The sequence below is a fragment of the Drosophila miranda genome, chromosome 2, assembly GCF_003369915.1.
Source record: "Drosophila miranda strain MSH22 chromosome 2, D.miranda_PacBio2.1, whole genome shotgun sequence".
Lineage (NCBI taxonomy): Eukaryota > Metazoa > Arthropoda > Insecta > Diptera > Drosophilidae > Drosophila > Drosophila miranda.
The window spans coordinates 25,512,841-25,625,422 of record NC_046675.1 but is presented as its reverse complement, the minus strand read 5'-3'; the positions used below and the strand labels follow the sequence as shown (position 1 = coordinate 25,625,422).

The following is a 112,582-nucleotide window of genomic DNA, read 5'->3' as shown; positions in this document are numbered from 1 at the left end:
ATGCCATCAAATATTGCGCATACATCACGTAGGTCGCTGGAATATTCTTTAAAAATAGGAGTATTCACGTAAATCGTTGGTCGCTTCTGCATGGCTTCTCGCCACGCCACGGCACGGAAATTGAATTTTGCCTCAGTGGCTGGGTCCAGGAAATTATATCTATAACGAATTTAAATCGTTCCGTTTCGCACAGCTCTTAAAATCAATTAGATTTGTCTATTCATGCAATGTGGAGAGTTGGCAAGCAGGCCAGCAGGCCAGCAGTCCAGCAGCAAATGCCTGACAATCGTCGTAGTTGTTTTCATATTATTTTCTGCTTCCCATTTGGGCTCGAATTAAATTCAGCATCAAAGAAACTTTAATTATTTATGAGCCCGAAGGAGTCTTAGCCACTCAATGGCATAAAATGGCAAATTTGTTGCCGCACTCCCCAGATTCATTGGGTGGGCATTTTTGCATTGGCAAGCGTTTTTTGCCCCCTCAGAGTCCCAAGACAGCGGACCACTTGTGTGCGATACTTTTGCAACAAAGACAGGCACAGCCCTACTGTCAGACAAGGACAGAGTGTGCGGGAGAGAGAGAGAGAGATGGAGATGGAGAAAAAAAGAGACGGTGAAACGGACATACATATACGAAGAGCCATTTGAAAACTATTACGCCCATGAGATTCATTCAAGTAGTGCGGCATTTATAACTCAAATGTTGCCCAAGTTACAAAAAGCCTAAAAACTCGAGCACAACCAGAACTTAAGGAGCGGGAACTGGAACAGGAGCATGAATGGGATTCGCTGGCAGAAGAAGCTGAGCTGCAGGAAAGGATTTTCAGGAGCTCAAGGCAGTTGTAAGTGATGAGCAAGGAATGAGAGATGTACTCGAAGGAATTTACTTACATATTTTATTACCTTAACTTAAAAAAATTCACCATTTTCCATTTTAAATGCAATCAGAATCGGAGCCACCAGAATAGGACCGAACAAGGGGGTTCCCTATCCTTCAAAAAAAGCCTCCACCGACTTTTATATACTTTCTCTACGAGCTTCGGATAAACGTTCATATTCTATCTTTAAATACCCCAAAATGTATCTGACTTAAATGCCTTATCGATTTCGATCCATTATCCATATCTGTTGACTCACAGAACCACAGAAATATTGCTCATCTCTGGTAGAGACTGTAACGAAGTGTGGCAGGAAGATGAAGCAGCTGTGGAGAAACGGAAGAAGCAGCGCTGAAAATGGCAACACAGAATGGCATTCTCTGTGCTTGCTTTTTATTAGAATGTGTCCATGGAGACGTGGGCACCAGCCATTGTCTGGCTGCTCTCGGCAGCCTTCTCCATGAATCTCTATCGTCCTCTAGGCGAGTCGTATGCGAGTATGTGTGTGTAGTTTGCCATACATTTCTTAGCACGTAGTTATCTGTGGCAACAACTGGAACAACAGTCCCACTTGAAACAACAATAAAAAGTTGGTTGAAAACAGGAAAAGATAGCCATACTCGTACGAGTATGTGTAGCCTACTCCCAGAACTGATACAAAAACTCGAAAACATCACAAAATAGGTAAATCAGAGCTATGCGCTAAGATATTTTCTCCATTTAGTTCATCCATCAAAGGTAATTCATTTTAGTTTGGATTTCAGCTAGTACATTCGAATGCCTATCCTGTGGCCCACTAATAATCACTAGAATAAACCTTATCGCAAGTTCTTTTCAGCTTGTCTTTGTCTTCGGATATAAGGTGCTCCAGCCAACTGAAGGCTGGTCTAATGGCACGGCTAGCTCAATATTGTTTTCTTCACAGCCTCGGCAGGAAACGAATTAGGGTCTAGAAAGCTATACTGCACTCTGGGCTCAGCTCGCCGGATGGGGTCAGGGTCTATAAGTGCACCTACATCGGGCAAAGAGAAATAAAAGGAGCCCGCCCTATACCTATACCATTGCTTCCCTTTGTGGAAACCTCGCTTTGGAAGGTCGGTGGAGAGCCCCTGGCTATGCTGGCTGAGTCACACCAAATCTAAACTTGGTTTGTTCAATAGTGTTTCAGACTGGCAAAGAGTGGAACGTTTGTACCTGCTGTAGCCTAAGCAAATGATTCAAATGCTGCCCTAAATATAAGAAGTAACGTCTAAGGTGTACGAGTTTTTGGTCTAATAATTTCTCTATGCGGAATGTAGCGGAAATTCAATCCTATTAGACCGATATATAGAAACCATTGGCCAAATATCATATTTTTCTACTTTGACCGAAATTCGGCACATTTACACGTTGTCGAATCGGTCTAAGACTTTATATTTTATTGTTTTATACGAAAAGATGAAAATTTAGACCTGAGAGCTTTGAAAATTACACTTTTATAAATAAGCGCAATCCTAATACACACATTTATAAATAAACGCTATGTATAATTTATTGGACTATGAATATTTGAAAACAAATTATAAAAAGATACTTTAGTTTTCAATGAAATGGTTGAAAATAAAATTAATTAAAGATCAGATTTAATTTCAGCCTTAACTTTTCTGCTAAACCATTAATCAATGAGATTCATATGATTTTGGGGGTATTGCATACGATCAGCTGGTTTAGACTGTTAATTCCTAACTATTCCCTATCCGTGACCCAGGCCTGGTCTGTACTGTCCTTGAAAACCCGACCAACCCTGCCAACCCGGTGTTGGGCCTCCAGGTGTTGGGCCACCAGGTCCTGGCCCATCGGGTCCTGGCCCACCAGGTCCTGGGCCTCCAGGTGCTATGCCACCGGGTCCTAGGCCAACAGGTCCTGGGCCACCAGGTCCTGTGCTGCCGGGTCTTGGCCCCCCTGGTTCTGGGCCATCAGGTCCTTGGACTCCCGGTGCTGGCCAACCCGGTCCTGGGCCACCGGATCCTGGGCCACCGGGTCCTGGCCCCCCTGGTTCTGGGCCACCGTATCCTGGCCAGCCCTGTCCTAGTCCTCCCGATTCTGGGCCACTGGCTTTTGGCCCCCCCGGTCCTGACCAGCCCGGTCCTGGGTCTCCCGATTCTGGCCCATCGGGTCCTGGCCCTCCCGGTTCTGGCCGATCGGGTCCTGGCCCACCAGGACCTCCAGGTGTTGGGCCAGCGGGTCCTAGGCCGCCAGGTCCTGGGACTCCAGGTGCTGGCCAACCCGGTCCTGGGCCACCGTGTCCTGGCCAGCCCTGTCCAGGCGCTCCCGGTCCTTGGCCTCCCGGTCCTTGGCCTCCCGGTCCTTGGCCTCCCGGTCCTGGGCCACCCGGTGCTGGTGCTGGTGCTGGAGCAATAGGAGCTGACGTAGCCTGACCTCCAATTTTGACTTTGTTGAAATTTTTATTTACGTTGCCATTTCCGTTCTGCGGCCTGGCAAACCCCAATGCAAAGAGCAAAAAAAGGAACCCGCAATAGAGCTTCATATTAGCGAGGTAGGGAATCAATATGAAGCCGAGGCCTTGCATTCCTCCATTTATACGAGTACGGGAATGTTGATGTAGACGAATCGAATCATACGATTTAGTTTCAGTTACATAAGGTATACTGGTTTTGACGTGGTATTTTTTTGTGAAATTACATATTTCTTTGCCCAGAATGGGCATAAGCATAGTCTTAGGGGAATAGTCCTACGAACCTCACTTCTGTATATTCATTTCTCATTTTATATTCACAGGAATCTGGGCTTACTGGTCGAACATTCACTTTCTACTGGAGTAACAGCTTAAATTGTAGTGAAATCCGAATTTCAAACACTATCAGACCTTGACTAAAACGATGTTTGCAAAAGTCAAGTCCAGACAGTGGCATGTCGTCAATTCTAGTGAATACTCGAACTCTCCGAGTCCCAGTAATCACTTTGATAGTCTTGGACTGTGGGCTCTTCTCTGTTGCCAAGGTGTTCAAAGCAGCAGTGAAAACAAGACTTTAGTTCTCAATGAATTGTGTGAAAATAAAACCAATTCGAGATCAGATTTAATTTCAGCCTTTAATTTTCTGTTAAACCATTACAAAATGGCGTCTATATTATATTATGCTTTCGGAAGGATTCGATCAGTTGGCTTAAATATTCACAATCGTTTCGTCAGGAATGGCATCTGTCCTGTTTTTGACAACCAGCGAAGATGGTCGTGAATTGGAATGTTGAATGTGACGGATCTAAACAATAGATTACGTTACGGTTACATAAGGTATACTGGGTTGACATGGTACTTATTTGTGAAATTACCCATTTCTTTGCCCAGAAAGGCCATAAAGTGTCATATCTATTTTCCTGTTTCCCCCAGTTTTCTAGTCCAAGTTTCTAACTTTGATCCCCACTACGAGAGTACCAGTTGACAATCTTGTAAAATTCGACGTTTCTTTTCGGCACATTCCTTATGTACATATATGCTCCCGCACTTCAGCGGTCCTTACAGCCGTTCTCGCGCGCCTTTCTTTCGCCTCCTCTATTGCTCTCTCGACCTGTCGAGCTCTCGCTTGACACCATCTTGAACCAACTACCGCGTCTTCAATCTGACCCCGTCTTGAATCGAGCTAATCATCAAACAGACTCGTCGTGCTCTCTTCATAAACCTAATTCGAACCTTTCGCTATTTTTTCGACTCTGTATCGCATTATATACCATCACTCAAAGTAAACCGTATTAAACCGAACAATCTTCTACTTTTAATATATAGATCACAAACATTACCTGCTGAAATAGCTCAGTAGCTCAACAGCATTCATTTCCTTTACATTTCAAACTCACAAAATTGAATAAGTTAATGCAAAAACTTAAAGAACTTGTATAGCCTCATTGATTCCCCAAAAATTCCATTATTGACTCCGGACAGAACCTCGAGAGACTCATTTTCCCCTCCCTGTTGCCATAGCGAAATGTAGCTAGCAAATGAAAAACTAATTAATTTTTCCAAATAAACCCATGCCAAATAGCCAGGAGCTGTTTTAGCCATCAGTTTGGCCATCAGTCACAGTCGAGAGGAGTCCCCGCGGCGCTTTCAAGTTCTGTATAAATATTTTGGCATCATTAAACAGAAGCAGACATTACTTTATTTATGAGAAAACAAATTCCAAATAATTTAACATATACCTGCTACTATCTATATTTATATTCAAAACATATTAGAGGCCAGAGACCTCCAACGGCACTGGCACTGGCACTGGATTCTAGATCCGGCGTTCTGGCCTGGAGAGCTGGAGCTGAGGGAAACTAATGCACAAATTTATTGTGACTTTTGGCACTGCCTGCAACAGCTGCTCCCCATTATGTGAGGCACCCAGGAACTCCCTCCAGCGCCAGCTCCAAAAAAAGGGAAAAATAAAACCGAAAAAACACACATGTGTCTCCTGCTCGGTTTTATCTGCTGCTCTGCACGCGGCGCATTTGCATATTTCGTGCACTGATGCAGCGGCAGGAGCAGCAGGATCCCAAGCAGGAGCTCAGTTTTTATTTTTATTTCATTTTTATTAATGCGAAAAATGTAATTTCAAGCATTTGCAACTGCAGCGTACCCTTAAGGGCATAAGACAGCCAGCCGAAAAAAAATTGGCATGTGGAAAATTGCAAAAATTCCATGCAGCCAGAAAACGAAAAAAAAAAACCAACGAAAGCAAAATCATTTTCAACGACGAGAGAATCCATTTTTGGCGTTAAATTTCAAGTTTTTAAATAAGTTGTCCATGTTTTTTTTTTAACTAGATTTTTGCAGCATGAAATATTTTGTACAGCTTTATATACTATTTTTAGGAGAAATTGTAGTTGTTATACCTGGTACTTAAAGATAACAAGGCTTTATTATATTTTGGAAGATGTATGTATGTATGTAACAGCCTGAAGGAAGCATTTCCGGGGGCATAAGCTACATAAATGTATCCTTGATCAGCATGAATATTGATATAGCTATGTTAATAATAATGGCTGGCGTGTAATCAAAAGTTCACTAAGAAGGACATATGAACACAGTTTGGTAAATATAATTTTAGAGTTAGACATTATGCTCGTTCCTGATTTCGGGCTTGCTAAGTGTGCGCCCAAACATTTTAGCCACAATAAAACGGCAACTTCCTCAATAATTCTCAAGAATTTAGGTAAACATACGTGGTAACCGTTAGTAGTTAGAATTCGAAACATTTGCTACAATTACCAAAGCAATCTAAGCATTTGATTAGATTTTTACCGTCTCGGGAATGTCTCGGTCTGCCTACTTCACTCCAAACTTACGGTTATGTCAGGTCCGTGTCCATTGGGTCAGATGAAATTTTGGTTCGTTACTTTCATTTGCATTTGTCACGCTCTTTAGACCTTCGAAATTCCCGCTGGGATTCCCGTACGAGTTCGATGTCCAAAGGCAGTCACGTGACTTGAATCTGCCCCATGGGCAAAATGAAAACTAAAGCTGAGTAAACTTTAAATAATGCACATGGAGTTAGTAACTTTTCCTATGACATTGTGTTGTATGAATGTAGTATATATATGTATATATATGTTTTTTCCTAATGCACAACCGACAACAATGCTGGAAACCAACTTACGGCTGTCTGCCTGTCAACTCATAAATAAATAAATATAAAAATTCCAGCAACAGTTTTCAGCTGCTGGTTTTACTTGGCAGCGAGCAGCGCATAAATGCCAAGAAGAGCTCTCTAAGTTGAAATCCTTTGGCTTTATCTAAGTACTGGTAATAGGATGAAATGAATGTCCAAGTAGCGGGACGCGCTTGGTCACAATGCAACGGCCTGCAAGAAAGCCGCAGTTGCAAGAAGATGACATAAAATGGGACATTTTCCTGGGGAAATTGCCAGTGTTCTTGAAATATAATGCAACAGGTTATCATCAAATCGTAATACGATAACTATCCAGTAAAGCAACTCGTTGGGAAATAGAACAGACAGAATGAAAAATGTCTCAAGCACTCGGAATATACGAGTAAGCAGGGATTTTCAGGTAGGTAAGCACGGTCTTATATTTTGCATTTCTGCTGATTCTGATTCTGACTCCTGTGAAAATCCATCCGTCAGCACACAGTCAATATCCTCCTCGATAATGGCATTGCGACGGACTCGCACTTGTGTCCCTCTACCGAGGGCGGTGGGCCAAAGATTCTGTAACTGAAATAATTTTAAGATTTCTAATCTCGTTAAATAAACTATAGAAATACGTTTTATCCTTGAACACTTTGCTCTTCGCTCTTAGTTCGTCCCAATTTATACACTTTAAAATTCCACCAAAAATTGATATCTTGCCCATGAGCACCCGTCCACTCTGTGTATCTGGCTAAAAACTAAATCTAAAATTTAAATAAAACACCAAAAAGGTTGATTAAATTCCAGCAATGATCGCACGCCTAAAATGAATGCCACATTGAAATTGTACGGATGAGTGGCTGGGAGTGCAGCACGTTTCTGCATTATGATTATTATTGTTGCAGTGGCCGTGACCACATACACACACACACAGCGGCTGCCGCAGCAACCAGGAAAACACCAGCAAAATAAGCCAAATATTTTTGTGGCAGCACAAGGAAGTGGCCAAAAGCGAAATTTTCATAATCTTTTGAATTTTATGGTCGAACGATGGCGGCGGCAAACAACGGAGCAAGCTGAAAATTCAAATGAATAGCAAATTGTGGCACACGCCTCGCACAGTTCCACAAAGACTCCACTTTGCCCCTCTCTGCAGCAGCCAGAACCGCCTAACCCCATCCGGCTTGACTGCGGAAACAGCTGTTTCCCTTACACAGACAACCTCTGACCCCCTGCGCCAGGCACAAGTGCGAGAAGAGCTGCGAAATGATTATTACATTTTGTGCCAATTCAACGAAATTTTCCATGTGCACTGTCTGCGTCTTGAATTGTTCCCGGGGCCGGCAGGCAAGGCTCTCTTAAAGCTAGACTTGAGTTTTTCTTGGCTTAATTAAAGCCTGTCTTGCCCGGAGGAAAAGAATACAAATCATAAATATAAAATGCACACCACAAAGTATCCCGCAAAAATGAAGTTTTAAAATCTTCATGACCCAACTCTGCAGTTGTTTGTTTGCTGGTTGCACAGGAAGTTAATATTTTTGCAATTTTCGCTTGACTTTAAATTAAAAGAGGAGAATATAGTGAAGGCGCCACAAGACTGAAGACTGGAATACTCTTCTAAATGTAACAAAACAGCTATTTTTAGCACTTTTTAAACCAGACTTTTATAACTAGCTGACCATGCAAGTATTGTTTTTCCATGAGAAGAACATAGTGTTCCAAAAAATTGAGCTGTCGGCAGAAATCTGACCAAAAAAGTGCCTTTGGGCACACCGCGCGTCTGTGGGAATTATTGCAATGCCATTCAAATGGTGGCTTAGATAATGTTTTTTATCAATTGATCACAAATCGCGGATAATTACTGAGCCGTAGTTGGTTCAAATTTCGATGTAAAATAACCGGGCAAACCTCTGACAAAAATGACCTAGCACACTCGGAGAGGGTATGAAAGAAACAAAGTAGTAAAAATGAGATCCCCGGCCACGCCATAAACGTTCGTCCAGAGTAAAATAAATGAGCTCTGGCCGTGGAACTTAAAGTTTGAAACGATGCGATGTGAGGCCAGGCGGGTTCGCGGCGACTTTCCGCTAATTTTATATGCAGCCCACACAAATCTTGTCATTACTAAAGGCTGGCTCTTTCCGGGCTCCGGCTCCGCCTATGGGTCCAGCTCCTGGTCCGGATCCAACTCATCCTACGGAACTGGACTAAGGGCTGGTGTCTGCTCTATGCTCGTTTGATTTGCTCCATTAATTTTGAGCGGAGTTCTGGCAGCCGAGTCGCCTGGAAAGTTCTGTGACAACAGAGCGACTCGGACTAGGACCCGGACCCGGAGTCAGGCCTGTTGTGCTCGTTGATTTGTGTGGCGCTTTTCTGGGTGATTAAGTCATTCGTCAGACGGCCAGGCCGTTAAAGTAATGACGAAAAGAAGAACATTTTTTTGTGCCCTCTGCGGCTTTCTAATGAAGCGTTATGCAAAATAATTAGAGGTTTCGCTCTCTTGTTATCTTATCTACTCGCAGTCGCCAGTTTTTCCGCTTACTTTTTTCAATTAAAAAGTTTGTTCATTGTCATGGCGGCGCCATATATTTTCCAGGATCGCTGGTCCATGTGGCGTATGCGTAATAAGCATTCAATGATTTGCACACAAAGAAGTCCTAAGCTCATTTAATTGGTATTAATAATGGCCGTGGAGCCGTGGCCCAGGCTGGAGCCAGCTGTTGCCCCGTGCAACCTGCCATCTGAAGGAGGGAGTGGGAGGTTGGAGTGGGAGGTTTTAGTGGGTGGGTTCTTGGCGTGGCGTAGCATGTCGTGGCAGGAATCTGTGAAGGTCATCGCTAAGTAGTTTAGTTCTACCATTGGCATGCTCAGCAGTGCAAATGCTTTGATAAACGTTGCAGGAACGTTGGCTATAATTTTATAGCTGAAAGCATATTTATTTCGTTTGAACCCCCGCAACACAATGAAGGGAAAGCTTCTTTGTTGGTTCTTCTTTCATTGTTTTACTTGGCCAGGCTCTTAGCTGTTCGGTAAACAAATTTGCTTACTTATTTGTTCAGCTTGTACGAGGCGCCGGGAAGAGCCAGCTTGGGGAGAGAACTGCCCCGAACCCTTGTGTTATCGCATAAAGTGTGCTGGAACTTCAAGTGATTTCAGTTTGAAATTTGATCACCGACAAGAAGAGCAATCGAGATGCAATTATACGTAGTTGGCCACGAGCCACCCATTTCCTTGGTAAATTCCGACATAAACCTAATCGTAATCAAACAAAACCCTCAGACTGACGCACAGTGTTTGAAGCAACAAGTCTGGCACATAAAAGGCTTATTTTGAATTTTTGTTGACTGTATCCATTTAGAATTCTTTCAGGAGATATCGGGTTTTTTCTTATATTTTTAGTTTAAAAGTTCGAACAGTCTTGGGCTAGAGAACATACCATATGATGCCATTTTGGATGCGCTCTTTCAGGTTAGTCAGATTTCGAAGTGCGAGTTATATTTTTGAAGTAAAAATTGTTTTCTGTATCATCTGGGGTGTGCACAAACGAATAGTAATTATTTTTAGACTGTGGTTTGCAAGGTATTACAACATTAAACTTTATAAATGTGTTATAAGCTTGTCCTGCTCTTAATGTCGTTTACTCATATTTCGTTGAGAAAAAATATATATTTATATGACGGCTAATTCCTTGCACCTGCGTGACACTCATATTTTGTTAGTTTCGTTTATTGTGTTCCCATGTTCCCAAAATTTGTTCCCATTAGAGACACATATTTTGATAGCCGTCGTTATTTAAAGTGAATGTAGAGACCAAAAATGGCAAGAAATTCGAAGAATATTGCACAGTAACAATTTTCAGCCTTCATATTTTTGACTATATCTTGACTAGGTTAATTTTAATTTTAAAATTAAAATTTTTGTTAAAAAATGAATTATACAAAATAATTCATTGTTGTTTTGCGTAATATATTAAATACTTTGGGGGCAAACAGGTTTTTCTTGCTAGACTGGTAATTTCACCCACTGTGCGACGGCCCCAAGCAAACTGGAGCAAATTCGTGCCTACCATGTGATCCCCTTGGCGTTCGTCTTACTCCGATGAGCTCGCATACATACTCGTACAATACATCTCTCAACACTTTCTGCCAAAAGATTATGACACGTAGCAAATAGTTGCACGCAGATGGGACATGGAGTGCGAGTGGGATCCAAAAGTGGGCCCAGTCGTGGTGGAACTTCACACCTATGTGCCCTGGTAGGACGTATTAATTTCTGAGCTGCTTGTTGATTCTTTTGCAACACTTTTTGTTGACACCGTGTCGGGGCGCGGAGGACGTGCTTTGTGGCACTTTGTTGTCTTGTTTGTCCCTGTTTGTTCTGCGATGTTGTCCTGTTTTTACCCTTGCAGAAAGTATTATTTTTTGGCAAGAAGCTTGAAACAAATTAAAGAAAACCTTTCTAGCAATACATTTACATATGTGCACATATTCCCATAAGACATTTTTTTTGTAACATATCGCGAGACCAAATGTTTTTTTTTGCTTTTGGTTAACTTTAAAGTTTAAACTGTTGTAAGAAATCCTTCATCTAAAAGTAAATGGATCTGCAAGGGTATCAGCCGCGGGGTTTTCATGTCCCTTTCTTGTTTCATTATTAATACGGCGACTGCCTTTTGTTTGCCTCTCCACCTTTCTCCGCTGCTCCGTTTTGCCGGGGAGAACTTTTGTCATTTGAGCCAAGTCGCTTCGTATACGTGTTAGTGACAGGAATTATTCTTGTTGACACATAAAAATTGCTTAACCCTTTTTTCCTCATGAAAAATGACAAGAAATGATAAAGTGTATTTCTGGGACTGCGTGCGCGCGTGGAGCATTTGACCCGAACATTCACCAGACATTGATGTATTCGGGTCAGATGCTGCCGCAAACCCACAAAAAATGGGAATATATGCGCCCACTCGCGGCTCCTTTCCGGCTCATTAACAGCGACGAAATTTGCATAGTTAATTGCTTTTTAATTGTTGTGTTTGGAATTTTCAATTGCAGCTAAAATACTCGTATAAATATATATTCTTTCTGTTCGGAATGGGGCTCATTCTTTAAGCCAGGCACGTTTTATGGCACAAATTTCTTCATTTGGCTGCCGCTTTCTGGGTCTTTTTATGGCGGGTGTTGGGTGTTGCCCCATTAGGCAAATAGAGTTTGCAGCTTGGCTAATGAAGCATAGTTTTGAGATTTGCCACGCCCCCCATGCCAACCGCCTGCTCCTGCTGCTGCTGCTGGTTCCACTCAGACAGACTTCAATTAGCCTGCCAGCAATGGCGGAATTTTTATTTCGCTTTCTGTTTTGTTTTTCAAAAATTTTTCCTGGGTTTTTTTGTGTGGCCTTTTGCGGTCATTAAAACTAATGGGAGCTCGGTGCTTCGCTGGCTTTAAAAATCCCACACTCGCCCTCGGGCCGAATGGACTGACCAACCGACCGACCGGATATATCATTTGACCAACAAGTCAAACCAACAAACAAACACACACAGAAGTCCATAGCCCATGCCCAAAAAAAACCAAACAAAAAAAACTGAAAAAAGATCCCGAAGTCTTGTTGGCTCGCATGCGGTCACAAAAGAGCAGTAAATTAAAATTTACTCGACATGAAATTGAAGCCGTGCTACCCTTTTCCCCATTTCCCCACTGGCCGCCCCATGCTGGCTATTTTTGGCTGTGAAAATTCCTTCATTTTTGTTGTACTTGTACTTTACTGGCCATATCCGCTCTCCAGGGGGTTGGAGTATGCGAAGAGTTGGCCATGGGGCAATGGGAGGAGCTCTATTCAATCAGATTCCAAGTGCATTCGCGACTGAAATATCACTGGAAACATACTAATAAAATTTAAAAAATTGGATGAGTATTTTCTAGTTTAGTTGCGGTGAATTAATGCTTTAAATTATATATTTTTGAGCACTTTCATCAATAATCTTATCCATCATAGTCTGCATAAAAAGAAAGATTGCTGTTTGAAAATTGCATTGATTTTCTAGCTGAGAACACTGAAAGATACAAACGATAATCAATCAATAAATAATCAAATTAACAATAAAATTTAAGTTTTTAATGAAAACCAAAATCGAAGATTCTACCAAAAACAAATATGTAATATTTTCAGTTAAATTCTTTGATGCGTTTTACCACCATTCCTTGGGCATTCTCTACCCTGTCTATATCCCATTTCCATTTCGTTGCAATCCGTCGGAGTCCACCATTGATCCCCTGCAGTCCATTGCAGGCCGCTTCCCAATGGAGCTGCACTCCATTTCATTGCCACACTAGTTTATTTTCTCAGTTGGTGGGTTCTGCGGCTGCTGCCCGAGGGTCTCGTATTTTACGTGGTCAAAGTTTTACGTTGCGCCGCACTGACATGCAAAGCAGATTTGCGGTAGCCATTCCGGGCCATTCCAGGACATACTTTACCAGGACTGGGCCGTAGCCGTTGGCCACTTTGCAGTCGGCACGCGTGCACAGATTAAACGGCCAGAAAGCCGGCCTGCGCATCGGTAGGATAGCCTGAAACCAGCCCAAGCACCAACCAAAAAAGGCACCATAGAAACACACAAAATACAAAATTTAAAGAGCTTCAATCAATTATCAGGCGGACTGGAGTCTACTCCGCCGTTACCACAATTTGCAGTTGAACGACAATTTCCGCAGCGATTATTCAATGTCAACTAAAAAGTTGCAAAAATGTTCAAAAAACCAACGAAAGCAATTAAAAGCAGCTGCTGTCCGCACAACCCCTTGGTCGTCTTGTTTATTTTACGAGTATGTGGCAAAATATGTTTTATTTTTTGGGGCAATATTTATGTAAGCTGTGCTGCAGTTTATTTGTCAAACCGGACATGCAGATGTCGAGGGTCCTGCAGCAGGATTAGAGGGATTTATCGCACTGTGACAAATATTTGGTGTAAATCATTGGGCTGGCAACATTTCCCCCTGGTATTAAGCCCCCTGCTATTAAGTGTAAAATATAACGGATGTGGAAACCAATAAAATATGTATGTAGTATCTGATATTTCGTAAAATGTGGGATACTTGGAATAAAATTGATTTTATTTTTAGACGTACCGCACGGAGAGGCATCAACGATGAGTATGCTGTCGTTGCACCAGGCCAGGGAGACGGTGCATCCGTGATACTTATTCGTTGCTATAGGCGCCTATAGTTGATTCCTGCTCATCATAGTTACTCTCGATCAGTTCTCAAAACGTACAGTGTGGCGTACAATATAGTAACTTTCAAGCTACCTACGTACTAAAAGTTATTAATAGACCATGTCATTAGGTGTTATTTGCTCATAACGAGGAAGTTACTCCAAAGATTTACCGCACTCAGCAGGACACCAGCGAAACATAAATTGAGTTTTATCTTTTTAGTACGACCATCATACTACCCGAAATTTATAGAAACATTACTAAAACGGAAATTAAATATCTTTGCAAGTCACTTGTTTTCAACAAAGTAAATTATACCTATTGTAATTACCACCGTACGGCTCTATGGGTTTTACTTCCCTTAACAAGGCAACAATCAAATAAATATCATATTAATATCGTATTTATATTCTGAGTTTCTTTAAATACAGCATCTGTTCTTTTTTTTACATGTGCATTTTTAAGACGCCGTTGATCCAACTAGTGATTGTGTAATCATTGAATACCACTAGACTTTATGAAAAATAGACACGACGAGATATTTGTGTTAGTGTTGGTGGTTTTACCACAAATCTTATCTCTCATAAGGCTTTAATACCTGGTCTCCATGTATTAGTTGAGTGTAATATAAATACGACCATAATTAATTGGATATCTATATGTACTTGCGCTTTTTGAATTTGTAAAACTCAAATATTCACATGTATCAAAAATATGCTCTTTCCCAACGAACGGTCACATTGAATGGTTTCTGTCAAGAAGAATCTATATACTATTGATAAACCAATATTTAAATCTCAAATGCAGGGCGTAATTGAGGTAAACGATCAACTGAAAGCTTGATGCCTCACAGAATTTTCATTTCAGCTAACGTTTCTAATTCCGCCTGGCTACCGGTCACACAGAAACTAATTAAAACGCCTTCTGCATCAAATGATTTCGATTCGTTGGGTTTTAAGTGAATTATTAGGTTCTTTTAATATTGTAAATACGTATTTCATTGCGCGCACACACAGACATACAGCTCAGCTGTCAAATGCAAAAATTAATGCACATCATTTGCCCGGGGGCAGGACTTAATTAGCTGCAGCTTATACACAGATCGATAATGATGAATTAGCTTGGTCCCTGACCCACTCCGAGGAATAATAGGAGTAACTGTAGTAGTGGGAGCGGACGGAGAACAACATCTCCTCCAGGCACTACTGCAATTGAAGCATTCATCCAGTTTTACATCTAGCATGTTTGAGTTAATTGAATTGTTGTTTTGTTCGGCTAAAGATATAGTACGAGTACATATATATATCGACCCAGCTGCATGCATGCATATTATATTCCCATATTGTTATTGATTTCCCACATGTTGAGGTGTGCTCAATGGAAATCACCTAGGTACAGACCCGACCAGAACCAGGCCGAAGTCATGTTTCAATCAGTGCTTACATGGCAAAACGGGTGGTAGCCTCTCTACTGCTATAGATGCAACGCCCATGCGTTGAGTTTATTTCTGCATTCATTAAACACGGTGGAAAAAATATAAAATGGAACAAAGCACATGCATTGAAACATGCGAGTATATGTACGTGTACATAATTATTAGTTTGAACAACTACTTTTACAAGTTGCAGATGGAACTGCTGGAGCAGGGCTGCTCGTACGATCCAGCCGGTGCATCCTGATCGACAGGAGTTATCGCCACAGCGGCCTGAACAATGTAATGCTTCAGCGTTTGCGTCGACTCGAACGAACTTGCTTCGGTCTCGTTCTCATCTGGAGTTTCATCGCCAGTGTCTTCCTTACAGACATAACCGTAATCTTTCAAGTCTTTTGGGTCAGAAACCTGACCCTCGACGCATCCGACATACTCCTCTTCGTCGGTCTCGCTGCTATAGAGCTCGTCGTTCGCCCCCATAATGATCAGAAGGTCTCGCAAGTAGCGCAATTCGTCGTGGGCACGCGTCACTTTACGCTCCAGCGCCTTCATTTGGGCCTGCAACAAAATTGATCAGCAAGTACCACGCATTTACATTTTTCCAACACACAATGCAACAAAATTATACCTGGGGAATTATAGGGCAGTCCAGCTGATGAAGAATGTACATAAGAGGATCCACTGGCTGCGGTTTGATCTTTATTACTTGCTTCAAAATATTCACGAGCCGAGGAAGAACTCCCGTCTTCTTTAAATAGTCCATAGGTTCATTTTCCACTGAAGACATGCTTGCTGCGTATTATAATGCAAATTCGTAATAAAAGCGTGCAAAGCAGAGAATACAGAGATAGGCTGTTAGGTGAAAAGAGGAGAGAGGATAGGTTGCAAAGCGGCGAACGCGCGATATTTTTAAACTAGGAATATTTAATACACATTTGTGCGTGAAATTTTGTTTGCGAAAATATCAGTGTGGATATTTTTGTGAGAAAAACGGATCTGAATGCGGCAATACATACTTTTTTATTTCGAAAATAAAAATAAAAGAGTGGAGGAAAATCGCGGAATAACTGTAACAGCAGGACTGCTTTGGCGACCCCCCAGCGGAAAATTCCAGCACTAACGTATTGTAGGTGGTGGTGTGCTGTTAAACGCAAAGTCATTAATGTGCTGTTAGGCGCATATTCGCACTCTGTTAGCAGCTTCAGCGCAACATGTGCTGTCGACCAGTGGGTATTAATATACTCTCCGCGAAAATTGTGAATCTTGAAGAACATTTGTAGGTGAAAGATATCGTTATCTTTTTTTATGCAAAGATGAAGGATAGGATGGGCCTACAAGAGTAATAATTATTTGTATTATTTTTGGCTGTTTAACTTAGATCTAGTTATCCAGTTTAAATAAAGGGGGCTTAAGTGTGCTAAGTTCGTATTTTCATGAATATATTTACGGTATATTTTGAAAATGAGTCGGTATATTTCGAAATATTTCTGAGGGTCGGACGGTATATTTTAACGATAAGTCCGCGGTCACACTGAGATAAAGCACAACAAATATAGTCACAATTCTTGAATTTTTCGTTCCTTAGAACGAAATTAAAGTTATATATAGCATCAACTTTTATAAAAAATGGAGAAAGTAGGCAAGGCTAAAAAGGCGGCGCGGGAGGAGAAACAGCGCGAACAGAAGCTGGAGGAGCTGGTAAGAACATTCCTACCGGAGCGCGACTGCGCCCGGCGTTGCAATGGCAACCGAAATGCATATTGATAAATCCCTAAATTGGTTGACACCCTGATACCCCGCAGTTGCTGAAGTCCCTCGCCGAGTGCCCGACGAACGAGGACAAAGTGAAGGTGCTGGTGCAGCGCCAGGTGGAGAGCGATAAGAGCGTGTGCCAGCTGTCGGCCGAACTGCGGGTGGTGCAGCGCCACACGGAGGGGCAGCAGCGCGAGAAAGAGGCGATGCAGCGCGAGCTCAACAAGTGCATCCTGATGCGCGACAAGTTGCAGGAGGTGTGCCGCGAACAGCAGCGCATTATCAAGTCTGTGAAGAACGAGAGCATGCTGCAGATCAAGGTAGAGGAGGAGCGTCGCAAGGAGACCCAGATCAAGTTCCAGAGCTCAATCAACGACGTCCAGAAGGCGCTGTCCAAAAACAACGACGAGAACATCAAGTTGCGCGATTACAACATCGAAATGACCAAAAAGTGAGTGGCAGCCTTCAGCAGCAACAGCAGCAGCCGGCGCTGCCTCAGCGGTGTGCGCGCCGTCTAAACGTCTAAATATAGACACTGCATGCCGTCTGCGGCATGAGCACGCACACACTGACCATCTGTTCTCTGATTTTAGGTTAAAGCTGCTGGCTGAGCAGTACCAGACGCGCGAGCAGCATTTGGAGAAGCTCAACGAGCAGGTGCTGCTGGAGGCGCAGCTGAATCAGGCCAGGCTCAGCAAGGCCCAGGTCGAGGCGGCCATGGAGAAGGAGATCCTCAAAAAGTTTGTGCCCTCATCGCCAACTAACCATCGCTTAACTAACCACTAAATGGTCGTTCTCCTTTCTTACAGAGAAAACCAAATCGGTCTAGAAAAGCTTCTGCAGGCTCAGCGCAGCATCAAGGATCTAACCGATCGCGAACACCAGTTGAAAGAGCAGCTGAACATCTACATGACCAAATACGATGACTTCCAGCAGTCGCTGACAAAGTCGAACGAGGTCTTCGGCAGCTACAAAATCGAGCTGGAGAAGATGTCCAAGCACACAAAAAAGGTTGAAAAGGAATCTCTGGGCTGGCGCCAGAGGTACGAGAAGGCCAATGCCATGGTCATCGAATTGGCCACCGAGAAACAGTTGCGCGAACAGCAGTCGGACCGCCTGGTGAAGCAAGTCACGCAGTTGCAGAAGCTACTGCGGGCCCTACAACTGGAGCGAACGACTCTGCACAAGAGCCTCAGGGAGAACAACATTGAGATTCCTCCTCTGCCACAGCTACCCCCAGAGCCGGAGCCAGTTAAGATTACGCCAGTCAACACCGACAAGGCCAAGATGGAGCTGATGAGCCGAAACTGCGCCGAGCTAAAGGAGACCTTGGCCAACTTGCAGAACCAAATGAAGCTGCTGACCACAGCTGAGGCTAAGACAGCCATTGAGGAAAAGAACAAGGCGGCCGAGGATCAGCAAAAGCAGGCCAATGCCAAGAAGAACATCAAGAAGAAGGAGAAAAAGTCCAAGGCCAAGGCTGCGGCAGCAGCTGCAGCAGCAGCCGCAGCCGCAGCCGAAGAGCTCCCAGAAGTTGATGGGGTTGCTGCCGAAACGACTTCCAACGGGGAGACACCTGAAGAGAAGTTAGAAGAAGGCGTCGAGGAATTGCCAGCTTCAACAGCGGATCAACAACCGTCAGAGGAGGATGTTGAGACAGTCGTCAAACTGCAGGAAGCTGCAGGAGATGCCAGCAACGTGAAAACCACCAAGGATGCTCAGGAGCAGACCGCTCCGATTCCGAAAGTGGCAGAGTCTCAGAAAACCGGGGGCGACGGCGATGGCCCGCCGGCCGCTGAGCCCAACGATCTTGCGGCAGTGCCAGACCTAATCGATGCCGATTAGACCACCGGCTGTCGACTGCTTCACATCTCATAACTTTTACTCAGACGGATACGGACCGTTTGCCTAGCCCTCCCTCAAAGCATTTTGTGTCATTCAGTCTCAACCAGCATGCTGCATAAAAACAACCACAAATTTTGTACTAGTTATTTATTGTATTTTATATTGTATTTATTTAAAGGAGTGTCTTCGAAGATCGATCATGTGTGTATCAAATTTTAAATTGAATAAACGTGTTTCCTATAAACGTTAATTTTGTCACAAGTGTGCTATAATGTCCCAAGGGTTAAACATAGTAGCCCGCCGTCGTGTTTAATCGACTTCAAAGCTGAGATATGTGCCATAGGAAAGTGTACAGGACCACTTCTTTGTAAAACAACAATGAATTGTAATTAATTAATTAATCTAATTACTGGGGCAAATGGTGCCTTAAATGTTAAAAAGGAACCGAAATTCAAAAAAGAGAAAATAATACACTTCTAAGTTCCAGCAAAACTTTACCAAATACTTACAAGATTATAGACATTTGTAAAGAAAAGCTAGCCCTAAAATAAGCCCATGACAGATATCCGGAACAAAGTATCTGGAGTGGAACAATCTTAGCTAGAGTCAAATAGTGGGAAAGTAGAGCACTGAATTATGCAGTTATGAAGTTTACGAGTATGCAGAGAATAGTTATAATATTCTACGACCCGTAAGAGTCAGTAATACAGAAGTTGGAATGATGGAAGAGCTTTGATATAAACCCCACGATGTACATACTGGCCTTGACTGTGGCGCATACGTCACTGTTCAGTGGCGCCTAAATGTCTGCTGCCGCCACATGCAACAAATTGCAATAACCACCAAATGGGGGCCTGTGGGAAAATGTAGACCGCAAGTGTTCCCGTTTCGTTGCCAGGGTCAGGTCATTATAATGGCGCCTTAATTACCCTCCACACGCAGCTGTCATTTCTGCCGGTCGCCACATTTCAGATATGAAATATTCAAGACGCATGCAACGCGGCGAATGCGTAATATCCGCAAGTGGCAGCGGTCAAGCGAGCTCTCTTCTTTCTCTCTGTACGCGTGGGACGGTGGACGGTGGGAGGGTGTTGAAAGTGTGTACATAAGCCATTTATGGCACTAAAATAATTACAGAAATTAATTTAACTTGCATAAAGTGGTGCATATAAAAAAAATAGGATATAATGAGTGTAGCGTGTGGCTACCGTTAAGGTCTCAACAGTTTGCTACCCCTTATCGAAACGATGCAAATGTGATCCCGTCGCGACATATTTACCCTTGTGAAAATTATTAAATCTTTAGTAGTATCTTTCAGTCGAAACACTCGACTATACCTTTCTAACTTGCTGCATTTAAAATTCTCGTGTAAATGAAAAAGAAGTGTGTTTATTTATGGCTCATAACATCACATCCACATCCAGACCCCAAGCCAGCACACCTCCCGTCGGCTATTAGGTGGTATTAAAAATGTCTTTGCAGTGGCAAAATCAGCGGGCGACACATATGCATATTTTGCACCCTCTCAGCCACAGAGGCCCACAGACGCCCACGCACAGCACTTGCACACCGACAGTGTTACACTTAATTCCAGAAATGTGTGCACATTTCGCAGGCAATGAGCTTTTGAACATTTAATGAGTTAATACGGTAAATTTGAAAGCCGCGCAAGCGTGCGCCGAGTAATTTGCCCACTTCCCCCGCTGACCCACCGCTGACTGAGTTTCCCCGTTTCCCCATTTGCTTGAAGAGCTTGAAAAATGAGCATAAGAAAGAACAAGGAGCGAAAAACATGCATACTCGTACAGAGGCAGCAGCACCGACAGGGCACTAAGCACTTGTCATTGGGGCTGGAAAACCTTCCACGTCCATTCGTTGGTCGCTGGTGGAGAGAACTGTGCAAGTGTCCAACACAGTGGCACATGTGAATGCGAGACGAGACACGCCAGCAGAGGCGTAACCAAGCGTTCTGGGGATTCAGGATGCAGGCGGCAGGAGGGGTGCCACATCATGTTCGTCCCAAACACATGGGTGTCATTTCTCAGGCGGCGCCGACAACGACAACGGCCATGGCAGCAGCACCAACAGCATCAGTAGGCCAGCTACACAGCCGCCCAGTGGCGGGGGGAATCCGTGTTGGGGCTATGCTAAGGCTGCCAGACTGCTTGACTGCTTTACTATGCTGCTCAGGGATTGGGATGGGTGCGTGCGAAGTGTGGCAATATTTCTGCCTGCCAATTTCGGGCTGACTAAGATGAATGTGCACAGTGGACAAGGGTGGACTTCGTTTAAAGAGTATGCGATTATTAAAATTTTTAATTTTATATTTAGTTTTATTTTGCTACATGCATAATTCCAAAATGTCGAAACAAGCATTTCTTAGTGTATTATAATATGTGGAAAATTTACTAAATATTTCGTACTTTTACATTCTTGGAACAATTTTAATGGATTACTCAAGGCAGAAAAATTCAACTTTTGGGTGGCTATATCTACGAAACGAATCAAAAATATTGTGGAAGGTCATACGATCTCCTTCCAACCCATATATCCCATTTTGGATATCCGCTGCAGAGTACAAATTTTCAAAAGTGGCGTGGTAGCCAAATGACTGTATTTGAATTTTTAAAAAAGGTTGCGGTTTATTGGAAATATGTATAAAGACCTACAACTTAATTTCTGTCTTATGCTAATTACGATTAAATACTCCAACGCTTTACCATTTTATAGTACAGCAGACCCACTGTGTGCCCCAGACTCAAGACAATGGAGCCATCCAACACCCAAGTGAATGCGCACCCACTCATTGCTCCAGCTGCTGTCCTGCTGCTGCCGCTCTCTTTTCGCAGAGCTGCTGTTAGCCGGGGCCTGTTATCCTGTTAGTGTTAAGCTTGCTGTTGCAGGAGAGCGCATGTCAGGTTACGCAGAGCAGGATATGGGGAGAGAGTGGAGAGAGTGAGGAGAGCAGAGCAACTGTGAAGCTGTCGCCCGTCTTGGACAAAGCTGTGCTTAGTCAAATTTCGGCAACAGAAACCTGGCTGCCAGAGCAACAACAACGAGAGCGAAAACGGGAACGAGAACGGGATGCGGCACAGACGGCACGGCACGACACGACAGGACATGACACGACACGAAGCGTGGAAGCGAAACGAAGCGAATGCCGTGCCATCGCATCGCTACCGCTACCGCTGCCGCTGCTCCTGCTGCTAAACATTTTCGCAGTCCTGGCAGCCGCCGAGGACTCGACTCCAACTGTAATCAGTTGTGTATAGGACACTCGGGTGCGCGCGTCGAACGGTTTCTTGTCGAATGCGAAGTGCAGTGGCTCCTGCTCCTGCTAACGTCAAACGGACTTGGAAGAACGGTGCGCGGTTTTTGCTGCTCTCCAGTTTGGGCGATTTGTGGTAAAACTTCTATCTTCTGTTGTTGCTGGGTCCTCGTCCTCCTGTTGTTAGTCACAGCAGAAATTGTTGAAACGAATTAGCGAGAAAACACCAAAAATAAAACAGAGGAGGAAGCCAAGGAAAAGCAAAGGAAATTTTCCAGCTACAGCTACAGCTGCTCTGCTGCTACTGCTGCCGCTGCGAGCGTCGCGGCGTCAACAGCGCTGCTGCTGCTTCTGCTGCTGCTGCGGGTGCTGCTGTGTCCGAGATAAAGGATATGCCCGGATCTAAAAGATACAGTTTTTCTTCTTCTGTTTCAATTTTTTTTTTCGTGTTTTTTGCTCCTTGTCTTGTGCAGGCTGCTTGGCTTTCTTGCTGCGGAAAAGCAGAGCGGAACAGCAACAACAGCAACAGAAATACTAAAGCAATAATTTGTTTGGAGAATTCGTTCCGACGGCTGGCCAAAAATGTGGCATACAACTGAAGTGTGGCCCGAAGAAACTATGCAAATAAATTAATATGCCGAAATCATTAACAAATTAAAACGAAACACGCAAAAGCAAGAGCAAAACATACACGAGAATAAAAGGAAAACGAAACCCGAGAGTCAAGTGCTTCGAGGAGAGCTGTTTGCTGGCATGCTTTGAGGTTAATTCCACCCAAAAACCAGCCCTCCGCCGCCACCTGCCGCCTGCCGCCTCCAACCACCCAACCCTCTGGGTTCCCGGGTCCCCTGGCCTCTCATCTCCGCCACGTCTCGTCTCCCGTCTCGTCTCCAGGTCTCCCGTTCTAACGGTCCGGCTTTCGCCCACTTTCGTCTTCTTCGCTGCCGTCACCAGCTCCGCGTCAAAGGCATCAAAGGTAAATATACAAGGAGTGGAGTGGATGGCGAAACAAAGAATGAGCCGACGAAGCACATACATAGCTAACGGTAAACTTAAAGCTGGAGCAGAACTAACCTACAAAGTAAACAGTAAACAATACATACCACCGTTACGCTACAAATGCAAATGTGTGCACACCCACACATCCGCCATCCGCCGTCCGCCGTACCCATGCACACCCACATCCCACACATTCTTAAGAACTATAAACAACAACTCATTTAACTGAAGCCAGGGGGGGCATCCTGCCTGAAGCTAAGAACTAAAAAAGAGAAAAGCGAATTGAGCACAACACGGCAAAACGCATGCCTCCAAACGCGATTTGTATACAATTTTAATCGCATGCGATTTATTTGGGTAGGCGCCAAAGCCGCACACACAAACACACGAACAAACGGATTGTTGCACAAACATTCGCGCACACTCAAACAAATATAAACACATGCAAACAGGGCCAAACAAACATTCGCTCACCTGAAAGGATACTCTTACATGGGGAACGTGAAGAGATCGAACTGCTGCCCTATATGTATATGTTCAATATGTATTTGAGAATTTCAAAGAGTGTTTTCAGTGCCTCTGGTACAAATTATTTTAGTTTAAAGTGATCTATCACCGAATACGTTATATTTATACAAAAATTATTATATATATATTAAATCTATTGTAATTTAATGAATTTCATTTAATTTAACATTAAATTGTTATCTCACATTTGGGATTCATTTCCTTCTATTAAATAAAACATTTTTGGGTCATCGTCTGCAATTTTACCCATAGCGAGGGAGCCGGGGGTGGCGAACCTTAACAGCTCGTATAAATAGATTATAACATTTATTTTGGGAACTGCATTTCCTTAATTGACATATTTGGAACGTAGGAAAAATAGCTCACAAGCTTCGAACAATGATTTTTGAGTCCTTAAGCAGCATCACAATATATTTACTACACCCTTTGAAATAAAGCTCAAGCGGAGGGTCTCCAACAGTAGTCAACACTCTGGCCGATTCCATTTAGTCTTTTCAAATGGTAAGGTCATAAATAATTCAGATAATCCGCAGTTTTTTACTTACATTTCTGTATTCACATTCTCCCGTTTACATTCGGTTGCAATTTCCAGTCCATTTAATCCGACATAAGCATTTAGAACCAGCAAAACAAACCAAACCAAAGATATGTGCAACAAATAAACTTTACAGTAAGTCCTGACCAGATATGCATTTGCCATGCAGTTTGCCAATAAGCCAAATGTCAATTCCATTTAGATCTACATGCCGATTTTAAAAGCCAACTTATGCCAGCACTGATGTTGCTATTCGACAAGGGAAAGCAATTAGAAATTCCACACAAATGTGTGCCCGCAGACTTGCGAGAGTCAGTGTGTCTGTAGTCACAGGAGGAAGGACGAAGGAGGAAGGAGAACGCAGGTATTTAGCTGCCATCTATTTATATAATACTTGACGCTCTTGGGCCTTAACTATTTTTAAGTGCTGTCCGCTAACAGGTTCTGCACCTGCACCTCCAACTGCAGTTGTGGGACAGAGAAACCCAGGGGGTAGGGGAAACCATGAAATAAAACGAAATGAACTTGCCTCATCCTCAAGAGGCAGGCGTAGTGGGCGGCATGGATGGTTAAAAACACTTAACACAAAACTAAGCGACAATTGTTGTTTTGTGTGGCGTTTAAAAATAGCATCAAGGTGCGCTCTAGTTTCATTCACACACACATACGTACGCACAGATACAGAGAAAGCCCACACAAAAGTGGCTGCTGTTGTCCTCTAAGTGGGCGAATGAGAGCAGGACAGCCAGGGACACAGAGCCTGGATGTATGCAACACGAAACTGTGAATGGAAATGCTAAAAATAAAGAAGCAGGGAAGCCACGCGACTAACCAGGGATCAATATGCCCTACTCGACGAGGATTCAGGGGAAATACTCGGAAGATAGGGATAACATTAGTTAGCCACCCACCAAGTCTTCCAGATAAGGTCACTGAACATCAACCTTGTCTAGAAAATAGTCTAAGAGAAGGTAAAAAAAGATCAGCGCACACAAACCACACGAAAATCGTCTGTTGCCAAAAAATACGAGCCTTAGTTGTAAACCTGAATGGAACCCACGCCGTATACCATTCACTAGTTAGCCAGCTAAAGATTTTTACCTAACTAAGTTCAGAGAACCTTAAAATTGGCCAGGGAATAGTTTTAGCTGAAAGTAGGAATAGTAACACGAACTATTCAGACATCTGCAGAGGATCTAGAAATTATCAGACATGAAAACGGTATACGATAGAGCCCAGTCCCTCAAGAGGAAGTACGAGATTAATAAAAATATTAAGACTCGAATTTTTAAGCTAGCAGTGGCTTAACTTGCCTTCTTTGTAGGTAATCGTACTATCATCTAGACCTCACGATAAGGTCACGAAACCTTAACCTTGGTCAAAAATAGTTTTTGGCTGCAAAGCAAAGTTCATGACACGCACAGGTCGGTCCTAATGCCAAATGGCAGCCGTGAGGTGCAAAATGATTCAACGGCTTCGGCTATAAATTGCCTAATCACTTTAGGTGTTACATACACAGGTGCGTGGGCTATCGAATGACACTGGTGATTAAAGGCCGAATCGAATGATACTCGTACTCGTATTGTCCGCGTCTAAGTGAGTAATGAGTAGTGAGTAATGGGCGTGACTGGGTTTTGCCTCTAGATGAATAATTAACCGAAAAACTTTCGGCTTTAAACAAAGTAAATCCTTAAAGCAGCCATAACTCTCTCTTCCTCTCTCTCTCTCTCTGCCTACGAACATTGTCAGCCATCTTAATGGCATTTTAGATGTAGTTTTAAATGCTTATGCCTGGCCAAGGACATTACACATACTAGCCCTAGCATGAACATCAATTTGGAAACCATTACTGGTTAACTTATCAATGGGCAACTGCTGCTACATTTCCCTCCTGGTTAAGGCCATAAAACATACATGGTTACACACGAATGCAACAGCTAGGAAAAAAGTAAACGTTTAACTTTCGAGCAACAACAAACTTGAAATTTATACGAGCATAGCCCAGCCACCAGATGTGTCTATAAAAGTTCCAAAACACCCATATACCCATTACACACAATATATATTTGACAGAGGCTTTTCGTTTTTCTTTTATATTTTTATCGCCAGCTGATAAGAGAAAAGTTTTCGTCCGAAAGTTGGCGCCTACAACCGTAACACGCATACGCCATGTGTTACACGTCCCCCCTTCCACCAAAAAAAATACATCGAAAATTGCACCAAAAGTTAAATGTCTTTGCTGGGAAATAGCTTGGTTAGAGTAAGCAATTCTACAATGGCAGCCTGCAATATGCAGGAAACATGCAATTAAGGACTGTACTTTCCAAAAAATAAAAGTCGGGCAACTCTGCTTTGCAAGCAAAGATTTCTGGTAAAATTTCCCAAATGTTCCCAATGAGAGAGAAAATCCACAGTTACAGAGAATCGTATGCTGAAAACATGCAATTAACTTGAACAATCCTTTCCCAAAAAAAAAACTGCTTACTGAAAGTGTGGCAACTCTGGCACCGCTCAGCACCCCGTACAACCACACGCACACACCCACATAGCGAACGAGTGGCTTTTATAAGCATTAATTACTGGCCCGAGCCGCGCCGAGCCGCCAAGTCAGCAGCAAACAACCAAAGTTGAAGGACCACCAGCTGGAGGAGGAGTAGTAGGCAAATATTGCATACTTTTCGGGAATATACCCCGCAGTTTGTCGTGGGGACCCCATCCGGCCTCCACCATTTCGCGTTGTATGAGTTGCCAGAGTTGAATGTTTCTTTTTATTGCCATTGCCATTGCTTTTGTTGTAATTGTTGTAATTGTTGTCGGGCTTTTGTTTTTGCTCAATTTTGTATTATTCGGTCTCGGCCCTCATTGTTCTTGTTTTTCTTCATGTTCTTGTAGATGCTCCCCATTCCCATGTTCGTTGTGAACATAAAAATAAGCCGAGCAAAAACAAATGTTAAACAACCAGAGAAAAGTTAGTTTTGTAGTTGATTTTCCACAGAGAAAGAATTAACTTTTGGGCAAAACATACACCAAAAAATATGTAATTGGTTTTCGAAAGTGGTGGCAGGGTAGGGGTTGGGGTTGGGGGATACAACTTTCTGCTGGAAAAGAGAATGGGGAGGGAAATACACATTCGTTGAAGCATTAAATAAATTCCTCCAGTCTTCTTTTAATATAATCGATTTTATTAGCGATTTAAGCCATGTAAAATCTGGGAAACTCTAAATATGGATTCAACAGGGGTTTCCGATGGTTACATTTCGTGTGAAACACGTTGAGAAACGATAGTACTACAAAAGTATTTATTGAGAAGAGAGATTAGAAAGGGCCCTGTTGGCTCCTTCGAAATATAGTAGTATAGTAAACATCTTTAAATAGTTTAATGGTAATTAAATTCATCGGAATACTCGTACATATATTCTCGTTAAATAGTAATACCCTTTCCACTGGCCAGCAATTAAATCGCCTAAGCCAATTTACTTTTTTCATCGCTATTCTTTTGCCGTTTTGCTTGGCGGAAATAAATTAGGGCAGCTCATAAATTAAATCAATTTAAGCAAAAAAATTGCTGTCCAGTCAACTTTTGTGGTTCGCATACACGCACAGAGGAAAATACTATGTATATGCACGGTACCGAATATGTACGAGTATATGTATTTGTAGATATCGCGGAATATTTATAGCTGGGGCAAAAATTCGCTAAGCTTTTGCCTTTGGCCAAGAAAGGGAACAACGAGAATGATTGTCTAAAAGTTGGCGCATATCGCCAAACCGGAAGTTCCGGGGGCCATAACGACTAGCGGGTGGCTCTACTGTGTTAGTGTGTGTGTGCGAGTGTGTGGGGCACAAGTCGCCAGTAGGACGACGTTCAATGGCGTTTTATTGTTGAGCATTTCGCACAGTTGAATACGAAATTTTGGAACATACTCGTACACCCGAGCAGTCCCTAAATCCACTCTGAAGCCTCCTTGCTTTTGTATAATTTTCATAGGAAACCCCCTCCTTGCTCTTGCTCATAGCCATACACCGAAGTGCTTGCAACTATTTTGGCAGTTTTCTTGTTGGCTGGCCAACAATGAAGCCAGTTTCTTGTTGGCCATTGCCAGAAATAACTGCATTTTGTGCGCGGGAGTTACGAAAACTTTCTCTCTGCACGGAAATGCAATGGAAACTTTTGTACTATGGCTCCCCTCGGATTTTTGCATAGTCTCGTACTAGAATTTGCCCTGCCTTGGCCATAACTAAAGCTGAATTGCATTTTTAGTGACTCCTAACTGCTGTCAAATTAATGAACAACAGAGTTGCCAGAGTTGAACTTTGATTGTGCCAGAGATAGCCAGTAATAAGCATCCGGTTTCGCTTTCACTCCTCCTGCCATCGTATATCCCATCCCATCCATCCTACATATCCCATTCCATTTCATTCCATTCCACTCATTGCAATGTGTGTGTCTGTGCAACTTGAGCTGATTGCTGACTTCCTCTAAGTGGCCCGACTCGACTCCTTGAAATGTATACAGCTAGGATCTTTGTTAAACATTTGTCAGACTTTAAGTGCAGCAATTGCTCATCTATGATTGCTACTTCATTTCGGTTAAGGCCACTTGAGCTGCTGCACTCTTGGCGGGATGTCGTTCGTAGAACACTTCAATGAAAGCAGGAAGATGCTTAAAAGTAAAAAGATACTGCACTTGAGAAACAGACGAACTCTTTAAGAATGGAATAGTATGGTTCCAGAACATATATGCCAGCCATTTCAATGTAAAACATTTCCGAAGGAGCCCTCTGTCTGATTACATGGCTGCCCCATCACTGGAAGGGCCACAAAAAAGGGCGAAGGAAACGATGATACCACACAGGTGCCACCAATTACTTGTCGCGTGTCGGATGTGCGATTAAGGCATCAGCAGCGACTAATAATACTCGTAGTAGCTCTTGGGGAGCACCCATTTCCACTCCGCTTTGTTGATTTAAGATAGCCGAAAATGCCTTGCCGAAAATTGCTTTTCCCTCTTATGTTTAACTAAAAAATTATTGCAAACTGAGAGCGAGAACCATATGCCATGCCACACGCTGATCCGCTGCTTCTGCGGCTTTGGGGAGTCGTTTGTTATGGCTGCCGTGCGGCATGCCTCGCCTCGGCGGTGCCGGGCTTATCTGAGAGAGCTGCAAGGGGAGGGACGGGTGCTGTTTTTTGTGTAAGGAGAATCCCAGCTGGAAAATGCCCTCTTAAATTATCGCACGCTTTTCCATTAACAGCCAAAAACTAACTGCAAAAGGGGGGATTTTCATCAGCACTTTTAGCTTGATTTCCCCAAGCTCCAGCGCCGGCTCAAAGGCAAAGCCAAACGCAAACGCAAACTAAAACTCAAAGTGAATGTCAAATGCCAGCCACTAAAAACTAATCTAATGCACCCGCTGTTCACACTCCATTAAGGATAATAAACTCTGGTCACACTCTACGGTATTTACGGAATGAATAACGACCGGGAAAGGAATTCCCTTCCCCGTGCCCTGCGCCTGCCCCTGCCCCTACCTATCTTATAACTCTCTGATAGGCCATTTATCTATCTGTTGGCTGGCAGCCAAGATGGGCCCATATCTCAGATCTCTTGGCAATTGGCAGAAATCCTTTTGGCACAATTACCAACTTTAATTATGCGTCATACTGTCAAATCTAGATACAGATAATACTCATATGTACATGTAGAGGGGCTAAACAAAACCAGAAAGAAATCAAACAATCAGAAATAAATCATTTATCATGGACAGTGATTGAAATGCTTTATTTCATTTCAAACTGCTGGGCGATTTGTACATTAAATTTCCGAAGTCTTTGAAATTGTCTTTCAATATATAATATAATTAATCCAAATATTCTAAAAGTGCCTTTTGCAGAAAATCATTATATTATATATATATATATATTATAATATATCATTGAAAAATACAACTTATGCTGCGAGAGTTAAATTTTCCTACCCCTGGGACTCAAGCTTTAAAAATAACACTTTAATTGATATTTTAAAGTAGAGATAATAAAAATATGTGTTCAAAATGATCACCTGCTCAACATTGGACATACTATATGTTTAAGGTCTAGCGAAAAATAGTTTCCAGTTCCATCCATTCGAAGCTTTGTATATTGTTTATTAATCCTTTCTAGCAGTACAAGGGGCAATAGTCTCAAAACCAAAGACATTGTCGGTATTATTTAAGTAATAATTATTAGGATAACTGACAATTAAGACTTGCCAACTATTTAATTTAATCTTTACATATCATGTATGTTAACCATACGACAAGTTGTCAATATTGCATCAACTTTAGCTATGAAAATTGTCTTAATAGTCGTTTATTTCTTCAAATTAGTTTAATATTTCCCTCATTACACAACGCTTAGCCCAAAACACTATAGTCATTAACTAATTCAAACATAAGTCAATCAATCTTTTAGCCACAGCATCCTCTTTGTTGCATCCTGCACTCAAATTACAACAAAAATGCAGTTTCATTGTAAGCTCTCCGAATACACACATACATATATCCAATTAAAGATAATCCCCTCTAATGTTGAGTGTTCCATGCAAGCATTATAAATCAATTAAGGTCGCATCCATTTACCTGATGCAGATGCTGATGATGTCTAATGGCAAACAGAACATTATCTCAAATCCCCTTAGGGCTCGTGTCAACATCAGACATCTCGTCCTGGACTGCGAGAGAGGGAAACTGAGATGGAAAATCAACCCAGACAGGCAGGCAAATGCAAATGCACTTGCCATTTGCCATTTGCCATTTCGATTCGGTATGCGATATCCGCATGCATATATCTCTCCCGAGATTTGGTGGCTCAACATTTTGCCGGTCTGTTCATTATATTCCCATGCTTTGCTCCCCCCACTCTGTGGCCGGATTTGGTTCAGGTTTCGGCCAGAACCAGATTGAAAAGTGTTGAGAGCCGTACATCATGTGTCGTCATCGCTTGCCTTGGCCAACGAAGGTTCGGTTGAGGAGCACCGCAACAGCACAGGAAAAAAAGAAAACCAAGAAAAAATGACTATAATTGGCGTTGATTTATTGTCTTTGGTAGGCGCATCAAGATTGGGCGGTGACCTCGTGGGCGAGCCCGAAACAAGCCGTGCCAAAAATTCAATTGTTTGGTCCCCCACCGCCCTTATGAAAATTATATACTCGCCCGCACACACACAGATATAGCATGGATATACCATCCGAAATTTAATAATGCTCTCGGAATTGAAGTAGAGCTGCGACTGCGGCAGCGGCAGCGGCTTCTGCGGTTGCGTGTTGGTTCTGGCCAGGAGTTTCTATTTAGATATGGCTCAGGGTTCGGCTCGAGCATGGCACTCCTCTCATTGTGCCAGTCTGTCTGCTGTAGTCCATGAAAGTGGCATGAAAACAGCGGGAAATGACAATGCCACAGGCTTGGAGACACAAGCACCCAAACAGTGGGTCAAAGTTATTGGAAAAGAGAATGGGAATCGTGGCATTTTGGTGGGAAATAGATGAACTATTGCTTTTTAAGGAATAGGATAAATTTGGGCATATGAATGCCGTTGATTTGCTGTACGAATTTCCCATAAGCGAACGAGAATATCCATTTCGAATGACTTTGAATATATTTCTGCAATAAAATATAGCTGAATATTTGAATGCTCTTACTCGTTTCAAGCTTGTAGGATTATTCGATCCAGAATTTAGTCCGACTTGACCTTTACCCAAAATATAATACAATGTACATTGATTATTATGTTAAATATGTATTATTTTTTCTAAGATCTACAGCAACCCCTCTGGCATTATTCCTAAGCGGCACAATCCTCAACAGCCTTTACTCCCAATGCAAAATAATTTCACTTTCTGTAGGCCAAAATATAGGATGCACGATGTATATGTATGCAAATTCGTTTAGAGCCTTGCCTCATCAACAATGTCAAATATTATGCTGTGCAAATATCCAAGCCACTGTGGACAATTCCAGTTAGTATAGTGATAGAGAGGGAATAATGTTAGCAGATGGAGGAGGAGAAAGAGAAGGAGAAGGAGGCCGGCCTGGCGTGCGTTCTTGTTTAGTTTTAGTTTTTTGTTCGAGTGGCATTGCATGACTGCATGCAAGCCGGCTCGGGACGGGCCGGGCCGGGCCGGGCCAAGCCTTGTCCTTGCCTCGATTGGCGGCTGCTGCCACTGCCACTGCTGTTGTCGTTGCCATTTAAAAGCTAACGTCCTGACATGCCACACACAACAGGACTCCCCGGGATACCCGCTCCATGAACAACACAATTAGACAAATGAATAAACATACAATGCTTGGCAGTGGCATTGCCAGAAAATTTGCATATCCCATTTAATCCTATACTCCGCCTCCTCCCGATGGACTATCTGCCGCCTTAAGTGCATTTCTGTGTCATGCGAGTATTCGTAAATTTTGTGTTTGTGTCTCACAACAATTGGCAATCGGCTAATAAGGATTCGCATTGTAGCTTTATACTGTGACCTGATTTAATATTTAATTGCAGTTCGCCCTGGCATTGAATGCGTTTAGGTCCCGGATCGCCTGCACGGCCTGTGCTGCTATTCGTGGGTGTTCGTGCGCTCTTTGCCGGAAACACATGTCGTATACGTGATATTTGACAAACATTCCACAAGCACACATACTAAAGCCCTGGCCAAAACTGCCTTTGAATGCTAAACATGTGTGCGGGTGTGGGAGCGGGTACGGTAGTGTTAGAAGCGGGTTCTGACCATGCAGAGGCGTGGCTCCAACATGACTTAAAATGTTGTAAAATGCATGCGGTTGCACAGCCCCGCTGCTCGGCGAATGCCACACAGATTTGTGCGAAATAGAGTCATGAAATTAGTTGGCTGCCACTCGAGCGTATAAGTATGACATTGCATTCGTTTTTATTGCTCCTCCACCTCCTCTCTTTCGGTTAAATGCAATTTATGCTAATGGCAGACCCACTTCCAGCACTCGCTTGAACCGGCTTAAAGAGCTCGGAGCTCTCGGCACTTCTCTTCCTTATGGCACTACGTCGGGGCTAAGGTTATTGATTCCAATCTTTAAGTTTTGGTTACACAAAAACTGCATAAATATTTAAGTCCTGCTCTGCCCCGTTCATCATTTATTTATACATTCAATGTTCAACATGAATGAGCGGACAAGTCTATTTAAAAAGAAAACACAAAGGCCCTGGAGCAAACGAAAGTTTTCTGAGAAAATTTCTGTATAGAACTGAAGCGATTTATGTTTTTTTTTCTGCCGGTAGTTGTTCCAGAAAAAAATGAGCCATGGTTGATACTTTACAGATCAAAATTGAATAGAAGAAAAACATAGGTATTATCCCTCAAGTAAACTAAGAACAAGTCAGTGATGGAAATATTGCTCTTCTTTGTTGTTACATTCAAGTACATATTGTATCATACAGAAATGGCACTCAATGTATGGTAAGTAATTGGCGGCAGATAACGCCAACAAGTACATTGAGCATTCGCATTCGAGTACGAGCCAAATATTGAATATTCCACTCATTAGAATGTGCTGATTCGTGCTATGGACAATGGATGGCCCCATTGTCATGTGCTCAAATTCAAACTTAAGTCAGATGGCATGTGATAAGCATCAGGAAAAGAGCAAACCGAAATTAAGACACCACCAAAACCCTTCAACGGCTTGCTCATCGGCACGGCATTAAAACCAGTTCCTGAAGTCCATTCGCCATTGACATGGCGGCAAAAGGGTCGGACGGGTCAGCTAGTCTACTACTAATAGTTTATAATAAAATCTACTATGATTTTTTCCATTCGATGATTATTTTATATAGCTAGGGTATCCAAAGTTTCATTGTTTTCAACAAAATTTGTACAACCAGGAAATGAGTGCAGCAATTTGCCCTGCAGGAAGCATAAGTGTGACTCAAAGGCGAAGGACCAGCAAAAAAAAATAAAAGTAGTTAAGGGGGAAGTGAAAGCTGTGAAAAAAGGAACATAAATATGCTGCTTGGATTAAAACTGTCAAAGCTATTTCCGTTTCGCAGTGACCCCATTTTGGCTTATCTGGTGCTTAATCAATTCCAACTGAAAAATAGCCGTGACGTCGGAAATGGAAACCCTTACCCTTTCCTACCCTACCCGACTCCACCCTTTTTTCCACCGAATCGCAAACGCTCAACCATCGTCTCTCTCCCGACTGTCTCTGTGTGTGTGTGTGAGTGTGTAAGAGCAAATAGAATGGAAATGCAAAATGGAAATAGAGTGGAAATAGTTTGCAGCAAAAACTTTTTGACTTTTCGCTGATAAATATTGAAGGGCTGTTGAAATTTGTCAGAGTAAAACGACAAGGATGCGGACTTGAGTCGGAAAGAAATTGAATTTTCTAGGTTTATGGGATTACTTTCAAGCCAACAATTTAATAGGACAACAGAACTTGAAATGGATGTGTTTTCTGGGAAATTTTGACGAACGTTCTTCTACTGCAGCAAAACCCACTCGAGTTAGCATTAGCAATCCAATCCATTTAGTATTGTCTTTGCAATTCGCATTTCACTTACCAGTTTAAACTCAATTCAGAAGAGGATTTGCTAAGTGCTGCATTGGCATCGGTGCAAAGCAAACAAACAACCTGCCAGAGCGAACTGGCATTCAATTCATTTGCATGCAAAGTGCTCATTAATTTCGTCTGGGCAACAACCTAAACCTGCCTTCCTACCTGCCCTGCAACGTGTGGCAAGTGAGTGCTGCAACTACGCCGAAGTGCGCGCATAACTCGATTCGCGCCTTTGATTTATGGTACGCAATAATAATCTCCATTTGCATGTTACTCGCCCGGCACTAGAGCCAGCCACAGACCCGACGGCAGTCAACAAGGCGTATACTCGATGTATATATACAGCACACACACACACATACCTGCTACGAGTTGCACTTCCGGCTGCTGCAAGGCGTCCTTCCCCCATCACCACCTGATTTATGTAACCTTTCCCATACTCTCTTTTCTTCTCTTTCAGAAATGGTTGCCTCATTAGCGACTTAGCGGAACGCGCCATAAAGGATACCGTAACCAAAAACCACAAAAAAAAATACAAAATAAAGAGGATACGCCGAAAGGGATTGACAGCCGCAACAACATCGTCTGCGCCCGTACCAGGAAAAAGAAGAAGGAGAACCCATAAAAAAAGGGACAAAGAAATTGAATACTCACCGGGTTTTCTGTGGCCTTGCCAGCGAATTTAAGCACCATGGGTTCGTTCTGTGCCATCTAAAAACCTCTAACAGAGCACCTCAAATGCGAATTGATATTAAACCGTAAATCATAATTAACAAGAGGTAATTAAGCAACAACTGCAAAACCAAACCAATACCACGAGCAAGTCAAAGCTGAAGTGGAAGTGGAAGTAGAAGTAGAAGTACAGCAAGAACAACCATGGCCTCACCACCAGAAAGCCCTATCGAGGAGGTGGTCTATGAGTTGGAACAAACACGCGTGCCTAAGCCCATACCCGTTGCCCTCGAGGATCTGTGCCGCCAAACGAAGTTCACCAAACAGGAAATCCGCGTCATGTACAGGGGATTCAAAACAGTAAGACATATCTCTACTAATATCTTTTTTGAAACGGTTTAATTTTGCTTACAATGATTATAATTATTGGCAGATTGAGAAAAAAGTATAGATAGTACTCCTTCGATAAATAGTTGAAACCTCTTTGAAGTCAAATCAAACGTGTCTCGCTGATTATCTCATTCGCAATGCCCCAAAGGAATCCTTTAAAATGTAAGAGCCAAATACTGGTGACCGGCGAATGGCGTGCCAAAGAGAGTGTTGCCATAAATGGCTGCCCATTTTAATGCACACGCGTTTTGGGTTTCATTGCAAATGAATTGTCGTCGCTCTCTTTGTTTGCGTGTGTGGGTCCAGGCACTGATTCGAAAGGACGTGGAGGAGAGCAAGCAGCAATTGCAATTGCAGCATTTGCGCGCTCATTCGGAAAAAGTTTCTATACGAGTAGTACGCACATACGTAAAATATATGTGGGTCAACAGGAGATGAGCATTGGGTCAAGTAAATGGATAGTTTGCCTTACTGCAGTGTGCCGTGCCCCTCTCTGATACTGATACTTACTTTGCGCCATTGATAGTTTGTCTTACTGATAGTTTGTCTTATTGATGGTTGGTTTTATTGATCGTTATTATGGCTGATGGCTGCCCTTATTGATGGCTCGCAGTTCGAGGTCGCTGCTGCGGTACTGTTTACTCAATTAACCTGGCGAAAATTGTTTACTTTGCGAATAGAAAACTTTGAAAGTGTAGAAAACTTTGTGAGCGAGCAGCTAAGGCTTCAAGGAGCCTTGTTTGATAATCTACTTAGGTCTGATACTCCGTAGCTGTAGGATTACCAGGGCTAATTTCATTTAAAGTACATATTTATCAAAATAAAACGACTAACTAACTGAATCACTAAGGATGACTAACTCATCAAAGGATAGTTCTGAAGGCCTCGTTTCCAATCGAATTTTTCCACAATATAGTGGCAGAGCAGAATATTGCTACTTATTCTCAAATTTCTTAAGGAATTTAAAGAAATAGGGCATTGCAGAGTCCTTCTATTACTAGTCCTTAATATTTTGCGTATCCTCTTTCATTCCATTTGCTCTTTCTTTTTCCCTCATCCAAACAGCTAAGCAAAACATTTTCATGGCGATTTTTCTTTTGCAGGAATGCCCCGAGGGCGTGGTGCACGAGGATTGTTTTAAGGATATTTACGCCAAATTTTTTCCACATGGCAGTAAGTATAGTATATATGTGTGTGTGTATGCCCCACCACTCCCAGTGTATGTTTCTGCCACCCCATTCGATGTTGTCGCTGAGGTCTTATGCTTGCCTTTTTATAGTTGCGCGTCATAAAGCGCCACTTAAGCGACCATTTCGCCTTTGCAGCAGCTGCGTCCGCAATACCCGGCTGTCAGAATACCAAATACCCCCAAAAAACCCCTAAAGCCCCACTGAAAAAGAATCTCCGACACGCCCATAATTGTGACATTTTTTGTTGTTCTCTTTGCGTATTCCATTTATATAGATTCGAGTTTATACGCTCATTATGTGTTCAAGGCGTTCGATGTTAATTGCAATGGCGCCATTAGTTTTCGGGTAATTACCATCTCATTATAATGAAGTTTGCGCAATCTACATTTACGAGTATATGTTCATGTTCCTATTCATGCTGCACACATTGATGGTTATTAGGATTTACTGGTCACCTTGTCGACCCTGCTGCGCGGCTCTGTCTACGAGCGCCTCCGCTGGACATTCAAGCTCTACGACCTGAATGGCGATGGCCGGATCAGTCGCGGCGAACTGAGCGAAATCATCTTGGCCATTCACGAGCTTATGGGCAGGAGACCACACCAGCCTGAGGACGATCGCAAAGCGAGGGATCAGGTGAGGACTCAAATCTATTGATATGGCCCAAAATGGTTCTCAATGGGGGACAATGTGAAGACCAATCCGGTGTCACTCATATGATAAATAAAAAGATATCTTAAATCATATAAGCAGGAAAAGAGCCATGCGATTTAAATATTTATACCAATAGGTTTGCATCGAGAGTGGAAATTGCAAAAAGAAAGTGCTTTCACTTACATGTTACCAATAATATGAAAATGCTATAAAATAAATATATTTCATATTTAGATTAAGTATATCTCATAAACTTTAATATATTACGTATAATTATTTTGAATAGTACGGTCTTAATTTGACTATATTTGTATTTAAACTCCGAATATTTTATTTAAATATGGGTGTGTTTCTTATGTATCGGATAAAAGCTTTAACAAAAGAGTTCTGAAGATATAAGTACGCTCTGTACCGAAGTATCGATCTCATATGCATAAAGTTGGAACGACCAAAACTTAAGACCTTTACATGCAGTGGGCTCCACCAACAATAATCCGGTTATAGAGGATTCCAGGGTCCCCTAAATCTCGGCAAACAATTCTATTTGCATTTCGCAATCAGTGATAAGCTTTGGCCACGCTACACAAAGAGCTTCATTAAAATGCCGAGAGATGCAGAGCACAAATCCTTGTTTATCTAGACAGAGGCTTTATTCCTGCCACCTCTCTCTCTCTCACTCTCTCTCTCTCTGTCACTCTTTCTGCATATCTCTCTATCGCTGTGGGCACAGTTTTGTGCGCTTCATTTTTTATGCAAGAGCCACACTTGACATAACATGCAGCATCCGCTGACGTTGGTCGCGGGCTCACAGTGCGTATGAGTAATTATAATTGTGGGGGAAAACAGTGGGGAAATTGCACCAGAGGGGTATTGAAAGTGCATTGACAGCTCAACGATACTCAACGTATGGGAAAGAGGAAAGGCGAAGAGCGGATGCTTTCATGCGCGGAAACAGCGGCGGATATTTTACTTAATGACGCACGTCGCTCATGGCACGTTGCATGACCGTCCCCGCCTCCGCCCGCGCACTTATTGATAATGATGAAAAGTCGGGAAAATTAAAACGAAAGATTAAATCGAAAATTGATTTCTGTTCGCCAAAAGAGTAAATCCAGGCAAGAGGGAAAATAAACGTAATTTGTGTTTGTTTTACTTAAAGGTGGATCGTGTGTTTCGTAAGCTGGACTTGAATCAGGATGGCATCATAACGATAGAGGAGTTCTTGGAGGCCTGTCTGAAGGACGATTTGGTGACGCGGTCACTGCAGATGTTCGACAACGACCTTTGATGACAAGAGGACGGGCCAGTGTTGTTGACCACCTCGAAGACTATAGTATCGCTTATAGATCTATAAATGCAATAAACCAAAGCAAAGAAAAATCGAGGACGGAATCCTCCAAAAAAAAACATCTACTACCTATGACAAAAACACCAGTGAAATTGATGGCAAAAGAGGAAATGAAACATATTAATAATTAATATTAGTTTAGGCCAAATATCGAAAGAAGAAAAACTTTAAACTTTATGAGTGTGTTATTGTATAACTAGAAATGGATAAAAATGAAATATGATAATGATGATAATGATGAAGCAGAATAGATCAGAATATGAATATGAAGAATATGTAATTTTTTGAGCATATTATGAATTTAATCCTGCCGTAAAAAGCGAATTGGTCTTATATGTATTTACTAAACATATACATATACCTACGATATTTGAATGTGTAAATGGACTTTATTTCAAGAAAAAAAAACTAAACTAAAAACTAAACCACCAAACCGCAATGATTGATTCATTAATGGAATTGGTATAGCGATAAAAACCGAGAAACCGAGCTCTCAACACACGATTTACTTTACTCGATTAAAAATAGCGATACAAAAGTCAGAGAAGAAACACTATAATATTTACACTAATCTAAAGGATAATACTAAAAAAATTATTTTGTTTTCCCCGAACTTTGTTGCCGCCTTGAACCCCTAAAACCCCCCTTCCCTTTGCAGTCAATTAAAGCCCTGAAATACGACAAGTGACAAATTGGATTCATTCAGCATGTGGGAAAATCTATTAAATTTCATTTTCCATTTACATAAATTGTACATTCATTTTTATGGCATCCAACTAATTGAATTTTCAATGCGCAACTTAATACAAAGAAGACAAAAAGATATATACACGAGAGCACACATGATGAATATAATATAATGAATAAAATATGTATGTATATTTATGCCTGGGTCCTGTGTGTGCCCGACCAACCACCGATATTTAAAAATAGCACTTGACAATTACAGTTTATTTAATATTTATACAAGGCCGTGCTGATTTTTTAATGTTAACTGCAATTCATAGCACGACTCTTCAATTATATTAAATTTTCATCCAATTGCCCATGCAATCACAAACATATGTACGAATACGAGTATATTTTTGTATAAGATCCCACGACTTCCCGAGACCCGCACATTTTCCATTATTATTTCATCGTCCCATCAGCCAGCGAGTGGCAGTATTGGCTCCTAGGGCAGCCACAATTGTTGCCCATTGCAATGCACATGGATACAAAGGAATGATAGGAAAGACAGGTTTTTACACACCGTATTTTCATACTCAAACATTGAGTGCTTAATGGTACAGTACATGGTCAAGACAAGACAATCAATGTGGTTTGATATTTCCTATTTCCTCTTTTAGTTCTACGATTACACATCGTTCTTCCATTGTTGCTTCGAACAAAAGAAAAACATAAATCTATATAGATATACATGTACATTCATACAGGAATCTCAACTGAAGGGGAAAACGATAGAGAATTGTTCATATAAAATCATTTCAAGGGCTTTGGTCAGATCTACACAAATAAAGGACTCTGAAAAGTGTGCTTCTGTGTCAGGAATTGAAAGAGTTATGATCTTATGATGACTTTCAATCACATTTCTTACTCGTTTTTATTCAAATGGTTTCAATCTAGACCTGACACTTCAACTATGCCTATTCAGGTATTTTGTCGATCTTTACTTCATCTGAAATATATAAGGGTTTCATTTATCTGTATCTACAAATTTTCGTTTTAGTTTCAATTTAATTATTTCTTGATTCATATCAAAATTCCATCCACTTTTAGTCAAGGATACAATTTAGATTAAATCTAGTATGAATGTAAGTTATATTTTATATCAAGCAGGGATCCAACCACATTTAATCGTTATCGTCAATAAACCCAATCTATTTTCAATGTAAGCTTGAGCTAACTTTTTGAGTCTACTTGTTGGAAGCATGCTAGTTCACATCACAGACCATTTCGCCATGAAATCATCTTTCTAGAGTAGGCAAGGCAAAGCCATTTCATTTGAAGATACCTTCAAACAATTCGGTTCTAGTAAAGGGCCTAGCGGATACATAAGCGACCTACCTTTTGAGTAAACCACCCCCCGCCCGATGCCCTACCTAGTAAGAAACGACCGATGCAATATTCTGTAAATGTATTGTACACTGTCCAAAATGAAACCGAAATGGCTAACGAAATGATATTAAAATACGATGCGAGTTGAAGGAACCTAAATGTCTAACTAGTCACATAATAATAATAATGAAATTGAAACGCTTAAACTTAATCTTAACCTACATTAAAATTAAAATCGAAAGTATTTTATTTTAATAATCGAATTGGAAGTCAAAATATTACTGTTTTTAGCTGCTAAATGTTTAGTACGAATATGAATTGAAATATATCCTCTATGCTATGTCCAGATCGAAGTCTAAATGTTGTACGATTAGCTAGATGGATGGATGGGGAATTGAAATCAGAGTAGGATTCCCCATAGCCAGAAGCCCTGACCCCTGGGGGAGGGCAATGTATTTTTAGCAAAATATTGTAACCACAATGACGAAGATTACCTTTTAAACTACGTTTAGTTCGCATTTAGTTGAGGCTAAATTTAATCAAAATGTACCTAGTAAATGTAAATTACGATAATAATTTTCCAGCCTAAGCGATTTGTAAATGAGCCCCTAGAGAGTTGACGAGAGATTAATGTCCGAGCAGCCATCAAACCATCTCGAATGTAATGCCCTAAGTTATCTAAATATATAATTTACGAGCATGCTATCCCTATGAATAATAAATGGAATGAAACGAAACGAAAATTAACAAGAGCAAACGTGGTTAGTGATTTGGATTGTTTATAAGTACTTGATGATAGGAGAAACAGAAACCCCACAAAACTTTATTATAATAGCAATAACTATGATAATACTACGTCTAACATACATATGATATGATAATTCCATTTATGTGTACATTTCATTCACCTAATTGTCTAAAGCTTGTACGCAGGCTTCGTTCTACTTACCCACAAAAATTGTTAACTGGTCCAGCCGACTAATCTGCAAATCTAACGAAAAATATTTGCTGTCTTTATAAAAGAAAGAAAATTAAACACTAAATAAAGTCTCCTTTGCTTGTTTTTAAAAAAAGGAACAAAAAAATTAAATTGAAAATTAAAAATTGGACAAACAATGAAACTACAAAATCGTATCTTCAGTTAAATGTTGTGCACTAAGGATAAACTAAACCTATTCGTGGTTAGTCTTCAGTCAGCCTTACTGATGTCATTCCCTAAGTTCTTGGACACTTCCAATCGAATTTCGTTGAAACTTAGTTCTTAGTCGAGGAAAGCATAAAATTGAAAATTTGAATAATATAACTGTTCTTATGCCACTTATAATAATACGAAATCTAAACAAAGCAAATCTCGAAAGATGCCCAAAAAAAGAATAGGGTAAAACGATAAAAAAAAAAACATTTTAATAAAAATAACAATTTAATTATAAATGGGACTGAAGCATTTTCATTTTGAGATCGAACCAAAGCAGTGGTTCTGGGGATAGCAGGATAGAATTTAATATAATATCTGATGAAAATCTTTGTATGTGCTTATTTTTAAAATAAATAAAGTTGTTTGTTTTAAGCAGCTCAAAAGATATATACAAATTCGCTTTATTTGTTTTAATAGATGTTTATTTATTTATCTCAAATATCCATAGTTATTCAATATTATCTCTGGGTCTTGTTATTATTTATTAAGTTTTACAAATATCTATATCCTTCAAATTGAATACAAATCTTGAGCATCGTTTATATTGCTTTATTTCTGTCACTGACTTTTGCTTATTTCATGTCTTGCTGAATGTGCATTTATGTATTGTATGTATTTATGTAGTTTCCATATGCTTTCAAGATGCAGAATTGATTGTTGCCTTTTTTCGGTTAGAATGAACATGGTATGGCTTCTGGGTATGTACTACATTTTCTTTTGATTTGAGATGCCTGATGAAGTTTATAGTGCATTAAATATTTCGCTACAATCAATTTGAATTAATTATATTCTTAGGGGACTTATTGCCTAGATATTTTAATGGTTTGCTACAGATCCAACACATGAACTTTTGCCTCGTTTGCCTTCATTTTTGAAATCTCTGACTTAGTCTAAAACCTTTCTCATGATTTGATTTAACTCCAATGAAATTCCGCACATATGTAACTACTAACTTACTAAGAAATATTCAATAAATAATTTACTTTAAGGTGTACATTTAAATACAATATAGATTTATTTACTTAATATTGGTTTTTGTTTTTGCTTCATCTTTGTAAATTTAATATAATTTTGTCCTTGGATGGGTTCTTGTAGATTTGATTTATTTAAACGCTGTGAGGGGGTACAAAGTGTGACGCTCAGGCTACGCTTAACTAACAACAAAATTCACATACATTTAACAACAATAAAATGAAAATAGTACAAAAAATATACGTATACTATCATTGAATTAGTTTACGGTGTATGGTAAAAATACAATGTAAATATATAGAGATTTTCGTTTCGATTTGTGTGTACTTTCCATTTAACATTTTGTGTGGTTTATGTTGCTCTCTTGATTTTACTCATACATATAAATAGTTGCACTTACACAATGATTCGTAAATAATAATATTCATTTCGATGCAGGTAAGATGGATTATACAAAATTCGTTTCGAGTGTACGTGTGTGGGCGTGGTTTCGAGAATGGTCAAAATTCAACGTTATATCAAAAGGTACAGAGCTCTATTTAGCTTCCATTACAATGGTATAACTGAAACTAATTTTGATTAGCTTTGGTTAGACTTGAAGAGGAAAATAGTTCGCCAAGTAGGGGCTGTTCCAAATTAATACAAAATATCAACTTTAAGTCAAAATCATACTCTTTCCCCGATTCCCGTATAAATATTTCGAAATCAACAAAATCAAATGAAAATGAGTTACTAGAATACCATTAATGTAGTAACTTTTTACAGAGCGGCTCTTAGTCAACCGAACGGCCCACATTTACTGATTATTTTCTTAAATTTCGCTTTTGACCAACTAACTAAAAAATACAATTTTGTAAATACATAAGATATTTGGCATTTAATTTCGTGAAGCTCAACGAATCGAATTAGGGGGTTTTTGGGTCATGTTTCTTGAACAACATTTTACACAAGATAAAAAAATGATTTGAATATATGTTTTGGGCTGGGTCTTTGGATGGCAATGCGTCTTTAACCAGAACAAAAATCTGTCAATCATTCTCATTCTTGTGGAATGCTGTCGTCATACATATATACATACTACTGCCACTACTATATATAGATGTATGTATGTAGATGTATATACTTATATAATTTGGCTTTGCTTTAGCATAATAGCATACAAAAATGGCCACAAATCAACTTAATTGGTAATCGAAAGTCTTATTGGGAGAAACAAATTTTGAACGAAATTTGATTGCTTTTCATTTTGTTTTGTTTAGATTTTGGCAATTAACATTATACTTTGTGCTTACGTTTGCTCTATATATTTAATATATAGCATGTATTGTATGTATCTATGAATTCGAAAACTTTCCCATTATGCTAAATATTATGGAGCTGCTGCTTTATGCGGTTCGTACATGTATTGTATAAAGTTTACTCTCTGTGTTTGTGTTTTCTTGTTGTAGAAATATTTGGTTAGAAAAGTGTATGTGTTCTTTTGTTTTGTTTTGCATATCAAGATCTTATAAAGTGGATGTTGTCTATCGGTGTGACTTTGTATGGTTTGTGCTTCAAAAACGTTGCGCCACAAACTCCTAAAGGTGTCAACGCTCCACCACAAATACAAATTCAAATTGCTCCATTAGCTTCACGCTTGCTGCTCTTCTTGTTGTTAAAAGTACTACAAAATTGTGTTGTTGTTAAAGTATTGACCAGGGAACAACGGACATTATCCTCGTTTTGCCTTGAAGTTTCAGCTAAATGCACACGTTTCCCCCCATTCCCATTTGCATTCGCATGTCCTCTCAGTAATGCTTGCTATGCATCCGTTTCGATTTGGTTTGTTAGTACTTCTCATCGTCTGTAATTTCCCTATGGGAGTTCTGTAATTCTCAGGCCTTGTAGTGCTGATTCCTCACCGCACAGCACAGGCTCAGAGCAAAGGTCAGCGACAGCAGCTCCAGCAGTATGACGGCAGCAGTGATGGCGAAAATGGTGACCCAATTCTCGTAAATGATCTCAATCAGTTTATCAACGCAGCCCTAAAACAGAGAGTGCGATTCATTAATAAATCTACACAGTACATATAAAGAATTGTAAGTAAATATTATTCAGCAGCATTCAGTTTGTTATAGCACACATTCTCTGGCTCTACAAACGTGAAGTGCGTGTGGAATATCAATATTAATTAATACATTTTTATCGTCTCATTGTCGGGCGTGGCGATGAGAGAAAAACAAATCCACTAAAACAGCAAAGGATTATTAATTTTTATGGGCCCCCGGGCCATCGATAGCGATCGCTGGGACAAAAAATCAAGCTTCAGCCACACCTATCAATTGATTTTTGATGGTTTTTCGCTGGCTCAATGAATCGAAAAACGACCACGGACGACAGACAACAGCCGACAGTTAAGGAAACAATTTGAATGTCAAATGAGATGGCCATGGGAATGGGCAATACTATAACTCTACTATGCCATGAATCATCCATCCATTGAAGCTTCTCCATCTGCATTACCTGCTGGTAGATGGCCGTGTTCAAGGGGCCACCAAACTTTAAGCGGCGCGACAATTCGCATTCATTGTCCTTGAGGTTCTCCTTGCAGCAGGACTCGGGTATGTTGTAGAAGACGTTCATGGAAGACACGGCGATTTCCACAATATTAGTGCGATCCACATTATTGAAGCGACTCGTTGCCCAGTCCCCAGGTCCATCCGCACCGCAGCACTTCAACTGTAAACAAACAGACAATAAATCAATTTCGCTGTCAGCTTCAGATATTTTCAAAATACATACATTCTTCTGCAGCGTATCAAAGGTTACCGTGCGGGAACTCATGGTGGACTGGCCGTACTCCTCCTGCACCGAAGATTTCACCGCCGCCCGCACAATGTCGTCCAGTTTGTCTTTGTTGTGGAAGGCCCAGGCACCAGCTGCGATTTGTGCCACCATCACAATAAGTATCACACAGAAGAACTGCAACGGAAATTCAGATTCAGATTTATGAATGGCTCTCATTCCTCCGGACGTGGGTGTTGAGTAAATAAACTCACAGGCGTCTGCAAAATTATTTGGACTTGGCACAGAATTTACTCTTTTTTTGTTTGAAATCTTAATGTAATTATGTGAAAATACATCAATAAATGATAAATTAAAGTAAAATAACTTTTGAAAGATCAGTATGCTGAACTGGGATTATGGATCATTTATAATATGTAGAAATTCTCTAGCAAAATACATTTTCTTTTTCATCTCTAATAGTGTGATCTCTTGAGTCTCCAAAGCTCTACAATTTTTGCCGATTAAATATACCAAAACACGAATAATAAAGAGTACCGAATGTCGAAATACTTGTGTGGACAAATATGAGGCAATCTAAGAAAGATATACAACAAATTGCAGACTCCGCAAAAGGACCGTGGGCGATTCGAGACTGCAATTATCTGAGCAGAGTTGCGTGGGGGCCGGCCCGCACAACGGTATCCGTTTTAATTGGAATTTGCAGACAGAATCATTTTTTTGTTTTCCTTTATGATTTTTTGTGGTTGTTTACTCACCGATACCAGCAGACACTGCGACTCTCGACAAACGCCCCAGCAGCCAAAGAATGCGCCCAGTGTGATCAGTATGCCGATGCCCAGAAAAACGTAGAGTGCTATATGATAGTGATTATAGGATTGTGTCATCGACAGCATAAATGTGGGATCCGTCAGCATCCAAACGGATGTGATCACGATGCTCAGTCCGATGAGCTGCAATGGACAAAAATAGGAAAATATTTCTTATGAATATACTGCTATCGATAGTTTGCAATCTTCTGTGTGCCTTTGTTGTAAAAGTTGCATTCAACACACTCGAAACCCGCTACAATGACGACATCTGGGGGGCGGTGTAGGCAATTAAAGTGGGAGGCCAGGCCTCTAGGGAGACCTCATTCCCTTCCAATTTTGGTCTCGCGGGTTACTTATGATGTCAGCAGTCAGAGTGGAGAGGAAAATATTTTCTATTTGTTTTATTTGTAATTAACTTAAGGCACACATATGTATATGTACACACTTTTACGCAATAAGTACGGAATCCTACAAATAAAATAAATATAACGACTTTTCTGATTAATTCCATGTCATACAGTCAGTAGCTTTAATTATATGTTTGTACCAAGGCATTGAACCGATTGTGAAACCGAGACGCTAAAATTATCTTCGGTATGGAGCTGGGGGTTATCACTATAAGCCCCACCGATTCCGAGGAACAAAACAAAACGCGAATTATATTTCTTTGAATTAAAGCAGTTTTGCCAGAAATTCTCACATTTTCTTTCCTACATACAAATAATTGAATCACTTAACTCGAGGCATACGGGTAGGTAATCTGAACACAGAATTTATGCATTTGCATTTGTCTTTTCTGATCGTGCTATGAGTGAGAAAATCTAATTAAGAGCTAATGACTTAATAGCCGAGACTTCATCTACAAGTATGCAGTGTGTGTGTATGTTAGCGTTTGTGTTTGGGTCCGTTCATGAATAATTCAGAAAAATTATTCATTGAGAGGCAGGGAAATGAAATTTGAAATGAGAAATGTGCGATGGAAACACTAATCAAGAGATGTAAACAAGTGCACTTAATAGAGGGAAATGCACTTATTGTATCTATGTATGTATATAGATATTTTATTTACAAAGGTTTCCACTGAAAAACTTTGACACATAAATTAAGTTACCGCCCAATACGAGAAAATACTCTTGAAAGAATTTCAAAATTCAAACATCTTCTTATCTCATTGTATCTTTCGAAATTGAACCAAAGTCTGGAGCATGGCATACAATCTGTGCTACTTGATAAGATTACGCAGCAGATCTCGCAATTAAGTGCGGAAAATCATTATTATTTCTCTTCGCACAATAGTAAATGCTAAAGTGATAAAGGAACTATTCATATGTCCCGTAGTGTACTGGGTTCGGAGAAGTTCTCACATCATTTTTGGCGCCTAACCTCCCAAAGGGTAACAAATGGCACACCAGAGAGATATAGAGACAGAGAGAGAATACAAAGCAAAAACTTAAAGTACCGCAAATTTCATTCAAACGTAATGAGAGAGGCCAAAGCCAAGCTCTCCATGCGGGTGGTCCATGAGAAGACAAAACAAAAGTTCAGCGGCGAGAGAACTACAATATTGCGAGGGCAATTGAGAGAGCGAGACAAAAACTGTGTCACACTAAAATGCATTATATGAAAGAGCTGTAGACTGTGTGGGTGTGTATGTGTGTGAAAGCTAACGGAGAATGGTGATGGAAATGTTATACAAAGTTGCACATGCGAGGGCCGTTTGCAGAGTAATATAAAAAACGAGCATAGATAACTTTATGTTCCTCCAGAGTACAAAATGGAATGCTCTACTAAGTCCACAGCCCCTCGTAAAAATGTTGAAATGTTTCGAGAATTTAATCCACGCCTTGGTAAATACACATCAGACACGATGTCGCGTGTCCATAACAAACAAAACGAACGAGCGGTCTAATAAATGTGCAAAGTCCTTTGGTGACCTACTTTTGAGTGCTCAAGAGAGCGTGAGAACGACCGAAGGGAGACAGAGAGAATGTGACCAGGGCAAAGAGAGCGCCGTGGCAGCCTTTTGCATGTCCAGTCGCCGTTTTGTCCCCGCATTCCCCATTGATTCAAACCATGCCATGCAACGGCTTTTTATAGCCACAAAATTACAATGGAATGCATTCCGCCAAACGAATAGATTCCCATTATGAATAATTGAGTGAAAAATAGCAGAAATTAATTATATAGATAGTATGTATGGGTTGAAAAATAGAGATGGCAACTAAATTAATTGTGTGCCGGTGGGTGGACGGGTGGCTCCCGGGTTAATGAGACGCAAGCCTTGTCAGATGGCCAAAAAACGAACAGCAGCAGGCAAAGGCAACATTTTGGTCACTGTCAGCCTCAATGACGGCAGCGTCGGGATCGTGGCGTTTGATCACGATGCCCCGCAGCGACGATGGAAATGGAAACGCTTTCAGAGCGAGCCACAGTGGGATGTTCACATATAAAAATGATGAGAGACTATGGATGAGCTTCTGTCATAGCACGTCATAGACATCAATCGCAGAAACCAACCTGTACAGTAAAGGAATCGTTTGGAAATGTTGAAATAGCGATGTACTGTAGGAAGTAACATAGTAAAGCGAAAAGAATATTTCGTTCTTAATTATTTTCCCCAATGGAAATCAAACACACCCCACTATGCAAAAGCGGGATCGCTCTGAAAGCAGCGCAGCGACTATACCAATACCAATACACGCCCCACCAAGAACAGCGCATACACGGAACGTCCATGTTATTGTTGGTTTTCCGCCGTTTTCGAAAATAGCTCTTGACTAATAAATACTATAGACAGAAATCGAAAAAAGGCAACAACAATCAGCAGAAAAAAATAAAAATTAAAAACATTTAACAAAAGCATCAAAATTTCAAAAAGCGAAACCGATTTCGAAAGCAAAGAAAAGGAGAATCTACAGAGGAAAACAAACCAAACACACACACACACATTTGAGGGAGAGAATAATTGAATGAAACAATTGAAACAGAAACAACGAAATGTTGAAAGCCATGAAATTGCGTAAAATTCCAAACAAATAGAACACAGAAGAACCCTATCGGAAAGCGGGTTAAGTAGAGGCAGAATCCATGCAGAGGTGTGACGAAAGGGTGGGGCGACCAATGTTGGTCCTTTCCCACTGATAAGAAAAGAGAGAAAGAAGTTGGTAAAGAATTTAACTCGACTGAAAACTCACGTAAACGTTATAAAAATAAAAATATAGAAAAACCAGCAGGAAAAGGCAGTCCAAAGAAAAACAACAACTGAACAAACGTGTGTGGTGGGGCCTGGGCAGGGGAGCCGCGGTAGAGTAGGTGGAAGGAGATGGGGCGATGCTTTAGATGTCTGTCTTTCTTTCGAACTGCCTTCATGTATACGTGGGTGTGGGTGTGCGTGTGCATGTCATTCGTTCTCCCACTCACCCACAGCGGAACTTCTATTGTTTATGGGAGTAAGAAGTAGAGGGAGAGAGAGAGTTCTGTGAGAACCCGGGAGCAGAGATATCGCTCTAGCTTTTTTTTAAGTAAGACCTGCCTTTGTTTTATAAAAAGCTTACATATTTTTATTACATACAAACAAAACTCGATTCAAAAATCAATTGACACATATATTTATATATTAAATTATATTTTTTGACATTTCTGCAACATTTTTTGCGTAAGTTAGGGCTTTTAAAGATTGCAGACGTCGCTTTGACTTTTTTGAAAAGAAATTTGGCTATGATTTACGTTTACGTTTTCATAATGAAAACAACATAAGGATGCATCTAATTTATTTAAGTGTATTAAGCTTTATTGTAGTCTGGAGTTGGGACTATAAAGAAGATACCAAAAGGTTGTCAATAGAGTTATTTCCTTAATTTTTTCGAATAGAGAAGTTTTTCACTTCTTCACACAATATTTGGACCATTTATCACTTTTTCTATTAGTTAACAGCTCTAGCTGTATTTATTTATCCATTTATTTCCTAATACAAACTCATTTTTTACAAAACTATAAACGGTTCCTATTAGTCTCTCTTTGAATATTATTTTACCAATCTAGCGTCTTTTTGCAATTTTTTTGTTTTGCCATTTCTGAGCGGGAGTCGGCTCCTGTAGGAGGAGAAGAAGAGAGCGTGCGCGCGCTGCCAGGCGGAGACATGGCCCCACAAGAGGGCGTAGGGAATACACAAACACAAACACACACGCACTTCCATTCACATTCACGCTCTCATGTACACAAAATCCTCTCTCTCTCACATACACAAACACACACACACTCTCCAGCACTGCTCTTGCAAATGTGTGTGTTCCAGTTGTTGTTGCTGCAATGGCAAGAAGATTCTTCTCGCATTTGTTGTTGTCGAATTAACATACCCAAAATAAAATGTTTATAAGGACCATCAGATATTTGACGCACGAACAGCAGCCTTTGAGACCCATTGTGTCGATTAGTTATAGCTCTTTCCTCGCTTGAAATTCGTTAGGTTTAACTGGTTTCTATCACCCCACCACCGTTCGTTGCGTTGGCTTCCTTCTGCTACGAACACGATTTGGTCGAAAGAAAATCGGAATTGACTCTGGGCCTGCAACAGCGACCGCGCCAGCAGCAGCCTTAATGCACTTTTCTCTTTTCTTCTGTGTAGATGCTTGCACAATATTTGAAACACTCGATTGGCGGGCTCTATTTTTGGCGATTTTTCAGCGGAAGAACACTTTTATGCTCGAAACACTAATTGTGCATTTAACCGTTGCAACCGATTTTTTTAAAAATTGTATTATTGCGGCTGCGGCGGCGGTGTTTTTTTTTGTTGTGAAGACCAGTGTGACCGCATGTTGATTCATCAAATATACGGACCCTCAGAAATATACAAGAATATACCGTCGCATTCAAAATATATACCGTAAATATACTGACGAATCCAAGTTCCATTCTACATATCTCTCTTTTTTGACTTCTGTTGAATAATGCTGACTAACTAAAACCTTTAGCTCTGCCAACATAATTTTAGGCCATTGATGAATACATTTTCTACAAGATAAGTTACTTTTAAGTACGCATTTTCAAATTATTTTGTCTATAACAAGGCTATAACGTAGGTCATGTAATTTCTTACTAGTAGCTTGTCAGCTGGAGTAGGGGAATTTTTATACCGTATGTAGCTTCTGTTTCCAAGCTGTTTTAAAACATAATTAAGAAAGACACTTGGTCTCTGTAAGAAGATTATAAGTTGCAAAATGTCATTGAAATAGCTTTACGATTTCTACAATCTACAAAACCCACCCTTTTCTGCTACCTTGCAAAAGCAGAGAGAGAGAGACAGAGAGACACCAGCTGTGGCTGCGCTGTCGGCTGACGTATTTTTTTTGTACTCAGAAGCAAGCGCATACAAAATCTCACACATGCAGCGGCAGCCAATATATCTCTCTCGCTCTTGCAAGGCAGACCTGCGGCGGCGCGACTGCGCTGCTTCGAAGTCATTTTCGCAAATGGCGGCGCTGCCAATTGCTATAAAAAGGCGAGCACAGTCGAATCCACGCCACTTTATTTTTTTTTTTTGAACTGTAAACATCTCATCTTCTAAACCTAGTGCGCAGGGAGTCAGCACCGTGCGCACCATGGCACCCAGAACCTCCGCAACCTGGAACCTCCGCACCTCAGAACCCCCGCAACCTGGCACCCTAGAACTTCTGCGCCATAAAACCACCGCAACCTGGCATCCTAGAACCTCCGTATCTTGGCAGTTGCGTCGTGAACGAGCGCTGGCCGAGCGTGGCATTTGTGTACTTACTTATGTTCTATTACTTTTATTATGCTTTAATACTTGTTCTTATATAGGGTTAGCAACTAGTTGTGGGGGTCTGGTACTGTGGTTTGTTGGTGGGGTAATGGGGCGTAGCTATGCGGTACGGCCGCAAAGCATTGCTTCGCACAGCCGTTCCTCCTTAATCCGCCGACACTTTCCTTTCCCTCTCCGCTCTCTGTAGTTCCCGCATTATAGTGGCGGCGAACCTAGTGGTGGCATCCCACGCCTTGGGATTCGCTACCATGAGCGGCACGATCCCTCCGACGCTAATGCTGCGTACATATGTATGTATGTATACTTACCCATCAATAACGCCACTTTGAACGTATATACATGTGCAAACAGAGAAAATGTATGTACATATGTACTATGTCCTTTCAAAATACTTACTATCAATGTACTTTCCTACTTGGCTCTAATGCGACTTCATAGGGGGACAACTGGCTCTTTCGTTTCACTGCACATAGACATGTGCATTTTGTCACTCGCAATCGACTATCCTTCTTGAGAGCGCCTTGGACCCTCATGACTCATCCATTAGTCTTGTTTGAGTTGTTTGTGCAGAAATATATATTCTTCTCATTGATTTGAATAAGTCTATTACCGAACATACACCTTTAATGGGCCTCCCATAGACCCACAAAACTCCGTCATAGTCTGTTCTTTTCTTCACGGCTCACTCTTCCTGTGCTGAGGTTTTTGAATAACTTTTCTTGCGACCCCCGACCAATATTCATAGAGATTGCAATTTAGACCTTAACCTCCCCTCCTGTAGTTCCTCTTCTGCACTTTTTTGTCTTTGAGTAGCAGATGTTGTTGTTTGGGTTCGTAAACCATAATTAAATTGGCAAACGTAAAAAAGACAAGAGCCATCAGACAGAAAATACCGTAGATACTCTGCCCTACATGGTATTTTTTTTTTCTGTGTATTTTGCATTAATGGCGGAATTTTGTCACTCGCAATCGACTATCCTTCTTGAGAGCTGTTCTCTTAAGCTGTTCTCCGTCCGCACACGCAGCAGCATCTTAAGATTCATGAAGAAGAATATACGAATTAGTACTCCCCTGTGTATAAAAAAAATGGTGCGCAAAGCCAGTTCCAGCGAAAATTGTTATATTCGTTGACGCAGGTTGCCTGATGCACAAGAAGATGGCTAGAAAAAAATATATACACAGAATGTGTAGATTGTTGTCTTTTTGGGGTCTTATACTGCTCCCAAACTCAAATTTTGTGCACTATACTATACTATTAAATAAATAATAATTTACACTGCGAGAGATATATACACTGTCTCCATATGATGCTAGATACCTGTGTGCCAGAGCGGCGTTAGTTATACGGTTCAAACTTTGAACTTTAGTTATTTTATATAGGTATTTTAAGATCCTCTTAAAAAACAAAATGTACAACATGTGCGGGGAAGGGTTGTTGTGTTGGGTAGGGGACAATCTTCGGGATCAGGGGTCACATATCGGATGGAGGATCCCATTGGGGACTGGATACTTTAGTGGCGTGGGATAACATTATACAAATGTTGCTTATACATAGCTAGGTAGGTAGGTATACAAACATATACGTAAAATAGGGGTATAGAGAGGGTTTGAATATTTACAACTTAACATGGCAACCTTAGGCCTAGGATAAAACTATTTGCTTACATTACAATTTAAATAATATATTAAAATATATAGCGGACAAGGTCAATATACAAAAAATATAATATATATTTAAGGATTCCAAATAGGAGAAGACCATAATCTTTAAATACACGTTTCGAACAGTTTTTACCTGTACCTAAAAGGTACGTATCGTAAGACTGGAACAGTATCTAGCATGAACTTCAGAGCTCATATCATATGTATCATATATAACATTATTAAATTTGTAATGTTATGTTTAAAAAGAAATCATACTTTTCAATAAGGATTCTGATGATTGCAGATTATTATAATCCAAACAAATGTAGTTCTTTGGTTTTTTGTTGGTTTGGCTTTTATTTTCATACTTCTTTACAATAGTTTGTCAAATTACAATAATTTCTTCTTGTTTTTGGCCCTTTTTCAAGCATCAGTCTTCGTTTACCATGTCTGCTTTTAATTTTTAAAATTTCAAATGTAAGTACACTGTGTTCTGTAGGTAATCCCCTCATATTTCTACTGTTCTAGATAATCGTTTGTCTAACTACAATTATTTCTGATTTTGTACAAAATGTCCTGCAGGGGATTACCTTCAGATTTCATTGAGATTGAATTAAGCTAAGTGTTCGCCGAAACTGAAAGGGTATTTGTTCATCGATGGTAATCGCTTCTTAATTATACCCGATACTCAAAATGAGTATTGGGGTATATTAGATTTGTGGTAAAAGTGGATGTGTGTAACGTCCAGAAGGAATCGTTTCCGACCCCATAAAGTATATATATTCTTGATCAGCATCAATAGCCGAGTCGATTGAGCCCTGTCTGTCTGTCCTTCCGTCCGTCTGTCCGTCCCTTTTAGCGCCTAGTGCTCAAAGACTATAAGAGCTAGAGCAACGATGTTTTGGATCCAGACTTCTGTGATATGTCACTGCTACAAAAATATTTCGAAACTTCGCCCCGCCCACTTCCGCCCCCACAAAGGACGAAAATCTGTGGCATCCACAATTTTAAAGATATGAGAAAACCAAAAACGTAGAATTGTAGAGAATGACCATATCTTTAAGACTGCGGAATCTGAATTGGATCGTATTATTATAGCCAGCATCAAGAAAACAATTTCATTTTTTCTCGCCCTGTCTCTCTCTAACACACAAGTAGCATAGGCGGCTTTGCTTAGAGTAAAACATTAGCGCCTAGATCTCAGAGACTACAAAAGCTAGAGCAACCAAATTTGGTATCCACACTCCAAATATATCGGACCGAGACGAGTTTGTTTCAAAATTTCGCCACACCCCCTTCCGCCCCCGCAAAGGACGAAAATCTGGGGATATTCAAAAATCTCAGAGGCTATTAAGGCCGCAGCAACTCACAACGTTCCCCCTCGTTTTTTTTTTTAACTTTAAACATCTACTCTTCTAAACCTAGTGCGCAGGGAGTCAGCACCGTGCGCACCATGGCACCCCAGAACCTCCGCAACCTGGAACCTCCGCACCTCAGAACCCCCGCAACCTGGCACCCTAGAACTTCTGCGCCATAAAACCACCGCAACCTGGCATCCTAGAACCTCCGTATCTTGGCAGTTGCGTCGTGAACGAGCGCTGGCCGAGCGTGGCATTTGTGTACTTACTTATGTTCTATTACTTTTATTATGCTTTAATACTTGTTCTTATATAGGGTTAGCAACTAGTTGTGGTGGTCTGGGACTGTGGTTTGTTGGTGGGGTAATGGGGCGTAGCTATGCGGTACGGCCGCAAAGCATTGCTTCGCACAGCCGTTCCTCCTTACTCCTCCGACACTTTCCTTTCCCTCTCCGCTCTCCGTAGTTCCCGCATTATAGTGGCGGCGAACCTAGTGGTGGCATCCCACGCCTTGGGATTCGCTACCATGAGCGGCACGATCCCTCCGACGCTAATGCTGCTGGCTAGCTCATCCTCTAGCTGGCGCCTCTCGTACTCGAAACGGTGGCATTCAAAGAAGACGTGGTGTATGTATGACTTGATGGCCACAATGAAGTGTACATTATCAATTAAAATCTGTTTTGTTAAATCTTGCAGTCTCCTTTGGCACTCATCGCTACGTACATATGTATGTATGTATACTTACCCATCAATAACGCGACTTTGAACGTATATACATGTGCAAACAGAGAAAATGTATGTACATATGTACTATGTCCTTTCAAAATACTTACTATCAATGTACTTTCCTACTTGGCTCTAATGCGACTTCATAGGGGGACAACTGGCTCTTTCGTTTCACTGCACATAGACATGTGCATTTTTTCACTCGCAATCGACTATCCTTCTTGAGAGCGCCTTGGACCCTCATGACTCATCCATTAGTCTTGTTTGAGTTGTTTGTGCAGAAATATATATTCTTCTCATTGATTTGAATAAGTCTATTACCTAACATACACCTTTAATGGGCCTCCCATAGACCCACAAAACTCCGTCATAGTCTGTTCTTTTCTTCACGGCTCACTCTTCCTGAGCTGAGGTTTTTGAATAACTTTTCTTGCGACCCCCGACCAATATTCATAGAGATTGCAATTTAGACCTTAACCTCCCCTCCTGTAGTTCCTCTTCTGCACTTTTTTGTCTTTGAGTAGCAGATGTTGTTGTTTGGGTTCGTAAACCATAATTAAATTGGCAAACGTAAAAAAGACAAGAGCCATCAGACAGAAAATACCGTAGATACTCTGCCCTACATGGTATTTTTTTTTTCTGTGTATTTTGCATTAATGGCGGAATTTTGTCACTCGCAATCGACTATCCTTCTTGAGAGCTGTTCTCTTAAGCTGTTCTCCGTCCGCACACGCAGCAGCATCTTAAGATTCATGAAGAAGAATATACGAATTAGTACTCCCCTGTGTATAAAAAAAATGGTGCGCAAAGCCAGTTCCAGCGAAAATTGTTATATTCGTTGACGCAGGTTGCCTGATGCACAAGAAGATGGCTAGAAAAAAATATATACACAGAATGTGTAGATTGTTGTCTTTTTGGGGTCTTATACTGCTCCCAAACTCAAATTTTGTGCACTATACTATACTATTAAATAAATAATAATTTACTTACCGATTTTTCTTTTTTTTCACTATTTTTACGATTTAACTCCCCGTTTACGTCCTTCTGCTGCGGTTTTTAATCACAAAATAAAACAAAACGAAAAAACTGCGGCGTTGTGCCGGGTCGCAGTTTGACATGTTCGTTCATGTTCTATTACGTGATCCGGCGTTTCTTGCGTATTGTGCCCGTTTTTAAGTCCGTTTGTAATAGTTTTGCGGGACTTTGGTCGTCGCTCGGTTTTCGTCCGTTCAATGCTCTTTTCTAAGTCCGTCTGCGAGCATTTTGCTCCCGGATTTTTATCATTTCTAAGTCCGTTTCCGGACATTTTATGATAGTTCCGTTTTACTATCGCTCTTTGGTCCACTGGGAGGTCTAGTTCTGTTTTGCCTCCAGCATGTTTTAGTGTATGGGTGCTAGTGTTGGGTAAACATTGCTCATTTTAGGGAACATGTTCACTTGTTCTTTTTTGTATGTGAGTCAACTCACTCATATTGCTCACTTATTCACCTGATTGCTCAGTTGCTCATTGCTCACTTAGATTGCTCAGTTTTTACTATTTCACTATACTTTCGAAGTATCGAATATACTTTGAATTAGCGACATACTGAATTTTCAAAAGAATAAACAGTTTTGCCGGTAATACAAAAAGTGTGAAGTAAAAGCAAATATGAGCAACAACTGCCAGAACGCAAAATGCCCTTTGAGGAGCAAAATTGCGCCAAAAGTGAGTAGAGAACAAGTGAGCAAAAATGAACAAGTGAACAACAAAGAACAAGTGAGCAAAAAAGAACAAGTGAACAAAAAAGAACAGCTTGGAAGGAACATGTTCAGTTGCTCACTTAAGTGAACAACTCTTTTTTGTTCACTCACTCATGAGCAACACAACACTAATGGGTGCATGCATTCTCACGTACTTTGCGTGTGTGTGTTTAGTATTGCTATAAAAAGGCGAGCACAGTCGAATCCACGCGACTTTATTTTTTTTGTTAACTGTAAACATCTACTCTTCTAAACCTAGTGCGCGAGGCCTCGCTGTGGATTGTAGCTGCATCTGACTTGCTTGGGCTCTCTAATACGTTCATGTTTTGCCGCGATCAGTAGGTTCTTACTCAAGAAAATGCGTTATGTACTTCCAACTGCAACTGCAGGCTTGCTCTGCAGCGTGTCCGCTCCGGAATATACTGAAAAGTACGTACCTTTATCATTTATTGGACAATTTTCATGATTAGCAGCTTGTTTTGTTGGGAACTGCCACTACAAATATAAATTATTACAAAAATACCTAACCTTGCAAAGAGCTTAAAAACAAACAATAAGTAGCAAAGTTTAAGAAACGTAACAAATGTTATAAAACTTCAACTTTGGTCTAATTTCTCATCAGTTGAAATGCCATAGTATATTTCTCTTCTCTTCTCCATCCATTATTTTTTTTGTATCACTAATAAGAGATCTTAGATTTTTAAACAAGATTTTAACACAATACATAAGTTGTTTCATATCAAAAACGTAACATAAAAATACAATTTCTTCAGTGAAAGTGTTTGGCCTGAGATCGATCTTATAGATTTGTTGGTTCTTCTTTTCAACTTTGGTCTAATTTCTCATCAGTTGAAAGGCCATAGTATATTTCTCTTCTCTTCTCCATCCATTATTTTTTTTGTATCACTAATAAGAGATCTTAGATTTTTAAACAAGATTTTAACACAATACATAAGTTGTTTCATATCAAAAACGTAACATAAAAATACAATTTCTTCAGTGAAAGTGTTTGGCCTGAGATCGATCTTATAGATTTGTTGGTTCTTCTTTTCAACTTTGGTCTAATTTCTCATCAGTTGAAAGGCCATAGTATATTTCTCTTCTCTTCTCCATCCATTATTTTTTTTGTATCACTAATAAGAGATCTTAGATTTTTAAACAAGATTTTAACACAATACATAAGTTGTTTCATATCAAAAACGTAACATAAAAATACAATTTCTTCAGTGAAAGTGTTTGGCCTGAGATCGATCTTATAGATTTGTTGGTTCTTCTTTTCAACTTTGGTCTAATTTCTCATCAGTTGAAAGGCCATAGTATATTTCTCTTCTCTTCTCCATCCATTATTTTTTTTTTTGTATCACTAATAAGAGATCTTAGATTTTTAAACAAGATTTTAACACAATACATAAGTTGTTTCATATCAAAAACGTAACATAAAAATACAATTTCTTCAGTGAAAGTGTTTGGCCTGAGATCGATCTTATAGATTTGTTGGTTCTTCTTTTCACCCTCATGTTTGCGTCATGGAGGCTGCTGAGTACAGTGTCAATGTCCTTGACATGCTCTGCCTCGCTCCTCGAAAATACGATGACGTCATCGACGTACACGTAGCCTATCTTACCGATATGCTCCCGCAACACATCATCGATGGCCCACTGGAAAATGCTTGAAGCATTCTTTAGGCCAAATGGCAGACGGCAAAATTCATATTTACCTCCGTTTACCGAAAATGAGGTCTTCTCACGATCGCGTTCAGCTAGCGTGATTTGGTGGTACTCCGATTTTAAATCAAGGGTTGTAAAATATCTTGCTTTTCCCAAATTCGAAAGCATCATGGAGATACTAGGCATCGGGTATTTGTCTGGTATGGTTTTGGTGTTTAGCTTGCGGACTAACTATGACTAACCGTTTTTTGTTGGAACCTGAGTCGTCGGTTCCTTTCTTTCCAACAACCCATATGGGGTTGTTGTACGGAGATCTGGATGTCCGAATAATTTCGTTCCGCAATAAGTCCTTCACTTCGTCATTTACGAAATCAGTGGATCCTACTGGGAAAGGGTACATTTTTGAGTAAATTGGCTCTTCATCTTCGGTTCTGATAGTAGCTACTACAGCCGTGTTAAACGGCAGCATTTCGTTTGGATCTGCAAAAGCCTTTACGCGACTGGCCATTATTTTGAAAAATTCATCTCTTACAGCTGGCGGAACCTCGATGTCGTCCACTTTTGTGAAGTTGACGCTGGGGCACTTGTGAAACAGGATCTTTTCAGATTCATTTCCGAAGTGAAGTCTGCATTAAATTAAAATATTTAAATTTGGAAACGTGAGGCTCTGCTGCTGCTGCTCCTGATGCGAGTCTTGGCACATTTCGCTGGGCCTTGCGGTATTCGTCTTTTAAATACATAAACTTTTTTTTTCACTGCTCCGCTGAAAATAAAAATATGAAATGTTTCAGATATTTGTCGACTGGTATTTCGATGAGAGCACTTGCATTCAGCTTTCGAATAGCGGAAAGCACTTTGCGGAAAATAATTCCAGAAACATGCTCAGCGGTTTGGGAAGAATTAAATTCGACTCACATGATCCCACCAGACTGTACAGAGTACAAAAAAATCGCGCATGACTTTTACGAAAAGTCAAGATTTCCCAATTGCATTAGGGCTATTGATGGCAAACATTGCCGAATAAAATGCCCAAAAAATTCTGGCTCGGATTATTTTAATTATAAAAAATTTTTCTCAATTGTTCTTCAAGGCGTTGCCGATTCTAACTGTAAATTTATTTTTATTGAGTTGGGGTTTAAAGGTAGCCAAAGTGATGGAGGAATATTTGCTGCATCAAGATTACAGCAGGCCATCATTCGAAATGAATTGGACATTCCTTCGGAAGAAGTATTGCCAAATTCAGATATAAAAGCTCCCTTTGTTTTTATTGGAGATGAAGCATATCCGTTAACTAAATATCTAATGAGGCCCTACCCAAGACGTTCATTAACTGAACCACGATCTGTTTTTAATGAAAGACTTTCCTCTGCCCGGCGTTGTGTCGAATGCGCATTTGGCATTTTAACAGAAAAGTGGCGCTTGATGAAAAGAGAAATAGATGTCACTCCAAAAACGGCCATTATTTTAATAAAAGCAATGTGCCTTCTACACAATATAATAATTGATGTTGAAAACATTTACGATTATTTTTATACTTTTGAGGGCGAGACTTCAACTTACAACTCAAACAAAGACATTTCCAAAAACAATAATAGGTCAAAAAATGCAGCTAAAGAGATTAGGGAATCATTATTGTCATTTTTCCTAAATAAAACATAAATCTCATGCTATTATTATTATTTTGTATCATTTTTATTATTATTATTAATCACACTTCTATTTCACACTATTATTGTAAACTTTACTTTACAAAAATGTATCATATATATCATATATAATATCATACGTAAATAAAAAGAACTCAAATACATTTTGCCCCACTGTCTATTCTTCTTTTCTTCTTGCTCATCTTTTTCTCTCCTCAATTAGACGTTTGCATGCATATGTACATACATATACATACATATGTATGTACATATGCATATACATAGATATGTATGTACATGCAGATAAATGCACATAAAAAAGGTCAATAATAAAACTTACCTGGTTTTCCCAATTTATTTGCGATCGCCTGCCAGGTTTTTTTCGAAAATCAAACGATTCGAATAATTTTTATCACGCTTGTTCCATAAGACCGGGTTCACCGCAATTTCACTCAATAACATTTCACAGTCCATTTTCGTTCAGTACTGAAATCAGCAATCAGCTTGCTGAAAAAACAAACATGCTTGATCGATCAAACTAAGCTGAGCTGATTTTAGAAAGCTTTTTCAGCTCAGCTCAGTCTGCAATTTGCGCACTTGCACCGGTGCAGTGTGTTTGTTTTTTCAGAGCTTATAAATCAGCTATCAGCTCCGCTTTCAGCTCCGATTTCAGCTACAGTGTGCGCGAGCCCTAAGTTCGTTAAAAAGATATAGCGGTTTGACTTTGGAAAATTGTTGAACCTATTCAGTTGAGCGGCACTGTAAGTATACAATAATTATAAAACACAAAACCCACCCTTTTCTGCTACCTTGCAAAAGCAGAGAGAGAGAGAGACAGAGAGACACCAGCTGCGGCTGCGCTGTCGGCTGACGTATTTTTTTTTGTACTCATACAAAATCTCACACATGCAGCGACAGCCGATACAACTCTCTCGCTCTTACACGGCAGACCTGCGGCGGCGCGACTGCGCTACTTCGAAGTCATTTTCGCAAATGGCGGCGCTGCCAATTGCTATAAAAAGGCGAGCACAGTCGAATCCACGCGACTTTATTTTTTTTTTTTAACTGTAAACATCTCATCTTCTAAACCTAGTGCGCAGGGAGTCAGCACCGTGCGCACCATGGCACCCCAGAACCTCCGCAACCTGGAACCTCCGCACCTCAGAACCCCCGCAACCTGGCACCCTAGAACTTCTGCGCCATAAAACCACCGCAACCTGGCATCCTAGAACCTCCGTATCTTGGCAGTTGCGTCGTGAACGAGCGCTGGCCGAGCGTGGCATTTGTGTACTTACTTATGTTCTATTACTTTTATTATGCTTTAATACTTGTTCTTATATAGGGTTAGCAACTAGTTGTGGGGGTCTGGGACTGTGGTTTGTTGGTGGGGTAATGGGGCGTAGCTATGCGGTACGGCCGCAAAGCATTGCTTCGCACAGCCGTTCCTCCTTACTCCTCCGACACTTTCCTTTCCCTCTCCGCTCTCCGTAGTTCCCGCATTATAGTGGCGGCGAACCTAGTGGTGGCATCCCACGCCTTGGGATTCGCTACCATGAGCGGCACGATCCCTCCGACGCTAATGCTGCGTACATATGTATGTATGTATACTTACCCATCAATAACGCCACTTTGAACGTATATACATGTGCAAACAGAGAAAATGTATGTACATATGTACTATGTCCTTTCAAAATACTTACTATCAATGTACTTTCCTACTTGGCTCTAATGCGACTTCATAGGGGGACAACTGGCTCTTTCGTTTCACTGCACATAGACATGTGCATTTTTTCACTCGCAATCGACTATCCTTCTTGAGAGCGCCTTGGACCCTTATCCACGTCCAGTGTGGACACAGACAGCGCGTCCGTGTAAATATAGCCCAGAATTATTTTAAACGCATTCACCGGCCAGCCAACGTCCAGCCAAATTTCCCGCTGCTTCGATTCAGCCCTGTCACCGTACAGCATGGCGCGGAAGTGTTCACTGCGGACCTGAGATATCGGACCTTGACGAGTTTGTTTCAAAATTTCGCCACACCCCCTTCCGCCCCCGCAAAAGACGAAAATCTGGGGGTATACCTTGCACGCAATCTTTGTCGTGTCGTTCAATATTAGCGGCGTCTGCCGGAGGAGAGCCTTACTGACCAAGTATCGTTTTACAATAAATCTTTACATTTATTATTTGATTTTGTATTATAATTAATGTTTGTTCTTTTGTTGTTTTGAGTACTAAATTTCATATCCGGCCACGCCATTAGGGGCGGGGCTTGTATCCAAAAACAATTTAACACTGTCTCCATATGATGCCAGATGCCTGTGTGCCAGAGCGGCGTTAGTTATACGGTTCAAACTTTGAACTTTAGTTATTGTATATAGGTATTTTAAGATCCTCTTAAAAAACAAAATGTACAACATGTGCGGGGAAGGGTTGTTGTGTTGGGTAGGGGACAATCTTCGGGATCAGGGGTCACATATCGGATGGAGGATCCCATTGGGGAGTGGATACTTTAGTGGCGTGGGATAACATTATACAAATGTTGCTTATACATAGCTAGGTAGGTAGGTATACAAACATATACGTAAAATAGGGGTATAGAGAGGGTTTGAATATTTACAACTTAACATGGCAACCTTAGGCCTAGGATAAAACTATTTGCTTACATTACAATTTAAATAATATATTAAAATATATAGCGGACAAGGTCAATATACAGTATGTCAAGAAACTCTTTACACACTGAAAATAAATTAAATTTTTGTGTAAAGACTTTCTTGACAGTGTCAAAAATGAGTAATCATTGTTTTTGTTGTTTTGTAATTTACTTATTTATAGTTTTGTTATTTTTTTTTCACTAACTACTTTATAATTAATCCCTGAATGGTTATGAATTAAAAAAATTTGATAAATTTGAACCAAAGGCCATTATTTTCTTATCCAAAGTCAAAAAATTTAATTTATTTTCAGTGTGTAAAGAGTTTCTTGACATACTGTATTTAAGGATTCAAAATAGGAGAAGACCATTATCTTTAAATACACGTTTCGAACAGTTTTTACCTGTACCTAAAAGGTACGTATCGTAAGACTGGAACAGTATCTAGCATGATCTTCAGAGCTCATATCATATGTATCATATAATGTTATGGCTTCAATTTGTAATGTTATGTTTAAAAAGAAATCATACTTTTCAATAAGGATTCTGATGATTGCAGATTATTATAATCCAAACAAATGTAGTTCTTTGGTTTTTTGTTGGTTTGGCTTTTATTTTCATACTTCTTTACAATAGTTTGTCAAATTACAATAATTTCTTCTTGTTTTTGGCCCTTTTTCAAGCATCAGTCTTCGTTTACCATGTCTGCTTTTAATTTTTAAAATTTCAAAAGTAAGTACACTGTGTTCTGTAGGTAATCCCCTCATATTTCTACTGTTCTAGATAATCGTTTGTCTAACTACAATTATTTCTGATTTTGTACAAAATGTCCTGCAGGGGATTACCTTCATATTTCATTGAGATTGAATTAAGCTAAGTGTTCGCCGAAACTGAAAGGGTATTTGTTCATCGATGGTAATCGCTTCTTAATTATACCCGATACTCAAAATGAGTATTGGGGTATATTAGATTTGTGGTAAAAGTGGATGTGTGTAACGTCCAGAAGGAATCGTTTCCGACCCCATAAAGTATATATATTCTTGATCAGCATCAATAGCCGAGTCGATTGAGCCCTGTCTGTCTGTCCTTCCGTCCGTCTGTCCGTCCCTTTTAGCGCCTAGTGCTCAAAGACTATAAGAGCTAGAGCAACGATGTTTTGGATCCAGACTTCTGTGATATGTCACTGCTACAAAAATATTTCGAAACTTCGCCCCGCCCACTTCCGCCCCCACAAAGGACGAAAATCTGTGGCATCCACAATTTTAAAGATATGAGAAAACCAAAAACGTAGAATTGTAGAGAATGACCATATCTTTAAGACTGCGGAATCTGAATTGGATCGTATTATTATAGCCAGCATCAAGAAAACAATTTCATTTTTTCTCGCCCTGTCTCTCTCTAACACACAAGTAGCATAGGCGGCTTTGCTTAGAGTAAAACATTAGCGCCTAGATCTCAGAGACTACAAAAGCTAGAGCAACCAAATTTGGTATCCACACTCCAAATATATCGGACCGAGACGAGTTTGTTTCAAAATTTCGCCACACCCCCTTCCGCCCCCGCAAAGGACGAAAATCTGGGGATATTCAAAAATCTCAGAGGCTATTAAGGCCGCAGCAACTCACAACGTTCCCCCTCGTTTTTTTTTTTAACTTTAAACATCTACTCTTCTAAACCTAGTGCGCAGGGAGTCAGCACCGTGCGCACCATGGCACCCCAGAACCTCCGCAACCTGGAACCTCCGCACCTCAGAACCCCCGCAACCTGGCACCCTAGAACTTCTGCGCCATAAAACCACCGCAACCTGGCATCCTAGAACCTCCGTATCTTGGCAGTTGCGTCGTGAACGAGCGCTGGCCGAGCGTGGCATTTGTGTACTTACTTATGTTCTATTACTTTTATTATGCTTTAATACTTGTTCTTATATAGGGTTAGCAACTAGTTGTGGTGGTCTGGGACTGTGGTTTGTTGGTGGGGTAATGGGGCGTAGCTATGCGGTACGGCCGCAAAGCATTGCTTCGCACAGCCGTTCCTCCTTACTCCTCCGACACTTTCCTTTCCCTCTCCGCTCTCCGTAGTTCCCGCATTATAGTGGCGGCGAACCTAGTGGTGGCATCCCACGCCTTGGGATTCGCTACCATGAGCGGCACGATCCCTCCGACGCTAATGCTGCTGGCTAGCTCATCCTCTAGCTGGCGCCTCTCGTACTCGAAACGGTGGCATTCAAAGAAGACGTGGTGTATGTATGACTTGATGGCCACAATGAAGTGTACATTATCAATTAAAATCTGTTTTGTTAAATCTTGCAGTCTCCTTTGGCACTCATCGCTACGTACATATGTATGTATGTATACTTACCCATCAATAACGCGACTTTGAACGTATATACATGTGCAAACAGAGAAAATGTATGTACATATGTACTATGTCCTTTCAAAATACTTACTATCAATGTACTTTCCTACTTGGCTCTAATGCGACTTCATAGGGGGACAACTGGCTCTTTCGTTTCACTGCACATAGACATGTGCATTTTTTCACTCGCAATCGACTATCCTTCTTGAGAGCGCCTTGGACCCTCATGACTCATCCATTAGTCTTGTTTGAGTTGTTTGTGCAGAAATATATATTCTTCTCATTGATTTGAATAAGTCTATTACCTAACATACACCTTTAATGGGCCTCCCATAGACCCACAAAACTCCGTCATAGTCTGTTCTTTTCTTCACGGCTCACTCTTCCTGAGCTGAGGTTTTTGAATAACTTTTCTTGCGACCCCCGACCAATATTCATAGAGATTGCAATTTAGACCTTAACCTCCCCTCCTGTAGTTCCTCTTCTGCACTTTTTTGTCTTTGAGTAGCAGATGTTGTTGTTTGGGTTCGTAAACCATAATTAAATTGGCAAACGTAAAAAAGACAAGAGCCATCAGACAGAAAATACCGTAGATACTCTGCCCTACATGGTATTTTTTTTTTCTGTGTATTTTGCATTAATGGCGGAATTTTGTCACTCGCAATCGACTATCCTTCTTGAGAGCTGTTCTCTTAAGCTGTTCTCCGTCCGCACACGCAGCAGCATCTTAAGATTCATGAAGAAGAATATACGAATTAGTACTCCCCTGTGTATAAAAAAAATGGTGCGCAAAGCCAGTTCCAGCGAAAATTGTTATATTCGTTGACGCAGGTTGCCTGATGCACAAGAAGATGGCTAGAAAAAAATATATACACAGAATGTGTAGATTGTTGTCTTTTTGGGGTCTTATACTGCTCCCAAACTCAAATTTTGTGCACTATACTATACTATTAAATAAATAATAATTTACTTACCGATTTTTCTTTTTTTTCACTATTTTTACGATTTAACTCCCCGTTTACGTCCTTCTGCTGCGGGTTTTAATCACAAAATAAAACAAAACGAAAAAACTGCGGCGTTGTGCCGGGTCGCAGTTTGACATGTTCGTTCATGTTCTATTACGTGATCCGGCGTTTCTTGCGTATTGTGCCCGTTTTTAAGTCCGTTTGTAATAGTTTTGCGGGACTTTGGTCGTCGCACGGTTTTCGTCCGGTAAATGCTCTTTTCTGAGTCCGTCTGCGAGCATTTTGTGAGACTTCACCCGTACCTATCCATTTTTTCCGTTATGTTTCACTTTTCTGTCTATTTTTCACCCGTTTTTAAGTCTGTTTGTGATAGTTTTGCGAGACTTTGTCGTCACTCGGTTTTCGTCCGTTCAATGCTCTTTTCTAAGTCCGTCTGCGAGCATTTTGCTCCCGGATTTTTATCATTTCTAAGTCCGTTTCCGGACATTTTATGATAGTTCCGTTTTACTATCGCTCTTTGGTCCACTGGGAGGTCTAGTTCTGTTTTGCCTCCAGCATGTTTTAGTGTATGGGTGCTAGTGTTGGGTAAACATTGCTCATTTTAGGGAACATGTTCACTTGTTCTTTTTTAGTATGTGAGTCAACTCACTCATATTGCTCACTTATTCACCTGATTGCTCAGTTGCTCATTGCTCACTTAGATTGCTCAGTTTTTACTATTTCACTATACTTTCGAAGTATCGAATATACTTTGAATTAGCGACATACTGAATTTTCAAAAGAATAAACAGTTTTGCCGGTAATACAAAAAGTGTGAAGTAAAAGCAAATATGAGCAACAACTGCCAGAACGCAAAATGCCCTTTGAGGAGCAAAACAAACAATAAGTAGCAAAGTTTAAGAAACGTAACAAATGTTATAAAACTTCAACTTTGGTCTAATTTCTCATCAGTTGAAAGGCCATAGTATATTTCTCTTCTCTTCTCCATCCATTATTTTTTTGTATCACTAATCAGAGATCTTAGATTTTTAAACAAGATTTTAACACAATACATAAGTTGTTTCATATCAAAAACGTAACATAAAAATACAATTTCTTCAGTGAAAGTGTTTGGCCTGAGATCGATCTTATAGATTTGTTGGTTCTTCTTTTCAACTTTGGTCTAATTTCTCATCAGTTGAAAGGCCATAGTATATTTTTCTTCTCTTCTCCATCCATTATTTTTTTTGTATCACTAATAAGAGATCTTAGATTTTTAAACAAGATTTTAACACAATACATAAGTTGTTTCATATCAAAAACGTAACATTAAAATACAATTTCTTCAGTGAAAGTGTTTGGCCTAAGATCGATCTTATAGATTTGTTGGTTCTTCTTTTCAACTTTGGTCTAATTTCTCATCAGTTGAAAGGCCATAGTATATTTCTCTTCTCTTCTCCATCCATTATTTTTTTTGTATCACTAATAAGAGATCTTAGATTTTTAAACAAGATTTTAACACAATACATAAGTTGTTTCATATCAAAAACGTAACATAAAAATACAATTTCTTCAGTGAAAGTGTTTGGCCTGAGATCGATCTTATAGATTTGTTGGTTCTTCTTTTCAACTTTGGTCTAATTTCTCATCAGTTGAAAGGCCATAGTATATTTCTCTTCTCTTCTCCATCCATTATTTTTTTGTATCACTAATAAGAGATCTTAGATTTTTAAACAAGATTTTAACACAATACATAAGTTGTTTCATATCAAAAACGTAACATAAAAATACAATTTCTTCAGTGAAAGTGTTTGGCCTGAGATCGATCTTATAGATTTGTTGGTTCTTCTTTTCAACTTTGGTCTAATTTCTCATCAGTTGAAAGGCCATAGTATATTTCTCTTCTCTTCTCCATCCATTATTTTTTTGTATCACTAATAAGAGATCTTAGATTTTTAAACAAGATTTTAACACAATACATAAGTTGTTTCATATCAAAAACCTAACAATAAAATACAATTTCTTCAGTGAAAGTGTTTGGCCTGAGATCGATCTTATAGATTTGTTGGTTCTTCTTTTCACCCTCATGTTTGCGTCATGGAGGCTGCTGAGTACAGTGTCAATGTCCTTGACATGCTCTGCCTCGCTCCTCGAAAATACGATGACGTCATCGACGTACACGTAGCCTATCTTACCGATATGCTCCCGCAACACATCATCGATGGCCCGCTGGAAAATGCTTGAAGCATTCTTTAGGCCAAATGGCAGACGGCAAAATTCATATTTACCTCCGTTTACCGAAAATGAGGTCTTCTCACGATCGCGTTCAGCTAGCGTGATTTGGTGGTACTCCGATTTTAAATCAAGGGTTGTAAAATATCTTGCTTTTCCCAAATTCGAAAGCATCATGGAGATACTAGGCATCGGGTATTTGTCTGGTATGGTTTTGGTGTTTAGCTTGCGGACTAACTATGACTAACCGTTTTTTGTTGGAAACTGAGTCGTCGGTTCCTTTCTTTCCAACAACCCATATGGGGTTGTTGTACGGAGATCTGGATGTCCGAATAATTTCGTTCCGCAATAAGTCCTTCACTTCGTCATTTACGAAATCAGTGGATCCTACTGGGAAAGGGTACATTTTTGAGTAAATTGGCTCTTCATCTTCGGTTCTGACTGGCCATTATTTTGAGAAATTCATCTCTTACAGCTGGCGGAACCTCGATGTCGTCCACTTTTGTGAAGTTGACGCTGGGGCACTTGTGAAACAGGATCTTTTCAGATTCATTTCCGAAGTGAAGTCTTTTTGTCCCCAGGTTAATATTGGCGCCAGCTTCGGTTAATGTGTCAAGTCCTATGATGCCATCGAAGGTTGAAAGTTCTGGCAAGATGAAAAACGGGCTTTTTATGCCGAAAATTGTAAGGAAGCACTTTCGCTCGACTTTATTAAAGCCGTGCAGTGATTTCACGATGAATGGGGCCTCTACCGGAACAGCTCGGTGAAGTTCGCTTAGCGGTTTGATGTAGTTCTTCGCAGCCCCGGTGTCTATCAGGAAATTTAATGTTCTCCCCGCTACTGTTCGTTTGATGAACGGGAGCAGGGACTCTCCTCTAAAAAATTGACCGTATCACTATCGTACCCTGCGTTATTTTCCTCGTCAATTTCAGTCACTGCCTCCTGTGCTAGATGCTCATACTGTGGCTAGTATTGGTCTGGGTCTTCCTGAGCGAGGTGATTAACCCTCTGCCTGCGCTGGTCAGAAAATCTCTGAGATACAGCCGGCCTCTTGAATGCCCCCTGTTGGTGACCGTTACCAAGGGTTGTCGTGGCAGGTGGGCCTGCATTGGATCCCTGTTGCCTCTGGAAGTTTGTTGGTTGGCGGAACTTTGAGGAGGAGGGGTCTACGTCCATTTTTTCGACCCTGTCCCGGCCTTGGTGACTATTTGTCTGCTGATTGTCCTGATCGCGCACATAAAACGGGTTTTTTCCTTGTTTTTTATAGTGGTCGGGCTCATTCTGTCCACCCTGTCTGAAAGCTCTTCGTTTTTGACCTCTGTCCTCTAAAGCTCTTGCGTAGTTTGCCGCAAAAGCTTGCCTATCATGGTTAGCTTCAATTTCTTGAGCCATAGCCAAGGCTGATGGCAAGTCTTTAGGTTGAGCCGAAAATAGTACGTCCGTTAGGTTTCGTCTAAGGCCTGAGATAAAGACACGGAGGGCGTCAGCCCTATGTTTTTCGTTAAGATGCTGTGCCTGTGTGGCCTCTTGTGACATAATTGTTTTGTGTGTAACGTCCAGAAGGAATCGTTTCCGACCCCATAAAGTATATATATTCTTGATCAGCATCAATAGCCGAGTCGATTGAGCCCTGTCTGTCTGTCCGTCCGTCCGTCTGTCCGACCATATTAGCGCCTAGTGCTCAATGACTATAAGAGCTATATCTCAAAATTTCGCCCCACCCCCTTCCGCCCCCACAAAGGACGAAAAACTGTTGCATCCACAATATTGAAGATATGAGAAAACTAAAAACGCAGAATCATAGATAATGAATGAATCTGGATCAGATCAGATCATTTTTATAGCCAAAAGGAACAAATCAATTTGCACTGGCTACGCAGCACCCGACGTCACGCTCAGACTGATTTTCTGTCTCTCTTGCACGCACTCTTTGTCGTGTCGTTTAATATTAGCGGCGGTTGCCGGAGGTGAGCCATACTGACTAAGTATCGGGTATAAATGTAGAGTTGCGGTGTACGCAGCAACTCGCAACGTTCCCCCTCGTTTTAAATTGTAGAGGTTCTCCAGCTGGCCGTCTCGTATGCTTCTTCCTGTCTATCGTCGCCGCTGCCCAAAGCCGTCCGCTTTGGTGTAACGGGTTGGATTTTTTATTTTTATTGGTGATGCAAGAACCAAAAGGTTCTTGGTGTTTTTTTTGGTCGGTTGTGAGATTTTGCACTTGATTCGATTTTCTTGGCCAAATGTTTTGGAGCGGGCGTTGTCTCCGCGCTCACCGATTTTTACTGATTTTCTGAACTATTTACTTTCCCTCGAGTAGGTGTATGTTCGGTAATAGACTTATTCAAGTCAATGAGAAGAATATATATTTCTGCACAAACAACTCAAACAAGACTAATGGATGAGTCATGAGGGTTGTACGGTGAGGCTTGTAGCTGCTGTGAGGAGGCCTAGGGTTTTTGGGGTCCGCCGAAAATTAGGCACCATCTGACGAGAGGCAAGAGAAATTCTCTTTTAGCAGTCGGCAAAGAGGGCCTGGGATCAGAGAGTGGGTCAGAGCCAGGTCAGACTTCCTCGTCGAAAGGAGAGCGGGTTCGAAGTCGAAGTTCGACGAGAAGAGAGGCTACAAATAGATGTCATTGGACGCCATTGCAGCATTCCAAGCCTTGTCGACAGCATTGGATGGTGTTCATTTTCTAAAGTGGAAGCGGGGTTTTTAAATATTCAAAAAAAAAAAAAGAGAGAGAAACCTTTTAAATTAAATAACGACAAGGAAATATATCTCAGGCAGTGAGGCGTTGTATAGTGATACCCTTGCAATACACCCTTTCGACGGGGCACCCGTTTGGGTAAGTTGAAAAGAAAAACAGCCGAGTGAAGTGTATAAAGGTGTTCTGTGTGTGCAAATTTCCCAAGGTTGGAAATTGGAGGAGGCTCGTCTTCCACGACAACCAGCTGCAGGTCATAGAAATTCGCCGGAGATTTGGGACGTCGCCTTGGAGCAATTCGGCGAGCCAGAGAGGAGAGGCCAGCTAGTGCCCGGCAGACGGCAGCCGCGTCGGTTTGTTTCATCGCTCCGCGTATGTGTCCATACCCCGCGCGTAGTGTAGGAGGCAGAGAGGAAAAAGTGTTCGGCAGTTAGTGGCTGATCGAAGTTGAAATTGTCACAGAGATCTAGCCTGGTCCAAAAGAAACCAAAAAAAAATAGCAAGAATAAGACAAAAAAAAAATAACGTAACACAGTCATATGCTCTAAGCATTTTTACCCGGGTTATTTCATTGTCCCTCTTCATTTAGGCTTTTTGATCTCTCTATCCCTTTCCCTTTTTCTCCACCTAACTTTGCCGCTGAGGGCCAGCCCCCACATACCGGTGCTCGATAAGTGCCGGTGATCCGCAAAGAGGAATGCGAGACTGAGCGCAGAGGAATGCGGAAGGGGCGTAAGGGACGAGAAGAAGAGAGATAGAAATTCACAGTAAAATTGGCTCGACCTGCCTGAGCCTCCCCTGCAGTACCAGCAGTGAGCGATGACGAATGTCATCTACAATGTCATCGAGGCGTTGACGCCAGCCAAATCGAACCCTTTGTTTTTTCTTTTGTTTCTTTCTTTTCCGCGCGTGCCGAACGTAATTCGGTTCTGCCGACCGTGCGCAGTAGCAGAGAACTTCGTTTTATCTTTTCGTCTTCTTTGCGCCTGCGTCGACAGAACTCTTTTTCTTTCTTCGCTTTGCATTTGCTATTTTCCGCGCGTGCCGAACATAATTCGGTTCTGCCGACCGTGCGCAGTAGCAGAGAACTTCGTTTTATCTTTTCGTCTTCTTTGCGCCTGCGTCGACAGAACTCTTTTGCTTTGTTCTTTGCTATTTGCAATCGTCACACCGATCGGTCGTCGTCTCACTTTTTTTTGTGTGTGCGAATTGTGTGTGTTCTCTTTTTTTTTAAACTTTTCAGAAACCCAAGTCGGAAGCGCTTCGTCGATGGAGATTTCTGTAAGTGGTTTTAATTAAACAAATAAATTATCTTCCATTTTTTTTGTGTGGCGAATGCTCTGAAGGTTCGTCACGGGAGCACACCCAATTAGTGGGATGAAAAGAGAGGGCATCGGAAAGTCGTAGATAATTGCGCTCCTCTTGATTCTTTTCCCTACGTCTCTCGCGCATTACACCTTCCCCTTTGATGGATCGATATGCCAGCGAAATCTCAGATTAAGATTTCTTACATTTCTTTTGTTTTCATTCTTATTCAAATTATCTGTTCTCAAACATATCTAATCTAAGCTTCTTACTTATTTACATTACTTCACTCTATTTTATTTAAAATTAAGTCGTAGCCAATACTCGGGGAAGGGAGAAACTAATGAATAAACTTAATTACAAGGGATCAAGAATTTTAGTCATAAGCAATGAATAAATGTTTATAATGTGTGAGTAGAAGCTATAGTGTTTGATCTCCTGCAGCAAGCCCCTGTACGTCCCCCGTAATATAAGGGGTCTTGTAGCAAATCAAGGCACAACAAGACCAAGGTAGGGTGGTCGAACATCACTCCTCATGAACAGCTGAGGAATTCTTGTTGTCCTTTCACCAGTGCAGTTATTATCTTTCGTTTTAGGTGTTGTGCTTTCCGTCCGGTTTCAAATGGCTTAGTGACACGCATTAAATGTAAAATAATAATAGGGTAGGCCTCAGCTTAGGAGCAAAATACATAAGAACACCACACTCGTGGCCGACGAGCCAGTAGCCGGAAAATTGACAGCGTGCCGCTCCAAGCTGAGAGGACCATCTCGCCTACATTGTGGTTGCACGTTACAGGTCCACAAAGACAATTTGAGGTAGATAAGGAGTTAACTTTTAGTATGGTATAGTTAATAAGTTGTATTATTTTTTCCAACTTTACTAGGCCCCTCAACGAGTATTTCTGCCTCCTTATAATCCTGCAGGTTTTTTGGGGTCCGCCGAAAATTAGGCACCGTCTAACGAGCAGCAAGAGAAATTCTCTTTAACAGTCGGCAAAGAGGACCTGGGATCAGAGCCAGGTCAGACTTCCTCGTCGAAAGGAGAGCGGATTCGAAGTCGAAGTTCGACATGAAGAAAGGCTACAAATAGATGACATAAGACGCCATTGCAGCATTCCAAGCCTGGTCGACGGCATTAAATGGTGCTCACCAAGTACCCTCTAAAGTGGCACCCGGATAATAGCATTCAACTGTAACAACAAGTGAAATATATCCCAGGCAGTGAGGCGTTGATACCCTTTCGATACACCCTTTCGACGGGGCTTACCCGCTTGGGTAAGTTGAGAAAAAAACAGCCCAGCGAAAATGTATAAAGGTGTTCTATGTGTGTGCAAATTGCACTAGGTTATAAATTGGAGGAGGCTCGTCTTCCACGACAACCAGCTGAAGTTCATCAAAGTTCGCCGGAGCTTTGGGACGTCCCTGTGGAGCACTTCGGCGAGCAAGAGAGGAGAGGCCAACTAGTGCCCGGCAGACGGCAGCCGCGTCGGCTTGATACCTCGCTCCGCGTATGCGTCCAAACCCCGTGCGTAGGGGAGGACGCAGAGAAAAAAAAGTGTTCTGCAAGTAGTGGCAATTAGTGGCAGATCGAAAGAGAATTTGTCACCGAAATCCAGCCTATTCTAAAAGAAACAAAAAAAAAAAACAAAGCAGAAATAAGAAACAAATAACGTAACACAGCCATATGCTCTTGTATTTTCCTTGTATTTCCTTGTATTTTATTTATATTTGTAATTGGGAACAGTAAAAAATAAAAATACAATACAATTAATAATACAAATATTTTAGCATTTTTTCCTTTTCTTTTCCATTCTTCCTTCAAACGTAAACAAACTAGACAAAGTACAAAGCAAAATGTAATATTTTCAAAAATTTTAAATTTTTTGTATCGATTATTTTTTTCCATTTTTTCGATTTCAAAATAAATTTTTTTTACCTCATCGATAAAATATATTTTAAAAATACCGCAAATATACTGACGAATTCAAGTTATATTATACATATGCAGGCCTGATATCCGCGGTCACACTAAAAAATCATATGATCGATTTGCTGTGAAAAAATTTTCAGACAGACGTCGGGCAGAAGGCAAAAAAGTAACTTATTGTTTTCGACGATTCCTCGTATATTCTGGAGTTGCACCTAAAAAAATTCACGGAGCATATAAATTTAATTGAAATTACAACTATTACAGGCACGGTCACACGTGGATTTCTTTGGAACAGTTGAATTTCTTTTCCGTTTTGTGCAAGTGAGAAAAAATCAGTCAAGATGGCATTGAGCGACGCTGATGTACAGAAACAGGTAAATAGGAGATCAAAATGAGTAAATGTACTATTTTGGGGTAAAGGCACTTAACATGTTCCTGTGCAAAGGGAGGGTTTTAGTGGAAATTGTGTCTTTAATATGCAATCAACCAAAAAGATGGCGAAGTCATGGGATCCAAAATGATTCGAAGTCATGTGAATTTCTCATGGCAGCACATTCCTATTGACCATTGTCTGTCCGCCTCATTGGTTATCACTTGTACAATGCCAACCTATTTTGTTGAATTAAACCTAATGTGTAGTAAAAATGCTGGTTATTAATTCAAATACTCTACGCAAAAAGTGAGTAAAAAAATTCGTGTTGGTCATGTGACATGGGCTCCACCATTGAGTACCATGTGTTGAAGCGAGACAACTAGTGGGTGTTTGCGATGCTGCCCCTCCACACTCTCTGTCACACGACCAGCCCACCCCCCGCCCACCTTCCCCCTTACGTTATCAGCCGAAAAAAACGAAAACTTCCAAGAAAACTAATTAAATAATTGGGGGAAAAAGAACTGGAATTTTAAACAAATTGTTAATGTAATGGCCTGTGATTCGAATACTTTTATCAATGCAATTTTCAGATCAAACACATGATGGCGTTCATTGAGCAGGAGGCCAATGAAAAAGCCGAGGAGATCGATGCCAAAGCCGAGGAGGAGTTCAACATTGAGAAAGGACGCCTCGTCCAGCAGCAGCGTCTCAAGATCATGGAGTACTACGAAAAGAAGGAGAAACAGGTGGAACTCCAGAAGAAAATCCAGTCATCCAACATGCTCAACCAGGCTCGCTTGAAGGTGTGTGCGGTGTCCCGCCTTCCCGCTAAATCGATTCCATATAAACCCATCTCTGTGTGTTGTTTAGGTACTGAAAGTGCGGGAGGATCATGTGAGCAATGTCCTGGATGATGCCCGTAAACGTCTGGGCGAGGTCACCAAGAACGAAAGCGAATACAAGGCCGTCGTGACCAAGCTGATTGTCCAGGGCCTCTTCCAGGTGATGGAGCCCAAGGTGACACTGCGTTGCCGCCAGGTCGATGTGTCGCTGATCCGCGACATTCTGCCCCAAGCTGTGGAACAGTACAAGGCCCAAATGAAACAGAATGTCGATCTCCACATTGACGAGATTAACTACCTCTCTGCTGATACCTGCGGTGGTGTGGAGCTGTTGGCCCTCAACGGACGCATTAAGGTTGGAATCCTTCTCATAACATTAAAATTGTATTTGTCTTCAATTTGAGATTATTTGCTTGTAGGTGCCAAACACGCTGGAGTCCAGATTAGAGTTGATTTCCCAGCAGCTTGTGCCAGAGATCCGTAACGCCCTGTTCGGCCGCAATGTCAACCGCAAATTCACCGATTAAATTGTTAAGTGCATGCAGATGAAGTGAAGAAGAAAAACCAACCAATAATACCAGCAGGAAAAGTTCAATTTTAAAAACTCCACTCCACCCACAGCATATGAAAAAATCAACGTAAAACCGATCCTCATGGAAGGCCATGGCCAAATCTGGTGTCTGGTGTCTATGTAGGGATTGTATTATCAATCCATTATAAATTATATTGCCGTTGTCTCTGTATAGTTCTGATTGATACTGAAACACACTCAGAACCCCCTTTCGGTCTTCAGTTATATGAGATATCCATACGCCCACAACATTTACATATATGTATGCCAATAATTACTATATACATATATATATTTTAGGCATACACAAAATCCTATCAGCATACGAAAAAAAGAGCCTTGTAATACGAGTTTGTTAAAGTTTGTTCGTTTTTTTTTTACCTAAATGTATATTTTCTGAACACAGGCGCATACACTTTTGAAATTTTTTTGCATACATTCCTGCCCTTTGATTTTTGAACCCCCTCCCTCCCCTGTTCTTTGCGTTATTTACTATATTATTGTAAATTAATTTCTGTCGTCTATAGTCTTTGTTGAACACTTTTATATGCATCTATGTGTGTCTATGTTTGTAATTATTCATGTGCAGCAGTGTGTGGAGCAGTAATAGCAGCAGCATCAGAAGCCACAGGTGCCACTAGCAGTCTGTGCAAACCGTACACTCAGCATTGTTGCCTGCGGAAACACCGAAATCGGATCGGATATCGGTCTGATTTCGCTGAACCGAAGGTGACGTACGATTGCGCAGCAGCCACTGGCACAGGAACCACACAAATATCATCCAATGTCTGTTGTTGGACGCGTAACGAGAATACACAGTTACCACGCAAAAGCACGCAAAAACGCACCAAAACCCCAACCGAAACGAAAACACGAAATGAAGTATTGCCAAGTACGGCCCAGAAGTAGCTAAATTTGTTGACCCTCAAATCCAGCTTCCACTCTACATAAACCATAACTATATACACTTAACTAAAAGATAACTAAACAAAAAATATATAAAAAAGAAAACTACAAAAAAAATGGAAATTAGATTGAAACAATTTATGGAACTGCTGCTGACTCGCGATCTGCCACTTGCCACCACTGCACCTGCACCTGCATCATATCATGCTCTCAAATAATTTGTGAAGTTTGTGTCGTTCATAGTGTATTCTATTCTCCAGGCTCATTTTTAACCAAGTTACACACCAATTGCAATTGTTCAAATACGATGAATAGCAACTACAAATTTAGCAACAACAAAAATACAAACAAATAGCATATGCGTTATTATATAACATCGAGTACTATATACATTAAATGAAATACGAGAAATGCAAGAAAAAATTACTTTTAAACAAAATTTATGTTGAATAAAAACAGTATTTCCAAAAACTAAACTAAGCGAATCCAAAACTTTTTGCACTCCAAGGAACAAAATTGGGTAGTGGAGCGACAACTTTACTCATAGACGGATTGTTGCTATGGATTGTTCCCTGCCTTATCAGCGACTTTTAAGATATGTAAACGCCTATGCCCTTTTTTCCAACACTTCAAATATAAAAACTGAAAAACCGAAAAACCAAGGAACTATTTAAATTTAAATTTTCCAGAGACTTTAAGACCATCAAGTACTACTGTATGTTAGTCTTCCGTACATTCTATTTTTGTTTATATCATTAAAATTAGCATGTGGGATATTACAATTAATCAAGCAGATCGCTATCGTCAAGACCTGCGGCTAACTCCGTTGAATATAATATCTGATTCCATTTCAAGTTCTCATAAGCGATTAACTACTGTAACCTTTTGCACGTGACACTTGATTGCTGCGTTAGCTAATTACACTAGACAACAAAATCCACCTTTTTTTACTCCACGAAACCGACTTTTTCTGATATATATGGGGATTTTTTTTTAATTTTTTATTGAAACATGCTTTTTATTTCTTAGTTTTCAAAAATAAATTCTTGTGTCGTATTCCGAGAAAAGTAAAAAACGACACTTAGCCAGAGATACCAGAAAATACGATTTTTGGGGGTTTGGTCAAACAGCTGCACCTTAGCCGTTTATCCATACATTTCCATAAACAATACCATCAAGGACGCAAGCAAAAAAAAAAAAAATACATTAAACATTTTCAAAACCTCAAATTGATCAGAGCAAGTCGGTTTTGTTCGTGGCGCAAAAACAGTGCTGCAATGTGTTATTATTTATACTTTGTTGTTGTGTCGCCAATTACAAGACTCGTCGCATAATTAAAAATAAAAAGTACGATCAATTATGGTGTTTATTTTTTATATCATATATTCCTAAATATTTTTCTACGAATGTATTTGGGCTGGTCACACTTTGTGACTTTTTCTAGTATCGATATCGATATAGCGCTGATCGATCGTGTAAATACATTCATATGTATATATAGGCTGTGTGAAAAGTATACCCACATGTTTTGGGGGTGCCATTGTAAACTAAACTAATATATTTGATGGAAATTATTCCATTGCACTACCAGAAAAAAAAAACAATTGTCGCATCCGTCACATTTGTTGTATTTCATTTATTTGTTGTATACATACAATTTCATGCAATTAAAATATTCGTAATTCCATACGCTCTGTTCACATAATAATTTGCGTTGAAACTGGTGGTGGCCTTGCATGCCAGTCATATATTTAATCATCTTTTCCAAATCTTTATTTCGAAGATAACCTCGTCAAATTCCATACTGGCTTGGCGCCGCGCTCTCGTAGATGAATATTAATAAATTTTTTCTTTTCTTTTTAATATATATGCATATGTGCCGGGGGTAGATTTTTAAATAAATAATGCGAACATACAAACGGGCCTGCAGCTCATTTTACAACATAAGGAATATATGTATCTTGTATGCTATGCTCCCCTGGTACATACATATTATCTTGATCTCCAGTTTGATAGATTACAGTGCGTGCAATTCTTGCTGATTTCTTGTTCGAGATGCCTCTCCTGTGTGTGGTGATATTTTTTGGTACATAATTGTAAATCTTTAAACCTTTATTAACACAATGTGGATAACCGGTTTGTATAGTTAAGAAATATATTGCATTCACAAATCGAGAACGATTGAGGATTGAGGGTGAGTTTTGTTGAACAATAGTTTAGAAGTTCTCTCTCTCTTCGCCATTGACTTGGGTGGAGGAAGACTTGGGGAGACTATCTATGCAAATCTATGGAGAGCACTGTGGTGTGTGTGTGTCTGGTGTGTGGATTTGGGTTTGTTGGTTTGGATTTGGGACAGGCGGCTCCGTTTGTGTTGTTCCTTCTAGCCATGCTCTTTTTCGTTAACCAAAAATGTGTTAATCGCCATTCTTTTGTTCGTCCTCAGATTCGGATTCTGGAAAAAAGCCAAAAAGTACATGTAAAAAGTGAACAAAAGTTTCCAGAGATCTCTTAAATATAGTTTTAGTCATATTTTATGTGTCTGTCCAAATGATTATTGGCCAAATGTAACTATGAAAAGTTATATGGACACCCAATCATTCTTTTGCTCTGGCATGACCGAAATTAACCTCTTGGAATTGTGCACAATGGGTTTTGTGGCACTCCAAAATCTTGGTTAGAGGCATGCGCCAAATGTAATACAATAATTTAGTCCAGGTAAAGTTATATGAAACAGCGAGGCAGGACTAAAACCTAATGTGGTTGGCATATAATCCTCATGGCTACGACGAACGTTGGAGTATGTTCGGAGCGGATACTTATTTGGGAGAATAGGCACAGAATTCTTCTACGTTGGAGTTATCTGTCCAAATGATTATTGGCCAAATGTAACTATGAAAAGTTATATGGACACCCAATCATTCATTTGCTCTGGCATGACCGATATTTAACCTCCTGGAATTGTGCACAATGAGATTTGTAGCACTCCAAGGTTTTGGTTAGAGGCACGCTGCAAAGAATACCATAATTCTGTCCAGGTTTTCATTGGCCTACGTTGCTCTGGTTTTCTTTTTGAGCAACGAGGCAAGCAAAAAACCCAAATGCTCTTGCAATTTTGTACAATGAAAGTGCCATCCAGGACAAGACCATTCTCAAAAATTGCACTCATATCGAACCCCACTTTCGTTATAAAATATATCCTTACCTTCTTCGGCTGACTGCAGCCATTCGACAAACTTGCGCATTTGTTCGAGGAAATGCATTTTGCCTTTGTTGGAATGACCAACCTTGTACCAGCGCAAGATGATTTCCTCGGAGAGGACCTCTGTTTTGTAGAACAACAATATGATCTTCTGGAAGGCCTTCATAAAGTTCATGTTCTCATAGCAGAACTCTTGCACCTTCAGGATCAGGGCCAATTCCGAGCGGTCGGTTGAGGCGAATGCCTGCAACAAAGTGCAGTATGTCTTTAAGTGACGAACAGCCTGATCGGTGACCAGCTCCTCCTTCTTGTTCCATTCGCCCAACGACATGATGGTAGACCAAATCTTTGGACAAAACAAAAATGAAACGATTAAACTCCAGCTCTCAATCAATCGATTGTTCTCGATTGACTTACAATAACAATTATCTCATGATCGGGAATGTTGTTGCGTGCCGAAAACTCTTTAATGTCAGCGGTTATCTCATTGTGTGCCTTCTCATCGTTGATATCATCGATGAGGGTCTGCTGCAGCTCGCGCTTAGCCTCCTGGCTAGCCTGGGCCTTGTGCAGCTTGATGATCTCATTGAGTTCCTTGTCAAGAAAAACTTGTTTAAAATATTCCTCAGTACGTTTGTTTGGTGGGAAAAAGTCCATAAGTCTTAAAGGGAAAGAAACATAAGGACATGCCCATTAATAAATGTTGTGAGCAAATTATCTTATAGATATATATCATTGTATCTTATAAATTTGTACGAAATTAAATCGGCACCCAAATGAAGCCAATGTTCATTTGCGAAATAAATAAACTCCGTAAAATTACTCTAGGAACATCAATTAAAGATACACAACTGAATGGTTATAACATCTTCCTGAGAACATTCCATATTTGGACTTTGATGACAGTAGATTAAAAAATAAAATATTCTCAAATAATCTTATGAATTTGTACGAAATTAAATCGACACCCAAATGAAGCCAAAGTTCATTTGCGAAATAAATAAAACTCCACGAAATTTACTCTAGGAACATCAATTAAAGATACACAACTGAATGGTTATAACATCTTCCTGAGAACATTCCATAAGAGACTGCAGTCTAAATTTAAAACTTACTTGCTTTCCAGTCCACCCTTCTTAAGCGCCTGAATCAGATATGCAATGCCCTTCTCTTGCTTGAACGTCTGAAATAGCTCCAGTAGAAACTCCAGTGCAATGCCATCCTTGATCAGGTGCTCGTTGTTTAGTACCAATAACACATTTGGCGGTACAGAGCCATTAACTAAGGATACAAATAGATTAGGTTCTAATTTCTCAAATAGATAGAGATAGGACGAGGGATTTCTTCTTGTCCTTGGGCTCGTGGCTTTTGGATTTGGTTAAATTTTGCATCCAAGAGTCAGTATACCAAGAGTAACTTTTTCTTTAGCCCAATCTCAGCTGCAAGTCGAACGAGGGTCTATCTAGACTCGACTCTAGGATACGCTGGCTGGGCTTTGAGGCGAGAGTTAAAGGGTTATACGAAGACTTACCTAACCACAGCGCAGTCATACGCGCAAGCTTGATGCGTTCACTTGGAGTAAAGCCCTTTACGAATAATAGAACTTTACCCATCTCCTCTTCGAACATTTTCTCAAGGTACTTGTACCGTCTGATGAGCTTAACAAATACCTGAAAACATAGAAAAATTCACATTAACTGGGAGTTCTTTACATCTGTACATCATTATTTTCTTCAATTATTTTTAGTTTTGTTGCAACAAAAGAAATCTTTAGATTGTTGGTTTATTATCTACACAAAATAAAGACAAGTAAAATGTTGCTTTTCATGTTGCATATTTTGACACCAATTACATCGTTTAGATGGATAACCGGTTCTAATAATATGCAATTGAAGCAAAGGTGACCTTCCAGGTGTGGAGTGTACTGTGTATTATATATACTTTTGCAGCTATAGAAGCTGTTGTTGACACATAAGAAATCTTCGGATCGTTAGGTTGTCTACAACAAACCAAAGACAAGTAAATATGTGGCGTTTCATGTGGCATAATCTGACACCGACTACATTTTTGAGCTTGTAATCAGTTCTAATTATATGCACACAACACACACACAAACTGGAATCGGATCGGATCGGTTCGGGTCAGCTGGGATATATGATCTACAAACCTGCTCATGGTTGCGCATGGATTCCATGCTCTCGGGGGCATCAAAGATGCAGTAATTTGTGCGCGGCTTTTCGCCATCCTGACAAATGGAACCACCAGGCACTGAAATAGAGATGGATTATAAATTGTATAGCTCTAAGAGTCCAGCAATTATAAGAGACTTACCTAATAAACCACCCGCAATCAATATATCGAAGAGAACTTCACCGTAGCGACGATAGTCGAGCTTGTTACCCGCGATGTCTAGATATTTAGAGATTTGTTCCAAGTCGCCATCAGTTTTTTCGAGACCAGCAATGACCGCATCACGGAATCCCGTTGGGTCATATTTTTCTCTTTCATCTCTTTTTCTGGTCTTGATGCGTTGACCCGATAGCACTGGTCTTTCTATTTTTTGACTCATACAATAAATTGCTACAAAATAGATAATACGTGTAAACGGTTAACAGTTAATTTAGTGATTATTTCAGTTAAATGCTCAACTTGAAACTAGTTGCGTATATGAGCAAGGTCACAAGATCGATTGCCAAGTACTAGCTTTCGAATTGCTAGTCCGACGTTATTGTTGTTTTAAATGTAGCTGAGTTTGAAATGCTGTCTAACCTAAAAATCCTCGCCTGCCCGAGTGTACATGTGCTTTCCGTCACTCGCACTCACACACACTTCCAAAAGCACTAGAGGGCAGAGAGACAGAGAAAGAAAGAGAGCGCGCGCGAACACTCAATCTTTTTACAGTTTGATAATGCCTAAAGAAGAACAAGGGAAAGCAAAGCGAGCAAAGGAAGAAGCACTGAGAGCCAAACGGAGATGAAGAACGACAGAAAAAGTAAGGCGAGAAGTACAGAAAACCATCAAGAGAAGAACCACTGAAAAAGCGGAGAAATTAAAGAAGAAAAAATTCAAAAGCAGGGCAGGGAACAAACCAGCCTATACACGAAATTCGACAAAGAAACTGTAAAGAATGAAGTGAAATTTTTGACGTTGTTACTGGTAGAGCAGCTCGGGCTGAGCTCGGAGCAAGGGAAACGAGGTCATTGTACATACAAAACACACTCGTACCTTTGTGCCACTGTGTGCGTGTGTTCCCGTTGGTTGGGGGAAGAGGGGAAATTGTCAAACGCAGAAACGCAAAAAGATGGAAAATACGCAGTCGTTTCCAAGTACACATTCAATTGGCGAATACATAGAGATAGAATACAAATTTAACAAAGACGAACGTTAACTTACACTTTCGCTTAACGGAAATAAGTTTGGCCTTTTAGCCGCTTCCGCGTGTCCTCGTCAGTTATTGAAGGTGGAGAGGGGCTGATTTGTGTAATTCAAGGGAGAATTTAAGTGAGTATGTGTGCGTGTGTGCCTGTTGCTTTTCACAATTTAAAGAGAGAGCTACTGCCGTTCGTCTGTGTATGTGTGCGTTTTAAAATATGTAATTTAATTTAACCTCGCGCAGCGGTTACCATACACACACGTACTACACAGACATACACAGATCAAGGCAGAGCAGAAGTAGAATATAATATTTCGTTTTCGCCGACTACGGTCTTTTGTAGCATACGAGCTTTATTGCACTGTAAAATTGACACGCACGCACACACACACACAGCCACACAGTGTCGACAAAGGCTGAAGAGAGAATTTTCTAACGGAATTTATGTTTTCGAATTTGTGTTTAGTAGTTACAATTTTGTGAATTTGAATTTCAGACTTTGTCCGGAATTCTATTTTTAACAGCTATCACAATCGGTTACTAAGTATTATGTTTGTTTCAAGTTCTCAGCGCCCCCGGTGCTGGCCTGCGCGCACCACTTTGTTAAATGAAATTCAGAAAGCGAATGACGAATCGTGCCGAACCGTTCGACGAGAGACGATAACGAAGAGACATGTGGTTCGGCGCCATTTTGAAGCAACATTTGTCATACTACACGAATAGAATAGAGGGAGGGACAAGGGGCCAGAGTATGCATATTTTTGTGGCTTTTATTAAATAATGTACATACAATGTATATGCAGGGGTACAGTCGAACAAAGGCGTAACAACTGTCCCTAAATGGTTTATTGCGTGAATGGCTGCCGCTACTTGATGACTAAACCTCGTTTATACTTTATTATGTATGTATGTATGCATGTGTATGTATGATACATACCAATTCGTACATAACCTTTTTCTTCGACAAAGCAAAAGAGACATGGCCGTCAATCGCAAAATGAAAAATTTGATTCCCTCACCTTCGAGATATGTTGTGCATCTGGGCTTAATAATAGGTATAAATTTGACTCGGTACTTACGATTAAAACAAAAAAATCTGTTTTGCTTGGAATAAAAGTAACTTTTGAGTAGCTTTTTGGGCTGTTTTTGTCGCAGACTTTTTTTGTCGCGGTCGAGTTTTTTTGGAATAGATAGAGCTGCAAAAAGTGTGCCCGCTTGTTGATTTACCGTAAATACAATTTAGTGCGTTTAACCACCACTGCTAATACAGCTCTTTTAAAGCTAGATCCGGCTACTTCTAAGATTGCCAGACAACTTTGAAAATCTGTTATATGTGTAAAAAACTGTCACTCATTAAAAAATTTGGAAACTGTTATTATGAGATGCCGTAAAAGCTGTGTCGATTTGTTGTTTATAATGTTGGATATATTTTAGCTATTATTATTTTGAAAATCCTGCTAGTTTTTCTAATGATTGAGAAAACAAAAACTTTATTTTGTTGGCAGCACTGACACAAATAGTGTGCCCGCTTGTTGATGTACTGAAATGCCACAAAAAAAAAGGAAGTTAAGTGTGAGCTCTACATCTGGCCTGGCGCTGTAGTTTTTTGTTTTTGATAAAATGATTGAAGAAAAAAAATCAGATTTGCCAGAATTGAGCGTTCCTGCGTTTAAATATGAGCAGTTCCGCGAAGTTCTCTTGCGTATGCGAGCGCTTCAGCGCTACAGCTTCTGTGTGGAAGCACAGATCGATTCAGATGTGGGCAAGGTATGGAACCGAAAGGATTTCCTTGATTAAATTATCACTTTATCAATTAATGCAGCTCCGGAAGGATTTTCTGAGATTACTGGAGGACTACTTGACCCTGGAGGAAGTGACCTCACTCTACACGGTGTCCGTTCTTATGTTCCTGGTGACCCAAGAGGAGCGACCCCGCCGGTGCGATGAAGGCCTGGAGCTGCTCAACGCCAGCTTCAATTATTCTGATACGCTGAAGCCCACAATGATCCACTATGCCACGATTACCATGCTGGACAGCCTTAAGCTGACACCATGCGAAGAAGAGCACGGTTATATCTACATGCTGGAAGCCATGCCACACATACTGGTGGCCTGTGACACGGGCAAGATGATCGCCCTCGGACTGCTGCGCGCCTTCATAGGCGCTTTGTCCAACACCACCTTAGTCCTGCACATTTATCGTAGCGTGAGTCGAATGGAATCCGGTCAATGCTTTCCTAATGGCATTTATTTTGCAGCTGTGGGAGGTATATGACATGGTTCAATCAATCAGCCAAGACACAATCCTCGCGGACTGGTCCCTGTGTAAGACGTACATCCTAGTCAAATCCTTTGCTCTGCTTATGAGTTCGACGGCCTTCAACTCCTGTAATCTGGGGCTGAGGCAGGCCGGCTATCAGGGATTTCAGATGCCGCCCATAGCCGCAGAAATCTCGGAATGGTTCACGGCGTTGCGCGACAAGATTGAGGAGAAGCACACAAACCTCTCAAGTAAATCGGGTTTTAAGGTATGTATACGGCGCAAATTATATTCCATATCTATATGTCGTACACCTCCACAGCTGGTGCGTTTTATAGACCAAAATATATTGAGATATTTGACTGAAGAAAGCAACGAAACTACCTCGGAGGCGGGCATTGAGACAGTCGCGTAGTAATTATAGTTTATATGTTATCCATTAGTAAATAAATCATAAGCTACAGATTCGATTCATGATTGTCGCAGCATCATTTGAACTTCTTGGCAGTCTTTCGTGCTGGTGCATCCACAGGCACAACAGAAGTGGAATAATACTTGATGGAGATTCGATTGAGAAAGTACAAACCCACCAGGGAGAAGAGAACACTGAAAGAATAGCCAACCAACTAAACATATGCGGGCGGAAGGAGAAGGTGTCTATTATTTACCTAGTTGTGGCACACACACGATGAACAATGCCCGCAGCGGCCACCGTGAGGGACAGGCAGAAAAGTATCTCCGGCACCAGCTTGGCCTGAAAGTCCGGGCCAAAAATCAGCATTTCGGCATTGGACACGCAGGTGAGGCTCAAGATGAACAGCCAGGAGAAGAGGTATCCGCCCACCAAGACATTCAATTGTGATCCATTGAACCAGTCGGCGCAGAAACGGAGTGTGGCAAAGATAACCAGGCTCAGTATGCCAGAGATGATTGAGGAGAGAAGCGTATTCTTGCTACTAGTTGAGGCAGCTGTAATGGTGTTATCTTTAATAAATTATAGTCGCCCCAATCTACGTTTTGCTTACACATTTCGTTGCCGGCGTCTTTGTTGTATGTGTAATTCAGTGTGACCGCGGACTAATCGTTAAAATATACGGCCCGACCCTCAGAAATATACCAAAATATACCGTCTCATTTTTCAAATATACCGAAAAATATTCGAAAATATTCTTAGTTTTTGATCTTCCGTCGAATATTACTAGCTATATGGAATATTTAGCCATGCCCACATAATTTTATCCGATTAGTGAATCAATTTTGTACTTAACTGGCCTATTCTAAATACTTGCTTCTATTGGATTTCTATGTACCGTTTAAAATAAAATTGACAAAATATACCGATATACAATTTCAGCACAATTCACATGTCCGCGTATTTCTGGAATTTTCTGCAGGTGGCAGCGCCAGAGCTATTCATCACAACATTAAATTGGAATTAATTTGTTTTATAAAATTTGTAAATAAAAACCCGCTAAAACATGGCCTCTCTGCTGAAAGTCGCTACCAGCACGCTCCGAAGCACATTATGGCAGACACGGAGCGTGGCTACCACCACGCCGCAGCTGATAAAAGAGAGTAAGTTGCTTGTGCTATTGGTTGTTTCATAACCTTTGAGTGGAACCCTAAATTCTCTTGCAGTCCAAGAAAAACAGGAAAACAATGTAAGGACCTATGAGGGCGTGAACATAGAGTCGGAGCGTTCCGAGAAATTGCTAAAATCCGCCTGCCAGACCACTTTCTGCCCAGAATGCACGCTGGGCCTGGATATCAAGCACACCGACGTGCTCATCCTGTCGCAGTACGTACGATCCGACGGATGCATGCTTCCCAGACGCATCACCGGCCTGTGCTATCGCCAGCAGAAGAAAATGGGCACCCTGGTGACGATGGCCCAGAAGGCGGGTCTGATGCCCAACCTGGGCCCGTCGTGGAGCAAAAAAGATCCGAAACAGCGTTACGGCTGGAAGAAATTTAACAAATATTTCCTCGAGTCTACAATCAAATACTAAAACTAGTGATAATGGGCAATAAATGTATTGATGTTTATACTAGATTCCATTCCACTTTTATTTGAGTGCTTTGCTTCATTTTTTCGCTTGTCGAGAACGGTCACATTTCCGTGGCGTCTTTAGCTTAAACTTTTTTCTTTCCCGCAAAATTTCAAAATAAGCGTATTATTGCAACATGAGCGCAACGCACGTCGAGGTTCAGCTTAACAGCACCGACCAGTGAGTACCACCAGCACCTGTTGCATTATCCTGTTGCAGTTTAATTGATTTCTCGTTTCCTTTTTAATAGACCAATACCGGCACTTCGCTTTGTATTGACGCCAGTTGTGAACGCGTTCTTGAAATCAAGTAATAACCTGCCGCACAATGTGGCCTTCAAGCCGGACTTGGTTGAGACGGACCCCTCGCTGGTCGCCACTGTGCTCCTGGAGCGGGACTGCGGCGGCAGGCCAGAGATCGCTGGGGAGACGAAGGCGTTCTTTCATTTCTACAAGCCGCATGCATTTTCTGCAACCGCGGACTCTGGTCTCTTCGATGGCGCCGTCGATGATGATGGTGCGGCTGTCGTAGATGCTAATCACGTCTTGCTTCCATCCAAAAAGTTTGTGGGCTTGTGGGAGACCTTGATTTTCGAGAAGGGTCTGAAAGAGAGGGTATGTTCTATCTGTAAAGGATTGACACAATTTATTCATCTTTATGGTGCTTGCAGCTGTTGAAATTCGCCATGTCTGCGTTGACCTTCTCGAAACATCGCGTGGACACGAATTTGATTGCCTGCAATCGTCTGATCCTGCTGCATGGTCCACCCGGCACTGGAAAGACGAGCCTTTGCAAGGCCCTGGCACAGAAGCTGGCCATCAGGACGCATGAGGCCTTCGCCTACACACATCTGGTGGAGATAAACAGCCACAGCCTCTTCTCCAAGTGGTTTTCGGAGAGCGGCAAACTGGTGTCCCGACTTTTTGCCAAGATCGGAGAGCTGGTGGCGGACAGCAACAATCTGGTCTGCCTGCTCATCGATGAGGTGGAATCGCTGGCGTATGCCCGGAGTTCTATGAATAGCAACGAACCGCGCGACGCTATGCGTGTGGTCAATGCGTTGCTGACGCATCTGGACGAGATCAAGACGTATCCCAATGTGCTCATCCTGGCCACCTCCAACTTGGCTCAGAGCATTGATCTCGCCTTTCTGGATCGCGCCGATCTCCGCGAATACATTGGCTATCCGGCCGTGCCGGCCATCAGATCGATTTACAAGAGCATGCTGGTCGAGCTCATGTCCGCGGGCATTGTGAAGGTCGAGGCCCTCGAGACAGAAGACATCGAGGAGGGACTGCTCACAGATCTTTCCGAGCGCAGTGTTGGCCTCAGCGGTCGGACCCTGCGAAAACTGCCTCTGCTGGCTCACGCCCAGTACACCGCCAGTGAACTTTTCAAGGAGAATGGCAAGATTTTCCTGTCCGACTTTCTGGATGCAATGCTGCTGGCCCTAGAGCAGAACATCCGCCAGCACAAGCTCTTGAAATCGGAGTCTATGGAAGGCCCCAACCCCAAGTAAACAGAAAAGCAAACCAATTTCTCTTATGAGAAGGAAAGAAAAATAGAATCTCTCCACTTTATCTCCATCAAATGCAAAACTCTGTAAACTTCAATTTTTTACAATGAAAAACAATTGAGAATCCCAGACTGAATCCAGGAACTGCCTCCGCCTCCTCTTCGCTGCTTGGTTTCATTTGCACAGACACACGACACAGGGATTTTTTCCATTTCTGTATCCAGCTTTTGATGTGAAAATCAAGCGTGAAATCTTGTTATTTCTTTGCAAGCATCCCACATCGGATCCTCATCTCCATGCAGACATCGGACCGGACCAGACCAGACCGGACCCTACGCAATCTCAGCACTTTTGCCTAAGCAGAGAGATACGCACTCGTCTGTCTGCTAAGAACTCACTCAAGTCCGGGTCACATACACAAGCTGGACAAGGGATAGACAAGGGCGGCCCACCCATCATCATCATCTGGGGGATATGCCTTTGCTGCCGAGTGCAAGTGACGACTAATCAAATTTGGTTGAAAATTTGATTTTGTGTTGATGCTGCCTGTTGATCCGCATCATCCGTTTGGAAGTCGTCCGTCCATTCACTGCCTCAGCTGTGGGCCAAATCGATTGAGGGAACCTAATGGAGCAGCATCTGCAGTACTCTATGTCTAAGAAGTGTCACCACAAATGCAGTCAGATGAGTGGCAGTCATTGGCAGGTATAGGGTTCTACAGCTTCGAAAATATGTTCCATTATATCTATTTTACATTACATATGTTATCGAAAGGGGTTCAGAATCGATAAAAGATCGATGTGATGACTTTAATAATCAGGTACAATTACTATTCGAATAGTTGACATTTCTACAAATTGATGCGACCTACATATTTCTCTGACGCACTCTAAGCCTCTTACTATCTTTAAGCCCACCTTTGTGACCTTTAATTAAATCAGAAAAAAAGTCTGCCAAAAACAGATTCACACAATAGAAGGATGGAAAAGGGGATAACAGTACAGCAGGACACACGACAGACGACAGGTGGCCATAAACCGAGTTCGGCAGACAGTAAAAATAGACAAATAGTGGGCGCCACGAGTTATGTGAACGAACGGATAGCTGCAGGCCCCATAAAATGTAGATGGGTGGCAGGGAATGGGGGCAAGAGTGCGATAAAATAGATTCCCCGTTGATGAAAATGTGATGCGAAGCCTCTAGTCCTCGTCCTCCTGCTGGGGGCATATAAAATATACAAGGTTTATTAGCCACACGGCAACCGGGAATCAGTATCTAAATGTGGCGCATGGTGGCTTCGAGCATGGGGGAGGCGCTGTATGGCAAGAAACTCAACAGACGATAAGCGTAAATGGGACAGCAGGTTTATGGCCTTGTCCTGGAATGATGTGGCTTTTGTTTCGACAGCTGAAGAAGACAAAACAAGGATTTCTCCAGTCGGATCTGGAAATGTATCTGATGGATGTATGGATGATATGGGCAGGCGAAGCAATTAGTTAACACAAAGAAATATCTCTTTTCTGTTCCTCTCCTCTGGCGCATTCAAGTCTGCACAATGTAGTGGCAGAGCTGTCAGTGGAGACGAGTTTCCAGCTCATCTGGCGACGTTGGTTGTTGATTTTTACATTTTATGCTCGAATGTTTTTTTTATTTGTTGTAGTCGACTCCGGTGGGGGTTCTACATCCAGCGTTCAAAGTATCCCAGCATTCATTGGTCTCCATTCCCATTGCTTTGTATTTGCCTATCTTATGTCTGCTCACAAGGTATACTAAGCTAAAGGTAAGCCGTCCCAGAAAGCACCGTCTAATCCATATACTTGGGAGCAGTCCAACAACATCAACTACCATCAACACGCATTTTGTTTGAGGATTCACAGGCATTCTCGTTTGCACTTTTCCCTTGTGAGTGTCGAAGAATAAATCTTGGCCCAAGGACTTTGCCACCGGGTCTCTAAAATGGAACCAAAACCAAATTTTACCAATAATATGCCTACAATAAGGAGTATGGCAATTCCATGAGTATTTAATATATGTACATATATTCGTTTGGGCAATAGAATGATAATGTAAGCTGTATAACGAGAAGTGATCAGGCGGATAATTACAAAAGAACAAGATGACCAATGCTGTAGTTCCAGGATCTGCAAAAAAGAGTGATGAGAACTGTCTATTAATCTCATTTTTAGCTAGAAAACTATGTAAACCCTTTCTAAAAACATGTACCCTTCGGTATATCGTGGCTGGGACCAGAGGCGGCAATAAAAAGGAAGCGGTTAAAGGTACCTTGAAAAAAACTCCACTCCTTTGCTGAAAACTCCTACGCTACTGTTGCATCTGGCCGTGTATGGGTAATATGAGAAAGAGATTCCCCTGGCATAAATTGCGAAATAAATGTGCAATGTTTTTTGTTGAGCCGGTTGCAGTCGGTCCACATGCCCAGGACCACGTCCTCCCTCCCCCCAGCAACCATTACATCCCCCGCACAATCATGCAGAAGCACAGAGAATTGAACTATTGATGGCTACGTTTATTTATGTTTTCCTTCTCTCGTTTTCTGTGTATCGGAATGGGGTGGATAGGCGGAGGTGGGAGGGAAGCCTGTAAGCAGCATTTCCCAATTGCATTTCAGCAATATGGAAAATTTTGCTTCCACAACTACAAAATTCCCATTGTTATCCTGCTCCTGTTATTTTCTGCTCCCTACTCCTATTGTTGCTATTGCTGGAGCATTTGTTTCATATTTATTGTTTGGATTTGAAAGCTTACCATTTTGTGGGCGTTAAGAAATTTAAATTCTCCGTCCCCACAAGCAACAATCAACATGCTTTAAGCTGCTGTAAAAGCTGAAAAATGCAATCATTGCAAATCGTTGGAGCCTGCATTGAAATCGATAGCTTTTCATTGGTTGGTCATGTCACTTAGGATTAGTGCTTTATTGGCCCAATATTAAGGGACCCTGCATACGTATTTAATTGGCCTTAAAGTTGATATTTGTTGGGCAATTCACTTGAACTAGAATGTAAATGCAACTAAGAGAGGACAAACAATTTTAAATCTTATCTGCCGCATTCTGAGAAGTACTCAAAAACTGTGTGTCGTTATTTGCTGCTGCGCCTAAAAAGAGATTTTTATAAACTTAAAATACCGAAGAAGGATTAGAAAATCATCCCTTTTCCTTTACCGACAATAATAAATAGCGATTATCTGAGACTTTCTTATTCTCTTCCTTTCGACAACGTTTTGTCTATAGTGATCAATGATCCCGAAGCTGCTCTTTTCAATTTTACTTCATTTATGAGAATATTTACCATTAATCACGACGTAACTGTTATCCTTTTTGCCTCAAAAAAGGAGGTATAAATATTTTCAAACTCACTTCAAAAGATATTCCATCGTCCAAACAAAAGATCAAAGATTTACTTTTGTTTTGAAGTTCTGGCCCATGGCTGCTTCATCGCTAGCAAATTCGATGAAATTTTGATTTAATTTAAATTCCTGCGGCTTGCTGGCAGCCAGACGACGACGACGATGGCGGCGCCACTCCCCAACTCTCTTTGCAGCAGCTGCAAATATTTCGCTGGGGCTCTGAAAATTGTTAAGCTATTGACCAAGGATCGTTAATTATGGGTATGCATACAGACATATGTATGTACCTACATATTTTTGCCAAGAACTTTTGTTGGCAGCAGTTACCGCCAAAAAAAAACCAGGAAAAGAACGCAGCCACAATGGTGGTGCTCAGAGGTTGTAGGGATTGTGCTTAAATTAAATTTGAGTTGCCTTCAAAACGCTGGATTCAATATTTTTGAAAGCCATTTTCTTGTATGATAGGATTGTGTGAGGGTAAGGGATATTCCAAAATGGATTGTCAACAGACTCCCTCTCTTGTGACTCCACTACAAGTACATAAGTTTAGTATTAGACGATGCGACCCCTGCCACGGCACGACCTCTCGACAACTCTACGTAAAGTGAAGCCAAAATGCAGTAGAGTCGTGTTCTCAATTTAAATTTCGCTCAAATTTGTGGTAAAGGGGAATAAGATAGGATATCTGTTTACAAGGACATTTATTGTGGTATAAGTATGTTATATATATTCAATATCTAAATATCTATGGAATCATGGCTGTTCATGACTCTTCCTCAAAATGCGACTATTTTGGTGGCATAAAAGATCCTTCAAACGTTCTAATCAGAAATTATATAGACTTTCGCAGTTTAAAGGCTTAATAGGATCGCTCAAGAGTCTTCAAAGATTAAGCTCACGAAATCAATTAACAATTCATCTTGAATTTCACTTTCTACCAATTTGGAGGAACTGATGATGAGAACAGGAACGATATATCTAGATTCCCTCACTAATACGCATATGTCCCGTTACGTTTCTCGGCGCATGTGTGCGAGTGTGTCTGTGTGTTATTTATGCCTGGAACGTGACTGGAAATATGAAATGCAGCAAATGTGTTTACTTAAATGAAGTGAGTGAAAATTGACAAATACATATCCATACACACAGATACGCACACATCATGGGCGAAACTGCAGTCACACTACTATATAAGATGAGGGACGTAGGAGTGGCGGAGAGTGGGGCAGAGGTAGGGAGGGGTGTGGCAGGAGATGAGTCGCATCCGACTAGCGGAGCTTAGGGCACATGAAAAATGCGCCAAAAATGGCACTGACGCTAATCCCTTGGCCGAACGCTGTTCACACATGGACCTGCACACACACACACACACACACACACACAGTACACACCCCAGTGCACATGTATACACTGTAAAGAAATATGTCAAATTCAATAACAGACATGGAAAGACAAGGAAGAGTATCTTTCGGCTCAAGCCGTTGATACCCCTTGAAAAACTCATGTGGTTTGAATTCTGGTTAGATATTATAGGTTATAGGTTTATCTTTTCATTTTAATATTTGGTTATATCATCGCGATAGTTAGTATCTTCGGCGCACCGACGACCCATGAAATCCACGAGTCTAGCATAAATTCTTGAATCAATGGAATACCTAAAGGCCTTCCACTTAGATCAAATTTAGTTGGGAATTAGATGGGCGATCGATGGTTGATCATTATAGCTTCATACATATATAGATCAGATATAGAAAACCTTATTATACTTAGTAAAGTAATTTAATATTTAAAAATCTTTAAAAGCAAACAAATTGTTTCCAAAATAAAATATATTTGACCGATCGTTCAGGATATTTCTTTGCATTACCAACAGCCACTAAAAATCATCGTACCTCCCTGCTAGGGTATAACAAAGTGACGTAGTACTTCCTCTGCTCCTTTTCTACAATACAGAACCCAGCAGGAGAAGAAAAAGAACGAGAAGCAGCAGGAGCATCAGCAGCAACTGTGGCGCCAAACTCTGGACAATGGTAGCCTCCCTCGCACTGGCCTTATAAAAATGTACGATTTTTCTTCATTTGATGAAACGAAATACAATTTCTCAACGAGCAAGTAAGGGAACGACGATGCAGCACAGCACAACGCAAAAAAGTTGGTTGCAATTGCAATTGCAATTTTCTTGCCAAATCAGCGCACGATGGCTTCGTATATTGGCATTTTTAAAAGCCAATATTTCCCAGAGTTCGACTTCCATTTTGCTCCATTTTCACTGTGATATGAGAGGCGGAGGAGAGCGAGAGGAGGAGGAAAAGACACATTCACACAAAAAGTATGTCCAAAAGTTTGGATGCACGAATTAATTTATTTGACTTTGGGCAATGTATAAATATAAATTGAATGAGTCCCGTACCGGAACAGAGGAAAGCAGGGGAGTGCATGAGTTACTGTTAACGATTGTTTGGCCAACTATTGGAAAATGGAAAAGATTCAACTAAAATACGAGTTTGTTAAAGAACTTTAAAATAACAAAGCAAAGTTTGAGATTCACTATTAAGATTGTATGCTGAAAGAAACGTTTAGAGACGAATTCCGTACTCCTCAGGTACTCAGATTAGATACATCTATCATTAACATATTCAAAGTCAGACCCAAAGTCAAATCACGACAACCAAAGTGTGATGGCAGGATGGAATAAGGGGTCTGACTTTTGCCACCCTGAAAAAATTGTGTACCAAAAAATAGAGCTCTTCCGGAACATTTTTACAGATTCCTCCTGATCACATCCTATATTCTATCCGCCTGCACTGCATTTTAATTAGCAACAACCTTATGTGTGGGTGTGGAGGTGATGAAAAGCAACTTCACCTTTCTCCTAGCTGTCATTGGTGTCGCTGCAATTACTTTGATTAATGGCGGCACAGCACCCAATGAGAGAGTCCCATGCGGTCTGGCCCCGAACCAACCTATCCTTTCAGCCATGAGGAACCACTGGAACTGGGCATGACAGTCCGACCAAAAAAACTTTTCCCAACTTTCGGCAAAACGAAAACTGCAAACGCAAATGAAATTAGTCGAAACTATTTAGAGCACATTTCCATAGGCATTGGCTACATCGACATTCATTCGTATTCGCATCCTCATTTTGGGTCCGTCCGCCTCCGCATCAGAGTCAAGTTCGTGACGCGTGTTATTTCTAATTAGATTAGGGCGTGACTGTGAGCCGTGCCCTAAGCTCCCAGACCTCTCCAATCCGGCGTCTGACTTGGCCGATTTGATTGCCATTTGGTTGTCGGCTGACTTCTTCGTTTTGTAGTAATTTTAATTGAAAAAATTCTTCAATTTTGCCATCCATCTGACGCAGGGCAGGTTTCCAGCACCGCCCAGCTACTATCATTTCTCTCCTCCGGCAGGACAGCCGTAGAAATGTAATTAGCCTCAACGGACTTCCTTCCCTTCGCTCTACCGACGCCTCTGTTGTCTGTTTGTGTCAACTTTTCAATTAAATATTCATAAAAAAATTGCAATTCGCCAGCCCAGCCACTTCACAAGGAGAGAAAGATATTTGCAATCACTTTTGTGTGCTGCATAAGTTCGGGCGGCCTGCCTAAATGCCTGTAATATGATTGATTTGAAAGCAGGGATGGAAAGGCAATAGGAATATTAGAGGAATCAAATTGGGATAGTTCACTGATCGAATGCGTCAAAGAATCACAGTTAAGTCACTCATAAATGTATGTATGAGACACGTTAGGTGGAACAGGTATAAAAGTAGAGAGGATGTGAACCACTAGCTCAAAAATAGTTGAGTTCTTCTATTTGTTTCGCTCATCGAAAAAAACCAAATGTCTAAATATCTAAAAAAACTTAAAATCATGATTGAAACTACAAAATTGTTGGATTTCTAATTTGATCCATGAGCTGAACCAGATCCAATGAACCACAGAATCGTGCGATTCCCCCTTGCAGCTGCAGCCCTGATTTGATGGAAGCAATTTTCATGCATAGGTTGGACTGGGAAATCTTTAATTAAATTGGCAACGAGAATAAAAACCAATGAGCGATTGTGCAAGGTGAATCGCAGGTTCAAGCCGAGCAAGAGGTGGGGTCAGAGCTGCGGAGAGAGAGAAGCAAGACATGGGGTCAAACCGTGATGGAGAGCGACTAAAGGCCAAGGTGGGACCTGCGCTAATTTTAGAGCAGTGCCAAAGCTTTGTTCTGCATTTCCCCCCCGTGCTCTGTGCTTTGTGCAGACGAAATGCCGATAATTAATCATTGCTTCTGTGGTTAAATGACCGCTCTTCGATTCCCCATTTACGTTGCCATGTTACGTCCGATTCGCGCTACTCATTGCCACCCCTCTACTCGGTTTAGTTTAATTAGAAGCCACAACTCTTTGCGGCAATTCGCGTAAGTTATTGCCGAACGATGATTTGGTGGATTCCGCTTCCATACTCGTATTGTCACTGCCACATGCTGCTTAATGGGGGCATCTGTCCTCACACTCTCCCAAAGAAGTTTGACCAAGGAGAAATGTACTAAACTAAAGGGTATGTTTCGACGGCCGGCCGGCAGTCATAGCTAAGATGCTTTCTGCTGCCACATGAGTCATACGAGAGACGTTACTCTTCTCACTATTTATATTGTCTTTGGTCTGACTGAACTACTTCATATACATTGTCCGCAAAAGGGCAAAGAATTTGTAGGATAATTGTAGGAGCTGAAAGAAAGGGAATCAATTTGATGCTAAAACATTTTGCAGTCCAAAACTTACATCTGCGACTGTGACCAGCGACACTTTGAGAAATATCGTGGCCTTTAGGCGACTAGCCTGTTGGGATCGCCTTACCATAAAAATCAGCATTTTCCGATAACGAAGGTCTGCCTGGAACCAGTCGTGATTGTAGACAGCTTCACCTATGTGCTCGCTCTGCAAAGAAATTTAAGGGTAAGACCTGAAGAAGAGTAAATCCAACCTTTCCCCACTCACCGCATCAAGCAATCGCTGTGCGTAGGTGGTGATCATAAAGACCTGTACCAAGGCACAGAACAGAAAGAGCATAAGCATCACTAGATTATCGATCCTTCCACCAATTGTCAACTGGAAGCCCACAAAGCAGATGATAAATGCAGAGGACCCGAAATTGCAGAGCAGTGAAACGCCAAAGATCTCGTTGATGTTGTGGCAAAGCTGCAGGAGCCGCTGATGGTAGACGACAGCTGCCTGAAGGAACTCCAGATCCTGTTGCGGTGAGAGTAACCCAGCCACATGCTCCTCGATGCCACGGCCCAGGCGAATGAAGTGCATCACCAGCAGATTGACGAGAGCGCACATCATCAGATCGGCGGCCAGTTGTCCTGAAAGACACGTCTGTCCTGCCATATTCTGGGACACGTACATCAGATAGTAGCTGGAGTTGGTGCTCCAGTCCCATGGAACCCAGCAGAAGTAGGGGAGCATCCTCACGAAATGGCGTATGCCCAACCAGAAATCGCAGACGAGATAGTAGACGGCCCAGTAGAGGTTGTACGTCCAGATCAGCACCAGGTGCATGCCGAAGTAGAACTTGCTGTAGCGACTATATCCACTCAGATGACTTTCCACGTCGTAGGCCTTCTGGTGATGCTCCTCCTTGGGATGCAGCTTCTCCATCTCCCGCACGACATTGGTGAGTTGATCCCTCTTCCGCCAGATGTGCCACACCTTGAGATCCCCAACGATCACGAAGCCAATGAAAGATAGATTCATCGTGGCCTCCAGGAAGTTTGTGCCGTTTCCAATCGCCAGGAATACATAAATCAATTCGGAAAGGAGCACGGCATTCAGGTTCAAGATGAGTGCGATAAATATACAGCGGAGAATGAGCTCCTTCATCTTTCGACGCCCCTGATGTTCGTAGGCCTCCATGCCTATGGACAGGTAAAATATGTTTGCATACCTTAAGAACCTTTCCATTGTAATGGTTTCCGACTTTTCCGCTTTCTCCATTGTTGATGGTGTTTTCCCGGGACCTTCCATTATGATTGCAGTCATTATTGTGTTTCCGCTCTTATATATACCCCCAAAATGGGGTAGAACCCGACCTGGACATCGATGATTTAATAATTTACTGTTGCCACACACTTGACAAGTGCCACGCCTCTTTGATTGCCATGCACGGAGGCGAGCGAGCATCTCTCAATTAGTGCGTTGTGAACCGATACAGTTGGTCATTCAGGGGGCGTGTCTAATTGAGCCTAAGTCGAAATCGATGACTCCCCCAATTAATGGGCTACACAGTGCTTCCTTCTCTGCTATATCTTCTGCTCACAAATGTCAGCGATTAGTACGACCCCAAATGAGCCTTCGAATGGACATGGGGACGACTAGGAAATGTTCTCTAAGCAGATAGGAGCTTTGGCATTCAATTTCTTGGGAATCCTTATATCTTATAATGTAAGTATTTCTTGGATCTATCAGGATCTTTAATGAATTTCTTTAGAGCATAAACAACAAACATTTCAAGTAATACTATTACTTATTTCAGAACTATCTTTATCCTAAATCTATTATACAATGTAATATTGTCATGCTCTACGGAAATTCATTTGGCACACTTCAGTAGATCAGCCGCACACACACATAGCCATATGCACTTTATGTGGTTCATAGTAGAACAGTATCAAACCCAGTCATCTTTATAGCACATCTGGATACGAGTGTGCCTTTGTGCAGTGACAGCATTTAACTTGACATGCAACAAACACGAGACTAGAAAAGAAGCGGTATGTGAGAGATGGAGCTGGTAAGATAGGGAAACACTATACGAGCAAGAGTAAGGATTGTCTTTCATTTCCTGCTGATTCGCACCCTCTAAAAAGGTATCAGTCAAGCTTAATGTTGCTACGTAGAATAAAAGTGAATGAAATGGTGTACAAGTGTAAATATCCTCCACTGCTCCAGTCAACCCTACAAGAAACAGATGCTCAATTTCTAAACATTGTATGTATTTACCTTTTATTAGTATTCAAGGGTATGCCAAGGCTCGAATCTCTGTCTTGTGCTCTCTATTTTTGTGGTTATCTTTTTTTGTGCAAGACAAAGAAACACTGTCGCTCTGTCGCTCATCCTTTCTTTGCCTCTGGACCCGTGTCTGTATTTTAGCTTTGGTTTTTGCCTATTGCCTGTTTACACACACACACATCCCCCATATCCCTTGACTGCAACCCATACGGATGGATTCCTATTTCTTCTTTGAAACTGACACCCAGCCTGAGTTCTGAGTACGGATGCGACTGGTAGTTTCGGATCAACTGTTTTGCAGCTCTCAAAGAATGCCAGAGTTGCTGGCTGGCATTGTTTTCCATTTGCTTGCTTCCATCTTTTGCTGTTTTTATCCGTTTTTCCTTGGGAAAACACTCGTAGTATGTTGCAATTAAATGCAATTCAACGAAGCAAAGAGAGTGGGATGACAGCCAAATGCTGATGATGTGGATCAAATGGAGAAACACTCATTTGCTCTCACTCTGACTCCGATTCCCGGGTTGGAAGGATACTGGACTCTGACTATTTGACCTCATTTGCGTATCGCATTCCTAATGAAATTTACATTACTATTCCATACAGCAACGTTAATGAAGAGCATTTATACGAGCATACAAAGTTTCCGTTCAGATGTGTTTGTGTGTGCGGGGGGCTGTGTCCATGTCCGTGTACGTCCCTGAAATATATGGCCATATGAGATTTATTCTCAAATGCAATTAGCATTTTAAATTTATCCCACGCTACGCACAATTTTTCACTCCATAATGGCATTTGTAATGTTAAACCAAAATTAATTTAATAAATTGTTGTTGCAGTTGCCACCCCCTCAGGCTGTCAGCGGTATGCAATTTTAATGCATTTCTATTTGCCACTTTAAGTTTTTTGTTTTTGCCACTGGAAAAGCTTCTATTATTTCCATTTGCCAAATGTTTATGCATAGAACAGGTTTTGGGAAAAAAACAAAACAAAAATTCATACATACATACATACTATAGCTGGCAAATTATTCATTGATTTTGTTTTCAATATTAAATATGTATGTTATGAAAAAACATACATACGAGCATGTACATATGTACATGTTTGAATGATTGTCAAGGTAAGCGAAATGGGGCCAATACTTCAGAGTGGACTGCACTTATTTAAGTTTCAAATATGGCTCTTATTATGCAATTTTAATGTAATCCTATTCTCCAATTCAAAGCTTCAGTTTTTGTTTATTTTAGAAATATTTAAAGGTGAATTAGTTTCTGGGAGCAGCCATTGAAATTTGTATTGATTGACTTTGTTTTTAAGTTTGTATATCATATAAATTATGTTCCAAAGTCATTAGTTGAGCCATATTTTACGATAACATAAACATATACTAATTGTTACCTTCAAGAACGAATAACTCTTCCTCTCTTACATAATAATATTTAAACAAATTTTGAAAATAATAATAACTAATAGTAAAGTAAATAATAATAAATAATCAATAAAAAAAAAAACATTTTCTAAAAATAATAATACTGCACTTATAGGAAAGATTTAAAATACCAATACTTCAAAATACCATAGGTTTGATTGAAAAATATTAGGAAAGAAATTTTAAAATTACAAAAATTAAAGTGAAAGAACGGGGTAGAAATACGGAGCAGATTACTTAAGAAGAAATAACCATGGAATTGTAAAATTGATATGAAAATGTTCAAGAATACTAACAACAATAATACCAAGTGCATAAAGAATGCGGATAAAATTAAAGCAACTACCAAGTAGCACTTAACGATATACAGAATTACCATAGTTTTAAGTAATTGAGAATAGAATGTATTTAATGTACATATTTTTCCTGTGAGAATGTCTAGCTTTCGCTTTTTCTTCAACTCTAGTTATTTGCGGCTAATGCCTATGCAGATTAATCCGCGTACATGTGTATAAAGGGGAGATGGAGATACGTACGAGAACGAGTATATGCAAAGCCGCAGCGCCTTCTGGCTGTGGGGCAAGGTCCTTGGGTTTCCGTTTTGCATTTCGGTGGCGACCCCATTCGATGGGTTTATCTATAGCGAGAGCAAGCGAGACAGAGAGAGGTTTGAGACTAAAAAAAGGAAGGGGTCTGTGTGCCAATTTCCTGCCCGAAAACCTTATGTCTCCACAAAAACCCCAGTAAACAAAGCAATTATGTATGAATATATGTATACCTGAACACATATACATATGTACGTATATGTGTAGATATGTATGTATGTACAGTAAAAGCTTTCGTTGGTTAGTTTGTTGCATTGTTGCATATTATCAAAAACATTTGTAGCAGGAAAACAGGGCGTCGGAAGCAGTGGGGTTCTGCTCTCCTCCATAGATGGGGCCTGGGTCTGTGTGTGTGTGTGGTGTCTGTATATTTTGGCTACTGGCATTTTTGAATGTTTGCCAAATGTTGTTGTTGGCTTTGGCGTAATTGTTACACCAACAGTGAAATGTGCAATGATAAGGCCGCGATGTGTATTCTACTTCTCCATGGTATTTTTTCCCTCTATATTTTCCTTTTTTTTTTCCGTTGCCGCTGCCATTGCCCTCTGCTGGCAATGTGCCACTTTCCTTGGCAGCACACACATGCTTGGGGTATCCGTACCCTCGGCTCCAAAAACATAATAAACTTAATTTAACTTGAGCTGTGGGAAATATCAACTGATAGGCGGATGATGCGGAATGACTCGTTGAAAGGGGGTTATTATGGAGGCCTAAGTAGGGGGGCCTTTAAAAGAATAGAAATCTAAGCTGAAAAATAATATTGTGGGCAATGAAATTTGAGTTTATTTTTCCTCTGCGCAGCACCTGCATTTAGTTTGATGTAAAAACTCCCACATGAGCACGCACCCAAAATATGTGTCGAATTCCACTTTTCCACCCACCCCCACAGGCGCCTTAAACTTTTCCAACTTTTCCAACTTTTTTTCAGCGGAAAAACTTTGACGCTCGCAGTTTATTGGCGTTTTACGTGGAACGGAGAGTTTTCCCAGGCTCGGAATTGTTGGAAAAGCCATCTTAAATGCGTTTTTCTCGTACTTAAATAATTTGGTTAATATTTGGCAAATGTTTGCTGATTTTTGTCCACTGATTTGTGTAATTTTGTGCGTGAAAATTGCAAAGTGGAAAGTTTGTGCACAAGGGGAGGCCAGCCCGCCAGCTGGAGGTACTCTGTTTGTCTTTAACAAACAGACAGACAGACACATATGTACGTCTATATATAGGACATGTCTGGCCTGTCTTTGACAGTCGCTGGCGTGTGTGGAGCTTTGTTATGTTTTGATTAACGACAAATCAAATCAAATGAGATAATGAGTCGGAATGGAATTACTTACGAGTGAGTGTGGGCTCAATGAGCCATGCAACCGAACCGAAAGCAAACCAAAAGATTAATTCTTTAATGGCTCTCACATTGACGATACGCACTGTTGTCCATTGGGCTTCTGGGGTATGTACTTTTTGTAGATTTATTGTTGAATCGACAGCTCACTAGATCCTAAGCTGACAAATTTCAATTGTGTGAAATATATACAACAAAATTAGCCTAATACCCAGGCTGGGAGCTGGGCTCGTAACAGCAACAGCAACAGGGTTAATAATAATCATAACAAATGCTCTCGCCATGACCCAAATTTCAGCACAGACATGTCCTCCATGGCAGCCTCTCGCTGTGGAGGAGAGACGGAACAGCAAATGATTGTTTAAATATTAAACAAGAACAAACATAACACACATACACATATGTGTATGTATGGGGAGACTCGTATATGTGAATGGAACAATGCATTTTGTGGGGGGCAAATACAATGGGAAGTACACACAGCCCCATAGCCTGACTGTGGGTCAAATTTGCATAAATTAAAGAGCTCTGCAGTCCCATGCCAGCTACAGACAGTGCGTTACATATTTATGGGTAGCACACAATCGAAGGTTCGATGCCTAACAATCTATGTAGGAGTACATAGAATAAAGCTTGAGTCGACCATGGTCTATTACAACGAGATAAACTACCAAAATGGGGCTAACAATGCCGTTTTGCTATTTAAGATTTTAGAACTGTTACGGAATTGCCTTGGAATAAGTTTAGCTAACGATCTACACAGTTATCGTAAAGGTAATCAAGCTATCGCATAGTTAATCAGTAATCGATTTTAAATCATCCTTAATCCCGAATCTGTAACGGGCAATAAAATTGTTAGAATTCCTTCTTAATACTTCCTATCCATGTACTCTTTATTAGCCTTCTTATCTTAATACACACATTGTTTTCCTTGGCTATCATATTATTGAGAACTCTTTAAATATTACAGCCATACATACAGCCAATGACTTTTCCTATCTCCTGAAATAAATCTTTGGTTTGCATCTTGTGGCCTCCCCACAAATTGCAATTTAAATGCAATCGATCGAAATTTATGTTCCTTTCTATACGTAAACGTATTCGTATCCGTTGTCGTAGTGTGTAAGTGGGTGGATAAAATTGATTGGAATTAATAATTATTCTATGGTCTTGCCATAATCATCCTTATTGTGTCAGTTCCAGTTTTCACATGGTCTCCCTTCAATGGTTTCTCTCTGCTTTCTCGTTCAACGAAACCCAAAAGGCTCACCACATTCACACATACAAATCCTTATATACATTTGTACATATATTCGTTTGGATATGTATTTGTACAGAATGTCACAGCTTGACTTCCATTGCTTCAATTGGCTGCATTGGCGACAAGCAAGATCCAACCTTTTGGTAAATATTTCATTCTGGTTTTATTGGTCTGCGGTCAACTCATTTCTGAGGTTATAAAGTTAATGAATTGCATTTTGATGTGTGCTGTGGTGGCTCCTGGTCAATCTTGTACTATCTCTGGCTGAGCTGGTCCTTTGACCAGTAGAATTTATAATCTTTAAAATGAAACCCTGTGGCACTGCAAGAGCAAATTAAGTTTAAATTTTGTCTAGTTTCAACCTCTGTTGAGCATTGCTAGTGCTCCTGTCCGAGGGGGAGGGGATCCCATAACAAATCCACACACAAATGGACTCTCACACCTGTTCCTGGTGTACCTGGTGCGTTCGTTGATAAGGATATTCAGTTCAACTCGATTCTATGCATTTGTCATAATTGGCATCGGAGTGTGCTTCCTCTGCTCCTGTGGGCGGGAGCATGCCCCCACACCCACCACCCACCCACACTAATCGCATCAGTGGCGGCCCATCTTTCCACCTCGTTCTCTTCTTGGCTGAACTGCATTAAAGTTACATTTTATGTAGCCAAAGCTTTAGATATATGTATGTACTTCTGTCACTTGGAAAAACTAGTTTGTTATCCACAAAAAAAGAGATATAAATTGAACAACTTTTGTTGATAAAAAATTATGTTTATGAGTGATGGATGGATCGATTCAAAGGGCCAAGAGATCAATGTTTTTCCGATATATCCTTCTTAGAAAGTTACTATATGTATTTTCAAGAAAATAACCAACTTTCCTTACTTTTAATTTTGTTCATAAAACAAAGATTTAATAAGATAAATTTCACTATTCTTTAAGAGTAAATTTCCACTCCCAACGTTAAGCGAGGCACCTGCTTTCCTGCCTTTTCTCTTTTTTTCAGTAGAATCCTTCATGCAGTCCTTTCTATTTTTGTTCAGTGTGCTTCGGAGTGCTCCATGTGCGTCTTTCGGTTTCTGCTTCTGTGTGCAGCTTCTGCTTTTGTCACGTTTGCGACTTGTTCCTCAATTTTGCGCATCGTCATATGTTTGCCATTGTGCGCGCCACGTGCGTCGTGACGCCAGTAGTCCACGTCCCTATACGGGTTCTATGGGCTACAGCAACCATCCTAGCTACCATCCTTGCGTGTGTGCTATCGTCCTGTGTTTGTCATCGGCAGACCGCATTTTTAATATGCGCATAAATTGGCTGACATTGATGGATCCTAATAGAGTTGCAGTTGCGCCACGATGTCGCTACCAGCAGTTGCCAAGGAGCGTCAGCGGCGGCCACCGAGAGGCAATACAACCGGGCTTCGCGTTTCCAAAGGAGGCGTGTCTGCCACTTGGCCCGAGCTTTGTTGCTGCAGCTGTCGTGTGCAATGAATACCTAAGTGGGGGTTTGTGGCATCCATCGACCGTTAGAGGGTGATCTACTACTATCCAAAATTTCTCCATGGGTCTCGCAGGACTCTGATTACCATTCGAATGCACACACTCATATCCTCATGCTGTATGCCCCTACAGCCGTATCAATACTCGGCATCCGCCTTTGTGCATGTGAAAGTAATTAATTATTGGCCTGGATAACCCCATGAACCCTTTCCTGATGTCCAGGTCCAGGTCAAAGGTCCCTGATTGTATGTGTCTTCTGGACTACCACTCTCCTTTCTCCCTTCCTCTCCTGCCACTTCGAACATTTGCATAATAAAACTGCTGCAGAGTTAAGTAAATTGTAATTGAGTGTAAAAACATGTGTATCCACATATCAAGATGTATATATATATACATAAAGATGTACAAGGGGGGAGGGGCCTGCAATTACCTTAAATCATAATCATCAAAGAAAATGAAAATGAATACACGGGGCACTCGGAACGGAAGCTTTTCTTTTGGGTTTTTCCGCTTTCCCGTTGAGGCTGCTAAGCGGCTTTGACACGCTTCACAGCCGGGCCTAGACGGAAAAACTTTCTCCCGCACATACATGCACGAAAAGTATTTAAAGCGATGAATACATTTTTTGTACGCCCTGCACTCACTTACTGAGCTATAGAGAGACGGAGAAACAGAGAAATAGGGAGACTGTCTGTCTGTAAGAGATACTGCTGCCGTGGGCGGACGGACGGGGGTGGACGCCTATCAATGTGTGTAGCGTTCCAGGCGCAACATTTCGAGCGTAAATTGTAAACTTTTGATTGGATTGTGCAGCAAGTGGCATGTGCGGTTGCGTTTTGGGCTACGTTTACGCTGCGTATACGCAACGCGCGTTAAATTATTGGAAAAAAAGCGCCCGCAAGTGACTGCTGCCTGCCGGCACATCTCTCGCCCTCAGGCTGTGGCCCTGTCGCAACTCATTAAAAACTTTTCCGTTTCAAACAGTGCCTGTGATTTGTTTTTGCTCCGCCGGCCACGGCAATGTTGGTTTCATGCCCGGATACGGATACGGCGCACACCTGTATCATCGCACAGCCATCGGAATCTGGCGGTTTGTGAAGCAAATTAAGAATAATATTTGCATAACCAAAAGGGGATAACTCTATGGATCGCTGGGATCCCTATATATTTCCCTATACATATAAACAATGAAGGGTCTTTGAGAGCCAATTTAATTGTGAAAGTTGTTGAATTCTTGATGATATGACATCTATTTATATCCCTTGCTGTCAATCCCTACCACTTTTCATTCTAGACAAACGCTTTTAACTTCTTTAGATTGATTAAGTGCTGATAATGAGTACCAGTCCGTTCATCCATCGTGCTACCACTTTAATTAAGCAATAGCCACAACCATGAGGAAGAAGGAACCATAAGTCATGGCATACTCCCGCAAGGACTGTCAGCTGTCTGTCAACGAAGGCCAACACAAAATCAATCAACGTTTTCCATTGCGCCGCCAGCGGGAAAAGTTCTCTATGAAAACGCATTTTCATTATGAACTTGCCATCACCTCGAGCTACCCCTACCCCAAATACCCACTCCTCCCTCTATACAGATAGCGCCATGTTGTTGCTTATAAAAGTTTGCCAACATTATCTTTGTGGTTGTCATATATTTTCCTATGCTCTTGCCCTTACTTTGACTTACTTTTGCCTTGTTTTTGGAATACCCTTAAGGAGGGAAGGGCACTATGATACCTACGAGAGGCTTGTAGGCAGAATAGGAAGTGTTTTTTTTATTTTATAAGGTATATACACGGATTCGTAATCTATATTTGAGACCAAGTTCTTCCTGTCTATATCTCTTTTTATTCAGATGATAATTGACTATCACTTTGGGAAACTGAATTTGTAAACAATGTTGACAACAATCGATTGAGCATATCATAGCTATACCTATAGATACCATCAGAAAAATGTTCTTTAAGGGTATCTACGATTTCTGCCTCTCGAAACCTGTATCGTTTTTTGTGCTTTGTTTTGTCCGTTTATTGGGATTTAATCTCTTCTCCTGTTCGTGTCTCTCGTTTGCTCTCCCTCTCTCTATGGATGGGGGCGCCTGTTTTCTTGGGGGTCCCTTATCAAAAATCAATTTGTATAACATTCACTTCCACTAGTGGAGCACAACGAAATTTGTTTGTGATTTAATGGAGGGTCTTTCCAGAACCAGGAACAAGAAACAGACGCAGGGATAAGTACAAGTACGAGGTTGGGTGACAAATTTATGCATTAAAATAAATGCGAATTGTACACATTTGTGTAAAGTTTTCCATTTGGACAGACAGGAAGTTTAATTTGGCATCTGTGTATATGTATGTTTGAGTGTGCGTGTGTGTGCTCTATGCGTGTGCGCTGTGTGTGCGTAATGCTTTTGAAACTATTTATGTAAAGTTCAGCCAACAGCCAACAACAACGGAATGCTTCAACAGAAAAAAGAGCTGCTGCCTTCGAAAGCCATACAAAATGATTTTCTAATTTCCACATGCCATAAAAAACAGTTGCAGAATGCGATACAGGCAGTGGAAAAAGGGGGAGAAAACTAAAAGAGAGACAGTCAGTTGAAAAACGGAAAGAGAGAAAGAGCGTGTGGAAATCGTCATTTGCAATTTACAAGCAAATCCAAACAAAATGCACAAAAAAATGTTGCAAAATGGAGATACGACCAACGTCAGTTATGTGGAGCAAAAAAAAAATGGGGAATGGAATGCAGAAAAAAAGGAATCAAAATATCATCTAGCTTTTACAGTAGAAAACAAACCAAAACACCATGACAGAATTTAAATTTAAAATATTGTACCAAAAAGAGAGCCATTCGATTGTCATTCGCTGGAGACTTGCTGCAGGTTTGCTACCATCGCGTACGCATAATGTCATCATAACAAAATACGAACTATCAGAAGGCATAAAGATAGAGAAAGATTGCCTTACAAAAGCTTAGGTTGCAGTAATTTTTGCTTTGGCCACAGGGGAATACTTTCATATATCTTGAACCAAATTCTGAACCATCTTGGAGAAGATCTTAAGCTCAAATCGGTCGTGAAGGCAGCTTTATCATTCCATTCTTATCAATAAATTGAGTTTAGATGAGTTCAAGCCAAAATAAATCTTATAGTTTTTTCTTGATATAGATAACCGATAGTATTTATAAGTATCGACTCTTTGGAATTGTCTAGGGTTAATTGTTATTATTTTATCGAATAAAAGAATGACTGAGAGCGGTTCCTAACAACTGTTCCTCTCCACTGTTTCCAAGAAAAAAATCCTGAAAAAAAGGTTTTCACTCGGTCTTTTTTCTCCGAAATGAATGTTCTATCTTTAATCTATACCTTTTTTTTAGCCTGTACTCCACGTGCCTTACTCTTCTCCCCGCGGAACTATCTATGGAACTACCGAGGAAGTTTGCGAACTGCTCCTCAAAAAATATTTTTAGTGATCATATATGTAGTAGGCATATACTTTTATCAGCATTTCTGTTTCTAACCAAACTATAACCTCAACTCTGAGAACTCAGTAGGTCTGGAAAGGGTGTTCTCATTCCATTATCTCGTTTAAAATTCCGTTTACGAAACAAGTTCTTCTGCATGCAAGATTTAAAATGGATTTCCCCATCGAAATATACCTTCACGGGAGCGTACCTTTGCACGATTAAGAAATTGCTGAACGCCCAAATGACAGAAATGTTGTATCCGCAAGGCATCTAATAAACTTCAGCCGGAAATAAACTGAAATCAGTTGATGGATTTGTACCTGGACTTGAACCTAAGTGGCGGTCGGAGCATGCACGGCCAGATTCATGAGCCCTGACACGAAATAGTAAGTGATGAAATTTGAAACCATATTTTATTTATGTTGCTGCTTGCGACCCTGATAGAATGTTCGACTGCAGTGCTTGCAAAGTCGAGGAGGTTCGCAAGATTCTCCTTAAACGGATGAACAAAATTATATTTTGATAAACATCAAATGCTCCTATCCGCCAACTCTTTTCCCTACTGTTAATGCAAATTAAAAGGGTGAGAGAGAAATCGGCTTTTGACCGCCTTCAATCCCTTTTGTCACGTTTGTCACAAGCAAAAGGTGTTCGGGCTGATTGAGCAACTGGTGCCATTATCATCATATATTCTTCTGATATACTCTGTATTCTTGTAGTTTTGTGAACCTTCTTCATGTGGGGATTCTTCAACAGCACTGCCTTCGGGCATTCAACCACGATCGCAAGCGGAAAAAAAATATTGATAGGTATTTTGTGATATACTATTTCGTCCATAAGAGCAGCTCTCTTACATCTGGCGGTGTATGACCAGATTTGGGATTAAGTTCAGATCCTGGTTCAGATCCATCAACTGAAAGCAGTTTATTTTCGGCTGAGAGGCTTTGCGGATGCAACGTTGCTGCCATTTGTTCTTGGTTCTTGTTTCTGTACAAAAACAAGATGCACGAAATCTGCTCCAGCAATTGTGGAGTAATTGGAAAACATAGCATATAGAATCCTTTTGACCCTGGTAAGAAATACGCATTTAACTATCAAGTGCATCTTTTTTTAAATTAAATATGGTTGACGTTGCGAAGAACTCAGACGCCTTTTGTAGGGACAACTTTTGAATGGAATGCAGGAGCTTCAACTGCTAACTAACCTGCGACACTCGTTTTCGATTGGCAATCCGCAATAGAAGACGTTTTACTATAACTGGTCTAAGGCACTGTAATGGAGGATTGCAAAGGGACTGGACAATAACATTGAAAATACCTCTGAAATAAATGCCTGTTGCTGTATCCTCCACAGTTTTTGTATAATAGAGAAGTGGCCAGTTGGGGAATTCGAATATAAGGGCTGAATCTATCGTCACGCATTGGGGCTGGATTTCATGAATAAAAAGTTCAACTATGTAAATGGTATTCATTTATTTCCATAAATTTGATTTCAGCATTTGACGGCTAACATAGGCAGATTCGGTTGCTATTTTCTGAATCTGTTTTTCCGTCTATTTTTATGATTTTTTTCGAAGGTGTCGACATGACGACGCTTTGGATGGAAGGCCGATAGCACTCCCATTCGGATATTACTGAGGGAGGTGCTGTTTAGAAAAAGTCTGCAAATATGGTAAATTAAATATATAATAAATTATTAATATTAAATATATAACCTGTGCTATCAATTGGTTTAATATCCATGGACTACGACATGTGTGGTGTGAACGGGACCTTCTCAAGAGGACCTCCTTCACGCGGTGGGCTGCCACCTGAAAGACCAATCTTGGCCAATTTACTTCTAAGAAGTTTGACCGACTTGTACGAAATTGTTGTTGTATATTTATTAAGTATGCGAATAGGTCGAGAAGTATTTTCCTACCACTATCCACCATTTTTTAATAGGGACTATCGTATTTTTGTATAAACAATATCCAAATACACATGCATATTTTTAGAATGCTTTAAATTATTTGTTGAGCTACTGAGCTTCTTTAGCAACGTATTTTCCGATAGTATATACGGAGTTTAAGGGAAAGCGATGGTTGGATTTAGGTTTACGACAATAGTCTGTTCGATGATTAGCTCGATTCAAGACGAGGTCATACTAA

At 41.0% G+C, this 112,582-nt stretch overlaps 13 protein-coding genes and 3 long non-coding RNA genes across 28 annotated transcripts; 11 read left to right on the top strand and 5 right to left on the bottom strand.

Moving 5' to 3' along the window:
• Positions 1–15,171: 15,171 nt before the first annotated feature.
• Positions 15,172–16,242, bottom strand: LOC108156984. 2 transcript variants are annotated; one of them, XM_017288778.2, is made up of 3 exons: positions 16,154–16,242; positions 15,766–15,929; positions 15,172–15,695 (listed from the first exon to the last, which is right to left on the bottom strand). In XM_017288778.2, the coding sequence occupies exons 2-3, from the start codon at positions 15,922–15,924 to the stop codon at positions 15,321–15,323; spliced, it is 534 nt and encodes a 177-aa protein (XP_017144267.1). In that variant the 5' UTR covers positions 15,925–15,929; positions 16,154–16,242; the 3' UTR covers positions 15,172–15,320. The 2 variants fall into 2 exon arrangements, with proteins under 2 accessions (XP_017144267.1, XP_017144266.1); XM_017288777.2 differs by lacking the exon at positions 16,154–16,242 and having other exon boundaries at positions 15,766–16,139.
• Positions 16,243–16,649: 407 nt separating this feature from the next.
• On the top strand, positions 16,650–18,984 carry LOC108156983 (beta-taxilin). The gene is made up of 4 exons (XM_017288775.2): positions 16,650–16,835; positions 16,940–17,340; positions 17,483–17,629; positions 17,699–18,984. The coding sequence occupies exons 1-4, from the start codon at positions 16,764–16,766 to the stop codon at positions 18,732–18,734; spliced, it is 1,656 nt and encodes a 551-aa protein (XP_017144264.1). The 5' UTR covers positions 16,650–16,763; the 3' UTR covers positions 18,735–18,984.
• A 3,003-nt stretch (positions 18,985–21,987) lies between these two features.
• Positions 21,988–42,367, top strand: LOC108157635 (Kv channel-interacting protein 1). 2 transcript variants are annotated; one of them, XM_017289778.2, is made up of 8 exons: positions 23,884–24,030; positions 24,122–24,199; positions 24,267–24,428; positions 35,085–35,656; positions 36,790–36,859; positions 37,151–37,221; positions 37,318–37,512; positions 38,690–42,367. In XM_017289778.2, exons 4-8 carry the CDS (start codon positions 35,501–35,503, stop codon positions 38,816–38,818), a joined length of 621 nt encoding a protein of 206 aa, XP_017145267.1. In that variant the 5' UTR covers positions 23,884–24,030; positions 24,122–24,199; positions 24,267–24,428; positions 35,085–35,500; the 3' UTR covers positions 38,819–42,367. The 2 variants fall into 2 exon arrangements, with proteins under 2 accessions (XP_017145265.1, XP_017145267.1); XM_017289776.2 differs by lacking the exons at positions 23,884–24,030; positions 24,122–24,199; positions 24,267–24,428 and adding exons at positions 21,988–22,138; positions 22,476–22,978.
• Positions 42,368–43,123: 756 nt separating this feature from the next.
• On the bottom strand, positions 43,124–51,506 carry LOC108156520 (CD81 antigen). The gene is made up of 5 exons (XM_017288025.2): positions 51,055–51,506; positions 46,646–46,840; positions 45,885–46,064; positions 45,606–45,821; positions 43,124–45,127 (listed from the first exon to the last, which is right to left on the bottom strand). The coding sequence occupies exons 1-5, from the start codon at positions 51,118–51,120 to the stop codon at positions 44,978–44,980; spliced, it is 807 nt and encodes a 268-aa protein (XP_017143514.1). The 5' UTR covers positions 51,121–51,506; the 3' UTR covers positions 43,124–44,977.
• A 703-nt stretch (positions 51,507–52,209) lies between these two features.
• LOC117187362 lies at positions 52,210–54,809 on the top strand. Its single transcript, XR_004472065.1, has 2 exons — positions 52,210–52,836; positions 52,917–54,809. It is a non-coding gene; the product is annotated as an uncharacterized LOC117187362 (long non-coding RNA).
• Positions 54,810–55,527: 718 nt separating this feature from the next.
• Positions 55,528–57,193, top strand: LOC117187393. Its single transcript, XM_033389983.1, has 2 exons — positions 55,528–56,106; positions 56,177–57,193. The coding sequence occupies exons 1-2, from the start codon at positions 55,860–55,862 to the stop codon at positions 56,233–56,235; spliced, it is 306 nt and encodes a 101-aa protein (XP_033245874.1). The 5' UTR covers positions 55,528–55,859; the 3' UTR covers positions 56,236–57,193.
• An 8,379-nt stretch (positions 57,194–65,572) lies between these two features.
• Positions 65,573–67,238, top strand: LOC117187363. The gene is made up of 2 exons (XM_033389884.1): positions 65,573–66,151; positions 66,222–67,238. Exons 1-2 carry the CDS (start codon positions 65,905–65,907, stop codon positions 66,278–66,280), a joined length of 306 nt encoding a protein of 101 aa, XP_033245775.1. The 5' UTR covers positions 65,573–65,904; the 3' UTR covers positions 66,281–67,238.
• A 5,718-nt stretch (positions 67,239–72,956) lies between these two features.
• On the top strand, positions 72,957–75,188 carry LOC108157444. Of its 3 annotated transcripts, none has more exons than XR_004472077.1 (4): positions 72,957–73,430; positions 74,051–74,270; positions 74,379–74,729; positions 74,799–75,188. It is a non-coding gene; the product is annotated as an uncharacterized LOC108157444 (long non-coding RNA). The 3 variants fall into 3 exon arrangements; XR_001775194.2 differs by having other exon boundaries at positions 74,339–74,729; XR_001775195.2 differs by lacking the exon at positions 74,051–74,270.
• A 262-nt stretch (positions 75,189–75,450) lies between these two features.
• Positions 75,451–78,547, top strand: LOC108155675 (V-type proton ATPase subunit E). Of its 2 annotated transcripts, XM_017286639.2 has the most exons (5): positions 75,451–75,550; positions 75,649–75,758; positions 76,348–76,560; positions 76,628–76,954; positions 77,019–78,547. In XM_017286639.2, the coding sequence occupies exons 2-5, from the start codon at positions 75,726–75,728 to the stop codon at positions 77,124–77,126; spliced, it is 681 nt and encodes a 226-aa protein (XP_017142128.1). In that variant the 5' UTR covers positions 75,451–75,550; positions 75,649–75,725; the 3' UTR covers positions 77,127–78,547. The 2 variants fall into 2 exon arrangements, with proteins under 2 accessions (XP_017142128.1, XP_033245856.1); XM_033389965.1 differs by lacking the exon at positions 75,451–75,550 and having other exon boundaries at positions 75,580–75,758.
• Positions 78,548–79,697: 1,150 nt separating this feature from the next.
• On the bottom strand, positions 79,698–85,853 carry LOC108155673 (protein krasavietz). Of its 2 annotated transcripts, XM_017286635.2 has the most exons (9): positions 85,122–85,268; positions 84,669–84,746; positions 83,607–83,855; positions 83,443–83,543; positions 82,807–82,945; positions 82,391–82,556; positions 81,693–81,936; positions 81,279–81,621; positions 79,698–80,528 (listed from the first exon to the last, which is right to left on the bottom strand). In XM_017286635.2, exons 3-9 carry the CDS (start codon positions 83,842–83,844, stop codon positions 80,491–80,493), a joined length of 1,269 nt encoding a protein of 422 aa, XP_017142124.1. In that variant the 5' UTR covers positions 83,845–83,855; positions 84,669–84,746; positions 85,122–85,268; the 3' UTR covers positions 79,698–80,490. The 2 variants fall into 2 exon arrangements, with proteins under 2 accessions (XP_017142124.1, XP_017142125.1); XM_017286636.2 differs by lacking the exons at positions 84,669–84,746; positions 85,122–85,268 and adding an exon at positions 85,728–85,853.
• Positions 85,854–86,181: 328 nt separating this feature from the next.
• LOC108155674 lies at positions 86,182–87,378 on the top strand. Of its 2 annotated transcripts, none has more exons than XM_033389964.1 (4): positions 86,182–86,406; positions 86,471–86,854; positions 86,907–87,176; positions 87,231–87,378. In XM_033389964.1, the coding sequence occupies exons 1-4, from the start codon at positions 86,269–86,271 to the stop codon at positions 87,321–87,323; spliced, it is 885 nt and encodes a 294-aa protein (XP_033245855.1). In that variant the 5' UTR covers positions 86,182–86,268; the 3' UTR covers positions 87,324–87,378. The 2 variants fall into 2 exon arrangements, with proteins under 2 accessions (XP_033245855.1, XP_017142127.1); XM_017286638.2 differs by having other exon boundaries at positions 86,185–86,415.
• LOC108155676 (protein KRTCAP2 homolog) lies at positions 87,239–88,034 on the bottom strand. Its single transcript, XM_017286640.2, has 3 exons — positions 87,934–88,034; positions 87,577–87,877; positions 87,239–87,514 (listed from the first exon to the last, which is right to left on the bottom strand). Exons 1-3 carry the CDS (start codon positions 87,935–87,937, stop codon positions 87,397–87,399), a joined length of 423 nt encoding a protein of 140 aa, XP_017142129.1. The 5' UTR covers positions 87,938–88,034; the 3' UTR covers positions 87,239–87,396.
• A 247-nt stretch (positions 88,035–88,281) lies between these two features.
• Positions 88,282–88,961, top strand: LOC108156998 (28S ribosomal protein S18a, mitochondrial). The gene is made up of 2 exons (XM_017288792.2): positions 88,282–88,483; positions 88,547–88,961. The coding sequence occupies exons 1-2, from the start codon at positions 88,387–88,389 to the stop codon at positions 88,915–88,917; spliced, it is 468 nt and encodes a 155-aa protein (XP_017144281.1). The 5' UTR covers positions 88,282–88,386; the 3' UTR covers positions 88,918–88,961.
• Positions 88,962–88,988: 27 nt separating this feature from the next.
• LOC108156997 (pachytene checkpoint protein 2 homolog) lies at positions 88,989–90,608 on the top strand. The gene is made up of 3 exons (XM_017288791.2): positions 88,989–89,136; positions 89,207–89,570; positions 89,627–90,608. Exons 1-3 carry the CDS (start codon positions 89,093–89,095, stop codon positions 90,473–90,475), a joined length of 1,257 nt encoding a protein of 418 aa, XP_017144280.1. The 5' UTR covers positions 88,989–89,092; the 3' UTR covers positions 90,476–90,608.
• Positions 90,609–98,463: 7,855 nt separating this feature from the next.
• Positions 98,464–99,808, bottom strand: LOC108153878 (putative odorant receptor 85d). Its single transcript, XM_033389889.1, has 3 exons — positions 98,826–99,808; positions 98,610–98,765; positions 98,464–98,555 (listed from the first exon to the last, which is right to left on the bottom strand). The coding sequence occupies exons 1-3, from the start codon at positions 99,789–99,791 to the stop codon at positions 98,499–98,501; spliced, it is 1,179 nt and encodes a 392-aa protein (XP_033245780.1). The 5' UTR covers positions 99,792–99,808; the 3' UTR covers positions 98,464–98,498.
• Positions 99,809–110,492: 10,684 nt separating this feature from the next.
• Positions 110,493–111,824, top strand: LOC108154455. Of its 6 annotated transcripts, none has more exons than XR_001774963.2 (3): positions 110,493–110,819; positions 111,153–111,505; positions 111,573–111,824. It is a non-coding gene; the product is annotated as an uncharacterized LOC108154455 (long non-coding RNA). The 6 variants fall into 6 exon arrangements; XR_001774965.2 differs by having other exon boundaries at positions 111,190–111,505; positions 111,573–111,823; XR_001774968.2 differs by having other exon boundaries at positions 111,274–111,505; positions 111,573–111,821.
• The last annotated feature ends 758 nt before the right edge of the window (positions 111,825–112,582 follow it).

Bases quoted from the DNA above. Each gene is read 5' to 3' on its own strand.
- LOC108156984 (XM_017288778.2), bottom strand. From the start codon at position 15,924: ATGTCTTCAGTGGAAAATGAACCTATGGACTATTTAAAGAAGACGGGA. The intron at 15,696-15,765 runs GTATAATTTTGT...ATTTTGTTGCAG, and splicing joins ACTGCCCTATAATTCCCCAG to GCCCAAATGAAGGCGCTGGA.
- LOC108156983 (XM_017288775.2), top strand. From the start codon at position 16,764: ATGGAGAAAGTAGGCAAGGCTAAAAAGGCGGCGCGGGAGGAGAAACAG. The intron at 16,836-16,939 runs GTAAGAACATTC...GATACCCCGCAG, and splicing joins AACAGAAGCTGGAGGAGCTG to TTGCTGAAGTCCCTCGCCGA. The intron at 17,341-17,482 runs GTGAGTGGCAGC...CTCTGATTTTAG, and splicing joins AACATCGAAATGACCAAAAA to GTTAAAGCTGCTGGCTGAGC.
- LOC108157635 (XM_017289776.2), top strand. From the start codon at position 35,501: ATGGCCTCACCACCAGAAAGCCCTATCGAGGAGGTGGTCTATGAGTTG. The intron at 35,657-36,789 runs GTAAGACATATC...TTTCTTTTGCAG, and splicing joins TGTACAGGGGATTCAAAACA to GAATGCCCCGAGGGCGTGGT. The intron at 37,222-37,317 runs GTAATTACCATC...GATGGTTATTAG, and splicing joins ATGGCGCCATTAGTTTTCGG to GATTTACTGGTCACCTTGTC.
- LOC108156520 (XM_017288025.2), bottom strand. From the start codon at position 51,120: ATGGGTCTCAAAGGCTGCTGTTCGTGCGTCAAATATCTGATGGTCCTT. The intron at 46,841-51,054 runs GTATGTTAATTC...TGTCCATTGCAG, and splicing joins TTATAAACATTTTATTTTGG to CTCATCGGACTGAGCATCGT. The intron at 45,128-45,605 runs GTAATGCAGATG...TCTCTGTTTTAG, and splicing joins ACACGGCCATCTACCAGCAG to GGCTGCGTTGATAAACTGAT.
- LOC117187393 (XM_033389983.1), top strand. From the start codon at position 55,860: ATGCGGTACGGCCGCAAAGCATTGCTTCGCACAGCCGTTCCTCCTTAC. The intron at 56,107-56,176 runs GTATGTATGACT...TAAATCTTGCAG, and splicing joins GCATTCAAAGAAGACGTGGT to TCTCCTTTGGCACTCATCGC.
- LOC117187363 (XM_033389884.1), top strand. From the start codon at position 65,905: ATGCGGTACGGCCGCAAAGCATTGCTTCGCACAGCCGTTCCTCCTTAC. The intron at 66,152-66,221 runs GTATGTATGACT...TAAATCTTGCAG, and splicing joins GCATTCAAAGAAGACGTGGT to TCTCCTTTGGCACTCATCGC.
- LOC108155675 (XM_017286639.2), top strand. From the start codon at position 75,726: ATGGCATTGAGCGACGCTGATGTACAGAAACAG. The intron at 75,759-76,347 runs GTAAATAGGAGA...TGCAATTTTCAG, and splicing joins ACGCTGATGTACAGAAACAG to ATCAAACACATGATGGCGTT. The intron at 76,955-77,018 runs GTTGGAATCCTT...ATTTGCTTGTAG, and splicing joins CCCTCAACGGACGCATTAAG to GTGCCAAACACGCTGGAGTC.
- LOC108155673 (XM_017286636.2), bottom strand. From the start codon at position 83,844: ATGAGTCAAAAAATAGAAAGACCAGTGCTATCGGGTCAACGCATCAAG. The intron at 83,544-83,606 runs GTAAGTCTCTTA...TCTCTATTTCAG, and splicing joins GATTGCGGGTGGTTTATTAG to TGCCTGGTGGTTCCATTTGT. The intron at 81,622-81,692 runs GTAAGTCAATCG...TTTTGTCCAAAG, and splicing joins ATCATGAGATAATTGTTATT to ATTTGGTCTACCATCATGTC.
- LOC108155674 (XM_017286638.2), top strand. From the start codon at position 86,269: ATGATTGAAGAAAAAAAATCAGATTTGCCAGAATTGAGCGTTCCTGCG. The intron at 86,416-86,470 runs GTATGGAACCGA...CAATTAATGCAG, and splicing joins TCGATTCAGATGTGGGCAAG to CTCCGGAAGGATTTTCTGAG. The intron at 86,855-86,906 runs GTGAGTCGAATG...TTTATTTTGCAG, and splicing joins TCCTGCACATTTATCGTAGC to CTGTGGGAGGTATATGACAT.
- LOC108155676 (XM_017286640.2), bottom strand. The intron at 87,515-87,576 runs GTAAATAATAGA...CTATTCTTTCAG, and splicing joins CGTGTGTGTGCCACAACTAG to TGTTCTCTTCTCCCTGGTGG.
- LOC108156998 (XM_017288792.2), top strand. From the start codon at position 88,387: ATGGCCTCTCTGCTGAAAGTCGCTACCAGCACGCTCCGAAGCACATTA. The intron at 88,484-88,546 runs GTAAGTTGCTTG...ATTCTCTTGCAG, and splicing joins GCCGCAGCTGATAAAAGAGA to TCCAAGAAAAACAGGAAAAC.
- LOC108156997 (XM_017288791.2), top strand. From the start codon at position 89,093: ATGAGCGCAACGCACGTCGAGGTTCAGCTTAACAGCACCGACCA. The intron at 89,137-89,206 runs GTGAGTACCACC...CCTTTTTAATAG, and splicing joins CAGCTTAACAGCACCGACCA to ACCAATACCGGCACTTCGCT. The intron at 89,571-89,626 runs GTATGTTCTATC...TGGTGCTTGCAG, and splicing joins AGAAGGGTCTGAAAGAGAGG to CTGTTGAAATTCGCCATGTC.
- LOC108153878 (XM_033389889.1), bottom strand. From the start codon at position 99,791: ATGGAAAGGTTCTTAAGGTATGCAAACATATTTTACCTGTCCATAGGC. The intron at 98,766-98,825 runs GTGAGTGGGGAA...ATTTCTTTGCAG, and splicing joins CACAGCGATTGCTTGATGCG to AGCGAGCACATAGGTGAAGC. The intron at 98,556-98,609 runs GTAAGTTTTGGA...CCTTTCTTTCAG, and splicing joins CGCTGGTCACAGTCGCAGAT to CTCCTACAATTATCCTACAA.